Source organism: the organism of the source record quoted next, unplaced genomic scaffold (assembly GCF_019419815.1).
Source record: "Pyrus x bretschneideri cultivar Hongxiangsu unplaced genomic scaffold, Pyrus_bretschneideri_v1 Contig17, whole genome shotgun sequence".
NCBI classification, from domain to species: domain Eukaryota; kingdom Viridiplantae; phylum Streptophyta; class Magnoliopsida; order Rosales; family Rosaceae; genus Pyrus; species Pyrus x bretschneideri.
Genome location: NW_025999468.1, coordinates 5,933,183 through 6,077,361, shown reverse-complemented (window position 1 = coordinate 6,077,361; position 144,179 = coordinate 5,933,183). Strand labels below are relative to the sequence as shown.

At 36.0% G+C, this 144,179-nt stretch overlaps 10 protein-coding genes, 1 long non-coding RNA gene and 3 pseudogenes across 18 annotated transcripts in view; 11 read left to right on the top strand and 3 right to left on the bottom strand.

Annotated features, from left to right (window-relative positions):
• The window catches only part of LOC103933355 (WAT1-related protein At1g25270-like), a 5,723-nt gene extending 562 nt beyond the window's left edge, over positions 1–5,161 (bottom strand). The window contains exons 1-6 of the mRNA XM_009343043.3: positions 4,702–5,161; positions 4,256–4,318; positions 2,398–2,514; positions 1,763–2,006; positions 328–486; positions 42–193 (exon numbers count right to left, since the gene is read on the bottom strand). Of these exons, the coding sequence (XP_009341318.3) occupies positions 42–193; positions 328–486; positions 1,763–2,006; positions 2,398–2,514; positions 4,256–4,318; positions 4,702–4,907 (941 nt within the window). The 5' untranslated portion in view covers positions 4,908–5,161. The remainder of the gene's footprint in view (positions 1–41; positions 194–327; positions 487–1,762; positions 2,007–2,397; positions 2,515–4,255; positions 4,319–4,701) is intronic.
• Positions 5,162–17,899: 12,738 nt separating this feature from the next.
• On the top strand, positions 17,900–19,316 carry LOC108866036 (titin homolog). Its single transcript, XM_018644019.2, has 2 exons — positions 17,900–18,171; positions 18,544–19,316. Exons 1-2 carry the CDS (start codon positions 17,977–17,979, stop codon positions 18,907–18,909), a joined length of 561 nt encoding a protein of 186 aa, XP_018499535.1. The 5' UTR covers positions 17,900–17,976; the 3' UTR covers positions 18,910–19,316.
• Positions 19,317–32,431: 13,115 nt separating this feature from the next.
• LOC125476008 (cytochrome b-c1 complex subunit 6-1, mitochondrial) lies at positions 32,432–36,224 on the top strand. 2 transcript variants are annotated; one of them, XM_048581599.1, is made up of 5 exons: positions 32,432–32,574; positions 33,039–33,107; positions 35,114–35,198; positions 35,813–35,902; positions 35,995–36,224. In XM_048581599.1, coding segments are annotated over exons 2-5 (210 nt in total). In that variant the 5' UTR covers positions 32,432–32,574; positions 33,039–33,105; the 3' UTR covers positions 36,028–36,224. The 2 variants fall into 2 exon arrangements, with proteins under 2 accessions (XP_048437556.1, XP_048437557.1); XM_048581600.1 differs by having other exon boundaries at positions 32,497–32,574; positions 33,043–33,107.
• Positions 36,225–40,969: 4,745 nt separating this feature from the next.
• On the top strand, positions 40,970–42,874 carry LOC108865520 (cytochrome P450 736A117-like). Its single transcript, XM_018642487.2, has 2 exons — positions 40,970–41,994; positions 42,088–42,874. Exons 1-2 carry the CDS (start codon positions 41,050–41,052, stop codon positions 42,697–42,699), a joined length of 1,557 nt encoding a protein of 518 aa, XP_018498003.2. The 5' UTR covers positions 40,970–41,049; the 3' UTR covers positions 42,700–42,874.
• Positions 42,875–46,215: 3,341 nt separating this feature from the next.
• On the top strand, positions 46,216–48,929 carry LOC103961608. Of its 6 annotated transcripts, none has more exons than XM_048581597.1 (5): positions 46,216–47,554; positions 47,674–47,696; positions 48,085–48,172; positions 48,318–48,417; positions 48,605–48,929. In XM_048581597.1, the coding sequence occupies exons 1-5, from the start codon at positions 47,550–47,552 to the stop codon at positions 48,710–48,712; spliced, it is 324 nt and encodes a 107-aa protein (XP_048437554.1). In that variant the 5' UTR covers positions 46,216–47,549; the 3' UTR covers positions 48,713–48,929. The 6 variants fall into 6 exon arrangements, 4 of the variants coding, with proteins under 4 accessions (XP_048437554.1, XP_048437553.1, XP_048437552.1 ...); XR_007257372.1 differs by having other exon boundaries at positions 46,218–46,719; positions 46,807–46,881; positions 47,674–48,172; XM_048581598.1 differs by having other exon boundaries at positions 46,807–46,881.
• Positions 48,930–73,687: 24,758 nt separating this feature from the next.
• Positions 73,688–75,474, top strand: LOC103926936 (cytochrome P450 736A117-like). The gene is made up of 2 exons (XM_018642259.2): positions 73,688–74,644; positions 74,799–75,474. The coding sequence occupies exons 1-2, from the start codon at positions 73,709–73,711 to the stop codon at positions 75,408–75,410; spliced, it is 1,548 nt and encodes a 515-aa protein (XP_018497775.2). The 5' UTR covers positions 73,688–73,708; the 3' UTR covers positions 75,411–75,474.
• Positions 75,475–80,656: 5,182 nt separating this feature from the next.
• On the top strand, positions 80,657–87,003 carry LOC108865471 (cytochrome b-c1 complex subunit 6-1, mitochondrial-like). The gene is made up of 4 exons (XM_048581760.1): positions 80,657–80,700; positions 80,934–81,013; positions 86,786–86,880; positions 86,971–87,003. Exons 1-4 carry the CDS (start codon positions 80,657–80,659, stop codon positions 87,001–87,003), a joined length of 252 nt encoding a protein of 83 aa, XP_048437717.1.
• A 966-nt stretch (positions 87,004–87,969) lies between these two features.
• LOC125476094 lies at positions 87,970–89,065 on the bottom strand. The gene is made up of 2 exons (XR_007257429.1): positions 88,976–89,065; positions 87,970–88,774 (listed from the first exon to the last, which is right to left on the bottom strand). It is a non-coding gene; the product is annotated as an uncharacterized LOC125476094 (long non-coding RNA).
• A 3,189-nt stretch (positions 89,066–92,254) lies between these two features.
• Positions 92,255–93,971, top strand: LOC108865468 (cytochrome P450 736A117-like). The gene is made up of 2 exons (XM_018642257.2): positions 92,255–93,149; positions 93,303–93,971. Exons 1-2 carry the CDS (start codon positions 92,451–92,453, stop codon positions 93,912–93,914), a joined length of 1,311 nt encoding a protein of 436 aa, XP_018497773.2. The 5' UTR covers positions 92,255–92,450; the 3' UTR covers positions 93,915–93,971.
• Positions 93,972–96,821: 2,850 nt separating this feature from the next.
• LOC103926577 lies at positions 96,822–98,621 on the top strand (annotated as a pseudogene).
• A 13,364-nt stretch (positions 98,622–111,985) lies between these two features.
• Positions 111,986–113,706, top strand: LOC125475899 (cytochrome P450 736A117-like). The gene is made up of 2 exons (XM_048581262.1): positions 111,986–113,011; positions 113,095–113,706. Exons 1-2 carry the CDS (start codon positions 112,070–112,072, stop codon positions 113,704–113,706), a joined length of 1,554 nt encoding a protein of 517 aa, XP_048437219.1. The 5' UTR covers positions 111,986–112,069.
• Positions 113,707–113,866: 160 nt separating this feature from the next.
• On the top strand, positions 113,867–116,266 carry LOC103926928 (annotated as a pseudogene).
• A 276-nt stretch (positions 116,267–116,542) lies between these two features.
• Positions 116,543–143,320, bottom strand: LOC103926569 (phosphatidylserine decarboxylase proenzyme 3). 2 transcript variants are annotated; one of them, XM_048581594.1, is made up of 21 exons: positions 143,069–143,319; positions 142,575–142,654; positions 142,003–142,027; positions 141,032–141,091; positions 140,318–140,386; positions 139,720–139,812; positions 139,590–139,640; positions 137,806–137,889; positions 137,289–137,380; positions 136,232–136,387; positions 136,036–136,120; positions 135,254–135,365; positions 134,609–134,709; positions 134,289–134,336; positions 133,449–133,595; positions 132,368–132,463; positions 132,195–132,269; positions 131,994–132,086; positions 130,604–130,690; positions 117,240–117,290; positions 116,543–116,846 (listed from the first exon to the last, which is right to left on the bottom strand). In XM_048581594.1, the coding sequence occupies exons 1-21, from the start codon at positions 143,258–143,260 to the stop codon at positions 116,700–116,702; spliced, it is 1,944 nt and encodes a 647-aa protein (XP_048437551.1). In that variant the 5' UTR covers positions 143,261–143,319; the 3' UTR covers positions 116,543–116,699. The 2 variants fall into 2 exon arrangements, with proteins under 2 accessions (XP_048437551.1, XP_009333651.2); XM_009335376.3 differs by lacking the exons at positions 116,543–116,846; positions 117,240–117,290 and adding exons at positions 129,174–129,477; positions 129,892–129,942 and having other exon boundaries at positions 143,069–143,320.
• Positions 124,761–126,397, top strand: LOC125476007 (annotated as a pseudogene).
• Positions 143,321–144,179: the final 859 nt, after the last annotated feature.

Genomic DNA, 144,179 nt, shown 5'->3' with positions numbered 1-144,179 from the left:
AATGCCAAAATGAACTTTTGTAGTCAAGGGTATGTACATACCTTCCAAGATGTAGCTTCTCATCTAATACCAAAGACCCAACGATGGCAACGAGCACCAACATAAGAGGGCTGAAAACAGATACGAACAAAGGGCCTCTCATACGTATGCACAAAGCAATAAAAGTCACACTTAGCCCAGTGGCCATAGTTCCCTACAGCATAAAGTCACCAACTTATATAGCTAGATCAATTATTAATAATTGACTATCAAATTCAAGTATATCTAGATAACGATAACGAAATTGTAAAATCAAGCACTAGCTAGTAGAAGAAGGGTGTGAGGTACCGAGTATGCCGCTGTTAGAAGCCTAATATTCCAACCTAGCTTCCATTGGCTCCACTCCCTCTCCTTGCAGAGGGCAAACCCAACGGCCTGGATTGACCCCATTGCTGACATCAGAGCAGTGCTTGAATAATAGCAAGTGTATGTCGCACTCATTTTAGTCTACGAATTGCACAAGACAAATTTTTAGCTAAATAAACCCAAAATATAAGTATTAATATCATGTGAAAAGATGTGAAAAGATGAAGAGGAAATTTTATAGGAAGAGAAATGCTAAGTTATTTATAAATGAAAATCTTCTTCTTCATTAATTTCTTCTATTTCCACATCAATTATCTCTACTAATTAATAAAACACTAATTGTCAACCAAAATTTTATGAAATTACCAGTTTAACCCTCTAATTAAAACAGAATATGAATAAAAAAATATGAGGCAGAAATGTAATTTCACACAACCAAATTTTGCTGGTTTTTTTTCAACGCCTCACCTACATGTAATCCTAACATATCTCTTATTAAAAAAAAAAAAAAAAAAAAATTCCCACTCCCACTTCCTCTCTCCTTCTATTTCAAAAACAAAAATAAAAAATTTTCTCACACACTATATGTGTGCCCATATGCTAGTTTATACCTAAACAAAAAGGCTACGAAGATTAAGTTTTTTTGTTTTGTTCACAAGTTATGTTGGAGGAGGAAAACTTTGAAGAAAAAACCTCGGTATGATGATAAGCGCTTTTAACTACTTGAGTTGCAAATTTCTTTTATGGACATTAACTTTGGCTTTATCAATAAAAAATTCATGGCTTAAAAAATAAAATTTTCGACCACTTATATAAAAGCACGTGCCGGTCACAATGAAAAATTTCTCCTTCATTGCTATGAGAGAGTTATGGTTTTATTAAATACAAGATTGCTATCCTATATATATTGATTTTCTACTATGTGGGATCATAATTTATGGGACTCCACCACATAGCACTTAGTGTGCCCGGAATGGCCAGCAAGTTCCGAAGTGGGTGGTTCGGAGCGGATCAGGCTCCTCAGATTGGACCCCTCAAAACCAGGGTATCAAAACAAGTGATTATGGTATCCCCGGATTGACAGGCGAGATTTGTCTTGTCAACAGAGAGTTCTTCAAGAAAGGAAAATATAATTGAATCCAATTAGGAATGTATGTCTAGTATCGAGGAAATCCTATATTAACGCGATTGGTGTGCGCCAAAAGCATATTCAACGGGCTCCTAATAACATTATGTCCACCCCATTACACCCAAGAATAGCTTCCTAGTAACAGGATGAAGACTGGGGAATATAATTGAAATATAAATTTTATAAAGAGCTCATATAATGACTTCCTAGTCTTCATTAGTTAAGGGTTACCTAAAAATATAGCCAAAATAAAAAATGGTGGGTTAGAAACTTTGGTTAGAGAATCACCTGGATAATGAGCCATGTAGCGTAGCACAAGCAGCTTCCCAAGGCTAGTAGACAACCCAATAGTCGATTACCAGAGTCTGTATGCAGTGATGTTGCCAAGTGGCTGTGTAAAAGGTCAACATGCGTGGATATGTTGAATTCCACACCCTTATAAAAGGTCAGAAGCATTGCTCCACCTATTCCCATTAATGTTCCTAACATCTTTGCCTTCCCTGCCGGGCTTCTCAAACTCAAGTTCTCCAGCCTAAGAAAAATGATCATGATTAATGCTAATAATAAAAATGTTAACTATCATCAGTTATCTACATCTTCATGCTTAATTTTCATATTAGTTTTCTTATTTCCATTGCTTATTCTCCTTGATCGATTTAGGTCAAAGTATCTGATGGTTATTTTGAATAACTCCGTTAAATCTTCATCCCTTATTATCCTTTAAAACCTTTTAACTTGAATAAAAGTTCAAATGTGTTACTGAAATGAATAATTGTTCCACATTGAGACGAATACAAGAACAATACTCACAAACTTTTAATTTGAAGTCCAAATCTTCAATTAGGCTTAAGTCCAAAGACTATTACTCCTTTTTTTTTTTTTCAGAATAATAATAAAGCTGGAAAATATGTATATATTATTACCTGAACGTGATGGCCAAGATGAAAGTAATGGCTGGGGTGAGTTGGACAATGGCAGAAGCAAATGTGGCCGATGTTAAGGCTAAGCCTTCAATGTACAAATTTTGTGTTAACGATCCACTGCAATATTAATGTTGATTAATTAATAATAGTCATTGAAATACATGGGAAAAATATTTATAGTCATTAAAGATATGATTTTAGCATATAAGCTTCTTTTTAAATTTTTTTTTTATAACAGCTTACATTGGTATACCGTCACAGTATTCTATTCCATTGAAAAAAAGTAATGCTATTCTGACTATCTAAATACGTCGCAAATTTATACCATCTGATGTGGAAGATGATAGCGGACAGTCACGTCAATTAAAAATTATCCTCGTGGCAGCTGGGGTGGACAAATTTTTATTAATAAAATAATACAAAAATTAATCAAACCATACTCCTCAATCCTCCCTCCTCGGCTCCCCATTCTCCGTTGTCACCTTCCTTGTCACCCTTTATCGGTTCTCCACCCCCTCCTTCTGCAGCGACAGATCACCTTGGGTATTTGCTATTTTACATGCGTGGAATTAGATTGTTACAAGGGATTCACCATGCCACTGCACCGCGCTCTGCCCCAGCAAGCACGCCTCACTATTTCATCACTTTATTTGTTTCTTGATTCTGAATAAAAAATATTTTATTTCTTATCCTTGTTGCTCCTATGAGATCTTGTTTGTCTATTGCATGTTGCTCCTATGAGATATTGTTTGTTTGTTGCCCTAAACTTTTTGTTCATGATATGTTTCAGGAATCCGGCCATCACGCCTCACTACTTTTTGTATATGTTACTTGTTTAGATTTCTGAAGACATCATGTTCGTTGACTTTACGACAAGATTTTGCCAACAAGAGTTTTCCCTTTGTTCCACCATTAAAAATATAGGAAACAATGGATAATGATCTTGAGAGCTATTATTGATATTAAGTTATATCAATCCCGAGTTGGAAGATGATTTCTATGGACATGGATGACAATCTGGAGGAAATTAAAGAAGCAAGATAACGATGGATAGAGAGGAGAGGAAGGAAGATGCAAAGAGGGACTATAAAACCTAAAAAATTAGGTGTTGACTGATCTCTAATTTTTTTATTATTAATAAATGAAAATTTGAGTTTTTATTTTTTATTTTTTATGGACTTGATTATCCACCTCAATTGTCACAAGATGTTTTTTTAATTTTCGTGTCTTTCCACCTCACACGCCACATCAGATGATGTAGAATTATCGCATATTTGAGAACAAACGATATTATCTACACTAAGGGGGAGGGGATAAGCTTAGCCTCACAATGAGCTAGCAATAATGTGGTTCAAATTCACCTTTGGTGAGAATCGAACCTAACACCTCTCATTTACAAGTGAAAAGGAATATCACTAGACCGTGGTACTAAGTGGCAGAATTTTCGTATATTTGGATGATAAGAATAATATTATTGCTGAAATAAAGACAGTATAAAAAAATTTAGCTCATGTCTTTATTTTATTAGCATACGACGACATGGTTGCGATGTATGTTGTCTTTTTTGTGTTTTTATTTTTTTATTTTTTTTAAATGGGAAAGCTGTAGATGCTGCTTTATGAAGCCTAGAAAGATCAAATATTTATTGTCGCCAGAGTCACGTAAAAAAGTTGTGGACACTACTAGTGGACCACCAACTGTAACCACTAATATCAACAGCATGCACAACCAATATATACCAAGAAATACAATTACAATCACTTACTCCCCGTACAAATTTTTTATTTCCAAGTATAACCTGGGAGGAGATCATGATTTGGAAGAAAGACAATTGCACACGGATACGCTACGTACTTACCCGAACAAGCCAGACAAAAATCCTTGCAAGAGTATCATCCATGTGAGCTTTGGCCTGCTCTTCCTGCGTGCAAAAATAAAGATCAGTTAACTGTTTTCAAAAAGTAGCAGATAGGGTTTGCTCGCTCTCTCTGCTTTTCTCCTTTTTGTTTTGGAGTTTGCACAGGGTTTTAAAGTCAATTATGAACTTATTGAATGTTCTCAAACATTACTGTAAATGCATCAGCAAGGATTATGCAGCTACTTTTCAGAGAAAGAGAGAGCACGAATAGAGAAAGCACCGGCTAGACAATAATATGAAATTTTTTTTTTTGGTGAGAAACAAAAAGATTAACAAAATAACAACAATTAGCAATTATATGGCACTGAATACTTCGATGGAAAAACAAAATGAAAGTTATATTATGTATAAGAAGAAAGGAGAGGTGCAAAATTGCAAATGATCACCTTTCAATGAAAATAGCAATAGGAAGAAGGAAGGCGGTTGCAAAGATGAAGCGATATGCAACAAGAATCCTTAAGTTCATTCCGTCGTTAGCGGCCAGTTTGTAGAGAACATTAACTCCTGCAAATGCAAACTGAACTACCACCATTAACAACACTGGCTTCAACCCATGCAAAGCATTACATGTCTGATCAGTACCCATCGTCATCGATCACCAATATCACACACACACACACACTGAGAGAGAGAGAGAGAGAGAGAGAGAGAGAGAGAGAGAGAGAGAGAGAGAGAGAGAGAGGGTTTGAGTGGTAAAGGAAGAAATTAAGGAGTGAATTGGGTATTGATTGAAATTGAGAGAATTTAGAGCTCTCGGTGCTTCTGCCTTCTTTGGTAGTTCCCCACGTCACCACCTACGTACCACATGGAGGCTAAAAACTAGATACAAAATCGGTGCTGTACTGTTTCTCTTTTTTCGTTCTAATTACAGCAACAAATTCAAATCAGGTTTGATATGTGGCACTGGGCTTGGGATAAATAATACCTACCCCAAAATGTGTAGGTTATGTTTGGACGAGGAATTTCTAAATTTAAGGGGTTGAGGTCACTTTGATATGATCGATGGTACTACAAATAGAGAAAAACACAAAATAAAGTAGAAAAATATACACCAAATATTTATGTGGTTCGGCAATTTGTGTCTACGTCCATGGGGTAGCAATTATCTTTCACTATATCCAAATATTGGGTACATGCAAGGACAATCTTACCAAGCCTTTGGCTTGATGGATACAAGAAAGTATAACGCATTCTTTCTCGCACTATAAATCTCACTCGCACAATTTTTGGTGGAACACTCTCACTCTAAGCCTTGGAGTGGAACAACTCTTAGAACTCTCACTCTCTCTCTCTCTTTTGAAGTTGTATGCTTGCTTTTGGATTAGAGAAATGCTAAGGAGACTCAAAAATGGGACTCTCAATAAACTTTCTGCCACCTCATGTTTTTCACACAATTCCCTCACATTGTGTCAAAAATATGAAAGTGACGGAAAGTCCATAAAGAGTCTCACTTTGCAAGAATCTCTTTAGCATTTTCTCTTTCGGTTATCCTAGTGAATCCAAGAATTAACTCCACCATTAACATTGGAAGTCAAAACAGTCATGCACCATCCAATGAATAAAGCTTGGAATTCTATATATTCATGCACTACCTAGAGCTCCCATATTTGATTAATGCAACTTGCAATTTCAAAAGGATCCAATGTATTTGGTTAATGAACCGACCATTACATTCCTTTGAATGTAATATTCTCCAATGCATCATTAGTTCTCTAAAGTCTTCTAGAGAGTCCAAATAACCATCCTCCATCATGGGCTAGACACATGGTATACCAACAATCTTCCCTTCTAGCTCACGAGGGAGGAACTCCTCCAATCATGACTCCAAATTTACTTGGAGCTCATCCTAGTTGCCTTAATGCAAAATTTCAGCTTTGATTTAGTGACTACCTTTATCAACATGTCTGAGGAACTATTATCAGTATGAATCCTCTTCAACTGTATCAACTTATTCTTAATAGCATCTCTAATCCAATGATACTGAATACCAATATGCTTGGTGCATGAGTGATATGTAGATTTTTTACTCAAATCAAGAGCACCCTAACTATCATAATAAACAACATAATCACTTTGTTTCAAACCCAACTCTTGGAGAAAACGATTCGGCCACAACAACTCCTTGCATGCTTTTGCAGTGGCCATGTATTCACCTCGGTTGTGGACAAAGAAACACACTTTCGCAGCTTGGATTGCCAAGACACAACTCCCTCTGCAAAAGTAAACAAGTGCCTAGGAGTAGACTTTCTACCATCAAGGTCACCTCCCTGTCAGCATATGTAAACCTTTCTAAAATTGATTTGGTACCACCAAAGCACAAGCACTTAGAAGTTCCCTTCAAATATATGAAAATCCACTTAATAGCTTCCCAATGGTTTTTCCCTGGACTAGAAATAAATTTGCTCACTACACCTACTACATGAGCAATATTTGGTCGTGTGCACACCATAGCGTACATGATACTTCTTACCGCTAAAGAGTAGAGAACAACTGCCATTTTCTCCTTTTCTCCATTTGTTTTTGGACATGACTTTTTGCTCAGCTTGATATGATTGGCCCCTTTTGTGTTGAACCTGTCAATCACCTGTTCAACATACTTCTCTTGTGACAACTACAACTTCTTGGATTTTTTGTCATAGATAATCTGCATGCCCAAATTTGCTTGGCTGGCCCCAAGTCTTTCGTATCAAAGAACTTCAATAACTCTTCTTTGAGCTTCCTAATCACAAAAGCAACTTGACCAACAATCAACATGTCGCCAACATATAGCAATGGAATAATGAACCTACCTTCAGAATATCATCTGATATAGACATAGGATTAGCACGAGTTCTCTTGTACCCATTACTCACCATGAATGAGTTGAGCTTCTAATTCCACTGTCTTGGAGCCTGCTCAAGACCATATATGCTCTTCTTCAGTTTGCACACCAAATTTTCTTTTTCTTTAACTTCAAAGCCTTTGGGTTGTTCCATAAATATCTCTTATTCTAAATCGCCATTGAGAAATGCAATTTTAACATCTATCTGCTAGGGGTCAAGATGCATGCTAGTTGACATACTAAGAATAACTCAGATGAAAGTCATCTTCACCACCGGTTAAAAAATCTCATCAAAGTCAACGCCTTTCTTTTGACCAAAACCTTTGACTACAAACGGGCCTTGTATTTTGTCATATATCGTCTCTTTTCAATTTGAACACCCACTTATTTTTCAGTGCTTTTATGCCATTTGGAAGCTCTACCAGCTCATAGGTACCATTCTTTAATAAGGAATCTATCTCTGACTCCATTACCTTTATTAATTTATCATTGTATTATGAGCTCTGGCCTCTTCATAAGTTTCGGGCACTCCATCATCAGTCAACAAGATATACTATGATGAAGGATACTTGGTAGATGATCTCCGATTTCTGCTGGATCTTTTGACTTGACCTTCATTCTCTTGCGTGGTTGGAAACTTCCCCTGATTGAGTTCCCCTTGATTTGGCTCATCTTGACCAAGCTAATCTTGATCAGGCTCTCCATGATCAGCATTTTCATGTTCTAGCTTATCTTGATCAGGCTCTCCCTGATCAACATTCTCAGGCTCTAAAGGCATCTCAGTAGCAGTTGCTTTAGAGACGTCACCGTGACTTTATTCATCTAAAGTTAAGGGATCAACTTCCCATGTTGATTAATGCCATTTGCAATTCCAAAAGGATCCAATGTATTTGGTAAATAAACCAACCACTACATTAATTATTTTACGCAACACGAAGCTAGTAATGATACAAGCATGATTCCTTCGAAGAACAAAGTTTTGGAGTTTACCAGTTTAGAGAGAATTCTAAAAAGTATTTTGATCAATTGTTGAATGTGGATTACAATAGAAGCCAAAAGGCTTAAATACACTTAAACCCAGCCCTGTGGAAGTTCAGAGGTCTTTTTGGAATCAAAATGACATAAATCAGACGGAAAACTAAAAGTCCAATTTTATTACATTAAAATGCTGTTTTGGAAATTGAAACTATCGTTTTTGGTCTTAAACATGACGGGCTCATGGTTTTAACATGAGTCCTGTTTTGCTCACGATTCTTATTAAAACAACATATTATGCACCCAATTATGACACCAAAATATTTTTTACTGCCTTTTCTATCGCCATATCGATTGAATCCAATATTCCAAATTTTAACTCATCTTTTTCAGAATTTAAAACCTTTGATTTATATTTTTTCCGTCAAAATTCACCCATATTTTGTCCTAACATTCCCTTGAATGTAGTATTCTCCAATGTATCATTAGTTCTCTGAAGACGTTTGACTATCCTTCATCATGTGATGGACCCATGGTATACTAACACAATCTAGTATGAAATGGATAACAAAATGTTAATAGGAGGGATTAGAAAATTCACATTAGAGTATAACAAATGTGAGAGATATTTGCAAATTCCTCTTGCATACCTTTATAATAAGAATTTTATAATCCTCTCATCAACATTTTGTGATTCACTTGACTGGAAAATCTGTAATCCAAGCATAACCTTAACGAAAATATTATTGCAAATTGTTTTTTGGATCGACGTCGGACAATTAAAAAGCCATCAAGGCACAGAAAGAAACAGCATCAAGGGGTCCATTTTGTCAATGGCATTCACAGTATAACCTCAAACCCGTAAAGTTAATAGGGAAAACTAATTAAAAATGTTTGAAAATTTTGAGTTTTAACGATAAAAATAATATAAAAGGTAAAGTGAATAATACCAATATTGATTTTTTAATGTAAAAATATGGTTTTTCATTAAAGTGAATGGTACCGGAAACTTTTCATTGAAGTTTTTGTTTTTTTTTAATGAGATTCGGCTTTGTGAGATTGGTGGGATATTTGATACGATATTATTCTTTTTATTTAAGTCTTTTTAATCTCATCCAAACCTCTAAATGGAACTGAGAGATGTGGCAGCTACAGTTTAGAAGGTTAATTTCAATTTAATTGTCCCGGTGCCCCTTCCTTCCAATAATGTTCCAATGAATTGGTAAATTCACAAACAGGATCCAGTCACATCCAAAACATAAAAAAATTGATTCAGTTCAAACGTCAATAAGTAATGTTGTTTTTTAGTTCTTCACAACCACTTGATCTTCCTCAAACTTGATCTTATCTCCACCATTAACTGGCTCGGTCTCCTTTATCGGCAATGCTCTTTGAGGCCCATTAGTTGCATCAGACCTTTCAGATCCTTCTGATATTGTATCCAGCACCATTGTAGAACGATCTAGGGTTATGTTATATGCTGCAAATTCACCATCCTGCTATTTCAAAAATTAGTAAATTACACCCCAGTTTTCAGTTTGTGGAAGTTCCAAGTTCCAATTGAAATGTACAAAGTGGATATACGTACATAGAATTAAGATTATGAATGAATATACAACCGATCTCATTTAGTGACATAAGACTTGGTTTTTGTTCTTGTATTTTTGTCTGAATTTGAAAAAACTAATACAAAAATGTCATCATTGTCCACGTCAATTCATTTGAGACATCAGTGAAGATATTAAATAATTTGAATATAAAATACCCAAATGTGGTTTATTTTATTTTATTATTATTAAAGGAGAGAGAAGGATTCGAAACTAATACAATAATTTAGTGTAGAAAAAAATTATGAACCCGAGACAATGGAAACCCAACACCTCATCTACTTGGTTATTGGACCACATGCAAATAGCCAAATATATTGATTATATATTGTTACTTGTTTGACACAACAAAATCCTTTTTTTTTTTTTCCTTTTTGAACAAACGACATAATCTCACTAAGGGGATGAGAGAGTGGGCAACCTCACAATGAGTTAGCAATAATATGATTCAAATTCCCCTTTGGTGAGTATCGAACATAAGACCTCTCGCTTACAAGTGAAGAGGAATATCACTACCCTAGTACTAAGTGGCCCAACGCATATGGATCCTATCTCTATTAGAGAAATAACACAAATATGTGGTAAGAATAACATTTTTTTTATTTTTTATAACCACACATATATAATCCTGGTTAAAGCCTTACTTTTGCATTAGAATGGACAAGGAATCAATATAAATACTAAAGAAAAACAGTAAAACATGGTTGAATCATCTCGATTTTTTTTTTTAAATAATACCGCAAAAATTGAACCAATAACCAAAAGAAAATTAAACAGTAGTCTGAAATTAAAAATTGAGGAAAAACTAAAAGAAAGTTTATTTAAAAGAAAACTAATAAAAGAGGTTTGAAAATTTTGAGTTTTAATGATAAGGACAAAATAAAAGGTAAAGTGAATAGTATTAAAATTGACTTTTTAGTGTAAAAATGTGGTTTTTTTTTTTTTAAATAAATTGTACCGGTAGTTTTTCGTTAAAGTTCCCCTTTATTTAATCGATGGACTGGATACTGAAGAGGGTGAGTTCGCTTTGTGTATATTACTTAATAGTGTTGGTCTAATGAATTAATTAATCAAAGCATAAACAAGTTTTAAATTTTGTGTAACGTCGTTGCTGCAAAAATATAATAATAAATACTGAAAAGGTGTAAGGTTATATATAATATACCTTCTCCTCAAGCAAACCCGTCTGTGACTTAGGCTGAATGCCATTTTCATCCCTAGCATCATGCTGATCCTTAGGGCCTCCATGTTCTTCGCCATTATCTTTTCCCATCTCATTCATGCTGTGTTCATCAATTTCTGGAATATCCACCGTATCTTCAGTTGATTTCTGCTCTGACCATGGTGGTTTCGATGATTTTCTAGTTTTTCCCTTTGCCCACGCCGGTACAGAGCTGCTCATACAACCCCCCATTTATGCAAATCCTTAAGCTTTGCTTTCAACAAGGACAAAGTCAATGACGACCAATATGATTTTAGAGCGGCTTATATAATATGCTAGGTTTAGGGTTTTCTTTCAATCCGATTTTCTTCTGACTTTTTCAGGAATTTTTTTTTTTGCTACGCTGATCAAAAATCAACCTTCCACTTTTGTTTACCTATTGAATCTTGCATTGATTGGTCAAGTATCTTCTTTTCAATTATAGAAGATCAGTTTTGATTTAGAACAGTCTTTTCCTGATTATGTAGCTACCAGTGATAAAACCCATGACAATGAGACAGTGTTAAGCAAAGATTTTCAAATCTTGTAATATGAAAGGAAACTAAATGTTTTACTGATTGAGTGTTTCTAATCGTACATCCATTTTTTAATTTTAAAAATAAAATAAATTAAATCGTAAACAGATTATAAAGGACAAATTCGGCGACAACCTCCAAATTCTACGACAACCTCCGTCAAACTTATAGTGGTAAACAACAGGAGTTTGCCAACCGAAAACATTTGTAAATGCCAGGGCCATATGCACAAATTGTCGAAGCCACGCAGATTTCAATTTCAGAGACAAGTTCATATGCAAATCCATATTTTAAATGTCGAAGCCATGTAATTTCGGATGCAGTCAGATTTGGAACAAATGTCTGCACGTTGTTTTTTTTTGTTGGCAAACTCATGTTGTTTACCACCGTAAGTTTGCCCTGGGTTGTTGGAAAATTAGTTTTAATAAGATTGTTATTGTTTTTCTTGTGGGCCAAGGATTATGATTTCTTGCCCGTTAAGTTTACTTATTTTGCTTGTTAAGTTAGGGTTTGCTTACATTTTCTCCCATAAATAGGATGGTTTGTACCGTAGTTAAAAACATCTTTGTCAAGATGTAGCATCTTCGGTTCATATAACCTTTTTGGCAATTTTGTAGTTTTTGTTTTCGGTTAATAAAGTTTTATATTCTATTTGTTTGTTGTGTACTCTGATTTTCAACTGAAAGTGGGATGCAACTTATGAAGAAGCCTACCTTAGGGTTGCTTTGATGCCTGATCAAGCAGCGTTTAAATTTGGGGTTGTAGATAATAAATTGTCAATTGTGTTATTGTAGAACCCTAACCTTTTTTATGATATCAGAACAAGTTGTCTCACGTGTGAAGCCGCCAATGGCCACATCACCCAATTTGTGTTCTCCACGTGGACTTAAAAAATTACCACACATGAAGGTGTATATTGAGAATGAATCTTATATTGATAAGAGAAGAGACTTTTAATGGGTTTACAAGTAAGTTGGACTTCTCGTCATAATTTTAATTGGTTTTATAGTCCTCAACTTTCTTCGCTATTGTCATTTGAAGATGCAAGTGATTTGATTATCATTTGAAGATGATAGTGAAATTTGTTCTTGCGGGAATATTGAAAATTGTTGGAGTTTTATAGAACATAAATTGCGTATGGTTTGTCAAGAGGGAAAGAAGGATATTCTTGAATTGTTTGACATGGTTGCTTAAAGCTTTGTTAACTTTAAGGACCTGCAAAGACCTCTTTTATATAAGCCATTGGATTAATCTAACAGTAGCAAGATTTATGAGATTATATAATTCTGTTGTACCTAAACAAAATGAAAAGCCAAAAAAAATAAGGGTTCACGCTCATCCTTCCAGTTGTCAGATCACAGAAATTATAGAACCAATATTCGAAATCGAAACACGCGAGTGATGGATTCAAGGGAGCAACAACACGTACCATAACTAGCCTTTGTAGATCAACCATAATGGTTATTGGAGTAATTATGTTTTTATTTAAATATTGAAGTATATTTATGTTTTGTTTTACTACCAATATTATATACATAACGTTTTGCTTTATTACCAATATTAAAAGTCAATTGACTTTGGCTTAAGGAGTTATGCAATCAAACCGTTTCGTTTGTATTTCCGGTTTGAATTTGAAATATGCTTTGATTGTCCCGTTGTGGTTTTTATTTTTTGTCTATTTAGATTTCTTACAGCTTTGCACCACTAATAACTCCTTTGATTGCAGACCGTTTTGCGCCTCCATAAACTCTCTTGATTCCCTATGGTTTTGCATCCCCATAAACTCCCTTGATTTCATTTTACATCCGCCAACATCTATTTCTTGATATATATATATATATATATTAGTTAGGCGTATGGGAGAAAAAAATACATGAAAGGAAAAAAATTTTACATATATTGATTTAAAAAGCAACATATCGGAAATGTGTAAGTTTGAAGGTTCTTCCGGTGTGCAAGGAAGAATCTTATCAGAAGAAGAAGGTTATGGGTTATTTTATCTTGGGGACGACGTAGTGTTTGTGAACTGCTTGCACACTTTGGGCAGAGCCGCAAAACATCTTAAAGAGGGCGACTTAGTCCGCGACTCATCCCAAGAATCATTCACCACTCAAGGCTTCTACATTTTTTGAGTAACTTCGTTCCTTTCTATTTCAGTTTACAACAATTTTAAGACAGAATCAATCTGCCATGGAATTTGAAAACAACACCACACTCGACCTTAACAAGCCTTCCAAGTTTGAGGGTCTCCACCTTAAGCGTTGGAGGCAGAAGATGTTATTTTTTCTCACCAGAAAAAAAAATTGACTTCATTTTGCACCACTGTCAAACCAACTCTCCCTGAAGAGCCCACTATTGCATAGACCAAAGCTTCACAAACTTAGATTGAAAATGATTTTCTTGCTAATAATTATATTCTTAATGGATTGTTTGATGACCTTTATGATTACTACTCTGATTATGGCACTGCTAAAGATTTATGGAGGCACTTCAGAAAAAATATGACACTGAGGAAGCTGGGGCTAAGAAATTTGTTGTTAGTCGTTATTTGAAATATCAGATGGTTTATGATAAATCTGTTGAAGCACAATCTCAAGAATTACAGAAAATTGCTCATGATATTATTTCTAAAGGCATGGTTTTAGATGATCAATTTCAGGTTGTTATCATCATTGATAAATTGTCACCAACCTGGAAAATTTTCAAGAACTCACTCCGCCACAAGACAAAAGAGTTCTCCCTGGAAAGCTTGATCACTCGACTTCGCATTGAGGAAGATGCCAGGAAATAAGAATTGAAGGAGGAAATTCTGGTCGTGTTAAGCAACCAGAAGGCTACCAACTTTAACAGAAACCAGACTCTAGCTGTGCTGAAGCCAAATGGGAAGAACATGAAGATTTAGAACAAGAATCACAACAAGCACCTCAACAACAACACAAACAAGGTTCAGAATCAAAATCCCTCTCATCCTCAAAATAGGTACCAACCCCCCTCATGTGCTGCTTCTGATTCGAGACAGTTTGAATGTTATAACTGTCACAAGCTGGGCCATCTTGCCCGGAATTGCAGAAATAAGAAAAGCCTTGCTCCACAGACAAATCTTGTTGAAGAGCAACTGATTGTAATGATATCAAAAATCAACTTTGTTGATGAATTCGAGGGGTGGTGGCTGGACACTGGCACTTCTCGCCATGTTTGCTATGATCGTTCCCTTTTCAAGATCTATTCTGTGGCTGAGGAAAGGAAGGTGTCGTTGGGCGATTCACACTCAACTGATGTTGCTGGTACTGGAGAAGTGGAGCTGAGGTTCACCTCTGTAAAAACCATGATACTGAAAGATGTGATGCATGCTTCAGCGATAAGGAATAATTTGGTCTCGGGCTTTCTTCTCAACAAGGCTGGATTTACTCAAACCATTGGACCAGATATGTATACTCTTACTAAAAATGAGGTTTTTGTGGGAAAAGGGATATGCTATTGATGGAATGTTTAAATTGAATGTTGACGCTATTAAAATGTCATAATTGAGTCACTTGATGCTGATTTTTATGAGAATAAATTTCCTTTAATCTTCGAAATAGTGGGGGAATCAATTCTTCTAAAATTTATGAACCTACTGTTAGTTACCCTTTTATGGGAAAAACCGATTCCAGCAGTTTTGATCCATTGTGATAGCACAGTGTAATCTCTTATGGAGCTATAAGAGTGGATCATATACGGTTTGAAGAAAACTTGGCTGATCCTTTGACAAAAGGACTAGCACGAGAAAAGGTTTGGAAAACCTCGAAAGGGATGAGACTAAAGCCTGTAGAAAATTGAGTCTTTTGTGATAGCAACCCAACCTATAGACTAGAGATCCCAAGAAATAGGTTCAACGGGTAATAACAAGTCACAAGTGATATGAGTGAAGTCTTGCTAATTTTAATTTGAAATATTATTCCATGTCCATCCCTAAGAAGCATGACATCTTGAAGCGTTTTTAGGTTGAGATTTTTTTTCTCTTAGTAAGGTCTATACTCTATGTTGAGTGTGATATCTAACTACAGGAATATCCTTGATAGTCTTACCTATGTGAATGTGGAAGTGAGGCTGCTTTCTATGAAATCTTGGGCAAGTTTCTAGAGCGTTCACTATACTGGGATACAAGCACATGGCCATAATGTGCTGGAATTTTTGAACTTCACCTTAATAAAGTTATGTGTGTGGTGTTGTCAGAGATAGAGTTCAAAACTATAAGTTACTCTAGTATAATCTGGATCACTAACACTATGTACATGTTCAAGTTGAGAAACACCTTTACTTATGCATAGCTTTATGATATGTTGGTTGATATACAGTTTTTAAATAAAAACAAGTGGGAGATTGTTGGAGCAGTTATGTTTTTATTTAAATATTTAAATATATTTATGTTTTGTTTTACTACCAATATTATATACATAACGTTTTGCTTTATTACCAATATTAAAAGTCAATTGATTTTGGCTTAAGGAGTTATGCAATCAAACCGTTTCGTTTGTATTTCTGGTTTGAATTTGAATTACGTTTTGATTGTCCCGTTGTGGTTTTTATCTTTTGTCTATTTAGATTTCTTGCAGCTTTGCACCACTAATAACTCCTTTGATTGTAGACCGTTTTGCACCTCCATAAACTCTCTTGATTCCCTATGGTTTTGCATCTTTATAAACTCCCCTGATTTCATTTTACATCCCCCAATGTCTATTTCTTGATATATATATTAGTTAGGCGTATGGGAGAAAAAATACATGAAAGGAAAAAAGTTTTACATATATTGATTTAAAAAGCAACATATCGGAAAGGTGTAAGTTCGAAGGTTCTTCCGGTGTGCAAGGAAGAATCTTATCAGAAGAAGAAGGTTCTGAGTTGTTTTATCCTGGGGACGACGTGGTGTTTGTGAACTGCTTGCACACTTTGGGCAGAGCCGCGAAACATCTTAAAGAGAGCAACTTAGCCCGCGACTCATCCCAAGAATCGTTCACCACTCAAGGCTTCTACGTTTTTCGGGTAACTTCGTTGCTTTCTATTTCAGTTTACAACAATAGTCAGGCTGTATAATTTGGTAAATCCACCACCACAAGCCGGATCCAAATTGTGAAGGTTTTTCTTTTCTTCCTTGTGTTTTCTGTTTAATTTGTGTGTTGTTTCCCGTTGAGATGAGAAGATAATTGTAATCTAGAACAGAATCTAAGATGCAATGCAATGCGAGATCGATGGATAGATGTGAAAGATTTGAGATAATTAAGGAGGATTAGGAAGAATGAATGCCAGAAATGACAGAAACAAGAAAGAAGAGAAGAGGAAAGGGAATAGGAGGAAGAGAAGACAGGGCTGCTCTCCTTCAACCTGCGAAATCTGCCGACTGAAAGGATGAACGTGAACTCTAGTCTTTTGGTGTTTCATTTTGTTTAGGTGTAATAGGATTATATCATCTTATCAAGTTTGCTATTGTTAGATTAATTCAACGGCTCATATACAAGAGGTCCTCACAGATCCTCAAAAACAGGACCTTACGAGAGCAACTCTTGTTAACTTTTATCTTGTGATTAGTAAAATTGTTTAAGGGATAGCAGTCCATGATCCATCTTGCAAATAAGGCATATATTTTGTCTAGCTAGGTAAATTTTTTGAAACAATATGTACCCTTATTAATCTCATTCTTTGTCATCCAATCACTTTATTAACTACGTCTTTTTTTATTCAACAATATATTTACACTATACAGTATGAGAATAAATTGGTACCGTACTCGTTATCCACGAGATTTGAAAGTAAAGACGAAGAGGCCAGCAGACCATAGTATCAACTACGTCTTTTGATTTCACATTTTTTGTGAAATACATGCACAAATCCTTTCTAGGATATAACTAGAACGTAGAACCCTAGTTATTTTATTTTATTTTTCCGGATCCATCTCACATAAATCACTTGACCCCTCTACCACCCACCTATATTTAATTTTAGACAAATAAGGTATATGCACATTTTAAGCGGTGGATTCTCTCTCCGTTTTCCTTATTTTTTGGTACGAAGGGATCAACAGTCATAAATACCGATCCATATAGGTAAACAGGTAAACAGACAGATTTATAGTAAAATTCTATAATTAAATACATTAAAAAAATTATTTTTCTTTCTTAATTTCTTCCCAATGAAATTCAGATAAAATGATTGATGTATAGATACCTTTTACAGCATGTCATCTATATATAATCATCCAGCATGTTAAGAGCTAAGTTTGATGTTGCATGCTAAATATGGATAAAACTCAAATGATAACCACCGTTGGCTTCCTAAAAATGTTCCGCACCATCGAAAGAATGGCTGGCGTTGAGATTTTGATAGCTATCCCACACATTAATCGACCCTAGCTATAAAACGTCAAACACAATTATGTTGTATTTGTCACAACTACTCTAATATTCTCGGTCGATCTTCAACCTTTCTCTCACTAAAACGTAGAGAGGGAAAGAAGACCTTTCTCGATCGAAATCAAAGAAATTAGCATGGGTAATTGTGCTAGTGAACCAAAGACCAAGGGTGATGATGCTGCTGCAGTCCCAGTACCCGAGCCCAGGAAGGAGGAATCGGTTCAGGCCAAGGATGTGAATTCTGTGCAGCTGCAGGAAGAAAGCAAGGATGAACAAAATAACGATGGTGGTCATAACAAGCAACCCTCTCTTGGGGCCTTGCTCAAGGAGGTATACAGTAATAATTCTTTTAATTTCCTTAATTTAATTGTAGGCCAATTAGGATGAATTTCCTATATAGTTATATGGAATATGGACGCAGAAATGCATGCATGTATTCGACGTATATATCACCATTTTATTTAGCGGCTTGCGTAGGTTTTGAGTCCTAATTAACTTTAAATTTCATTGTTTTGGACTTGTTAGACACATTTTTACATAATTTCCAATGTAGGTTTATAAGATTTGTATGCTTACAATTACAAATTAAGTTAAGTTTCCCTCACAAGTATTTCGTTCATTCCAATTTCATATTCCCACATCTCTTTTCGTAATTTTATGGATGTACTTATTATTGATACATCCCTTAATCTATGAACTCAGGAAGAAGAGAAGACAGCCGAAGTTGCGGCAATGCTAGAAGAAGAGAAGATAGCTGAAGTTGCGACAAAGCTAGAAGAAGAGAAGACAGCTGAAGTTGTGGCAAAGCTAGAAGAAGCGGAAGAAAAGACAAAGACCACTGAGAAGAAAGAGGAGATAGCAGTTGAGCTCGAGAAAGCACCAGAAGCAGCAGCAGCAGCTGTAGTTACCCAAAAAGACAAGAAATCTGATATTGAGGAGATCAAGAAACCCCAAGAGGTGAAGGAGACAAAAGCAGAAGAGATCAAGGAGACAAAAGCAGAAGAGACCAAGGAAACAAACCCAGAAGAGATCAAGGAGACAAATCCTGAAGCGAAGGACCAAATTTGAAATTAAACCTGCTTATAAGGGAGTGACTGTGGGCTTGTAACTTGAACATTATATACAACTTTGTGTTTCCAGTTTATTGAAATGGATTATAAGGTTATAGGTTGTAATACTATCACTATAGCTAGTCATGGGTTAGAGTGATGGCTACAACCTTACCTCTTACCCTTCCCTTGTCAATCATTCTCACCTCATCAACTTTCTCCCTAATTTTAGGGTTACTTTTCTTGTAATTTGGATTTAAGGTGTGTCCTGACTTTTAGGGCTTCAATCATGGAGTTGTTGTAGTTGTTACAAACAAGGATGGTATGTCCTTTTACCATAGGGTTGTTGCCGGTCACCTTGGCTCTCTATAAGAGCTTCCTTACTTGTAAATCTCACACTATGGTCAGTATACAAATTCTGAAATTCAACACAAATGTTTTGAAGAGAATTTACTCTTGGGAATAGTAGTTGTCAAAGTCAGAGTCTCCTTTCTCTCTAAATAAGTTTGGATTGATATCAATGTACTAAATTTCGCTAACCCCAATTTAGAACACTATAATCGATAGTATATTGCACACACACACACACACACACACACACACACACATGCTTGCGAGTTCGAAGCATTTTCCATTTTGGCCTATTTATGAAATGCTCCTAAAATTCAATAGCTTACTATCTGTATTACACCTCTCACCGACCAAGTCCCACCCCTAAACGCTGGTGCACAGAGTCTTAGACCATGGCAAACCAATTTTTCAGTAACCTTTTTTTAAGAAATTAAACCTCGATAGCGATCTTTCAGCCTGGTTTGGTGGTTGGCGGGGAGGGAGGGAGGGAGGGAGAGAGAGAGAGAGAGAGAGAGAGAGAGAGAGAGAGAGAGAGAGAGAGAGAGGTGGTGTTGGGGGTGGGACGCATGTGGTTCCTTTGTGGCTAAACGATCTTCCCCGATCCCCCACTCTCAATCGTTTTTTTTTTTTTTTTAAATTTTAAATTTTAAATTTTAATTTTATTACTAAAACGAATTTTAAGTTTTCTGTAAAATTTCAATTTACTCAATTAATGAATATTGTAAACTAAAAACTAACGGAAGTGACTAAGATTGCTAACCTTTAACAACAGAGTGACCTAATTGGTTAAATTTCACAATAACCATTTTTAAGTACAAACGATATATTGCCACTTAGTGCTACGGTCTAGTGGTATTCCTCTTCATTTGTAAGTGAGAGGTCTTAGGTACCATTATCGCCAAAGACGAATTTAAACTATATTATTGCTAGCTCATTGTGAGGTTTAACCCACCCCCGCTCTTTAGTTTAGATAATATTGTTTGTTCAAAAAAAAAAAAGTACAAACAATATATTTTACACTAAGAAGAGGGAAGAGTTCGGCCAAGCCACACAATGGACAACCTAATCTGGTTTCGAATCTCTTACAAGTGAAGAGGAATACTACTAGATTGTAGTACTGAGCTATTGACAATAACCAAAAAGATTTTAACCTAAAACATAGTGACAATTATTTATTTATTTTTTTAAGGGTTTTTATCAAAAATGGTCTCTGGAATTGACTCTCACCATCAAGATAGTTCCTGAAATTAAAAATCAATCAATGTAGTCCCTAAAAATAGGTGTTGCAAATCAATGTGGTTCTTTTGTTACAATTTTTTAAAGTGTTGATGTGGCACATAAATGGGCCTCATAAAGTCCTCTTTGTCTCACAAATAGTCCTTGAAATTGACCCACAACATCAAAATGGTCCCTGAAATTGACCTGTGATATTAAAATGGTCTCTGAAATTGAAAATTGATCATTGTAGTCCCACAAATAAGTGTCTCAAATCAATGTAGTCATTCCGTCACAATTATATCAAAAATTCTGTTATGTGCTAATGTGACACATAAATGAGTCACACAAGTTTAATTAAATTATAAAAAATAAATACAAATAGGCTTAATAATTTAATAGTTAATAAAAAAAATTAACCCAAAAACCCAATCCTGCAATCACCTCCGATTCCAGTCCATATATCTATACCTCATTTGTTCTCTATTCTCTAAAAAAAAATCAATACACCCATCTTTATACACTTCGACACCCTTCACTGTACTGAACATGGATCGAGATCACCTTTGGTGACTACTTAACCCATTGGCAACGACTTCTGGGACATTACTGTTAACATTTAGGTGATCAACATCCTCACAACCTTAATCTTGGAGAGTTTGGTAGGCAGTTCCCTGGTGGTTTGGTGATGCAAAAAAGGGCGGTCTCCCTCGAGATAATGAGGTTATAACCAAGGTGCATCTATTATTGGTTGAAAAATATTTCCATAACCCCTCTTGGGCCTTAGTTAAGCCTTGTGCCTTTGAGAATTTATGAAAGAGATATCTCTTTGGAATAGGCCCTAGCTACTAAAAGAAAAAAAAAATTTCATTGTGCAAAAAGGTATTTAGACAATTTTTTTAATTAATTATTAAACCTACATCAGCACATAATAAATTTTTTTACATAATAGTGGCGGAAGGATCATATTGATTTGTGACACCTATTTTCAAGGACTACGTTGATTGATTTTCAATTTCATGGACCATATGGATGGTGTGGGTCAATTTCAGGGACCATCTTGATGGTGTGGTCAATTTTAGGGACCATTTGTGATAAAAATTGACACAATCCGACCCGGAATGTCCACTAGGACTCCAAATTGAGTTGTGTTGGCCGACACCTAAAAGGTGACAAATCCATAAAGTGTAGTGATGTGGAAAATGTGAATAAATTTAAACCTAAAAGTGCCTAAATACAAGAGTGCGCGGTGAGCGGGTATGAACCCATTTCACACGTGATGATAGAGTATAAGTACAATACAATAAAATAGGGTGAGAATTATATCATCGATGGTAATCATCTACACCAAGATTTGCCAATAATCCTCGTCGGTACAAAAACTCTACTACTAGAATCTGGAGGGGCGAAAAACAAGGGTGAGTGGGCCTAAAAATAAAATTTTAATAAAAACCTTTTGAAAACGTTATAACCCCTCGCCGTAAAGTCTGTATAGTTTCCAGAAAATAATAATACTACATAAGTACGAAAATGAATGCACAAGTGCAGTGAAAACAGAAGCATGACATGCTACAGTATCTTAGCAATAATAAATGTAAGTCAGGTGTGAAATCTGTCTAAACTAGCATAACAGTCAGAGTCACCTAATGTGACATGTACAACTGGACCTATTGCTCATAAATCTATGTTAGCACACGAGTCGGAGTCAACTAGTGCGACCTATTGCTCATAAATCTATGCTAGCACACGAGTTGGGTGTAAATACGTACGCTCTAGTGCTACGATCACGTGATGACTAACAATAAATCACGGGTCACCTACGAGTCGGAATTGCCTAATGCAGTCTGTACGACAGGCTAGCACCTACTTGGATCCAAGGCGAGCATGCAGTGTGGGAGGTGAACATACACGTGAAAGCTGTGCCTTGGCTTAGGGCGGGAGCACTAACACTGGGGTCCAGCAATGATGAGCTCTAAATGAATATATACATGCTCATATAATGCAACCACTTCAATCACATAATAACTTACTTGAACTTACCTGCGCCCCCGTAGGATCATTTGGCATAATCACAAATCTCATCATAATGCGATATTTAAATATAACACCTTTAAATCATGGCATGTTATGCATAACTCAGTTCAAAGCATTTGTGGAAACTATAAAATTTATATAGATGTACTATAAAAAGCAAAAAGACTCACTCACCTGAGGTCCGTGCTACAACTCCCTAACACGAATATTGAGGCGTCATAAATGATCGGTGCCTAGAACAATTATCAAATCACGTCTCAGAATTCTTATCAATAGAACACGTAACTTACATATCATATTCAGGAAGATCCGTATGTTGGATTCCTAATCCATAAGTTTCTAATATTCTCAAATATTATGTACTATAACGTATCAAAGTTTGGTGACAATCCAACGGTCGGATTGTTGATTCATTTATTAACCAAGTGGCGGCCCTTAACGGAAATATAACCAAACAACGGAAATTTCAGAAAACGAAGGGCATATTTGGGTCCGGCATGTCGAGGAACCCAAGGAAGGATCTTGGGTTTTTCCCTCATGTGTCGCCGCATCTGCCGCCGAGCATGGCGGTCGGCCGCCCCAACTCACTCGAAAATCCAACAACTCCAAAAGTTCTCAAATTTTATAGGAATGAAGATCTTGATGAGAGAAATAACTTTCATTTCTATGACTAAGGCCAATTTGGCCAAGAAAAACCTCAATTTCTCCCAAACTCGTCAGAACCCTATATTTGGGGGTGCATTGATTCGACTCCTCCGGTGCTTTGGTTGATTGGGGTTTGTTCTTGGGTTCAAGGAGAGTCTAATGGTGGTAGAGATCGATAGAAATCATTTCACAAATGGTGATTCAAGGTCAAGACCCACTCGGACCCGTCGATGGGTTTTCTCACCACATTGAGGCTAAAATTTGTTGGGTTTAGTTAGAATTAGGTGATGGGGTGTTGTGGTGAGGTTTGGTGGTGATGAAAGGTTGAAGAAGGCCATAAATTGGATGGAAAACCATCGAAAAACTCCAAGGAAGTTGGGTCATCGCGCGGGTCAAGGGGAACCCGACCGATTCGCTCAATCTCCTTTTCCCTCATTTCCCTTCTTGGTCTCTCTTCCCATTGGTCACTCACTTTTCTCTCTTCTCCCGGTCGGGCAGTGCCCATCTTCTTTCATCTCCACCGCCCAACTTTTCTTCCTTTTAATCTGGGCCACACACGTGGCTTTCTAGATTTTGCTCCAAAAATCTGGAGCATTCCAGAAAATAATAAATTTACAATTTTGCTCTCGACTTCATTTGTTAATTACTCCTTCGTTATAACTTCAAATTATGTTTTGTTTTGGCCCACGTGTTCGTAGAGACGAGTACTACGAAGATACGCCAAGAAAATGAACCTTACGTGACATGACAAGATGGTAAACAAAAGTCAACGTCTTTGCCTTGAAGGGCATTTTTGTAAATTCACATTTAAAAATTATAAAGGCTATAATTTTTGGGGACGGGTCATTACAAAAAGCTGTAAATCTTGTGGGGCCTATTTATGTACCACATCTGCATTTAACTAAATTTTTAACAGAATTGTGACGGAATGACCACATTGATTTGCGACACCTATATTTAGGGACTAAATTGATTGATTTTTAATTTCAGGGACCATTTTGATGGTAAGGTTCAATTTTAGAGACCATTTGTGATAAAAACCTTTTTCAGAATAATAATAAAAATAGGATCGTACTATTCACACACCCATTTTTTCCTATACACACTCTTGTTAATTTTTGGTCCTTTATATTCTTCAATTCATTCAATCAAATGGTTGAAAATTAAGAAACCTTTATTAATTTTCTACGCATTTCTTGTTCCACAGTATTGTGGATTTTTTTTTTTTTTGGTAAACTAGAAATGGTATTCCAGGGTAAAGGCCAGCAAGGTACAAAGAGCAAAAAGCATAAGAGTGCCCAGTTACAAGATAATCACAAAGCAAAAAATGACCCCCAAAACAACGGTTTTAAGCCCAGAAACATACAAACCAAAAAGAAAACCTTTACATTCCTGCAACCACCGTCACCACCAACACTCAACCGAGAAACAGCCACAAACCAAAAATCCAACCCGTCATTATATATCCAGCCAACCAAATCCGCAAGAGAGATGGAGAATGCGACTCTAACAACATCCAAAGACCACCACAAAGATTGGCACAACAACCAGAAACTGAAGGAAGTTAGTGAGAGATAACCCACCAACAACAAAGCCGTTAAAGGCAACCAAGCCACCGAAGACAAATCCATGAGAGGTGGTGGTGCGAACACCCAAGCTGGAGCCCTACGCACTTCCCGGGAGAATCCCTTCAAAACGTGTTAATGGTCCAAAGTTGCATATCCGAAAATACATGGAATCAATGACTATTGGAACCAAGTGGGAAGGTAAGAAAAAGATGGAAGAAAAACATGGAGATTGATGGTGGGAAAAGAAAAAAAAGGACGGGAAAAGGAGATCGGAAGTGATGGCTGAGAAATTTGATTTTTAAAGCATAGAGGGTTGGGGGAAATGGCAGATCGGAGCAAAAGAAGTAGGAAAAATAAAAACTAAAAAAAGAAAAGGAAGCAAGGAAGAAGGATCACCGACCCTGGCCGTAGCTAGGGTCGGCAATGGAGGCGAAACAGAAAAGTAGAACCAAGCTCTAACAACCCGTCTCGGGATTTACGGAACAAAAAGGGTATTTTTTGTATTTTCACTAAGTTTGGGGATATTTTCCTTTTAAAAATGGTTTTTGGGTCTTAATTGGTGAGCCCAAGGGGCCCACCTCCTGATTTGTCCCTTGGTTCCCTTCCATTTTCTTTTATTTTTCTAAAAAGTCTCTTTCTCTCTTCTCTCTTATTCTTCCTCTGTGATCTTTCCCTTCTCCCTCTCTCGAAACCCTCTCACCCTCTGATCCACCCACATGCACACCTTTACCATTTACCTGCAACACCATCACCATCACCCTTGTGTTCTAAAAAATGAAGAAAGAACACCACAAACCCTTCTCTTCCTTTCGACCGGTACTGTTCATCATCTTCTCCGTCGTGTTTCGTGTTTTTCCAACGTTGGTAAGCTTCTAAAACCCTTAGGATGTGTTTTAGAGTTAGATCGAAACTTGTTTTAAGTTGTGTATACATTTGAATCGCAGAAAATAGTTTGGAGTAGCTTTTCCAAATTTTCTGGCGAGCACCGCCCCTTTCGAGGCAATTTCTGGCCAAACCATTATGAGTTAGCTACGTGCAACGTATCAATCTCTTCGGCTCGTTGAGCACTACAACTTTCCTTTTTGAATTACCCAATTTTGTTGAGTATCGAAGAAGTTATGGGCGTTTGAAGTTTGCCCAGAAACCGGCCAAAACCTTAGCCTAAAAATGGGTCAACCTGACCCATTAACCCAAGGTCGAACCCAATTACCCAAGCCCAAGTTTGAAATCATAATATATATGTGTTTCATAAAACATGGGGGTTGGTACGCTAATAACTGTTTTATTATATATATCAACTTGGTCCACTCATGTTTGTTTTGCGCCCCCTTCAGGACTTAGAATCGAGGCGTACAATCCCGGCATCAAGGCACTTCCGCATCGGCATCTTCGAGTCCTCTCGGCGTAGAACCCATTCTTTTATTCATTCAATTTTATATTATTTCTTTTAGTGTTCTAGTTAGTTGTATGCTCTGAACACATTTCTTAAATGCATATTCATTATTCTTTTATATTTATAAGCTTTATCTGCCTCTTTTTTTCAGCATTTGCACTCAATAAATGGTTTTCGTCACCCTTGGGTATCGGCCAGCACGTGCCTATCTTGGTATTCGAGGAATATCGGGATCGGGGAGTGTCACAAACTTACACACAAGCAAGATTCTAAAAAACGCTAGGCGTTAGTCGAGTAGCGAGTTAGAGCCTAACGCCTAGGCGACCAGGTGGGGTTTAGGCAAACTAGGCAGATTTAATTAAATATATTATATTTCGTGTAAATAATTGTCTATTTATACTTAAAATATATATGATTTCATTATAAACTACAAAATGGAATGACATATATATTATGAGGTATTGGAACATAATGAAAACATAGAGAACAAGTATATAATGTGTGTTCCTTTAAGTATTCAACAAGTCTCTTACAATTTATTGAAAAAATAAAATGCAAAATGAAAGTTATCTATTTTTTGTCTAAGTGAGTCGCAACCTAGGTAGGTGTCTAGGTGGATCTGGGCGGGCTTGGTGGTCTAGGAGGGCACCTCAGTAGGTCTAGGTGTCCTTTCTTAATTTTCAAATGCTTAGGTATTAATCAGGGAGGTGGCCAACCGCCTAGCTCCTAGACGGGGCCTAGGTGGGGCTAGGTGGAGATTTTTAGAACAGTGCACACGGACAAGAAGAAACTCTCACAGCAGGGAAAGAAAACCTCTCACATGAGGGAGAGAAAGTCACTTCAGTATTGTGGATATTTTGATATCAAAAAGAAAAGAGGAATGATATTTGACAGGTCAACACAGGCAGGTAATGATATCCAAAAGAGGAAAAAAAGGGAAAGACATATCCAAGTAAGTAAACTACTACTTTCTGCCAATAAAGTTCTGCATTTGAACCGCAAAATTTTAGGTCTTAGAAAGAAGAATGAATGTGGCCCTAAATTGGAGCCCTATATAACCCAAGCCCTAAGCCGTAATCTTATCAAAATCATATCCTATATTTCATCTCTTTCGTCTACATCTTGTTGTTGGCGTTGTAAAAATGGGGAACAGTATGGGACATTGTGGCTGCGCCGATGGGAAAGATGCAGTGAAGGAAGGTCCTACGCCATTGCCAAAGCAACGAGATCGTGTCGATGCCTCTTCGACGACCAAAGTGGAGGATGATGTCGTGGCGCTCGCAGGCCCTGATTAGTCTATTGGGACATTGCTCAAGGCGGTAAGCATTAACTTTTTACTTGTCTAGCAATTTCTTTTGTGATCTTATAATTTTGTTTCATACTGAGTTCTTCTTTTACTTGATATTGGTTTTGTTATTGGGTTTATCCAAGACTCCATGTTTTAAATTAAGAATTTTTTTATTTATTTTTTATCAACACTTCTATCTGTTTCTTCCTTGCGTATATTAAGTGAGTTCAAATATTAAATTCTTTGTGGCCTCTTTGTGGCTTATCTTCTGCACCCAAATTCTTTAGGACCTCTGTGGCCTATCTTAGAGTTTGACACCTATCCACTGCTAACTTCATTTTTAAACATTGTTAACCCTCTAAAAAAGATTAAGAAAATGGCATCCACCTCCATCGCAAATTTGCAAGATTGTTAAAAGTGGAGTTAGTGTGAACAAGTGTCAAACTCTGAGAAAGGTTCCAAAGAATTTTGAGTGCAGAATATTTGAACACAATTTTAGCAGTCTTGCTATACCTTATTATTATTATTATTATTATTATTATTATTATTATTATTATTCACCTTTTTCACAATATAGAGGTTTATAATTTGCAATCTGCAAAACCTCAATTGTTATGAGAAATGATCTATCGTTGAAAAGAAAAAAAAAAAAAGAAAAAAAAAAGAAGTGTTCTATCCAACAACAGAAAAGAAATAATCTCCACACGCTTTTGTTTATCTTCTTACTGTTAATTTATTTAATTCAAAAAAATAAGTTAGTAGAGAAAAAAACAATTAGGATGCGAAAGTTACTTCTTATAATTCTTCTTTTTCTTATTTGTTTACTCATTCTCAGATATGGTATACTGTGTTTTATACATCCTCTTATTTAAAAGCGGTATGTGGCATCATGCTTTATTCTAAACGAAAGATGATAAAGTAACTTGGAGGAATACGGTGATAGTATAGGTGGTGCCATGGTGGTGGTGGCAGCCATGCTGATGACAAGTGGTGTGCCATTGATGGTGGCACATATGTTTTCACTTTTGTTAATGTATAGAAATGACTATTTAGATGAAATTTAAAATCAAAACTTAAGAGCTTTAAATTTCAAATTTTTTACCACATATAATTTATTAATTATTTTATTTATGTATCCAAACAAGTGCATTTATAAATGTCAATTAGAAATTTTGACTTTGTCTATATTCTAAGTTTAATTATTTTTCTCTCCTCCTAATGGAAGGTACATGTTCTTATTGAATATTCACCAATATTTTGTTATTTTTACTTTTTAGAGTCTATTGAAGTCATACATACTAAGGCTTTTGTTTATTATGTTTAATACAATGATTATAACCTATACAAAATTAGGTTAATATAGACGTTTTAGATTGGAACCTATAATTTAACATAGTGATTTGGCATCTGCAGATTGAAGAAATGAAAGAAACCCATCGGGAAGGGCCATCTGAAGTTTTAAGTGAGTCAAAACAAGAAAAGCCAAAGAATGAGGAAAGAGGAGGTTCGTCACTAAATCAGGGTTTAGGGTAAAGTTTTTGAATCTGCAACCAACCACAGAAAAACGAAGAATAAATCCATATATCTGTCAAGAAAAGGAGAGACTTAGGGATTGCCTCTTATTCAATAATTTTGTCCTAAAAAATGGTGTATTTTGTTTAAGGTGGAAAAAGGTTTTGAATATTATGATCATGTCATAGTGTATCTAGCTAGGTTAATGAAGAGAATTCATCCAAATCAATTTCTCTTTTTCTTGATACAAGCACTCTTCTAGGATTTTTAAGTTCTCTCATACACTAGCGATACTTTTCACTAATGGGGCGGGGATTTGAACTAATGCCAATTTGATGAAAATGCTCAAATAGTAAACAGATTAAAACAAAAGGACCAATTAGTCAGATTGCAAGCACATATATGCATGATACATTTTTTTTTGAACAAATGATATTTGCTTTTACAGAGAATTGAACTTAATACCTCTCACTTACAAGTGAAGAAGAATATCATTAGACCATAAGATAAGTGTCCATATATCCATGACATATAAACATTGAAATCTAATCAAGCAACTCACTATTGACCAAAAAAATCACGATTGAACCCAAATTCTCTGCTAGTCAAGTGATGATCTAATACAAATACGTACAGCTCAGACACATCAATTTGCCCAATATTGGTCTAAAATGGCTCTATATGTATCACATACGGAGTATATAAAATATACTAAGACATCAAGATAGTTTATATTGTTCTAAAGTATCTTCTCAATGTTGTAAGAGGTCTCAAGTTCGACTCATTCTCCCCATTAATAAGAAAGAAAGAAAAAAAACACCATGGTGTTGGTGAATCACACAACGGTGGCCCGTGGGAGGCTGAAATACTTTTGTGAGTCTTCCCGGCCCCCATAAAAGTAGATTGCCGTGACAAAACTATTAGTTGGTCTCTTTTTAAAAAATAAAAATAAAAAAAAAATAAAAAAAAAACACCATCTAGCTATTAGTGTGACAGTATTTCTCTCTTAACACTATATATACTTTTTCTAGATCCTTTATTAGGGGTTCATAATGTCCTATTCCTACACAGACACACCTAACTATACACATTATAAGGTATGAAAAGAAAATAAGAGTTTTTATTCTTTTTGTCATTTAATTCAACAACTACAAAATCTTATCTATCAGTGAATGAGATGGAAACTCAAAGATTGCCAATGTAGATAGAGTTTTAAACATGTACTTTAAAACTGAAAATGTATAAGAAAGTAAAAATAGATTAAATAATGAAATAAAGGCATGAAGAAGACGGTAAAAAAAACCTTGTTCACGAAGGAGCAGACAAATTTACAGCCGAGAACAATGTGGTTGAGTAAGCTGGTGAAATCTCCGCATCCCTGGGGATGCTTGGAATTCTCTTTAAGAACCAAACGAATGATGATCATCAGTTCAGTTTTGTGAGCATCAGCAGCATTTCTCTATTATTAGTGAATAATGAGGATTCAGATTTCAGAGACAGTTAAAAGAAGAGTACATAGAAGAAGAAACTGAAATGAAAGAATGATGAAGAGGCATTAGTAGATATTGTATTCCACATTCCATTGTTATTGCTATAGTACTGCAAAGTCAGATGAGACATACTGATGTCAGATTGATGAGCGATCTATTCACCCCTATGAAACGAGGATACTGGCATCCTCTGTATTGGCTTGAGATACCGCCACATTGAGGTAAGTTTCTCTCATATAATGTGGGATCTTAACAAAGAGGATAAGAATAACTTCTTGTGGCCACTTCACTTTAGGGTTAGCCACAGGCCGAGCTGGGCCCAATTTTGAAGGGATTGGACCGGACCCGGATTTAAAAGAAACAGGTCGGGCTAGGGCAGGTACAACAAATTTTAATACAAAAACTGGACCTAACCCAGTTAGTTTGAAGCGGGCTGGTTTGGGCCTAGTCCACGGGTCCGTTTTTTTTCTTTTTTTTTTTTTTTTTTTTTTCTTCTCTTTTTCTTCTTCTTTGTCGACCGAGTCGCACCAAATTAGGTGGTCACCAGCCGAGTTTGGAGCCTCGCACCCATCGTCTTTTTCGATTTGCAACAAGCCATCTTAATCTTATTCGATTTGCAACAAGCCATCTCCATCTTCTCTGATATGCACGAAGTTATCTTCATCTTCTTTGATTTGCAACAAGCCATCTTTGTGATGTCGTGAATCGTATGGTGGCTGTTGTGATGTCGACGCAGTCGATTCGAGGGGTGGGAGGGAGATAGAAAACACTAAAGTTCTCTAAGTCTGGGATGTCGTCGAGGACTCAAGGAGGACAATTGAGGTTGTTGGGCCGTCGTGGTAGTCACCAGGGCCCAGACTCGCGATGATGGTGACGTCAGGATGGTGGAGGAGATGATTGACGGAGAGTTACAGAATGTGGGTGGAAGAATAGTGGAGGGGATGGTGGAGGAGATGATTGACGGAGAGTTACAGAAGAAGAGAAACAAATCCCATCCAGATTCCATTCATTCCATTTTAGAAACGGGCCGAGCCGGGGCGTTGTGCTTCTATAAATTTGGACTCAACCCGCCCCACAAATACCATTGCCCCGCCCTACCCCACCCTGCCCCATTTCTTCTTTAAAAAAAAAAAATTAAACCCGGCCCGTACCCAATCGGAACCGCGATTACCCGCCCCGACCCGCGATTCCTAGGATCCAAGCCAACTACACAAGCCTCATGGTTATAATTTGTCATTGGATTTCCTTTTATCTTTTTTCATTGGATTATTATCTTTAGTTCTTTTTGTTGGATAGAATCAAAACACCATAAGATGTTATAAATTATTGCTCAAACGGTCTATCCAAAATCCAAACGTGAAAATAAGCAATAAAAGCATAATTTTTTTATTACAGAAGATGTGCTACCGGAAAGCTCTCACACAGCATAACATAAAAAATAAAAAAATAAAAAAGATGAAGCATCATGCACCTCTTCTGTAACCTATCGAGTGAAAACTCTGAAATCCCATATCTTCTAAGATATGAAGTATTTTTTTTTGGTAAAAAAGATACGAAGTATTTTGATCAGTCATGAAAATATAAAGCTCGAAATTGTACACTAATGCAGTGAGCCTCAATGAAAAAACCTTCTCGAAGAGAATCACATAGGACAAAACATTAAGTAGGAAAAATAAATCAATTGTACCACATGTCTACGACTCTTCTATCAACATATCAGAGCATCCATCATGCCAGGCTTAATCTTTGAATTTGGATCCTTTTCAGATCTCTGTCTAGAGACTCAGGATTAGGAAATTTGAGTCCTTAGTTTGTGTGAATGAGAGATTGGAGCCCGTGATTTGCATGAGATGAGCCAGCGGAATGAGTTAATTTGAATGATTCGAATTGCATGATCTTTGGACTCTAAACAGTAATATTCGTCGAGGATATTTGTCCCTAATCTTTGACTACTAGAAGGACTACTAGAAGATGGATAAATAAGCAGCCGAAGAAGGAGAGGCAGTTTATGGACTGGGCTTATGTAGTTGGGTTGGATCCTAGCAGCCCAGGATACAAAACGCAGCGTCGCGTTATATGCTAAAGCAATAGAAAGGGGAAAGAAAGAATAGCAGCTGAATCAAGCTTTGGTTCGCCCACAACTCCCAACTCCCGCAGCGCAGACTTGTCGTGGACTCGGTTTCCAGAGGTAAAACTCTATTTTCTTCTCCACCTGTTTCGAGATATCTTGGGACCAACCTCTAATTTTTGTTATAATTGTTAATCAGAACAGTTTTACTCTCTAATCCCCCCCCCCCCCCCCACCCCAAAAATAATAATAATAATAATAAAGTTAAATTAAACCTGTATTTGTTCATGCGAGATGTGGATGGATATGTGGAATTGTTTTGGGATTATAAGAATTGATAGGCTTTCAAGTGTTGGGTTATTTTGGAGTAGTTCTCTGTTTAAACTTGCATATAAATAATTTAGTAATTAATTGAACTAATTTGTGTCTTTGATATATCTAATGCTTGTAATTTGTAATTCAAAAACACCTGAATGGTCACCGGTGTTAGATTTGTTGCTATTTTGTTTAGTGATTTGCATCTTATTATGCAATTTTTCGACCCGGGTAATTGAGATATTTTTTGTGTGGGTTACTTGATGCAGTCAGGTCATTTGGAGGCTCCCCTGTACCAAGTCGTGTGACTTCTCAACTGATCTTTCTTCATTTGCCATGTGAGTGTTATTCTTTTGTTTTATTGTTAGAATCTGCTCAAAGTTTTGTATTCGGGTTTTATACGGCTTTGCTTTTGTTTTCCAATCTGAACAAGAGTCCAAATTGGTGTTTTGTTACGTTTTGTGAACTTCTTGTTTAAAACCGTTAAAAATGGTGCTCCATGGATTGAAAAATGTTAGATAAGCAAAAACCAGTGATTCAGTGAACTAGATAACCCGCTCTTTTGGTAAGGGACTGCAAGAGAGCTAAATATGTTGTACAATATCCATCAGATAGAGAGAAAGATTACCACTGTATATATTCCGTTGATCTTTTGATTTGTTACTCCATCAAGTGCATCCATCCAGTTGGCTTTGGAGTGGGTCTTCTATTGAGGACCTGGTTCTAAAGAATCTTCCGATTAGTTTTCAATTGAAACTGTGTTTTCTTCTGTTAGATGGTGATGATTGGGGAGCAGGAGTTACCAATTTACTTTTGACATTTTGTGTTAGCAACATGACAATACACAGAACTAGGCTCAGTGGCTAGCTAAGTTCTACCTCCTGCTTCTCTAACTGTAGATATTTTTCCCTTAAAAAAGCAGATGGCTGCTCAAATGGTTTCATATTTTCTGTCATATTATTAAAGTTAGGTTTGGAGAGCTTACTTTATCTTGTGACTCATGTAAGCAAAGAAATCATATATGCTGTATCTCACGATATCATTCTTCTAGTTCTAGTCGCTTGTCAGATGATGCTTGGTTTAGATTTCATTAACTAAGTTTTGGTGTAATATATGATGACATTGTGCCATAGTGGCTGACTTTACTTTAACCAATTGAAAGATCACGTTCATTTTATTTATTTATTTATTTTATTTGTGGTATGTAATTATGTATGTATATGTATGTGTTTGTGTGAATATAATGAGTCCCTGTCTGTTGAGGAATCCCTCAAATAACCTTGTTTGAGGAACACCTCGTGGGGTTCACTAATTTGTTTTAATGATCCGAACTTTCTTCGTTCAAAGTTCATCCTCAAATGAAACAAATCTGAAACTGTAAGACATTTTTTTCAGTAGATAGAATTAGACGAACAAGGTATTTGAAGGAAATACTAAAATGAAAGCCATACAATAATGATTTCAGATTTGAGTGATTTGTTGCAACGATGATCTTTGAGAGAAGGCATGAAAACTTATTGTTTGAATCATTGAAATACAATGCTAAGTGGGCCCTACAGATGTGTTCCCTCTAATAAGCTTATTTGAGGGATCCCTCGGTTTAAGCTTCCTTTTTATGTACTAAGTTATTCAAAGAAGCCTTTGGCTGAATATGTTTACACGTAGGCAGAAGGGAGAAATAATTTGGATCCATGAATTTAGAAGTCTGCTATGTATACACATAATAGGGATTTTCTTTTCAGCTATTTGGCTTGACTGTGAAGTCACTATATCGTAATCTTCTTGTGGGATACCCTTCTTGGTTGTTTTCTTTGTTTTGGGTTTTTTGATTTGTCTGGAGGATAAAGGATGTGGTGTAGAAAATAAGAAATAGCAAACGATTTTACCATTAAGCATTACAACACGATTAACACAGGATTAACTTGTAAGGATATAAGAACAGAAACAACTCACTCTTTTATATGACAAACACATATTCTAAGTTAGACTCTAGGTAATAATAGCTAGTCCTTAGATTTTATGATTAATATATCACATGAGTAGCTAGATAAATTACAAAAATGCATGATCGTTGCAGAATTAGCCGAAAATCTTCTTTCCATGACAAAATGGTCAGTTCTGGATGTTCATACTACTGGATCCTTCCCTTAATAGTTGGTTGGTATTGGTAGCTCAATTCCTTCTCTAGTGATTATACTATTATGTATTCCCGAATGCTCAACTGGTTTTGTGTGTAACACCTCTATTGTTGATTTAGTTTTGACATGTCCCTTTTTTATTTGTGTGTGCATGTACTGTACGTCTCTTCTTTATTTTCGTAATATTTGTGGTAAAACATATTTAGGGCGGACGAGGAACCTGTTGATCAAAAGAAGTACCTCGAAGAGTCTTGCAAGCCAAAGTGTGTGAAACCGTTCCTCGAGTATCAGGTATTTCCAACATCCTAATGTTTTTCGGCTACGAAATGTCGTTCTCCATTGTTTCATTACTCTGACCAGGATAAGGGTTGCCCTTGAAGACCAGCATGGCATCTAATATCTTGTTAGCTAGTAAGGCACATATCGAACACCAAAAACAGTTTGACAAATTTCTGAAAATAGAAAGTAATTTTTTTTCAAGATTCACGAGTTCAGCATAAACTTACGATGATAAGAGATGATAGTCAAATATGTAATATATTTTACAAACAAACACAGAAGAGAGATTGAGTCATACATGTTTTAGTAGTTTGATTTCGTTGTTTAAGCAATTGGTCAGTGGTGGGTAGTCATGAGGAAACAAAAGGAAGTCAGAAATATTTCACCCTAACTATATGGAATTAATAAGTAGAGATAGTTAAGATATAGAATATTGATTGTCAAACGGTCCACTGTAATTATTTTGTGGTTTTTCTACCTTTTGTGCATTCTTTGCTACATGCCAGAGATGAACAAGAAAACATGTCTTTCCCAAAATGGTTGACCAACACGGAAGTTTGTGGCCCTCGAATTTGAATTAGTTTGCAAAGGGTGTGTAAAAATGGCAATTTCATACTTTGTTGTAGGCATGCGTTAAGAGGATCCAAGATGATGATAGTGGACACAAGCATTGTACTGGACAATATTTTGATTTCTGGTCTTGTATCGACAAATGTGTAAGTAGTAGTGTTGAATTGTCTTGAAACTCATTTAGTTACACCATCTTGTTTGTTCTCCTATAGCCTAAAACTACAATTGCGCGGTGCAGGTTGCTCCGAAGCTCTTCCCGAAACTGAAGTGATGTGGTTATTATTTTTGTCCTAGACTGACGGCATTTGGTTTTTCAATTTCTAAGCCAGTTAAATGCTTCAAAACAGTATGTTTTATACCCTGAACTAGGGATGGATGTATGACGCATTTTATGAACATGGAGGCACTGCATTTGTGATCAATAAAAAGTAGAGTTATGCTCTTTGGTGTGCCCGATGCACGCGATAATATATGGACAACATGAGTTAAGACGCTTTAGAGTTATCTAGCTAGTGTGTTGATTTCTTCATGTGTTTTTATGTGATTTAGAGTGTTTCCTCCTTATTGGCCTGTATATTTGCTGACGCTGTTGTACACAAATTACAAACATCACACAACATTCTTGACGAGATAGGCTGTTGGATTGAATTCGGAACTATTTATGAAAATACGTAGGTACGTCATTTAGTATCGAATTGAAGTCACCATTGTAGAGTTGAACTTTGAAACTATATATTTACAAGCGCACAAGTACTAGATTTTAGAAGTATCCAATTACAAGGGAAAATGGGGTGTGAACTAGATATGGCAATTTTATGAACATGAAAATTTGACACGAAAAAATTAGAAACTAGGTCGCAGTTTTAACAGGTTAGGAAAAAACATAGTAGACACTTTTGAAAAGCTTGGATGCATAAAAAAGGGATGTGTTATCCACATACCTCTTTTATTTCTCACACACCTTTTTATGTTTCGGCCGTCGGATTGAATGAATTAAAAAATATCAAAGGACAGAAATTAATAAGAGGTGTGTGAGAAGTAAAAAAAGGTATGTAGCTATATCACCCCTCAAAAAAATGCATGAGCATGCTGCAGAAATGCAGATTGAATCTTAGTAAATATATAAAACTGTTGAAGGATTTGATTAAATCGGGTCAAATGATGGAACTTTTAAATATTGTGAAATAAACAATATGTGTGCAGTGAACTATAAAGTAAATCAGACATAATATTTACAAGGTTCGGCAAGTAGGGTCAAAATCTCATAAAATACTTGCAGGAGTACAAAATAGTTGTAGTATGAATGCTCAAATAAGGTGGTTCTTCCACAGAAATTGAACGAATAACTTGTATTTAAACTAATCCTTAATTAACTATTTGAAACATATTTTTAGAAAAAGATTGAGATTGTGAAATTTAAAAGATGTAAATAAAAGAAACAAAAATAATTAAAAGAACAAAATCACACTCGGCAAGAAGAAATTTAAACAGTTTTTTAAGAAAATCACTTGTGGAAAAGATTGAAGTTTAGTCGTCGCCATGAACAATTCTACACTGTTCTACCAATTAATAATGAATTACGACATACATGTTTTGAAGGTTAGGTTTTCTTAATACATATTCTTCTCGAAATGTTCAAGCGAAAACGTATATTTAACATGCAATATGACTATGGTGTTCAGATCAAATATGAACATGTAGGACTCATTAAGTTATGTGATAACCCTTTGAAAAACCTTGCAATGCTTAAGAGCGTGATATTCACCTTAAGTGAAATTACAATTATCAATCACAAAAAGCCATCCTCAATTTTAGGTGATGTTCCATCAGAAATTGCGTCAAATTACTTGTCTAACTCCCTCCTCACTAGGTCAATTAGATAGTTTAAACAGAATGATTAATAATTCAAAGCAAGCATGCATAAATTCATAAGAAATTTGATGAGAATTACATATTCATGCTAAGGCTCGTGACTTCGCCCTAGGAAAAGGAATTAATTACATATTCAGTATAGGCAAAACACCCTTGTCGTTTGAAGTTTGCAGAGCGCCAGAGCTATATGCAGAGTTCTCTTAATTCGTGTAAAGAACCCTAATGGCCAACTGGGTGCTTGTAAGCAACACCTTACTCATAATCCCACCTAGGAAGGTCTTCTTAAAAACTAGAAGCAAAATAACAAAAGGATAACTTAAAATCACAATCCTAATCCAACTAGGCAATCTGCCAGTTAGAAACTCTACAGGTTTCTGGACTAAACCAATGCAAAAAAGGCCAAAAGTCTTGTTTGAAAGATCAGGACGTTTTCTACAACTTTGGCTAAACTGCAGAAAACGCCATCTTCATACACTAAAGTCAGAATTAAGCTCAACAAGTCAATTTTCCAGCACTGTGCGGTGGTCACTTGTGACTCTACTCCAATCGGAAGTTCCCCAAAACGTTTCATCACTTTTTGCATAGAATAAAGTCACATGTCCTACAGTTGAAATATAAAACAGAGTATCAATATCTCACCAAAACATACTAAAAATAAGGTAAAATATAATATGAAATCGACTCAACACTTCTTCTTTGTTGCTTCTGCCAATAATAATCTAAACTCATATGACAAGTTACATACTTGATTTAAGAAATGAGTCATACAGAGGTAATAAAATGATTTTCTTATCTATGAGATTCTGATTGAAAGAGGTGAAAGGTAGGTAGTGCTTCATCAGATTCATGGTGTCGAGCCTTCCACTGACATGAGAGCTTGTTGTGCTGACAACATGTTGAGAAGTAGACATAAAATATAAAGTAAATAAGGCATAATATTTATGAGGTTTGGCAACTGTACCTATGTCCTCGGTGCTAGTTTCTTTCATTATCTGAAATATTAAGAGTACAAAAATATCTCTCACTATTTTTGCCCTTCTTTCTGGCCCTGGTATAGCTCATTGTATTTTTCTTCTGCATCTCTCTTCTTTGTTTTGCGTGTGATATTTTGTTACGTGTAAATAATGCAAATCATGTATAAAGGTTTTTCAGCCGACAATTACAGAAAGCAAACTAACATTACTTAGAAAGTCTCCATGTGAACAGTAAAGACTTCAATTTTCAGGCTTCAACGTCTTCGTGTGCACAGTAAAGGCTTCAATTGTCAGCTTAAAATTCATCATTTGGGCCATCCACCATATTTACAACATTAAAAAATAAAAACAATATAACTGGCAATCGTAGAAGAAAAGATAAGTCTTTCTTGAAACTCATTTAGTTAACTGTCTTGCTTGTTCACCTAAAAGTCTAAAACTACAATTGCTCGATGCAGGTTGCTCCGAAGCTTTTCCCGAAACTGAAGTGCTGTGGTGATTAGTTTTTTCCTAGAATGACTGCATTTGGTTTTCAATTTTTGAGTCAGTTAAATACTTCTAAACAGTATGTTTTGTTCCCTGAACTAGGGATGGATGATTGACACATTTTATGAACATGGAGGCACTGATTTTGTGATCAACAAAAAGTAAAGTTAAGCTCTTTGGTGTGCCTGATGCGCACGATAATTTCTTGATAGTCTTGTAAACACAAGTTTTTTTTTTTTTTTGGGTAAACTACAAGTTAGGACGATTTGGAGTCATCTAGCCAATGTGTCGATTATTTATACATAATTGTAGTATAATCGCTTGTAGAAGGTTGTTCTGCACAGAGATTGAACAAATAATTTGTATTTAAACTAATCCTTAATATACTATTTAAAAACACATTTTAGAAAAGAGATTGAATTTATGAATTTAAAATATGAAAATAAGACCCAAACGATTTAAATTAAAGAAAACATATAAGCAAAACATAAATTAAATCAGCAGATTTTAAGAATATCACTTATGGAAAAAAACTTAAGACATCTCACTTACAAATAAAGAGGAATATAATTAGACTGTAGTACTAAGTGACACCTTCAAAATAATTTAAATTTAAAGAGTTATTCATTCCAATCCAATCCTCTATACCAAAACAAGGCCATATATGTAGATCCAAGACAGTGATATATGGGGTGTATATATATCATGATTTTTTTTCCCACATTTTATGGTGTTCTTGTTTTAAGTCCCTTGTAAGGCGAAATTAGGTTCCCATTCTTCTTTTTTCAATTTCATTGAGTAAAATCTTATTCATTTAAAATTTTTTTTTAAGGTCCTTAGGTTATAATGAACATCATTAATTATTTTAATAATAGTATATTTTAAATGTCAAAATAATTAAATTAATTTTTTAAATGTATTCAGTTAGTGTTAGAAGCTATACATTTGATATATTTATATTAATGATTGTATCATATACTTTTATTTTTAGTTTGTACCCATTTTTAATTTGCAACTTTTTTTTTTTAAATTGTACCAATTTTCTTTTTAGTTTTAGTTTGTACCCATATATTAATTTCTTTTTGTGTCCATATTTTGCAAACTTTGATTTGTACTCATAATTTTTTAACCTTTTATTTGTACCCATAATTTTCTCATAATGTACCTTTTTTTTTTTTTTTTTTTTAAATGTACCACTTTGTTATACCAAAAATGTACCTTTTTTTTTTAAGTACCATTTTTTTTCACGTAAAATGTACTCATTTTTTAATGTAAGACCTATTTATTTATTTTAATCTAAAATGTACCCATTGTTTTTTTTATATAAAATGTACCCGTTGTTTTTTTTTTTTATACAAAATGTACCCATTTTTTTTATATAAAACGTACCACCTTTTTGTGTAAAATGTACCAACTTTTTGTATGTAAAATTTACCGACATTTTTATACAAATGTACCAATTTTTTGTACGTAAAATGTCATTAATATAAGTAATAACAAATCACGGGTTTTATTTAAGTGTAATTTGTTAAATTATACTTTTTTATATAAGTATAATTTATCTTTTAATATTTTCAATCCCACAAATCATGGATTTTATTTAAAATCTCATTAATATATGTAACTAAAAATATCAAATTTTAATTTAAAAATTATACTAACATAGAATGATTATTGAATTAATTTCAGGAACTTCAATAAAAAATTGAAAACCAATAAAGTTTCAGTTAAAGAACATTGATAATTAAGAACCGTATTCAAAGTCACCCCTCTTGTAATTTGGTTGTTTATTCAGTGGTACTATTTCCACAACACAAATGATTATTTTGTTAATTTATATATTTATTTTTACCCTTGATGTGTGCTGTTCAACCTTTTTCGTTAAAAAGGGGAACCAGATCGACCTTATATATATTTTCAGTCGGTTAGGGAAGAAGAAGAAGAGATTTGCAGAAAAGAAAATGGTGCAGCTGATCAAACTAATAGCTGAAGTCCTATCAAGCTTATTGCAACCATTTTCCTCCAAATATTTCTTACTGGCAGCCATTTTCCTCATCCTCATATACAAATGGTCCTTCACCACCTCCACCCCAAACCCATCGCCACCTTCTCCGCGAAAGCTGCCTGTCATCGGAAACCTTCACCAACTAGGGTTGTACCCTCATCGCTCCCTTCGAGCTTTGGCTCAACGGCACGGGCCTCTCATGATGCTCCATTTCGGAAGCATGCCAGTCCTCGTGGTCTCGTCGGCTGAGGCTGCCTCCGAGGTCATGAAGACCCATGACATTCCACTCTCCAACAGACCCAAGATCACCTTCTTTAAGAAATTTCTCTACGACTGCAAAGATGTGGCATCGGCGCCTTATGGCGAGTATTGGAGGCAGATCAAGAGCATATGTGTGTTAAATCTTCTGAGCAGCAAAAAGGTGCGCTCTTTTCGCGCTGTGAGAGAAGAGGAAGCCAAATCCATGATCAGCAACATCATGAAGCAATCAACTTCAACCACATCGTCAGTTTTTAATTTAAGCGATATCTTCCGGACGCATACCAAGGACGTTATCTTTAGAGTTACACTTGGGACCAAGTACAGCGATGGCAACCAAGATGGGAAGATGTTTAAGGGGCTTGCCATGGAGTTGAATGAGATAGCATCACGCATCAATATTGGTGACTATATCCCATGGCTTTCTTGGTTCTCGCGTCTCAGTGGTTTGGATGCTAAACAAGACGATCTCGCTAAACGATTAGATGACTTCTTAGAGACAGTTGTTCAAGAGCATATGGATGGCGATGGTCATGTCAAGAACGAGGACGAAAAGGATATTGTGGACGTTTTGCTTTCCCTTCAGAAAGAAAACGTGCTTGCTATTCCTCTCGATCGAGTTTGCATCAAAGCTATTACCTTGGTAATGGACATTCTCTCGTACTGCTGTGTGTGTGACGAATAAGCAATGCAATATATGTTTAGGATTTAATAAAATTGATGAATACTGTTGCAGGATATGTTTGCGGCTGGCACTGATACGACATCTACAACCCTAGAGTGGACAATGTCCGAGCTTTTAAGGCATCCTAGAGTGATGAAAAAATTGCAGGACGAGGTACGAGGAACAGTCGGCAACAAAACGGACGTAACGGAGGATGATTTAGTAGGAATGCACTACTTGAAGGCGGTGATTAAGGAGGCTCTTCGCTTACATCCTCCACTTCCGCTACTGTTGCCTAGGATCTCAACCCAAGATGTGAAAATAAACGGTTACAACATCAAGGCCAGCACACTGGTTATAGTGAATGCATGGCAGATTGGGAGAGATCCCAAGTCATACAACAACCCAGAGGAGTACGAGCCGGAAAGGTTCTTGAGTAGTGACATAGATTATAAAGGGAATGACTTAGAACTAATTCCGTTTGGGGCTGGCCGACGTGGTTGCCCTGGAACGCAGTTTGCTGTGGCTGTTGAAGAGATTACTTTGGCAAATTTAGTGCACAAGTTCGATTGGGCATTGCCTGGTGGTGCAAGAGGGGAGGACCTAGACATGTCCGAATCAACGGGTGTGCATGTCCGTAGAAAATATCCTCTAAAAGCAGTAGCTATTCCATATTCTTGCTGAATTATGTGTTTGCGTGCGTGTACTCGTCTAAAGTTTTTTGCACTCGATGATTGGTGTGGGGCAAAATACGGGTCAACTCAAACGAAGAAAGATAAAGAAAATAAAATGATCGTTTAGGCTTTCAAAAGCGCATTTTAATTTCCGTAATAAAAATCAAACTTTTCGTTTGTGATCATCTGATTAGTGTCATTTTGATTTCGTTAAATTCCATAAGCCCCTTTAGCTTCCCCAGGACTTCTTGATTATGTTACTTAGGTTGATGGGTTCCTTTGTAATGTGATCTTTCAATCAATAATCAAACAAATTTTTGGTTTTATCCCAATTTCTGGTGGATTTCAAAAACCTTTGTTCTTCATTAGGATTACATTTGTAATCCTTATGCGCTGGTTCTACGTCAATTGGTGTCAGAGTCGAGATTTTCCCTATTCTAATGGCAATTGATATCGGGAAATACAAACCTCTCTTCAACGTTGATCGTGGGAGATACCATGAGTATGTCGTGTTTAAGGCAAAAAAAAACAACAGCATTTTAATTTCTATAATAAGGACTAAACTTTTTGTTTGTCGTCCGATTAATGTCATTTTGTTTTCATTCAATTTCCTAAAGCCTTTGAGCCACCCGAGGGTGTTGTAATCAGGTTATTTAAGTTAACGGTTGGCTCTTGTTGTAATCGCCTTTCAATTATTAATCAAACAACTATTGTTGTAATCATCTTTGAATTATTAATATAAAGAGAAACACAAAATCTAGTGCACATAATAGAAGAAGACATTCAATTTAGCATTCATGGCGAACAAGTTATGATAAAACTCAAACTATTGCGGTTGATATGGTAGGAGGATAATATGTGTTTATCTATCTTCGTGATTCCTAACGTCAAAATCAAATTTAAGACGAAATCGAGGTCGAGTTCCTTACGAGTGGAGGAGTCTGATGCAGGATTGGATATGGCTCGACTTAGACGAAAAAAGAAAAAGAAAATAAGGGTCTGTTTGATATTCAGCTCAAAACTTTTGATCATTGTTGCAAAGGAGAACAAAACAAAATGTTACTTATTCAGCTCAAAACTTACCTCGGCGAGTGAAAACGTTGTAGCTGCAAAGTCTCCACCATGGTTCATTTTTCCAAGAAATTGAGGGGAGGTGGGAATTGGAGGTTGGGGAAGTGGGTGAGCTTGATTTCTGGGTTTTGGTTGTGTTTGGTTGGAGAGAGAGAGAGAAGAGGACGATGAAAGATGGGAATTGGGAACGAAGCGGCTAGGGTTAAAGAAAAGTTGGGATTGGGATGAAAGATGGGAATTGATAATCTATTAAACAATTATGAAGCTTTCTATAAATACGCTACTTATAACGATATTAGCAAGAAAAAACTCGTTGTCAAGTTGGTTTAAGGGAAAGGTACTCGATCAAACAGGAATGGGTTCGAACCCCTTTGGCTATAATTTCCTTTTTTGTTTTTTATAATTAAAAAAATATTTCGGTTCGGTTCGATTTTCAAACCTTGGAAATCGAAATCGAACTAATCAGATTCGGTTCGGTTCTGTTTGACAGTTTTGGTTCGATTTTTTTTGGCCTCGGTTTGATTTTCGGTCCCTTTTTTTTTTTTTTTCGGTTTTCGGATTTTCGAACCACCCCTAATAGATATAGCGACATAAAATGCAATAAGAATATTCTGATGGCAAAAATTGGGTGTATGATATGTCGTTTTAAAGAGAATTGCGAGCAGAACAAGTCATAACCATAAGTCTTTTGTGTTTAAGGCAAAAAACAATCGTTTAAACTTCCAAAATTGCATTTTAATTTCTGTAATAAAAATCAAACATTTCGTTTGTCGTCCGATTGATATCATTTTGATTTCGTTTAATTCCCTAAGCCCCATTAACTTCCCCATCGCGTTTTGAATAGGTTATTTAAGCCGTTGCCTTTTATTGTAATGTCATCTTTCAATTACTAATCAAACAACCTTTTGATTTTGTCCCAATCTTTGATGAATTCTAGAAACCTTTGTTCTTGAATATTTACGTTTGTAATCATTCTACGCTCGTACTGCGTCAACGTCACATACATAGGTGGAGCAAATCGACAATCAGATGAGAATGCCTCCATTGATAGAAGTGATTACTACTATTTGGTTTAGCAACCCTTGCAATAGTTTACAACTTACGTCTGGACCGAGAATATGCATTGGGGCCAACCACATCCCAATTCCCTCAAAATAAGCTCACTTCTTAGTGGGTATTTAATTTTAGAGTTAATCTCAGTTTACCATCTTAAAGTTTCGTGGTGGTGCATGAAGTTTTTTTCATTCCAGAATCATACCTCAAGTCTTAATTTTGGGATAGTCTCATACATCTGTTCAGCTGTTTGTTAAGTTAGCCATTAACTGGTGATATTGCGCCCACGTGGACAATGATTGTTCATCACGTGTCAATATAGGCCCATGTCGATATTAAAAAATTTAAAAACTAAAAAAGTTTTTTTTTTTTTTTTGGAACAGTGCTTTTGATATGAAAAGTGCTTTTGATATGGTTATTTTCAGTGGCAGGTTTACCTCTATTCACACTATCAGTGGTGTTTTGCAGGAAAAAAGCACTTTTCAATAGAAAAACTCGTAAACTAAAGGAATCAAAAATCGATTACCGAAGTGGAAACTCATCATCTGCCAACAATCATATCAGTCATTTGGCTAAGAGGGAATGTATCAAGCCAGAGATAAAATATAGAGTATTAACTGTCAAACTCTTCACTGTAATTATTTTGTGGTTTTCTACCTTTTGTGCATTCTCTGCTACATGCCAGAGATGAACAAGGAAACACGAGTCTTTCCCAAAATGGTTGACCTACACGGAAGTTTGTGACCTTATAATTTGAATTAGTTTGCAAGGGGTGTGTGAAAATGGCAATTTCATACTTTGTTGCAAGCATGCGTTAAGAGGATCCAAGATGATGATAGCGGACACAAGCATTGTACTGGACAGAATTTTGATTTCTGGTCTTGTATCGACAAATGGGTAAGTAGTAGTGTTCAATTGTCTTGAAACTCATTTACACCGTTTTGTTTGTTCACCTAAAAGCCTAAAGCAACAATTGCGCAATGCAGGTTGTTCCTAAGCTTTTCCCAAAACTGATGTGATGTGGTGATTAGTTTTGTCCTAGAATGACGGCATTTGGTTTTTCAATTTTGAGTCAATTAAGAGCTTCAAAACAGTATGTTTCATACCCTGAACCAGGGATGGATGTATGACACATTTTATGAACATGGAGGCACTTCTACAAGAAAACATGGAATAGGTGACCAAATTTTACGTGGCGCCTAAAAATTCGTCACATATTTTGAAGTCCTTACTAAAATCTATGGCGAGGAACAATAACACCCTAATGAAGTATGATATGTGAGGAATTGCAAAAGGGTCGCATATGTGTAGTCTCGGTGACGAAAGTAATTCATCACTTTTCCAATAGTAAATAAATAAAAAAAGAAAAAAGAAACATAATAAAGTATTAAACAAATTTGAGAAAGCCCATCTAAATTCTAAACCGTTCTCTTTCACTTTCACTTTCTCTCTCTCAGACTTCTCCCATTTCTCATCACTGTGACCCAAGCCAACCAACGCGTCTCTTAATCTTCTTCTCTCTCTATCGCGACATTATCGGGATCTTCTAAGCCATATGCTCAAACCCTCTCTCATCTATTCGATGTCTATCACACTCCACAACCAAAAACCCTAGAGACCAATTCAACCAACAACCAAATCCACACCCTATCGCATCTCAACCTTCTTCCAGTTTCTTGCGCCACCACCAAAAACCCAAGAACCATAGAAACCCTTTCCACCAGCTACATAAATCTATGCCAAATTTCTCCACGCCTACGAGACTACTATGTGGCCAAATGGTTAACGAATTTAATTTTTATCATTCTTTTTAACTTAGGGTTTTGGATTTGCAGGTAATTGACTCCAAATTGAGCACGCCACCAGCCTTGGACCTCTTCATCCATCTTTCAAGGACTCTAATTGGGTAAAATTTGGTTTTTAATTTTTAGATTTATATATAAATAGTATATATATATCCCTGGTTATTTTTATTTGTTTTTGGAACTTGTAGGTTTACATTCACAAATTTACAAACAAAAAAAAATGAAGGAAGGAACATTAATCAATAACTTTATCAAAGAAACTTGTAAGAATTTCTTCTTTTTTCTTACTACATTCTGTTTCCTTGTGAGATTGTATGTATTTGTCACTGGCTATTTTATTCTGGGTAATCGTTGGGGATTATTCAAATGATTTATTTGCACATATGGAGGCTTTAATAAGTTGTTTTATTTGGTCTTTCTATTTCAATTTTTTGTTTGTTATGAACTTGCAAGTTGGTATTTTTTTTTTTTTGGGCTCCTTGGTTTTACATGGTGATTGAAGGTAAAAAAATTTGAGTTGGTGATACCATTTATTGAAAAGGAAAGTTGTTTGATTTAGCTTTGAATTGCTCTAAAATTTGAACCATAATTCTTTTAAGTGCTCTGCATTTGAAAAAGATTGAAAATGGTCTCTTGGGCAAGCAGAATGATTTCCCCCAACATAGATGATTTTCTTTCTTCTAATTATCAGTGGCAATGTCTTTTCTGTTTATTAGTGTTATTATTTGGAGTCCTAGAAAACCATGAAAAACTATATAAAGAAGGATTTAAGAAACATATATATTTCTCCTATATATATTTTTAGCTGCTCAGTTCTTATTAGACAATATGGGGTGACTGATGCTGCATATGACTGATGCTGCATACTGATACTACATATGGATATTAGACAATATGGGATGACTGATGCTGCTTATGGATATTAGACGATATGAGGTGACTAATGCTGCCAGATTTTATGTTTCCTCTTTCCATGGGTTTCCCTATTAAGTCTAATCCCTTAATTTGAGGTAGATTGACATCTAGATGACTTGTTGTGATTCTGTTGTTTGCAGGTTGGTCATGGTTTTTGACAAGGGTAGTTCTCCTGCTCGTGTTTTTAAACCAAGATGTTGTCGGTATAGGTTTTATACTATGCAAGTTTTGGGTTTTATCAACATACTTGGTAACTTAAGTAAAAGCCACAACTTCCAGAACTCACCTTTTGAAGGATATTGAATTTGGAAAACTAATATGTTATTCACCTTTTTTTTCTATACTAAGTTAGATTTTGGTCTTAGGAATGGTGTTGGAGTTGGGTTTTTATTAAATTTTGGCAGATCTTCATATTCATGCAATCGCAGATTGGTTTAGATGTTTAATTATAATTTAAGTAGTTTTTTGTTAATTTTATCTTTTGTTAGTAGATTATCTAGTCCTGACATTTGGAGTCTTGATAACTTAGTAACTAGGCTATGATAAATTAGTGAAATCAGATACGCAAAAGGAAAATGAGGATATGATAGCACAACTGAAGGATTGCAAGCCAAGGGCGGACCAACAACATCTCCAGAGGTAGTGACATCAATTTAGCCTTCATTAGTAGTGATATCAATTTGATCTTTATAAAAGCTGAATGTTTTAAAATTACAGTGAATAAGTAGTCTATGGTATGAAACTAGATATGTTTTTCTTGTTAATTAATGGCCTTTTAATGTAGGATGTTTTCAAGCAAAATTCATATAAATGTAAGAAACAATAGTATTACCACAAGGGAGAGGCAAAACCATTTCATCCGACATGCAAGGAAAGCTCGCATGGTAATGAAATTAAAGTACATATAAAACTCATTGTGTAATTTAGATAGGCTCCTCTGTTTTGTTTCGTTCTTCTTACTGTTAACTATTCCTTCAATTCTTATTTTCTTCTCTTTTGTTATTCAAATTCTCAATGCACCTGCTATTCTCTAGACACCAATGTTTATTTTCTTCTCTTTTATTATGTAAGGATAAGATGAAGAAAAAGAAGGATGGAGTTAAAGGAGAAAGTATTCAAGAAGCACTTGAGGTAGTGATGGTGATTTTTCAAATGACAATGATACCTGTGCTAAACTAAAGACCATGACATGGCTGATGACTTATGTATTTTGTTGTTGGTTTCAAATATGCACACGGTATACCTGTTTTGTTACCGACTCAATGCCTTAGAATCTTGTTAGCATCTCAATATGTTTAGAGGTGTTAGGATGCTTATGTTAGCTTTTGAGATATACACTTGGTGTATGTATTGGATGTAATCTAACTTATGGATCAATGAAATGTGATTAACTAAAGTATTGCCTCATATTTGTTATGAATTCTAATTCTAGATGATGAAGCAGGGAATATGTGGTAATTGGTTCGTCATGAAATGTTTCTAATAGGTTTATGATTTTGACACAAATTGCACCACATGTCAAAGGAATATGTGACGCTTTCAGTCTTACTTATTCTTAGCCATAACATTCTAGGATCAAATTGGGTGACGATAAATTCCTCACTTATACATTTGTTATGTGACGAACTTATAGGTCATTGACTTTTATGTTTTGTGATGCTTATTTCATCATAGTTAAAGTTATTAAGTGAAAAATTTAGCATCACAAATACAAAAAATATGTGGTGAATGTAAAATTCGTCACATGAACTATAGGTGACGAATGTAGTGACGCTGGATTTTTTCATGTTTATGTGACGAATGTCTGTCGCCACCTAAATCATGTTTTCTTGTAGATTTTTTGATAATAATAAAAAAAAAAAAAAAAAAAAAAAGTAAAGTTATGGTCTTTGGTGCACCCAATGCACACGTTAATTTCTTCATAGTCTTGTAAACATGAGTTAAGACATTTTGGAGTTTATTCGGCTAGCTTGCCGATTACTTGTACATGTATTTTTTATGTGATTTGGAGTGTTTTCCTCCTTATTGGCATGTATATTTGCTGACGCTGTTGAGGAACTTAAAACCCCTTGGAGTTGGATTACACAAATTAAAAACATCACACAACATTTTTTACGAAATAGGTGTTTCGGACCGAATTCGGAACTATTTGTGAAAATGTGTAGGTTTGTATTCGGTAGAAGTAGGGGGTGGCAAAGATTTGATTTGGGGACTAAAATGCCATATTCATACCCGTAACTATTAAAATTAATCATATCTATAATCGTAAATTAATAATTAGGAATTATCCATAATCATACCAACCGGGCAATAGATTATCCATTAGTTAATGGTCATATATCTATCATAGTCAATGCAAAAAAAATTATTCTTTCAACTCACACATTATAATTTAATAAAAATTAATTCCGTCATTAAATATCCACATCTGTTGTAAATTGTGAGAATGTATGCCCACATGCTAACAGGTATATTTTCACATGCCAATAGTGTTGTTTTTGTATGAAATTCTCCAAAAAAGGCAATCATTCATTGTTGTAAACATTCATGGATGTGGCTCTATATAAAGAGCACTCCATGTGTGATCAAAACGCACAACAAAGAAAAAAGTGAAAGAAATAATATCAGTATCCCTCCCCTACTTTCTTTACTTGCAATCCTTTAGTGTTATAGTTAAGAAACTAAACAGTGTGATACTTTGCACTGCTTTGCTCCTGTCCCTAGTAAAGGTTATCTCTTTAACTTTTGCCTATTTATAGCACGTTATCAGCACAACTCTCTAACCCTAACCAGTTTTCATTTCACTTCACCAAAAAAAAAGCTTCCTCCAAGGATTTTACTGTTCTTCTTCCCCCTTTGCCTCACCTGCTTGACGTACCCTCACGAAGATCTGCTAGCACCTTGCCTGCTCCTAGTTCTCATGTCACATCCCGACCCGGGGCGGATCACTTCCCGGGCCCGCTTCCACTACCGTAGCACGATATTGTCCGCTTTGAGCTTACCATTCCCTCACGATTTTGTTTTTGGGAACTCACGAGCAACTTCCCAGTGGGTCACCCATCATGGGATTGCTCTAGCCTTCCTCTCGCTTAACTTCGGAGTTCCTACGGAACCCGCAGCCAGTGAGCTCCTAAAAGGCCTCGTGCTAGGTAGAGATGGAATATATATATATAAGGATCAGTCCCCTGGGCGATGTGGGATGTCACAATCCACCCCCCTTAGGGGCCCGACGTCCTCGTCGGCACATTTCCGGCCAGGGATAGGCTCTGATACCAAATTGTCACATCCCGACCCGGGGCGGATCACTTCCCGGGCCCGCTTCCACTACCGTAGCACGATATTGTCCGCTTTGGGCTTACCATTCCCTCACGGTTTTGTTTTTGGGAACTCACGAGCAACTTCCCAGTGGGTCACCCATCATGGGATTGCTCTAGCCCTCCTCTCGCTTAACTTCGGAGTTCCTACGGAACCCGAAGCCAGTGAGCTCCCAAAAGGCCTCGTGCTAGGTAGAGATGGAATATACATATAAGGATCAGTCCCCTGGGCGATGTGGGATGTCACATCTCAATATAGCAATTACTTATATTTTTGATTTCTTGTTTGGTGTAACTCCTGATTACTAACCCATTATTTATTAATGTTAATTTTACTGTGATCAAAGATGGTGCGGTATCATCGCCCATCTTGAACTGCAGATTTAATTTTATTGCAATTTTAGGTGGTGCGATATAATCGTCCAACCTGCTCTGCATATTTAAATTTTCCTGCTGCTTAAGTGGTGTGGTATAATTGCCCATCCTATGCTATATTGTTTCAATGAGAGTGGTGTAGTACAATCATCCTCCTCATTAATCATGTAAATCTTAAGCTTGAAATTTCGAGTTCTTATCATTTTGGCTTGAAGATAAAAATAAAAATAAAAATTTGTAAGAACTAGAAGTTCTAACACTACATTCCTCTAGAATACATATTATTGCAAGTTCTTACACATCTCATTTTCCCTTCAAAATAGAAAATGGTGAACTTGGTAAAACTTGATTTTGTTGCCTGAATATTATTGGGAAGAACTACCTTATACCAAGATCCATCTAGAGGCAGAAAATCTTCGAGAAACCATTAAGAAGGGAAACAGTGCATCCTCTCAAGATCGAGCGAAGACCATGATCTTTATCTGTTGCCACCTTGATGAAGGATTGAAAAACGAGTACCTAACGGTTAAAAATCCATTAACCTTCTGGAAGGCATTGAGATATAGATATAATCACCAGAAAATGGTGATCCTTCCAAGGGCTCGTTATGAGTGGACACACCTGAAGATCCAGGATTTCAAGTTGGTTGTAGAGTACAACTTTGCAACATTCAGAATTAGCTCCCAGATGAAACTTTGTGGGGAGACCATCACCGAGGAAGATATGCTGGAAAAGACTTTCAGCACCTTTAATGCCTCCAACGTGCTCCTGCAGTAGCAATATAGAGAGTAAAGTTTTACGGAGTACAATTAGCTGATATCGATGCTTTTTTTGGCTGAACAAAACAATGAGCTTCTGATGAAAAATCATCAGTTTTGACCTACTATATCGACACCATTCCCAGAAGTGAATGTTGCTTCCCTTGAAATGAACACCACATCCTCTCGTGACCATAAACGAGGACGTGGTCACAGGTGAGGTCGGTGGAACGGGAAAGGAAATAATCATGGTGTCTAGTTTTACAACCAAGGTCCAAGGCATAATTCAGGCCTGAGCTTCAAAATTGCTAATCGCCATAATGGAAAAGCCCATATGAATAACACTCCTAGAAACCCTGAAGGACCTGTCATAGATTTGGTGGCAATAGGCACTGTGCACATACGCGTCGTACTCCAAAATATCTGGTGGACTTATATCAAGCCTCCCTTAAGGAGAAGGGTGTTGAAACTAATTTCCTCGATCAGGCTAAACAATGGATATACATGATCCAATATTCAATTTATCAGGGCAATTAAACACAACCCACCTGGATGTCTCAGATTTCATTATGGAAAGAGGGAATGAAGTGTATCGGTCTGATTGAATAATTTTTGTTTGATGTACTCTTATTATATGAACTTGTAGTTCAAAACTCGCATTTCAATTCAATAAAAATGGCATTTCAATTTCCTGTTATGAATAAATTGCTTTTAACTATGATTCCTTTACTCAGAGAACATGGAGAAAAACTATGGGTATTCTCAAAACAAGAGCAACGGCGGAGATATCTATCTTGCAGACAGTGCAACCACGCATACAATACTTCAAGATCGAAAATATTTTTCAAGCTTGATACTTGCAAAAGTAAAGGTAACAATAATATCACTCATATGTAATTGAAGGCTCAGGAAAAGCCCAGATCATGTTACCAAATAGAATGATATTATCCATACAAAATGCGTTGTATGCTACTTAATCTACTCGAAATTTGTTGAGTTTTAAAGACATACATTTAAATGGATACCAAATTGAAACAAAAAGTGCAGGAAATATGGAATATATATGCATTACCTCTAATGATACCCAAAAAAGTACATTGGAGAAGTTGCGTGGTTTATCGAGTGGATTGTATTATACATACATAAAGACAATGGAAGCATATACTGTCGTGAACCAGAAGTTCATTGATCCAAAGATTTACATGCTTTGGCATGATCGTTTGGGTCATCCAGGATCCACCATAATACGTAGAATCATTACCAACTCTAATGGGCATCCATTACAAAACTTGCTCTTAAAGGAAGTTGGTTATTAGACCATCACAATTAAAGGTTGATGCTGAATCCCCATCATTTTTGCAAAGAATTCAAGGGGATATTTGTGGGCCTATTTAACCACCTTGTGGACCATTTTGATATTTTATGGTTTTGGTTGATGCATCTACCCAATGGTCACATGTTTGCCTCTTGTATACTCGAAATGTAGCTTTTGCGAGACTTCTTGCTTAGATAATTAAGTTGCGAGCACAGTTCCTAGATTACCCTATTAAGTCAATCCAACTTGATAACGCTGGTGAATTTACGTCTCAAACCTTTTATGATTACTGCATGACACTAGGCATTGATGTTGAACACCCTGTTCCTTATGTCCATACTCAAAATAGTTTAGCAGAAGCATTTATCAAGTAGCTTTAATCAATAGCTCGCACTTTGCTCATGAAAATTAAACTGCCAGTTTCTGCATTAGGACATACCATCTTACATGCTGCATCATTGGTTTGATTTAGACTTATAACCAACCACCAATACTCATCAATACAACTCGTGTTCGAGCATTAGCCTAATATTTCACATTTACGAGTTTTTCGTTGTGCTATTTATATGTCTATTACACCACCACAACGTACTAAAATGGGACCTCAATGCAGATTGGAATTTGTGTGGGTTTTGATTCACCATCTATCATTATATATTTGGAACTCTTGACAGATGATATGTTTACAACTCGTTTTGTGGATTGTTATTTTGATGAGACAATTTTCCCGTCGTTAAAGGGAGAAAAAACCATTCTAGAAGAACAACAATAGCTGACATGGGTTGTACCCACCTTATCTCATTTTGATCTACGAAGCATTCAATGTGAAAATGAAGTGCAAAGGATCGTTCATCTTCAAGGTATTGCTAATCAAATGCCAAATGCATTTAATGATGCCACGAAAATGACAAAATCACATATACTAGCTGCAAATGTGTCTGTAAGAATTGATGTCCCTATTGGACAAAATAAAGTGGCAGCGAATGATTCATCTTGTGCACACTTGAAGCATGGTAGACCCCTAGGTTCAAAAGATTCAGCCCCTCGAAAGAGAAAGGTGAGGGCACAGCTGAATCCAAATGAATTCATTCAGGAAAAGAAAGTGAATGGAGAATCCACAATCCATGATTCTGTACTTCTAGAAAAGGAAAATGTCCTTGATGAGACACAAGTCCCTGAAGAGACAGAAGTACATAAAAGCAAAGAAATCTCTATAAATTATGCATGTACTAATGAGTTATGGGATCGAAATGAAATAATCATTGACAACATGTTCGTATTTGCAATAGCCATTGAAATCATATTAAGCGATGACATTGAGCCCCGCTCTGTTGATGAATGCAAATAGAGACAAGATTGGCCTAAGTGGAAAAATGCAATCCAGGCAGAATTAAATTCCTTGGAAAGGCAAAATGTTTTTGGACAAGTAGTCCAAACCCTACCTGGTGTAAACCCCATGGGTTACAAATGGGTATTCACAAGAAAGCACAATGAGAAAAACGTACTCTCTTGTAATGGACACAATTACGTTCCGTTACTTAATAAGTTCGGTAGTTCTAGAAAAACTTGGCATGCGATTTATGGATGTCATCACCGCGTATTTATATGGAGAATTAGATACTGACATATATATGAAGGTCCAGGAAGGACTTAAGTTGCCTAAAACGACCAACAAAGCACGAACTATGCACTTAATCAAATTAAGGCGATCATTATATAGGCTGAAACAATTTAGACGAATGTGGTATAATCGTTTCAGTGAGTATTTGATCAAAGAAGGATGTACCAACAATGTCATTTGCCGTTGTGTGTTCATTAATAAATCAAATTCTGGATTTGCTATAGTGGTAGTATATGTTGATGATATAAACTTAGTTGGAACCCCTGAAGAGCTCATTAAAATTGCTGAATATTTGAAAAATGAATTTGAAATGAAAGACCTTAGGAAAACCAAATATTGCCTCGGCCTGTAGATCGAGCATTGTGTTAATGGAATTTTGGTTCATCAATCAACTTACATTGAAAAAATCTTGAAGCAATTTGGTATAGACAAGGCTTATCCACTCAGCACGCCAATGGTTGTTCGTTCTTTGGACGTTAAGAAAGATATGTTTCGTCCAAAAGAGGATGATGAAACGGTCCTTGGTCCAGAAGTACCGTATATAAGTGCAATAGGTGCTTTATTGTATTTAACACAATGTACTAGACCAGATATAACTTTTTCAGTTAACTTGCTAACAAGTTATAACTTTTTCAGTCAAAGGTGTCCTACGATACCTTCGTGGGACAACAAACATGGGCCTCTTCAACTTAGAGAAATCCACAAATGACCATATCTTTGTTGGATACGCAAATGTTGGTTTTCTTTCTGATCCGCATGAAGCCTGCTCACAAACTAGTTATGTGTTCACTAATGGAGATACATCAATCTTATGGTGTTCAGAAAAGCAAACATTAGTTGCTACATCTTCCAATCATTCAGAAATACTTGCTTTACATAAAGCAAGTCGTGAATGTTCTTGGTTAAGATCAATGATCCATCACATCCAGAATTCATGTGGTCTACCTTCAAAAACAAACGCTCCAACTGTCATTCATGAAGATAATGCAGCATGTGTTACCCAAATGAAAGAAGGATTCATCAAGGGTGATAAAACTAAACACATATCTCCAAAGTTTTTAGTGCACATGAGCTTCAGAAGGCTAAAGTTCTTGAAGTTAGACAAATCCGTTCCAATCAAAATATGACAAACTTATTCACCAAATCTTTACCAAAGTGCACGTTTCAGAAGCTAGTGCAAGGTATTGGGTTACGTCGGCTTACCAATTAGTTAAATTTGAAGAATACGGAAATAGGGGGAGATACATTTTAGGGGGAGCATCCATGATATATGCCTGTTGTACTCTTTTTCCTTCGAATAAGATTTTTCCCACTAGGTTTTTCTTATCAAGGTTTTAATGAGGCAACATAAGCATACTTAATACTATATCAACAATCCAAGCAAGGTTTTAACGAGGCAACTGATGTTGATATGTGGGCATCCAATGAGGAGTGTTGTAAATTGTGGGATTGTATGGCCACATGCTAATAATTATATTTTCACATGCCAGTAGCGTTGTTGTTGTTGCATGAAATTCTCCAAAAAAAGGCAATCGTTCATTCTTGTAAACATTCATGGATGTGGCTCTATATAAAGAGCACTCCATGTATGATCAAATCAGACAACAAAGGAAGAAGTGAAAGAAATAATATCAGTATCTCTCCCTTCCTCTCTTTACTTGCAATCCTTTGGTGTTATAGTAAAGAAACTAAACAATGTGATACTTTGCACCTGCTTTGCTCCTGTCCCTAGTAAATGTTATCTCTCTAACTTTTGCCTATTTATAACAACATCCAAATTATACAAAAGATAACAATACCTTCTGAAGGTGTTCATGATAAGCCAAATATGATTGCAAATTAAGGCAAATTGGTTCCTTTAAAAAAGGAAAGGGATGATTAAAAACAAACACAGTAACCATTATGGGAGAAAGCAAAAAAGCTATCAAATAATTTCAATACCTGTGAATATAAAACTATATATTATATTATATTATATCATAATCAGAGCGGATATAGGGATCGATACAGAATGAGACCCTTATAAATATATTCAACACCGTAATCAAATAATATTTCATGGTTTTTTCTCAAATCCGAAAAAATACCTAAATTTTCATCTCTAAATCTATCACATTCGGACAGTTATCAACAATTATTGAATTTAACAAGTTAAATTGTCTTCCCTATATTAAAGTCACCATTTATACAATTGAACTTTGAAAAATATCTATTTACAAGCACAAAAGTACTAGATTTTAGAATTATCTAATTGCAATTTGGCAGTTCTTTGAACAACACGAAAAAATCATAAATCAGCTCAAAGTTTAACGGGTCAGATGTTTTATTGAGTCAACCTATTAATATGTTTTTTTTAAGTCCATGTCATTTATTTAAAGTAGACGGTGGTGGATTCAGAATTTTAACATCGGGTAGTTTCAATATAAAAGTTCCAAAAAAAATTAGATAAAAATAATGTTGAAAAAATAAGCGGAAAACTACACCTTTTTATTCATAGTCTTTATGCAAATAACATTCTAAGCTAAAAAACTAAATTTGTTCACGATAAACTTTCTTAATTTAAAAATGTATCATGATAATTTCATTGCCAGCACCTTGGAAAGGGAGTATAATGTTGAAAAAATGAATGGAAATACAACTTCTTATTCATAATCTTTATGCAAATAACATTCTAAGCTAAAAAATTAAATTTGTTTACGATAAACTTTCATAATTTAAAAATGTATCTGGATAATTTCATTGTCAGCACCTTGGAAAGGGAGTCTGGTAGTGCACTGCTGCTGGTGGCCTTCGGTGACTGGTTGGGGCAGGGATTGGGGGAAAAGCCAATTGGAATTTGAATTAGGTAAGGTGAAGATGTGAAATGGGATTAGGTTGGAATTTGTGTCTGACTCATTTGGGTTTTTTTATTTAAATGCTTTAAACTTTTTGAATTAAAAATGCAGCTGCTACTAATTGCTGGTGTCTGACTCGTTTGGCCTTTTTCTTAAAATGCTTTGAACTTTTGAATTAAAAACGCTGCTGCTACTAAATGCTCTTTCACTTGGATTAGTAGGATTTTTCACGTTGCTAAGCTTTTTAAATTTGTTTTATGATTTGGTCAAGATGATGTTTTGATCAAGTCATTTTTTTTTTTAAAAAAGAATTTTTTCTTCTTTTTTCTTTGCAGAACGTGCCCTGCAATCGGCAACCATGGTTGCTTTGTTTCTCCACCACAGCCCAAATTTGACTGGGTTTCGGAGGTTCTCACAATCACTTATTTGAGCTTCCGGGTGGTGGCCACTCTAGTCTTTGGCCTCTGAAGATACATTTAAAAAACTTGGATGCACAAAAAAAAATGCGTGAGCATGCTCTAGAATTGTAGATTGAATCTTAGTAAAAAAAAAATTATGTTAAAGGATTTGATTAAATCGGATCAAATGATGGAACTTTAACAGAACAGTTGTTAAATGTTGTAAAATAGACAATATATGTGCAGTAGAATATAAAACAAGGCACAATATTTACGAAGTTCGAAAAATATACTTATATGTTCGAAGCAGTAATAATTTCTTTTATTATCTGAACTAATAAGAATATAGATCTCACTTCTTTTCTTTACATGTGATATTTTATTGCGTGTACAACAATGTTAATTCACCTCTTTATATAAAGGATACCACTTTATATAAAGGTTTTTCATCCGACAATTACAAAAAGCAAACTAACCTTATGTACAAAGTCTTCATGTAAACAGTAAAGACTTCAATTATCAGGCTTAAAGTCTTCATGTGCACAGTAATATTGCAATTATCAGCTTTCAATTTCTGCATTGGGCGATCCACCATATTTACAACGTTAAACATTAAAAACAGTCTTCATGTGCACAGTAATATTGCAATTATCAACTTTCAATTTCTGCATTGGGCGATCCACCATATTTACAACGTTAAACATTAAAAACAATATAACTGGCAAATCATTGAAGAGGACATCCACCATCTCATCAATTTCAACGTTCTGGCATCATTTTTTTATTGTTGTTGGAATCATATTTGCAACCACAGTCCTACTTGCTATTTAATATGATCATCATTCTCATTTAGGCGGCTGGTCACCACCTTAATTAATTATTAAGTGTTTAAAAATTAAGAAATATCACTTAAACTTGCTTAGATATCCGCTAAATCTATTTAGATCCACCTAGCCATCCGTCTAAATCACGACTCTAACTACAAAAGATCCTTACAACCAGAAATAGGTTCATTACAAATAAGTCCTTACAACTCTTGTTTTCTAGACAAAAACTTGCTTATATATAAATATTTAACAAAAAAATTCAAATTCAAATTAACTACCATACAAAAATATATAGGTAATCTATTACAAATTATTTACAACTTATGCCACATCTATGAACCATTTCTCTTTTATTTATTTATTTTTTTTTTTTTTTTGGTCAAACATAGATTTTGTAAGATTGATGTTAGATTAGCCAATGACAGAGTTCGAACCTATGTTATTATGCAATGGCTCAACTCCTTTTTTACCACTGTGATAAAAAGACACTCACTTCTAAGCTGTTTCTCACTCACACTTGAATTTTGGCTCCAATCAAACAGTTAACAACAAACAAATAATGTAACTTTTTTATAGTATTTGTTTTTTAATTTTCTAACAATCTAAAGCATTCCCATATTTAATAACTACATCATTTAGGATTGTTTAATGGACTCGTTTTTCATATAAATTAATTTCCCTACTAAAATAACTTGTCTACTCCTTATTTTATATGCAAATAGGTAAGCTAAAATAACTTACCTACTGTCGCTCAGTACTATGGTCTGGTGGTATTACTCTTTACTTGGAAGTGAGAGGTCTTAGTGTGACGACCCGTCCCTACTTTTACAATTTTATTAATTTTAAAAGCGTGAACTGACGAAGATGCCCCTAGAGGCAAAGATTTTGGATTTCATTGACCATCGGTTAGACTCAATTACTTTCCTTGACCATCGGTTAGACTCATTCTTTTAGTGTATTTGCGTTTTTCTCAACAATACGAACACGTAGGCACAAGCGGAAGTGAATTTAGAGCTATGACGAAGATTTTATGGACTTATGAAGTTCAAGGACATTTGGTAAATTCATTATTTCAGATAATGTTCTTCATTATTTTATTAATTTTTCTATGTAAGATTTTCTGCATGGTGGGACCCACCCATGTGGGTTTCCTCTTCCTTGCTTCCGCGTGTCACTCATCTTCCCCTACTCTCTCAGTTTTTTCATCCCTCACCTATCTCTTCCCTAAGCTCTCTCTCTCTCTCTCTCTCTCTCTCTTGCAAACCTTTCTTGGTTCCATCTCCCTCTCCATTCCCGACGACACCTACACACACACACCCACTGCTCACGATGGCACTACCACCATCACTACCGTGAGGGACCTTCTCGCTCTCTCTCCCCCTCGTCTCTGCGAAGCACTGGGACACCCAGAGGCCACCCAAACCTTTCGGCAAGCCTCGTGGCTTTCGAGTGAAGATATGGCCAACTTTGGCCACCGCACGAGGTAATCGAGGTACGAAAGCTCTTCCCCTCATCCTTACTTTCATTTTGGTAGTCAGATCGCTCCTTAGGGTGGCAAATCGACGTCAACCGAAGCTCGGGATGCTTCTACCTTCTTCCCCGACGAGAAATGGGTCATGACGACCCAAACTCAACCTTATGGGCTGGGCTTTCAAGCCTTAAGCCCTTTAACCCAAACCCAGGTCTTTGGCCCGCTAAATCTAGCAGCCCATGTCTTTGGGCTGTATTGATTTGGGCCTCAAGCTTAAAGAACCTAGGCCCAGCCCACTTAGCCTAAACCTAATCCAGCTTTCAGGTCGTGTAGGACTTGGGCCTTCGGCCCATTAACCTAATCCTAAAATAAACTGGACTAACACATGACCCGAGCTCAGATCTGACCTAGATCCGACCCAACCCAACCGGATCCCATAACCCCAGGCCGCGCGTATGCTGCACGTAAGGCTGAGCCTTGGCCAGCGCATAGAGCACATGTTCATCCGCCCCCGTTCATGGCAGTAATCACAGGGACGCCGTCGACTTTTTTGACTACCATCTCAGCGCGTGGCAGCACGTGCGACGACATGTGGCCGTCGGAGCCGCCACCTTACAACAACACATAGGGGAACCCAAGGTCCCTCATTAGGTTTCTCGACATGCTGGACCCGAATCTGCCTTCCGTTTTTTGAAATTTGGTCGTTTTAAGATAGTTCCTTAATTAGCCGTACTTTGTATGAAAACACGTATTTATACTAGTACATTATAGTTACCAAATGGTTTCATTTCTAGGCAAAACGCTTCATAAGGACTCTTAATGCTATGAGGCATGTTCGACTCGACGACATGATTTGGTAGTGGTTCTTTTTATATATATATATATATAGGTTAGTTTCCTTATATACATTTATTAATGAATTTCCTACGTGATTGCAATAATTAATTTAACATTCGTAAGAAATGCCTTATTGTTGAGAAATGATGAAAGAATCATATGGGATGCACATGTAAGCTTATAATTAAGGGGATGCCTTAAATATATTTATGGTCATGTATGGTATTATAATGACTGCTACAACCTGGTGTTAGTGCTCGTACAGGGCCAGGGCCAGTCTTTCACATGTATGTTCACATCCGCACCGTAAGCTCGTCTTGGATCCTAGTAGGTGCCAGTCATGTCGTATAGGTTGCAATAGGCAACTCTGACATCTTGTTGTACAGGTTACAATAGGCAACTCTAACTCGTATGTGACTGCGAATAACGCCAGTCTGCACATGATTGTAACACTAAAGCGTATGTTATGATTACACCTAGTCATGTCGTACATGTTGCATTAGGCAACTCCAACTTGTGTGCTACCATAAGTTGATGAGCATCAGTTCAGTCGTATAGGTCGTATTAGGCGACTTCGACTTGTGTGCTAGAATAGATTGTTAAGCACTTGATTTTACTTATGCTACTGTTGAAATATTATGTTTTGGCATATTTTTGGATTTACTGTTGTTTTGCATTTGGTTTCATACTTATACGTAGTATGATTTTCTGGAAACTATACATGTTTTACGGCGAGGGCTTATAACATTTTCAAAAGGTTTTTATTAAAATTTTATTTCAGGCTTACTCACCCTTGTTTTTCACCCCTCCAGGTTTTAGTAGTTGAGCTTATGTATCGACAATGATTCTTGGCAAATGTTGGTACTAGAGATTACCTTCTATGGTATAATTCTCATCCTATCTTACTATACTGTACTTATGCTCTGACATCACGTGTGAAATGGGTACATTCCCGTTCACCACCACACTCTTGTATTTAGGCACTTTTAGGTTTAAATTTATACATATTTTCCACATTACTACACTTTATGGCTTTATCACCTTCCAGGTGTCAACCAGCACATCTTGATTTGGAGTGCTAGTGGACATTCTGGGTTGAGGTGTGTCACTTAGGTTCGAATCTCGCGGATGGCGAATTCTATACTAAATTAGGCTATCCATTGTGTGGCTTAGCCAAAATCCCCATCCCCTTGGTGTAAAAAATATTGACGTTCTAAAAAAAAAAACTAACTTACCTACTCCTTATTATATATGCAAAGGGTAAGCTAAAATAACTTATCAACTCTTTATTTATAGGGAGTTTTAATGAAAAAAGTTTAGGCTAAATTTATAGAAAAAATAATGAAAAAGGTTTGAAAACTTTGAGTTTTAATGATAAAGACAAAATAAAGGGTAAAGTGAATAGTACCAGGATTGACTTTTTAGTGTAAAAATGTAGTTTTTCGTTAAAGTGAATAGTATCACGGACTTTTCGTTAAAACTCCCTAAATTCATTTCAACCAAAAACCATCAAATAACTTTATTTAATAAAAATGGCTTAAACCTTAATGAAAATGACTTAAATTTTAATAAAAATGACAAAGGTTTAATAATAAAAATAAAATAGAAAAGTAATTAAAAACTAACGCATAGGACCTCACGCATCCATCACACACACAGTTTCTGAAACTGAACAATATTTCGAAAAACTGAACACTAATTATTTTTGAAACTAAACACGAGTACTACACTATTTCTGAAATTGAACATGAGTACCACACTATTTTTGAAACTGAACACGAACACTATTACTGAAATTGAACACAGGTTAGTGTGCATTGACTATTTCTTAAATTGAATATAGTACCTCTCTAAGAAGTCTAGCGACCATTCTTTTCATTCTTCTTTAATTTTCTCAACACTTTCTCACATTCCAAACACATTTTCTTCTTCTGGCATCATAGAGGCATAGATCCTACGAGGATATGATTGAGATGGCTTTAAGGATTGAACAGACGAGATGAGACAGTCTTAACCAGGGTCAACCTCAAAGTTAGAACCAGTCTCGGAGCCAGAACTGACCTCGGAATTAGAATAAAAGAGGTCGAAGATTCCGATCCTGGAGTGTGAGGGAGCCTTCTACTTCTTCTAATTCCTTTGGCCCTAGACGCTATCATTCGTTCAAATGACATGGTCAATGTTTGGGATGATGACTCAGGCAGTGAGTCGACAAGGCGATCTTTCAGCCATTTTGATTTAGGCGCATCTAGACCGAATGTGTGCTACAGGTGCAACGGCATTTGACACATTGCCTGAGATTGTGGTACTCCACCTTTATCTGTTAATTATGCTACTGATTCGGGTTATGGTGTGAGTAATAACTCAAATGCTAGTTATGATGGGAGTAGTAATACTCAGGGTTATGGCAGTACTTAGAACTATGATGGCAGTGGTGGCTAGAGCACCCAGTTTTCTGCCAGGCAATAGCCACAGCATTCTGGAGCAACTTCAGGCAGCCATGCTCAGGGGAATAAAGCATGCCATAACAACCAGGTTCTTAGGACTCAAGGTAGTAGTAACAGTGGAGCGGGACGTCAGGTTAATGGGTGTATCAATGCCATGACTCACCAGGAGGCGGAGCAGGACCTTAGAGTCATTATTGTTATGTTACTTATGTGTGGTAATTGGGCTAGAGTTTTGATAGATCTGGGTGCCACTTATTCATTTGCATCTCCATTATTTGCACGGGTTGTAAACTCGCAACCTACACTTCTCGATTTTGATATGCTATTGGAGACTAATTTAATTCCCTTCAAACTTACGGAGTTCGATGTCATCTTGGGAATATATTGGCTATCCCAGCACCATGCTTATGTCGGATGTAGGGAGAAATTTGTGACATTCAATCAGCTTGCACGACCATCGATCACGTTTCAGGGTGAGCGACGAATCTTTCCAAATAGTATCATTTCTGCCATCTAGGCGACTAAGCTATTGCAGAAAGGATGTGTGGGATTCTTAACCCACGTAGTCACAAGGGATGAACCTTCTTTATGTGCCGAAGATGTAACAGTGGTGAATAAATTCACCGATGTGTTTCCTGAGAATTTGCCAGGGTTACCACCTGTGAGGGAAATCAAATTCACTATTGATTTACTTTTCGGTAATAACCCTATTTCCTTGGCACCATACCGAATGGCACCAGCGGAGTTGTGAGAATTGAAAATTCAACTTCAGGAGCTCGTGGATAAAGGTTACATGCAACCCAGCAAGTGTCCCTGGGGTACTCCTATTTTATTTGTCAGAAAGAATGATGGGTCAATGAGACTTTGTATTAACTACAGGCAACTGAATTGAGTGACGATGAAGAACCGTTATCCTCTACCTCAGATTGATGATCTGTTTGACCAGCTGAAAGGTGCTTGACTGATCTGAGATGAAGATGTGATGAAGACTACCTTCCGCACTAGGTATAGACACTATGAGTTCCGTGTCATGCCTTTTGGGTTAACAAATGCACTTATAGCATTCATAGATTTGATGAACAGAGTTTTCAGATCGTATCTAGATCAGTGTATGATTATGTTCATTGATGACATCTTGATTTATTCCAAAAGTAATGCTGAGCATATGAAGCATTTAAGGTTGGTGTTGGAAAGGTTAAGAAATCATTAGCTGTATGCTAAGTTCAGTAAATTTCAATTTTGGCTAAACCAGATCAATTTCCTCAGACTTGTGATCTCTGTTGAGGGAATTAGTGTGGACCCTCAGAAGGTTTTGGCAGTGTCTACATGGGAGCATGATCTCATATATATATATATTTTTTTTTTTTTACATCAAATTCACTTGTCTTTTCTTAGTTAGTTCCTTATATTTTTGAGCTATTTACTTTGCTTTTGTGTTTTGTAGGATTTGTCAAGCAAAGAAAAGAAAAATAGCACAAGTGGGATTTTAAGTAACAACTTCGTCAAAACTACCTGTGCAGGTCAACTGATTTTGGAAGCAAGTTGTGGACAGCTCATAATGAATTAGAGAATGAGCCTTATATTCTTGGAAAGTTACGGATGTCTATTTTTTGGATCATTTCACGGATTGCTAATATCATTTTTCTAGAAGAAGTTATGGCCGTTTTAACACTAAAAGGTTCCCAAGAGGCTGAGCAGTTTGTAACTGATAAGAAAGCATTGAAAGCAATAAATCCAATAAAACTAGCAGCCAAAACTGATGCAGCCAAGAATAAGCCAGCTGACACTTATTCAAATATCAGAGGAAATGAAAAATTAAATGGGAGTAATGGGCATAAAGGCTACCTAAAGAGTTATAATTGTTTTACCATTTCCTCTCACTTATTGTCATCACTAAATGGCTGTTAGTGGGGTGAGTTAAGGAGAAAAAAACTATGGTAGCAAGCAAGAAGAAAAAGGCTGCAGGTTGCAGTGGCAAAAAAAAAAATAAAAAAAAAAGATAGAAAAAAAAAGGAAGGAAAGGAAGTAAAAGAGGCAAGGTTGCTGCATTGGGGAATGAAGGAAAGGAAGGAAGAAATCTTGGTAATCTCTTATTTAGGTTTTATCTTCTCAAACCCATGTCTTTCTTTTGATTTTATTTGAGAATAATGTGTAACTAAATTTTTAGTATTTAGGGGCTGTTTTGAAGCCCCGAATATGATTGCAAGTTTGTTATGACATTTCGATTGAATCACTTTTATGAATGGATGAAAATTGGTTCACTACTTGTCTCATTGATGAATTCTTTATGTGTTTTCTACGAATGCATACTTAGTAAGCATATCTAGGATTCTAATGCTATGAATATGTGTGTGCCTGCCCTTATCGAATGAGGACCTACGTATGTTATAGAGTAATACTTGTTAATTGTGATTAACATGTGAACCAATTTCTAGGATAAGTAAGACAACACTAGTACTTACGATGCCTTGTGATGACTCAAACTCTTTTCATTCTTAATGATTTCTACTTGTTAAATCTATGGACACGTCATTCTAGATTGCATGTTAAGGACTAAGTTAAGTTGAAAACGCCATTCTCTTAACATACTACATAAGAAAGAGTAATAGGTTGAGTTCTAACATTGAGACAACTTGAGCATCTTCATCTAGAAATAGAAGGAATTTGAATAAAACATAACATGTTTGCATGATTATTTGGTGGTGGATAGCAATTCCCCTAACTCGTTTTTCTTAATTTGTGAACTACTTAAAATCTGTTTTTGTTAGATTTAATTTAAATAGCAAATCAATTCCAAAAATCCCAAAAATTTGTGTGAATGTATCTCTGTGTGTCTAGTGTTTGCATATAAAATTTCGTAGACTTTAGATAAATGTAAGTCGGTCTAATAATTATTTTTCGATGGTTTGCCAGTAAGGACATCAGCCTAGTTTTTGTGACATTTTAAGTAGTTAGATAAAACAATCTTCTGCGAGAAAGACTCTTATTTTCATATGCTACAATTGAAAAATGTGTTAATAAGGAAAATCAATAGGACATTTGTGTGCTACTTTGTGGTGTGCTTTTAATCCTATCATAGCAACCAAGGAATATTACTGAAGTGATGATCTTCCTCGGGCTGGCTAGTTATTATCGATGCTTTGTCCAGGATTTCTCAGCAATCACCGTGCCTCTTACTAAGTTGACTCAGAATGAGATCAATTTTGAGTGGGATGATGATTGTGAACGGAGTTTCCAAGAGCTTAAGCAGCGTCTTACTCAGGCTCCCGTCCTTGCTCTTCCGGACGATGGCGGTGAGTTAAAGATTTACACTGATGCGTCCTTGTCAGGATTAGGGTGTGTACTGATGCAACATGGGAATATCATCGTATATTCTTCTAGACAGCTCAAGTATCACGAAAGAAACTACCCCACTCATGATTTGGAACTCGGAGCCGTGGTCTTTGCTTTAAAGATCTAGCAACATTACTTGTACGGCGAGAAATATCACATTTTCATTGATCACAAGAGCCTGAAACATGTCTTCACTCAGAATGAACCATATTTAAGGTAGAAAAGGTGGATGAAGCTCATTAGTGATTATGACTGCATTATCGACTATCATCCTAGACATGCCAAAGTAGTAACAGATGTATTGACCTGGAGATCTCATAGATAGCTTACCTCTCTTTGAGCTATCTATGTTCCACTATTGTTTTCTTTTTGAGAGACCGGCCTTACCGTGACACCAGATTTATAGGGAGCCTTGTTATCACATTTCCAGGTTAGGCCTGTTTTGGTGGATATGGTTAGGGATGCTCAGGAGCTTGATCAACAGTGTGTAAACCTAAAGAATCAAGTATTGGATAGGTCGAGACGATATTTGAAGATCCATAGAGACGGAGCCTTGGTAATAGGAAATAGGTAGTTTGTGCTTAAGGACAACGAAGCGGTGAAGAAAGAAATCCTTGATGAAGCTCACATCTCAGCGTATACCATGTATCTGGAAAACACCAAATTATATCACACTATTCATCCATTCTATTACTGGTTTGGGATGAAACAGGATGTGGCAGATTATGTGAGGATATGCATTATTTGCCAGTAAGTGAAGGTGAGACAAAGACCTGAGGGGCTAATGCAGAATCTCCCGATACCAGCATGGAAGTGGGAAGACATCACCATGGATTTCATGTATGGTTTACCGATGACGCAGTCAAGATTTGATAGCATTTGGGTGATTGTGGATTGACTCACCAAGACCGCTCATTTCTTGCCTGTTTGATATATCTACTCACTAGAAAAGTTAGCAAGGTTGTTCATTGATAATATTGTCAAGCTTCATGGTGTGCCAATCACTATCGTTTTGGACAGAGATCCAAAATTCACCTCCAAGTTTTGGAGAGCTTTTAATGACGCCATGGATACTCAACTATTGTATAGCATTGCTTATCATCCACAAACTGATGGTTAATCTAAAAGGACGATTCAGACTTTGGATGACATGTTGAGAGCGTCTGTTCTTTAATGGAAGGGTAGTTGGGATAGCTATTTGCTGTTGATCGAGTTCGCCTATAACAACAGCTATCACTCCAATATTGGCATGACACCTTTCGACGCATTATATAGGAATGCGTGCTAGGCACCGTTGTGTTCGACAGAGGTCGGCGATTGGGTGTTAATGGGGTCGAAAATTGTTGACACGAATAATACTAACATCCAGCTGATGAAGAAGAACCTGAAGGCAGCACAAGACCGACAAAAGAGCATTGCGGACCGACATTCCAGGGACTGTGAGTATAAGATTGGTGACTTAGTTTTCTTGAAGTTATCTCTCTTAAAGGGTGTGGTTCGATTTGGTAAGCGAAGAAAGTTGAGCACTCGATATGTTGGTCTCTACCATATTACAGAGAAGATTGGTGCATTTACCTATAGATTGGAGCTACAACCAGAATTGGCACAGATTCACAACGTTTTTCATGTTTCAATGGTTCGGAAGTATATGTCGGATCCTTCGTATGTTATTTAACTGGAACCACTAGAAGTGAATCAGGATGCAAGTTATGTGGAGACACCAATGGTGATTGTCAATTGGCAGGAGAATATTATAAGGAATAAAGTCATCCCATTAGTAAAAGTGATGTGGAGAAGCCATGCCATCGAGGAAACGAAATGGGAAACAGAGGATTTGATGAGGAACCAGTACCCGTACCTTTTTAGTTGAGTTATAATTTTGGGTACAAAATTGTTTTAAAGGGGGTAGATTGTAAAACCCCTCCCCAAATTCTTTGTAATTATGTACCAAATATTGATGAAATGATAATTTTACCCCCAGAATCCTACCCTATCCAGATCCCTTTTCAGATTTCTGTCATTTCTCTGCCTACCATGTGGCAGCCCACTAACTCATCCCTATCTCTCTCTCTCTCCTTCCCCCAAGTCAACACTTTCATTTCTCTTTCTCAGCTCAACACACACTCCTACTCTCTCAGACCCTTTCCCTTACCTTTTCCCGGCGACACCCAACCACCCATCGACCCCACCACCACCTTTATGAGGACTTCATCTTCCTCTCCATCGTCTATGTGAAGCTCCGGGGCACCTAGAGGATAACCAACCTAGGTTTGACAAGCCCGTAAGTTTCGAGCAAAGATCTGGCCACCTCCGGCCACTATTCGACATTATCAAGGTACGAAATCCCTTCCCCTCGTTCGTACCTTTTTTTGGTTGTTAGATCGTAAGGCTTAGTAGCTAAACGATGGGGACCGGAGTTCGGGAGGCTCGAGCCTTCTTCCCCGGTGAAAAAAGGGTAAACTAGGCCCAACCTTAGGAGTCCAAGACTTTTTATATGCAACCCAGGGCCCTTGGTCCATTGAACCCAAAACTTTTTTCTTTTGGACCAGGTTACAAGCCTACTGACCCAAAGCCCAAGCCCACTGACCCAAACCCAAACCCGGATCCGGCCCAACCCAATCGAATCCCAAGAACCGAGGCCGCGCATGGGCCTGCGTGTAAGTGCTTGTACAGCTGCCAGTTCCGTCTCGTGGAACACACACGCCACCGTACACAAGACGGCACTGGCGACTTTTCTGGCCAACTTTCCAGCAACCCACAATGGTGTTTGGCCGCCAGAGCCGCCACCTTGCTGTAGCGTGTGGAGGTGCGTGTGGCTGCACGTGGGGTACCCGAGGTCCCCATTTATGTTTTTTGACGTCCTTAATCTATTTATGACGTCCATTTTCGAAATTCAACGGTTTGAGTATAGTTTTGTTAATTGGACCTTTTTTGTGCTTAAGTGCGATTATTAGCGGCGTTTCCATTCCTTCTATTTTGCACAACTCTTCAACGATGGAGTATCTGTGAGTGGACCCCTTCTAAAATTCATGATTTTACTATTAGAAATGCATACATGAAAAGTATTGATTTAATGGTTACGTTTTATGAAGAAACTAAATTTACACTTTATTACTAAGAATATTTTGGGATACCATGCTTTATCATTTTTCATGTTCTTTGTAGTATATATGATGGATGACTATATACTATAAAGATGTTTTAAGATATGATGTTTGAGCTACTGAGCTCGGATGATATATATATATATATATATATTATGTTTGGAAACATTATGTTCAATGTTTTGTGCTTATCTAGTGGTCATTGTTTTGCCTACAGGCAATGATACTTATATTGACCTACGAGTTGGCTGCTATAGGAGCCTACAAGCGATGATACTTATATTGACCTATGGGTTGGGTGTTGCAGGAGCCTATGGGTGATTGATACTTGTGAAGGAAGTGTTCTGAAGGAAGAGTTCTATATGCCTTCGGGTGATATTGATACCACTAGTTAGCACACTATATACGATTTATGTTTTATGAAAGTTTTATGGCATGCTAGGGTTTCGAAAAACCTAACACATATTATGCTATTAGTTTTCATAAAACTTTGGGGGTTAGTATGTTGTTGTATAACTATTTCCGTGTTACTTATTTATCAACTTGGTCCACTCATGTTTGTTTTGCGCCCCCTCAGGACTTAGGAACAAGGCATACAATCCAAGCTACGAGGCATTCCCCTACCAGTGACATCGTGTCATCCTCTCTACTTTGACATCATTGTAATAGCACATTCCGCTTGTATTCTGAATTAGATGTATGCTTTTAACATGTCATGCATTATCACTGTCATTTTCATTGTTGGTAGTTGATTTTTTTTTTTTGTGCATTTCGAAAAGTTTGTGTTTCGAATAATACTTTGCGTAGTTACACGCGAAATTTATATGCATGTTTCACATGTTCTTAGCATATGCATTCATTAAATGGCTTGCGTCACCCTCGGGTGTTGGCCAACACGTGGTCATCCCACTATTTTTCGGACATCGGGATTGGGATGTGTCACATGTTCATGTCAGGATACCTCTACATGAACCCGTGTGTCAGCATGTGTCAATGAGCACTTGATGTGATATGTTTATTTCTAAAAGACTTTGTGATTACTAAAAGTTAGATGCTTATTTATGAATTTTATGACATATTGAATTCTTGAGTTATTGCAGGTTACGGTAAGTATTTTCATACTATACATAGTATGTATATTTTGGAAATGATACCGGTTTTACGGCGAGGGGTTATTATGTTTTCAAAAAGATTTTTACAAATCTTTATTTTTAGGCCCACTCACCCTTGTTTTTCACCCCTCCAGGTTTTTGTAGCTGAGCTTTCGTATCGATGAGGATTCTTGGTAAATCTTGGCATATGAGGTTACGTTTGATGGTATAATTCTCAATCCACTATGTTGTGCTTTACATATGCTTTGACATCACGTGTGGAATGGGTTCATTCCTGCTCACTAGCGCACTCTTACATTTAAGCACCTTTAGGTTTAAATTTACTCACTTTTCCACATCGCTACACTTTATGGCTTCGTCATCCTCTTGGTGACGGCCAGCATAGCTTGATTCGAGGTCTAAGTCGACATTCCTGGTCAGGGTGTGCGGTACGTAACGTATAACGATAAAATGAAATTGAGGTTTTACCATAAAATTGATTGGCAACTTAATGTTTTACAATGACATATATAGTTAATCTACCATAAAATTGGGTGAACATTTTAATTATCTTGAATTTATCTTGCAAAATAACGGAGAATTAGATGGAAATATCAACCATAGAGTACAAGCTGGATGGATGAAGTGAAAGAGTGCATCAAGTGTTGAGCAGTCAAAAAGCAACATGTGCAAAAAATGATAGTAACAAAGATAAGAATTCTTCGTTGGATGTATGAGCACACGAGAAATGATATGAATAAGAATGAAGATATTTAAGGTAAAGTATGAGTGACCGCAATTGAAATTAAAATGAGAGAAAATTGGTTAAGATGGTTTATTACGTGAATTGAAGACCTACAATTGCTCAGTTAAAAGATGTAACTATGAAACGAAGGCTCAGAGTAAAAAGAGTAGAGGAAGACTTTGAAAGAGACTATAAAAAATATATATAGAGTACTTGGAGCTAACGGAAGACCTAGCAAAAAACTAACGGAAGACTTAGCAAAAAACTAAGTGCAGTGGCATTTTAGGATTCATATAGCCGACCCCATTTGGTGGAATAAGACTTTGTTGTCAGGGAATTATTATTAGCACTCCAAAAATCTCATTCTACACTCTAAAACTTTCTATATTATGAATGAAAAATACACTTGTGAGGAGTGTAGAATGAGATTTTTGGAGTGCCAATAACACTTCCCATGTTGTTATTGTATATAATCATGTAAACCTAATACATGAAGTAATAGAAAATGCACATCGGGTAATGTGAGAGCACGCGGACTGTTAGGCTTAGCACATTGTTTAGTGTGCTTTGATACAACAAAAAAAAAAAAAAAAAAAAAAAAGAAAAAAAAAAAAAGAAAAGAAAAAAAAGAGGTTCCATCATAAACCAAGTCACAATTTGGAGGGTAATCCAACTCTTTAGAATGAAGCATGTGAGAGGTCTATTCATTCCTTGATGTGAGATTCACATAAATCGACTGCTTTGAAGAAGAATAATACAAAAAAAAGCCTCTGTTTGGTATGAAGGATTGAATTGGAATAGATGAGTACCTATTTTCAAGTTATGTTGAAAGAAGAAAATGGAAATTTTGGTCTAATCCCCTTAAAATGAAAAATCATCCTCCTATAATTTTTTTTAGAGGTTTACCAAAGAACAATAGATAATCTACCTAAATTGATCTAAACTAGGGATGAGTTTGGTTCTATTCGGTTTTTTGCCTAAACCGAAAACCAAATTGAAGTCACTGTTCATTAGGTTTAGTTCGGTAGTGGTTGAAGAGGAAGACCATATCTACCAAGGCAACTTACCACTTTGCCATTTTCTTCTTCCTTCAAAATAACTTAAATTAAAGAGTTATTCATTCCAATCTAATCCTCCGTACCAAAACAAGACCATATATGTACCAAGTTTTTTTTAATTAATGGAGAGGGAAGATTTCGAAATCATAAAAACCTATCTAATTAATCTTGGAAAGAAAATATTACTAGTCCGTGAATTGTCATTCTCAAAAAACAAAAGTAAAAGAGTAATGCTATACTTACAATATTTTTGTATTATCATTTGTATCATCTCACTAATAGAGGTAAGGCTTACCATCACATATGAATCTCATCTCTATTGGAGAGAAGATATATATATATATATATATATATATATATATATGTGTGTGTGTGTGTGTGTGTGTGTGTGTGTGTGGGGTAAAAGTAACATTTTTGAAAGAAAAAATGCAATTCCCGCATTTTATGGCATTCTTGTTTAAAGTCTGGTAATTTGTTTATTATTCAGTCGTATGACTTCTACAACACAGATGATTATTTTGTTAGTTTATTAATTTTTTTTTTCCTTTGATATGTGCTGTCCAATCTCGTCCGTCGAAAGCCGGGGTCTGATCGATCTTATATATATTGTCTGCAGGTTACGGAAGAAGAAGAGATTAAGAGAAAAGAAAATGGTGGTACTGATGAAACTAATAAGTGAAACCCTATGCTTATGGCGCCCATTTTCCTTCAAATATTTCTTGCTGGTGGCTATTTTCCTCATTCTTATATACAAATGGTCCTTCACCTCCACCCCAAACTCATCGCCACCTTCTCCGCGAAAGCTGCCTGTCATCGGAAACCTTCACCAACTAGGGTTGTACCCTCATCGCTCACTTCGAGCTTTAGCCCAACGCCACGGGTCTCTCATGATGCTTCATTTTGGAAGCATGCCAGTCCTCGTTGTCTCGTCGGCTGAGGCTGCCTCCGACGTCATGAAGACCCATGACATCACATTCTCCGACAGACCCAAGATCACCTTCTTTAAGAAATTGCTCTATGACTTCAAAGACGTGGCATCGGCGCCTTATGGCGAGTATTGGAGGCAGGTCAAGAGCATATGTGTGTTACATCTTCTGAGCAGCAAAAAGGTTCGCTCTTTTCGCGCTGTGAGAGAAGAGGAAGCCAAATCCATGATCAACAAAATCATGAAGCAATCGACGTCAACTACATCGTCAGTTTTTAATTTAAGCGATATCTTTCTGACACTTACTAATGATGTTATCTGTAGAATTACAGTGGGAACCAAGTACAACGATGGCCGTGAAGATAGGAAGATGTTTAAGAGGCTTTCCGTGGAGTTCGCTGAGATCATGTCACGCATCAATATTGGTGACTATGTCCCATGGCTTTCTTGGTTCTCACGTCTCAATGGTTTGGATGCGAAGCAAGACAATCTGGCTAAACGATATGATGACTTCTTAGATACAATTGTTCAAGAGCATATGGATGTCGATCATGTCAAGAACGAGGACGAAAAGGATCTTGTGGACGTTTTGCTTTCCCTTCAGAAAGAAAACGTGCTTGCTATTCCTATTGATCGAGTTTGCATCAAAGCTATTACCTTGGTAATGAACATTCTCTCTTACTGCTGTGTGCGCGACCTAAAGCACTAAAAATTGATTTTATGGTCGAACTTTTTTTGAACTAGTTCTACCAAATGATAACGAACAAGCAATCAATATATGTTTAGGATAATTAAGTTAATGAATAATCTTGCAGGATCTGTTTACGGCTGGCACTGATACGATATCTACAGCCCTAGAGTGGACAATGTCTGAGCTTTTAAGGCATCCCAGAGTGATGAAAAAATTGCAGAACGAGGTACGGGGAATAGTCGGCAACAAAACAGACTTAACAGAGGATGATTTAGTCGGAATGCACTACCTGAAGGCGGTGATTAAGGAGACTCTTCGCTTACATCCTCCACTTCCGCTACTGCTGCCCAGGATGTCAAGCCAAGATGTTAAAATAAGCGGTTACGACATTAAGGCTAACACGCAAGTTATTGTGAATGCATGGCAGATTGGAAGAGATCCCAAGTCATACAACAACCCAGAGGAGTTCGAGCCGGAAAGGTTCTTGGGTAATGACATAGATTATAAAGGGACTTACTACGAATTAATTCCGTTTGGGGCTGGCAGACGGGGATGCCCCGGAATTCAGTTTGCTGTGGCTGTTAAAGAGATTGTTTTGGCAAGTTTAGTGCACAAGTTTGATTGGGCATTGCCTAGTGGGGCAAGAGGAGAGGACCTAGACATGACCGAATGCCCGGGTGGGACTGTCCATAAAAAATATCCTCTTAAAGCCGTAGCTATTCCATATTCTTGCTGAAATATACTGTTTGTGTGCACGTGCGCTTTGGGAATTAATAAAATAATGCTTTATTGTTGTTTTTTGTATGGGCATGTAAAATATTTTGCACTTAGATCATACAATTGGGCAAAGACAATTATTGCCTTATTGTGCAAGGTTATCAGTAAATGGAGCATGTTTGAGCAAAGTCCACCTCACAAAGGCAATAAATGCCCGGACAATTGGGCAAAGACAAGTATTGCCTTAGTGAATAGTGATTGTTGTGAGAATGCAGAGATCTGAGCTTGAAGGTTATCAATGGAGGTAATGAGATTGCAGAATATAGAGAGAGAAGTTAGAGAGAAAGATAAATGAGAAGTGCTTATTGTATATTTTTACTGTATTATGAATAAAACTGTAATCTTGCCTTTTATACTAGTTACAGTGCTTACTCTTCTCTCAACAAACACAAAATTATGATCGAAATACAAGTGGTACATCATTACATCACGTGTTTTTATATAAGTGGTGGGAAATTATATTTTATAAATTATTAACATTTTAACACATATATTTCACTATTTTTATAGTAATATATAATGTACCACTCCATGTATCGATCACGCTAAAAAATTTCTAGCACTTACCACATAATCTAGTGACAAATATCAGCATCTTGATCATTGAATGTAGCTCGATCCTTGTCATCCTTACAATTGTCATCCGTAAATAAATTGCTCAAAGTATTGGCATTAAAGTTCTTCAAAAAAAAAAAGAAAAAGTATTGGCATTAAAAACTTATTTTTTATAAAGATATTTATTTTATTATTAATTTTATCCTTCCCGTCGAACCTGCAACTCATCTTCACCACCGTCTCTCCTCTCTCTCTCGAGTTGTTCTTAATCCCGCCCTCGACTCGGAATTCAATGAGTAGGAGGAAGGAGCGAATGCAATTTTGGGTTTGGTCTAACGGCCCGTTAGTAACGGGTGTCGGAATTTCCTGGCGTGGGGGCGTTGCAGACGAAGAGTCGCAGACAAGTGATTGGAGGGCTCGTTAGCAATCTCGTGCTGGAATCCAGTCTCTGATGGCTCTGTCAAGAACCAGATCTGCCGCCATTGTTGGAGCTTCACGGGCAGTCACAGGTCGCCGACGCCCCAGAGATCGCCGGAGCTGATGACTTGGGTTTTGAGTGGGTGGAAAGAGAGGCAGTTCTGGTACAATTTCCAGAGCTTCAGCATCATTCGGTGTGGCTGCTGCGACTCGGTGCTCGGTGTCTGACAGATCTACTCAGTCGCAAACTTGGGCCATTCCCGCCCGATTGAGCAGTCTAGCTATGCTGGGCTTCCCTTAGCAAAGCTGATTGGGCTGGGGTGGAGAGACTGTTTTGGATTTTGGAGGGTTGGATCGCCTAATTACCCAAGTAATTGGCATGAGGTGGACTTGCTCCTTAAGCATAATCGACAATCAGATGAGGATGCCTCAGTGATGCTGAGTGATTAACTACGATTTGGTTCAGTCACCCTCGCAATTGTTTACAACATTGCATTCATATGCTTTCATTTTCGTTGACTATCAATTTGTAGTCACAAAAATAAGCAACTCGAATTGATAAGATACACAGTGTTAAGATGAATCGATTTCAGATCAACCAGTTCCTACCCGTCAAGTACGCTGAAATCCTAGTCCAGCAGCATGAATATGGAAACATAGCATACAAGAATTAGCTTTCTCAATCTTTCAACGTACACATTTTTCTAAGTTTGGCAACCCAATCTTGGTTTGTTTCTTGGACACACCTAACTTCATCCCAACCGATCGAAACCACCGTCTCCAGTGATCTCGCACTGTTTGCTAGAAGGTCATCATCTATCTCAATGGCATCCAGCATAGTTAACATCCCACGCAATAAGCCAGATGGAAATAATCAAGTTAAAGTCAGATTTACGCTTGCATGACACCATAAATCATAAACAGCAAACTTAGGACGATTTATTAATATTTTCTGTTATATTATTAAATTTAGGTTTGGAGAGCTTAGTTTAACTCGTGGCTCATGGAAGTAAAGAAATCATATATTCTGTATCTCATGATATCATTCTTCTAGTTGCTTGTCAGATGATGCTTGGTTTAGATATCAATAACAAAGTTTTAATGTAAAATATGATGATATTGTGACATAGCTGACTGACTTTTAACCAACTAAAAGATCATGTTCAGCGTTTGATTATTATTTGTTATTTTTATTTGTGGGGTTCACACCATATTTTGTTTCAATAATCCGAAATTATAGACTGTCTTCTTTCAAAGTTCATCTTCATGTGAGACAAATCCGAAATTGTAAGATATCAAGTCTCAGTAGAATAACTAGACGAACACGGTATTTCAAGGAAACATTAAAATGAAAGCCATACAATAATGGTGTAAGATTTGAGTCAGTGGCGGAACCATAAATTAGTCACAGGAGGGGCCTTTAAGCCATAAGAAAGAAATTAGACAAAATATAGCAATATAATTAGTTGGAAATTGGGATGAAAGTTTTTAATCAAACAAATATCGGTGAGGGACAAGGTTTGCTATGTGCTTATATTGTCTTGGGCTACTCCTCATATTGCCAATTGGTTTTATGGTGGAACCTCAATTTCATCATGGTATCAGAGCAAGGTTGTCCACGTGTGAAGCCCAACGGCCACACGCGCGCCACGTCACCCAATTGTTGTCCACATGTAGGCTTGAAAATCCACCACACGTGCGGGGGCATGTTGAGAGTTGTCCCACATCGGTGAGGGACAAGGTTTACTATGTGCTTATTTGGTCTTGGACCTACTCCTCATATTGTCAATTAGTTTTATGGTGGAACCTCAATTTCATCAAGATTTACGCTTGCATGACACCATAAATCATAAACAGCAAACTTAGGACGATTTATTAATATTTTCTGTTATATTATTAAATTTAGGTTTGGAGAGCTTAGTTTAACTCGTGACTCATGGAAGTAAAGAAATCATATATGCTATATATCATGATATCATTCTTCCAGTTGCTTGTCAGATGATGCTTGGTTTAGATATCAATAACAAAGTTTTAATGTAATATATGATGATATTGTGCCATAGCTGACTGACTTTTAACCAACTAAAAGATCACGTTCAGCGTTTTATTATTATTTATTATTTTTTATTTTTATTCGTGGGGTTCATTCCAGATTTTATTTCAATAATCCGAAATTATGAACTGTCTTCTTTCAAAGTTCATCTTCATGTGAGACAAATCTGAAATTGTAAGATATCAAGTCTCAGTAGAATAACTAGACGAACATGCTATTTCAAGGAAACATTAAAATGAAAGCCATACAATAATGGTGTTAGATTTGAGTTAGTGGCAAAACCAGAAATTGGTCACAGGAGAGGCCTTTAAGCCATAAGAAAGAAATTAGACAAAATATAGCAATATAATTAGTTGGAAATTGGGATGAAGGTTTTTAATCAAACAAATATCGGTGAGGGACAAGGTTTGCTATGTGCTTATATGGTCTTGGGCTACTTGTCATATTGCCAATTGGTATGGTGGAACCTTAATTTCGTCATGGTGTATCTGAGCAAGGTTGTCCACATGTGAAGCTCAACGGCCACACACGCGCCATGTCATCCATGTTGTTGTCCACGTGTAGGCTTGAAAATCCGCCACACGTGGAGGTGCGTGTTGAGAGTTGTCCCACATCGGTGAGAGACAAGGTTTACTATGTGCTTATATGGTCTTGGATTACTCCTCATATTGCCATTTAATTTTATGATGGAACCTTAATTTCATCAAGATTTACGCTTGCATGACACCATAAATCATAAACAGCAAACTTACGACGATTTATTAATATTTTCTGTTATATTATTAAATTTAGGTTTGGAGAGCTTAGTTTAACTCGTGACTCATCGAAGTAAAGAAATCATATATGCTGTATCTCATGATATCATTCCTCTAGTTACAACTTCGAAGCCATTTCATAATTTCGGATTATTGAAACAAAATCTGGAGTGAACCCCACGAATAAAAATAACAAATAATAAATAATAATAAAACGCTGAACGTGATCTTTTAGTTGGTTAAAAGTCAGTCAGCTATGGCACAATATCATCATATATTACATTAAAACTTTGTTATTGATATCTAAACCAAGCATCATCTGACAAACTAGATTTTCTGTCAAAGTTCATCTTCATGTGAGACAAATTTGAAATTGTAAGATATCAAGTCTCAGTAGAATAACTAGATGAACACGGTATTTCAAGGAAACATTAAAATGAAAGCCATACAATAATGGTGTAAGATTTGAGTCAGTGGCGGGACCAGAAATTGGTCACAGGAGGGGCCTTTAAACCATAAGAAAGAAATTAGACAAATTATGGCAATATAATTAGTTGGAAATTGGGATGAAAGTTTTTAATCAAATAAATATATAATGTGATGGAGCTTCTAAATTCATATGAAAAAATTGGTATTGAGAAGATTATATCATAAGAACATAACTTCTTTATGAGTTTTGATAAAATAATAAATAAATAAAAAGAAAAAAAACCCCAACAAAAATTTAAAGTTAAGAATCAAAACTATTCCTATGAGATTTTTCTTTAAGCATAATTTCTTCTTCTAAATTGTATAGACCTTGTTTTGTGTGGAGTTGTGAACTGACTAGAAAGAGCAATTGAATTTTATAACAGAAGTCTGGTTAGGTTTTTTGCTCCAACAAGCTTCGAACCAATCACTCCTCCAGTATTAGCAAATAGTAATCATCAATACACCACAAGCTGTTTATAAAAGGAAGTAGACAACTTGTATATATATATATTGGAAAATTTCAGGATGGGCCTGCCCTATGCTGGCTACCATGTGGCTCTGCCACTGATTTGAGTGATTTGTTGCAAGGATGATCTTCGGGAAAAGACATGAAAACTTAGATTGTTTAAATCACTGATATACAATGCTAAGATGTGTTCCCTCTAATAAGCTTATTTGAGGGATCCCCAATCGAAGCTTCCTCTCCGTGTAATAAGTTATTCAAAGAAGCCTTTGGCTGAATATGTTTACACAGACAGAAGGGAGACATAAATTGGATCCGTGAATTGAGAAGTCTGCTATGTTTGTACGTAATAGGGATTTCCTTTTCAGCTATTTCTGCCAAGCCACGATATTTTATTATCGTTGTGGGAGAGCCTTCTTGGTTTTTTTTTCTTCGTTTTGGTTTTTCTGATTTCTAGTGGAGGATAAAAAATGTGGGGTAGAAAATAAGAAATGGGAGACATTTTTAGGGCGGACGAGGAATTTTCATACTACTGGTCAGTTATGAATGTTTATACTACTGGATCCTTCCCTTAATAGGTGGTATTGGTAGCTCAATTCTTTCTTTAGTGATAATACTTTTATGGACTCTCCAATGCTCTACTTGTTTTGTGTGCAACGCCGATCTATTGTCGATTTATATTGAGCATGTCCCTTTTCTTTTTTGTGTGCACGTATAGTTTATATGACTTTTCTATTTTTTGTATTAGTTTTGGTAAAACATATTTAGGGCGGACGAGGAACCTATTTATCAAAAGAAGTACCCCGAAAAGTCGTGCAATCCAAAATGTGTGAAACCGTTCCTCGAGTATCAGGAATTTGCAACACCCTAAGGTTTTTTTGGCAATGAACTGTCTTTCTCCCTTGTTTCATTACTCTGACCAGGTTAAGGTTCGTCCTTGAAGACCAGCTTGACATCTAATGTCTTGCTTGCTAGTAAGGCACATACCAAACACCAAAAACGGTTTGGCAAAATTCTGAAAAATAGAAAGCAACTTTTCATTCAAGATTCAAGAGTTCAGCATAAACTCACAATGACAGGAGATGATAGTCAAACATGTAATATAATTTATAAACAATTGGTCAGTGGTGGGTCATCACTAGGGAAGAGAATGCTTTGAATGTATTAATTGTATTCTTCTCATTTTGAGGTGTATATAATCATGTACAATCCTACTACAATAAGGAAAGAATAATTACAATCAATCTACAACCTAAACTAGGAAACCCAAAATTATAGGAATCCCAGAATTAAAGGAAAATATTATACAAGTCAACATTCCTCCTCAAGTTGGTGCATACATGTCACACATGCCCAACTTGTTCAAGAAGCTTGAGAACTTGTCACTCGAACCAGCCTTTGTGAGTATATCAGGCACTTGATCCTCGGTCCTAATTAGGGGCAATTCAATTATTTTTCCCTCCAATTTCTCTTTAATGAAGAATCTATCAACCTCCACCTGCTTCGTCCTATCATGTTGTACTGGATTAAGAGCGATATCCCTAGCAGCTTTGTTGTCACAAAATAACTTCATCGGCGAACTATGATTGACCCCCAAATCTCGTAATAGAAACTTAAGCCACAAGAGTTCACAAATAGCAAGAGCCATAACTCTATATTCTGCTTCTGCATTTGAACAAGCTACTACATTTTGCTTTTTACCACCAACAAAAGTGAAATATCCTGATGTTGAGCATCGATCAGCTACTGAACCCACCCAATCGGCATCAGTATACCCTTCAATTTTGAAATGCTCATTTTTCCTAAATAGAATTCCTTTACCTGGACTTCCCTTCAAGTAATACAATATCCTCATTACCGTACTCATATGTTGTTCTCTAGGATCATGCATATACTGACTGACTATGCCCAACGCATGAGCAAGATCAGGTTTTGTATGTGCCAAATACATCAATCTCCCAACTAACCTTTGATATCTTCCTTTGTCTACCGGTACTTGATTCTTGTCGAGGCTCAACTTCGTTCCTTCAGCCAATTGAGTTGCTACAGGTTTACAAGCTAACATCTCAGTCTCCTTTAACAAATCAATGATATACTTTCTTTGGGACAAGAATATCCCAGGCTTGCCTCTTGATACTTCAATCCCAAGAAAGTATTTCAGTGATCCAAGATCTTTCATTTTGAACTCCGTAGACAAATACTTCTTTAGAGCCGATTGTTCCACTGAGTCATTCTAGGTAACCACCATGTCATCCATATATACAATGAGTGCTGTAATTTTTTTATTCTTTTGTTTCAAGAACAGGGTGTGATCCCAATTGCTTTGGCTAATACCCGAAGGCCTTCATTGATTTAGTAAACTTGCCGAACCATGCCTTTGGTGACTGCTTTAATCCATATAGTGACTTCTTTAGCTTACATACCTTACATTTATTCATGTTTATTCTAGTACATCTCAGTGCAATCTCCATATAAATTTCTTCAGTTAAATCTCCATGTAGGAATGCATTTTTGACATCAAATTGTTAAAGTGGCCAATCTAGGTTCACTACCATGGACAAGAGAACTCGGACAATATTGATCTTGGCTACTGGCACAAAGGTGTCTCTGTAATCTATGCCATACTTCTGAATGTACACCTTTGCTACTAGTCTTGCTTTAAACTGATCAACCGTTCCATCTACTTTGTATTTCACTGTATAAACCCATTTACATCCCACAAGTTTCTTGCCTGCTGGCAAGTTCGACAGTTCCCAGGTAGCATTCTTCTTCAACGACCTTAGTTCCTCATTCATTGCTTCTTTCCATCTAGGATCGGCTAAGGCTTCTTGCACACTGTTAGGAATATATACAGTAGGCAATTGATTCACAAACGACTTATTTGTTTCAAACAGGTGACAAGTGGACACATAGTTGTTTAATGGGTACCTCACTCTCGGTTCGCTCATTGAATACTTAGTTTTACACTTAGGGCCTACCTCATAAATGGGTTTAGGAATACCTCAATTAATTCTTTCCAGGAGACTACAAAGCGGTGGTTCATTTGGCGCAGAAGACGATTAGTTATAAGAATCATTAAGGGACGAGTCAGCATGTACTGTTTTTTTTACAACCGTGGGTTCCACCTGCAATGGGGCCGAATGAGACATGTCTCCTGCTATCTCAGACTTGACAGAAAGCTGATGTGCAATCGACATATGTTCGGTGGTAGGCTGATTTGCAGTAGCCTGCTGCTCGGCGGTCGGTTGCTGCACCGTAGCTTGCTGCTTGACAGCAGGTGGCTGTGGAGTGGTCTGTCTTTCGGTGGTGGGTGGCTGCACCATAGCTTGTTGCTCGGTTCCATAATCAAACATACAAATTGCATCACCTTGAAACTCCCCATAAAGTGAGGACTCAGAGGAACCAAAATACATCTCTGTTTCATGAAAAATGACATCAGCAGTGATAAACATTTTCTTAGTGGGAGGGTGATAGCACCAATAACCTTTCTGAGTACTAGCATACCCCATAAACACACATTAAAGAGCTCGAGGTTTAAGTTTGTTTTGCTGTTGTGAATGAAGCACGTAGACAGAAGCCACGCAGTCGAGAACTCGAGGGGAAAGGTTAGGGATTGGTGGGCAGCTAAGTAGAGACATAAGAGTTTGAAATGGTGTCTGAAACTCGAGGGTACAAGAAGGAAGCCAATTAATAAGGTAGGAAGCCGACGTGAGGGCCTCACCCTAATAATACAAGGGAAGACATTCCTCAATAAGAGAAGCACGAACCATTTCTAACAAGTGTCGATTCTTCCGTTCAACCACCCCATTCTGTTGAAGAGTATACGAACATGTGTCTGATGAACAATATTGTGCGTATCAAAGAAAAAACAGAGTTCAATATTAACATACTCGCCTCCATTATGACTTCGAACCATCTGAATTTTCATATTGTTTTGTATCGAAACCATTTTGTGAAATTTTTGAAAGGCCATACTCACATCACTTTTCGATTTTAGCAAAGTAACCCAAGTCATTCTTGTACAATCATCAATAAATGTGACAAACCAACGAGCTCCACCAAGAAAGGCAGTTTTGGAAGGGCCCCTGCACAATCATAAAAAAAGAACAGAGCTCTTATTTAAACTTAGGGGAAAAGAAGTTCAATGGCTTTTAGCCATTTCACACAAATCACACTTAAACTGAGAAACATCGTTTTTCCCAAACGAACTAGGAAATAACTTATACAAATAACCAAACGAAGTATGGCCAAGATGACAATGCCACATCCACACATCGGACCCTTTATTATTCTCTGGTGGAGTCTCATTCGCTGATAGTACTTGAGTGAAAAGTCCCGAGCTACTGGAATTCAACTCGAGGTAGTATAACTTTCCTCGTCTAATACCATAACCAATCGTCTTATGCGTCCGTATGTCCTTAAATACACAAAAATAAGGTCAAAACACCACCAAACAATGTAAGCCAAGGGTTATTTGGGTAACCGATAATAAATTATAATTCAAGGAGGGAACCATAAGAATAGTATCAAGTTTCATGGTATCAGAAAGGGAAATCGGGCCTTACCCAAAGACTAGGGTGGCATTACCATTAGCCACATTAACCTCGGTGTAGGTAGAGTTTTTTAGTGAGTAAACCAGTCTAGAATCACAAGTCATATGTTCAGTCGCTCCATAATCAATTATCCATGTATTATTCATAACAGAAGTGCAGACATTAAATGCCTTACCACCAATACCTGTCGCGGTAATCAAAGCTGATGCTTTGCTTGCTACATCCGCTGAATCATCCTTAGTTTTTGCAACATAAGCTTGAGGTTTGTTGAAGCGAGGATCACGTGTCTTATCCCAATTATTGGGATGCCCAATTAGCTCAAAGCATCGACTTTTGGAATGTCCCATCATACCACAATAGGGACATTTACCCTGAGGGCAATCACAACCGGGTTGCCCGGTTCAGGGCTGCCCACTTTTATTCTTAGACCCACCTCGATCGGTGTGGTTGGAGGGACCATGGGATTTGGCTGCCATTGCAGTCGGTTCTTAGCTTTAGCCCTCCATCTTTATAGCTTCCTTGCGATCTACTTCACAATGGACATACGCATAAGCAGCCTAAAGTACAAGTGGTGGGTATTTGCGCAATATTTCTCCATGAACTTGATCATACCCATCATCAAGCCCACCAAGAAACAAATATGACCTTTGTCGCTCGGTTGTCTTCTGGAAAATCAGGACATCTTTTTTCACATGCCATGGCCACTTTATTAAAGTGGTCTAATTCTTGAAAAAATCTCTATCAATTCTTCAAAGTAACTAGCCAAAGGCCGCCCATTTTGCCTGAGACGTAAGGCTTTCTGATTTAATGAATAAATTCTAGCCTCATCACTCTTATCAAAATAAGCAGCCTTACGAGCATCCCAGATCTCTTTCAAAGTTGACAAACAAATATAACATTTCATGATCTTCGGCTTCATTGCCGACAAGAGCCAACTCTTAATTCTCTAATCTTCAGAGAACCAATCATCATATTTAGGATCATCCTCTGCATGAGCCTTAATGGGCGCATGAAGATATCTCATCTTCTTCCTTCTAGCAATATGAATTTGAATAAGAGGATCCCATAAATCATAGTTATTCTCATCCAAAACCATCCCAATGTTGAAGTTTGAATTATTCGGCTGAATCAGGACCAGAGCGGTAGCAGAAATGATTTGGTTGTTCTCGACATACATCTTTCACGGAGAGTAGAAAACCTGTGCAACAACAAAGGTACTTGGGGTAGCAACATCACATGTTGCTTATCAGAATTCAGGGCAGTAAGATCGGGACACAACAACAACTTCACATTGCTCGCTGTTTGTTAGAGGCACCACGGTGGTGCTGTGCATGGCACAATAACAAACCATGTTAGGGTTCGAAACTTTCTTTCCTTTTTTTACGACCTGGCTCTGATGCCAAGAAGAGAATGCTTTGAATGTGTTAATTGTATTCTTCTCATTTTGAGGTATATATAATCATGTACAATCCTACTATAATAAGGAAAGAATAATTACAATCAATCTACAACCTAAACTAGGAAACCCAACATTATAGGAATACCAAAATTAAAGGAAAATATTATACAAGTCAACAACTAGTCATGAGGAAACAAAAGGAAGTCAGAAATATTTCACCCTAATTGTATGGAATTAATAAATAGAGATAGTTAAGATTTAGAATATTAACTGTTAAACTCTCCAATGTAATTATTTTGTGGTTTTCTACATGTTGCCAGAGAAAGAATAATTACAATCAATCTACAACCTAAACTAGGAAACCCAATATTATAGGAATACCAGAATTAAAGGAAAATAGTATACAAGTCAACAACTAGTCATGAGGAAACAAAAGGAAGTCAGAAATATTTCACCCTAACTATATGGAATGAATAAATAGAGATAGTTAAGATTTAGACTATTAACTGTTAAACTCTCCACTGTAATTATTTTGTGGTTTTCTACCTTTTGCCAGAGATGAACAAGAAAACACAAGTGTTTCCCAACTTGGTTGACCTACACGGAAGTTTGTAGCCCTAGAATTTGAATTAGTTTGCAAAGGGTGTGTAAAAATGGCAATTTCATACTTCAGGCATGCGTTAAGAGGATCCAAGATTATGAAAGCGGACACAAGCATTGTACTGGACAATATTTTGATTTCTGGTCTTGTATCGACAAATGTGTTAGTAGTGTTCAATGGTCTTGAAACTCATTTAGTTATACTGTCTTGTTTGTTGACCTAAAAGCCAAAAACTATAATTGCGCGATGCAGGTTGCTCCGAAGCTTTTCGCGAAGCTGAAGTGATGTGGTGATTAGTTTTGCCCTAAAATGGTGGCATTTTGTTTTTCAGATTTTAACTCAATCTCAATGCTTCAGAAGAGTATGTTTTTTTCCCTGAACTAGGGATGGATGTATGATACATGTTATGAATATGGAGAGGCACTAAATTTGTGATGAATAAAAAGTAAAGTTATGGTTTTTGGTGCGCTCGACACACACGTTAATTTCTTGATAGTCTTGTAAACACAAGTTAAGACGCTTTGGAGTTCATCTGGCTAGCGTGTCAATTACTTGTATAATCATGCTAAAATTAAAAAAATTAAAAGATAATGCTAAAATGATGGTTAATGCATTATTATATAATATAATTAATAATAAATGAAAAGGTTAACTAGGGTCAAGTAAGAGGACACTTGGCATGCTTAGAGGTGGGTGAGCAAAAATGCACCGAAAACAAAACTATCAGATAATTTCCATACGTGAATATATTATATTGTATTGTATTGTAGTGTAGTGTATTTATATTATACTATATCATTTGGGGCGGAAGCGTGACAGAAATGGATTGGGGATTCCTATAATCATAAACAAAACCGTAATCGAATAATATTCACGGTTTTTCCCCATATCCGAAAAATACCTCAATTTTCATCCCCAAATTTGCCCCCGTTCGGACGGTTATCCAAAGTTATTGGATTTATTTGTTGAATTACCATACCTATACCCATGTCACCATTAATAGAGTTGAACTTTGAAACTATCCAGTTACAAGCACAGAAGTACTAGATTTTAGACGTATCCAATTACAAGGGAAAATAGGGTGTGAACTAGATTTGCAATTTTATGAACGACACGAAAAAAATCAGAAATCAGGTCGAAATTTAACGGGTCAAATGTTTTATCGAACCAACCTGTTAATATGTTTTTTTGTTTTAGTCCATGTCATTCATTCACAGTAGACAGTGCCAGATTCAAGATTTTAACATCGAGTTGTCCCAATATAAAAGTTCCAATAAAAATTAGACGAAGATAAATTGAAAAAATAAACAACAAACTACATTTTTTTCATCCATAATCTTTGTACAAACAACAATACAAGATACAAAGACTGTTCAAAACATGTCATGATAGTTTCATTGTCAACGTTATGGAGAGAGAGAGTCTGGTGTTGTACTGCTAGCGGTGGCCTTTGGTGGTCAAGTGGGGTGGGGAATGGGAGATAGTGGGATTGAGGACAGATTTTTCAGTATAACTGGTACACGGGGTTAAGGTGCTCTGGTGACCATTAAATTCTCTTTCACGTGGTTCCGAAGGGTCTCAAACATGGATTTCTTTTTAGGGTTTAATGGCTTTGGGTTTACTCAAAAGTCATTTGAAAATGCTTTGAACTTTTGAATTAAAAATGTTGCTAATACTAAAAGCGAATTTGAATCATATTATTACTAATTCATTGTAAAATTAATTAAAGCCACCATTTCTATCTTAATGTAAACAATATCGTTTGTTCAAAAAAAATGTTTGCTACTACTAAATGCTCTTTCATGTGGATCCGAAAGATCTCTTATGTTGCAGTGCTTTTTAGTTTTTTTTTTTTTTTTTTTTTAATGATTTGACTCAAAACAACAGTTTTGGTCAAATCTTTAAAAAAAAAAAAAAAAAATTGTCTTTTTTCTTTCTCCTTCTGTTTTGCAGAACGTGAGCTGCAATCGGCATCTACGGCTGTTCTTCTCTTCCACCACAGCCCAAATTTGATCCGCCTCTAATGGTAGATACATAAAAAAAATGCATGAGCATGCTGCAGAATGTAGATTGAATCTTAGTAAAAAAAATAATGTTGGAATGATGGAATTATAATGATGGATGTATGATTAAAAAGCGTCAAATGATGGAATTATAATAGAAAAGTTGTTAAATATTGTAAAATAGATGATATGTATACAATGAAATATAAAATAAATAAAGCATAATATTTACAAAATTTGGCAAATATGCTTACGTTCTCAAAGCAGCCATAGTTTTCCTCTTATCTCTTGCCTTAGTATAGCTCACTGTTATTTTCTTCTGCATCTCTTTTCTTTATTTTGCGTGTGATGTTTTGTTGCGTGTACAATGAACTATATTCACCCTTATATAAAGATTTTTCATCCGCCTATTACAAAAAGCAAGCTAACCTTATCTACAAAGTCTTCAAGTGAACAGTAAAGACTTCAATTTCTTTCATTTGGGTCATCCACCATATTTATAACTTAAACAAATAAAAGCCATATAGCTGCATACATATCATCGAAGAGGACAAACAGCATCCACCATCTCTTCATTTCAGCGTTTTGGCATTTTATTTTTGTTGATGTTTGAATTGTTCATATCATGTTTGAATTGTTCATACCATATAGCTGCATACATATAATATGATCCGTATGTAGCTAGAAATAAAGGTTCATTACAAATAGGTGAGGTAAGAGGTCCTTACAACTCGTATTTTCTAACCAAAAACTTGTTTACATATAAATATTTAACAAAAATCCTCCATGGAAAAATATCAATGAAATATTTAATAATTTTTTTTATTAATTTACCTATTTGATTTATCAAATAAAATAATACATAATTTTTTTTCCTCCAAAATAGATAGATAGATGTGGAAGACCAAGAGTAATATGCATGGGGTAGGTAAATTAATCTTCCTAATACTAGCTTATATTTCATGAGCTGGCCAATAGCATCAATACCCCTCATACATTTTTTTTTAAATATTTTTTTTTTCCAGAATCATTAATTCCCCCCCCCCCCCAAAACTTTTTTTTGGTCAAATAATAGAATTTGTTAGATTAGCCATTGATGGAGTTCAAAATATATTTCATGCTTCAATTTGCAGTTTGAAAAATATTTCATGACATTGATTCACATAATCCATACAATTAATTGTAGATAACAAATATAAAAATTGTGTAAAATCACACTTAATTAAGAAATTTGCTTAGTGGAGCTTAATCACTAGGTTTTAGTTAGAAAAGTAAATTATGTCGGATTAAGCAAAGAAAATTGAGTTTTAAGATCTAAAGCCATATTTTCATTAAATATAATTGTAATATTATTACCCTAGTCATCTCTAGATTATTGGCAAACTAAAACACAATGATCAAAGAAAGTTGAGGTTCTACCATAAAATATTGACAACCTAACTTTTTACAATGATATATACGGTTGTACCATAAAATTGAGTGAACATTTTCGTTATCTTGGATCTATCTTGCAAAATAATGGAGAATTAGATAGAGATACCAACCATAGAATAGAAGTTGGATGGATGAAATGGAAGAGTGCATTTGGTGTTCAGTGTCCAAAAAGCAACACATGCAAAAAAAAAAAAATGAGTGTAGTGGAAATGAGAATGTTTCGTTGGATGTATAGTCACACGAGACAGGATCGATAGGATTAAGAATAAGGATATCCGAGTTAAAGTAGGAGTGACCACAATTGAAGATAAGATGAGAGAAAATTGGTTAAGATGGTTTGGACACATGAACCAAAGACTTATAGATGCTCCAGTTAAAAGATGCAACTATGAGACGGAGACTCAGGGCAAAAGGAGTAGAGGAAGATCTAGGAAGACTTTAAAATATACTATAAGAAATGATATGGAGTACTTGGAGCTAACAGAAGAATTGGCAAAAAATCGAGCGCATTGGCATTCTAGGATTCATACAGCCGACCCTACATAGTGAAATAAGGCTTGGTTGTTGTTGTTGTTGCTTAGCGAAATAAGGCTTGGTTGTATGTAGTTATCTAAATCTAACACATGAAGTAATGGACAATGCATATCGGGTGACGTGAGAGCACATGGACTATTAGGCTCAACACGTTGATTAGGGTGCATTGATACCAAAAATAAAGTGAGGTTCCACCATAAACGAAGTCACAATTTGGAGAGTAATCCAACTCTTATAATGAAGCAAATAAGAGGTCCATTCATTCTTTGACGTGAGATTCACATAGATTGACTGCTAACTTGAAAAAACTCGTGAGAATTACTTTGAAGAAGTTATATAGAAAAACTAAAAAATTTGGTCTTAAAATGAAAATTCATTCTCATCTACTTTTATAGAGATCTATCAAAGAACGATAGATAATCTACACTACTTAAGTTGATCTAAAGTAGGGTTGGGTTCGGTTCAGTTTTTTGTCTATACCGAAAATCAAACTGAAGTTACTATTCGATTCGGTTTGGTTCACAGTGGTTGAAGTGGAAGACTTTGTCCACTAAGGCAACTTACCACTTTGCCATTCTCTATTCCTTCAAATAGCTTAAATTTAAAGAGATTCATTCCAATCCAATCCTCCGTACCAAAACAAGGCTACATACATAGATCGAAGATGGTGATATATATATATTGTGTGTGTGTGTGTGTACACCAAGTTTATTAATTAATGGAAAGGGAAGATTCAAAATCATCAAATCCTGTCTAATTAGTATTAGAAAGAAAATATTACTGGTCGTGGATTGTCATTTTCAGAAAACAAAAGAAAAAGAGTAATGTTACATTTACCACATTTTTGTACTATCAATTTGTAACATCTCTCTAATAAGGTTAGGGCCCTATATCACATGTGGATCATATCTCTATTCAAAAGATGCATGATACGAATATGTGGTAAAAATAACATTTCTGAAAGAAAAATGCAATAAATAAAGAGTAATGTTATTCATACCATATTTTTGTACCACATTTCTATACCACCTTAGATGGCATATGATGTGGACAGCCACATCATTTGAAAATTTTGAAAAACCCAAGGAAAGGAAGGAGAAAGACTCCTCGTATACCACAATCATCATTTAATTAACTAGTTTTTCTTAATTATTAGTTTGTTAAATAATGAACTAAATTTAAAAATCTGATTAATTCAAATGATGTGGTTGCCCACATCAAATGACATCTAAGGTGCGTGGTATGAAAATATGGTACAAAAACATGGTATAAATAACATTACTCGTAAATAAATAAACTCGACCAGGTTTCCTGCATTTTACGGCGTTCTTGTTTAAAGTCTCTAGTAATTAATTTGTTTGTTTATTCTGATCGATCTTTTATATATATATATATATATATATATATATATATGTGTGTGTGTGTGTGTGTGTGTGTGTGTGTGTGTGTGTCCATATGTATATGTGTATATATATTGTCTGTAGGTTAGGGAAGAAGAAGAAGAGATTAACAGAAAAGAAAATGCTGGAGCTGATGAAACTATTAACTGAAACCCTATCAAGCTTATTGCAACCATTTTCCTTCAAGTATTTCTTACTGGTGACCATTTTCCTCATCCTCATACACAAATGGTCCTTCACATCCACCCCAAATTCATCGCCACCTTCTCCGCGAAAGCTGCCTGTCATCGGAAACCTTCACCAACTAGGGTTGTACCCTCATCGCTCACTTCGAGCTTTAGCTCAACGCCACGGGTCTCTCATGATGCTCCATTTCGGAAGCATGCCAGTCCTCGTGGTCTCGTCAGCTGAGGCTGCCTCCGAGGTCATGAAGACCCATGACATCACATTCTCCAACAGACCCAGGATCACCTTCTTTAAGAAACTTCTCTATGACTTCAAAGACGTGGCATCGGCGCCATATGGCGAGTATTGGAGGCAGGTCAAGAGCATATGTGTGTTAAATCTTCTGAGCAGCAAAAAGGTTCGCTCTTTTAGCACTGTGAGAGAAGAGGAAGCCAAATCCATGATCAACAACATCATGAAGCAATCGACGTCAACTACATCGTCAGTTTTTAATTTAAGCGATATCTTTTTGACACTTACTAATGATGTTATCTGTAGAGTTGTACTCGGGACCAAGTACAGCGATGGCGGCGAAAATGGGAAGATGTTTAAGGGGCTTTCCGTGGAGTTCACTGCGATCATGTCACGCATCAATATTGGTGACTATATCCCATGGCTTTCTTGGTTCTCACGTCTCAATGGTTTGGATGCCAAGCAAGACGATCTCGCTAAACGATATGATGACTTCTTACAGACAGTTGTTCAAGAGCATATGGATGGCGATCATGTCAAGAACGAGCACGAAAAGGATCTTGTGGACATTTTGCTTTCCCTTCAGAAAGAAAACCTGCTTGGTATTCCTCTCGATCTAGTTTCCATCAAAGCTATTACCTTGGTAATGAACATTCTCTCTTACTGCTGTGTGTGCGACACAGGCACTAAAAATTGATTTTATGGTTGAGTTTTTTTGAACTAGTTCTACCAAATGATAACGAATATGCAATGCAATATATGTTTAGAATAATTAAGTTAATGAACAACCTTGCAGGATATGTTTACAGCTGGCACTGATACGACATACACAGCCCTAGAGTGGACAATGTCTGAGCTTTTAAGGCATCCCAGAGTGATGAAAAAATTGCAGAACGAGGTACGGGGAATAGTCGGCAACAAAACAGACATAATAGAGGATGATTTAGTCGGAATGCACTACCTGAAGGCCGTGATTAAGGAGACTCTTCGCTTACATCCTCCACTTCCGCTACTGTTGCCTAGGATGTCAACCCAAGATGTTAAAATAAGCGGTTACGACATTAAGGCCAACACACAAGTTATAGTGAATGCATGGCAGATTGGAAGAGATCCCAAGTCATACAACAACCCAGAGGAGTACGAGCCGGAAAGGTTCTTGAATAGTGACATAGACTATAAAGGGACTGACTACGAATTAATTCCGTTTGGGGCTGGCAGACGGGGTTGCCCCGGAATTCAGTTTGCTGTGGCTGTTAAAGAGATTGCTTTGGCAAATTTAGTGCACAAGTTTGATTGGGCATTGCCTGGTGGTGCAAGAGGGGAGGACCTAGACATGACTGAGTCCACAGGTGCGACTGTCCAGAGAAAGTATCCTCTAAAAGCAGTAGCAATTCCATATTCTTGCTGAAATATATAAATGTTAACGTTTGTGTGCGCGTGTAAAGTATTTTGTACTCGATTGATGTAGAAAAAGTTATGGGTCAATTCAGACGAAGAAAGATAAATAAAATAAAATGCTTCAAATTCTAAAAAAGAAGAAGTTATACCATAAGCCAGTCATGTTTAAGGCAAAAACGATCATTTAGCTTCCAAACTGAATTTTAATTTCTACAACATAAAATGCTTCAAATTCTAGAAAAAGTTATTGTCCGATTAATGTCATTTTGATTTCAGTTAATTCCCTAAGCCCCTTGGGCATCCCCCACAGCATTTTGATTATGTTATTTAAGTTGTTGGTTTCCATCTGTAATGTCATCCATCAATCAATAATCAAACAACCTTTCTATTGTGTCTCAATCTCTCTAGAAACCTTTGTTCTTCACGATTTACATTTGTAACCGTTGTACGCTGGTGCTGCGTCACACATAGGAACATGTTTAAGTTTAATCGATAATCAGATGAGAAAGAATGCTTCCATTTTCGTTGGGCATCATCAATTTGTAGTCACAAAAATAAGCAACTCGAATTGATAAGATACACAGTGTCATTAAGATGATCGATTTCAGATCAACCAGTTCCTTTAAACCATCCTTAGAACAGGACTACAAATACCCGTCGAGTACGCTGAAATCCTAGTCCAGCAGAATGAATATGGAAACATAGCATACAAGAATTAGCTCCCTCAATCTTGCAACACACATTTTTCCAAGTTTAGAAATCCAATTTTGGTTTGTTTTTTGGACACGCCTAACTTCATCCGAACCGAAACCAACATCTCCAGTGATCTCGCACTGTTTGTTATCATCTATCTCAATGAGATCCTGCATAATTAATATCCCACACAACAAGCCAAATGGAAATAATCATTTGCAGCAGTTAAGGTCAGATATACGCTTGCATGACACCATAAATCATAAACAGAAAACTTACGACGATTTAATAATATTTTCTGTTATATTATTAAAGTTAGGTTTGGGGAGCTTTAGTTTAACTCGTGACTAATGGAAGTAAAGAAAATCATATATGCTGTATCTCATGATATCTTTCTTCTAGTTGCTTGTCAGATGATGCTTGGTTTAGATTTCATTAACTAAGTTTTAATGTAATATATGACTATATTGTGCCATAGCTGACTGACTTTAACCAACTAAAAGATCACGTTTAGTGTTTTTTTTATTACTTTTTATTTTTTATTTGTGGTATATATCTATAAGTATGTGTTTGTGTGAATGTAATGTCCTGTCCATTGACAAATCCCTCAAATAATCTTATTTGAGAGACATATCGTGGGGTTCACTCCAGATTTTGTTTCAATGATCCGAAATTACGAACTGTCTTCTTTCAAAGTTCATCCTCATGTGAGACAAATCTGAAATTGTAAGATATCGTCTGAATAGAAAAACAAGACGAACACAGTATTTCAAGGAAACATTAAAATGAAAGTCATACAAAAATGGTTTCGGATTTGAGTCAGTGGTGGAACTAGAAATTGTTCACAGGAGAGGCCTTTAAGCCATAGGAAAGAAATTAGATAAAATATTGCAATATAATTAGTTGGAAATTGGCATGAAAATTTTTAATCAAACAAATGTGATGGAGCTTTAAAATTCATATAAAAATATTGGTATTGAGAAGATTATATTATAAAAAAACATAACTTCTTTACGAGTTTTGATAAATAAAAAAGAAGAAGATAAAAGGGACGAACAAAAATTTAAGGTCAAGAATCAAAACTATTCCTATGAGATTTTCTTTAAGCATAATTTCTTCTTCTAAATTAATAGACCTTGTTTTGTGTGAAGTTGTGAACTGACTAGAAAGAGCAATTGAATTTTATAACAGAAGACTAGTTATAAGGTCGGGTCTATAAAAATAGAAGGCTTGGGTTAAAAAAAATAAAAAAATAAAAAAACAGAAAGTTAAAAAAAATAAAACAGAAGGTTTTTTGCTCCAGTAAACTTCAAACCCATCACTCCTCCAGTATTGTCAAATACTAATCACCAATACAGCACAAGCTTTTTTTGGTAAAGGAAGCAGACAATTTGTATATATTGGAAAATTTTCAGGATGGGCCTGCCCATATCTTGGCCACCATGTGGCTCCGCCATTGATTTGAGTGATTTGTTGTAAGGATGATCTTTGAAAAAAGATATGAAAACTTAAATTGTTTGAATCATTGATATACAATGCTAAGATGTGCTCTCTCTGATAAGCTTATTTGAGGGATCCTTCAATCGAAGCTTCCTCTATATGTAATAAGTTATTCAAAGAAGCCTTTGGCTGAATATGTTTACACACAGACAGAAGGGAGAAATAAATTGGATCCTTGAATTGAGAAGTCTGCTGCATAATAGAGATTTTCTTTTCAGCTATTTCTGCCAAGCGACGATATCTTAATATCGTTGTAGGAGAGACTTCTTGGTTTTTTTCTTCGTTTTGGTTTTTCTGATTTCTAGTGGAGGATAAAAAATGTGTAGAAAATAAGAAATGGGAGACTATTTTTACCATTAGACTTTACAACACGAATAACGCAGGAGTACTTAGAATTTTACGATTAATTAATCTCACATGTAGCTTGGTAAATTACAAAAACGCATGATCACTGCAGAATTAGCAGAAAATCTTCTTTCCACAACAAAATGGTCAGTTCTGAATGTTCATACTACTGGATATCCTTCCCTTAATAGGTGGTATTGGTAGCTCAATTCTCTCTCTAGTGATAATACTATTATGCACTCTCCAATGCTCTACTAGTTTTGCATGTAACGCCTCTATTCTCGATTACTGTTGAGCATGTCCCTTTTCATTTGTGTGTGCGTGTGCGTGTATAGTATGTCTCTTCTATTTTTCGTAATAGTTTTGGTAAAACATATTTATGGCAGACAAGGAACCTGTTTATCAAAAGAAGTATCTCGAAAAGTCGTGCAAGCCAAATTGTGTGACACCGTTCCTCGAGTATCAGGTATTTGCAACACCCTAAGGTTTTTTGGCAATTAAGTGTCTTTCTTCCCTGTTTCATTACTCTGACCAGGATAAGGGTAGTTCTTGAAGACCAGCTTGACATCTAATGTCTTGCTTGCTAGTAAGCCACATACCGAACACCCAAAAACGGTTTGGCAAAATTCTGAAAATAGAAAGCAACTTTTAGTTCAAGATTCAAGAGTTCAGCATAAACTCACAATGACAGAAGATGATAGTTAAATATGTTATATAATTTACAACGAAAACAGGGAGAGATTGAGCAATACTTGTTTTCGTAATTTGATTTCGTTGTTTAAGCAATTGGTCAGTGGTGGGTAGTCACTAGTCATGAGGAAACAAAAGGAAGTCAGAAATATTTCACCCTAACTATATGGAATTAGTAAATGGAGATGGTTAAGATTCAGAATATTAACTGTTAAACTCTCCACTGTAATTATTTTGTGGTTTTCTATCTTTTATGCATTCTCTGCTACGTACATGCCAGAGATGAACAAGAAAACATAAGTCTTTCCCAAAATAGTTTTACCTACACGGAAGTTTGTGGCCCTCAAATTTGAATTAGTTTGCGAAGGGTGTGTAAAAATGGCAATTTCATACTTCGTTGCAGCAGGGCCGGTCCTGAGATTTTGGAGGCCCTGTGCGAGACTCAAACGGAGGCCCTTTCAAGGTCTAAATTTTGGTTGCTATATTTTCTTTTATATTTTTTTTTTTTTGTGTATAAATTGATATAAACCAAAAGAAAATAAATAAAAAAGAAGCATGGTTTGGTGGCTATGTACATATTATATCACCGTACATATATCATAATCAGAACAACTCATGCTCTTTATTATGAACTAGTTAGACAAATCACTGGTTATGATATTTGTAGCATCTTATAATGAACTGCATTTTTTCTCACTCCCTAAAGTGAGGATGATTCTAATCCCCACTTAGTTGATAGTTGTTAGATTAGTTAGAATTCGAGATTCATGTCTTAAATCAATTAAAGCAAATTAATTTAACGGTAAGTGTTGTGAGCAAAGTTGTATTATATATATGACTAAATGGTTTTCAAATAGAATGAAAATTAGATGATCATTAAAAGTTGACCAAAGAAGTTGACCAAAGAATAAACGAATGGCATGTATTCGATTAAATGATATCATATATGAAAAGGGGGTTTGAAAGATTATATCTTCAAACTTTTAAGGATTTTAATTAATTATGATATTCCTAATCATAAATTTATCATCAAAAGTTATCTTTTATAATGATACTACAAATATTAAAGAGAAAAGAAAAAATTAATGTAGTTCAAAACAGGCCCAAAAAAGGGTTCTACTGGGACTCGAACCCTTACAGATATTAATGTAAGCACCTGCGTTTGACAATTTCCCAAAGGCAACATTGTGAATTGCAATCACACTCTTTTTATATGTAGGACATTATAAAGGTTAATAAAATTCAGGGCCCCCCCCCCCCTCAGGGCCGGCCCTTGCAGGCATGCGTTAAAGAGGATCCGATATGATGGTAGCGGACACAAGCATAGTACTGGACAATATTTTGATTTCTGATCTTGTATACACAAATGTGTAAGTGTTCAATTGTCTTGAAACTCATTTAGTTATACTGTCTTGTTTGTTCACCTAAAAGCCTAAACTACAATTGTGGGATGCAGGTCGCTCCGAAACTTTTCCCGAAGCTGAAGTGATGTGGTGATTAGTTTTGTCCTAGAATGACGGCGTTTGGTTTTTCAATTTTTGAGTCAATTAAGAGCTTTGGTTTTTCAATTTTTGAGTCACTTAAGAGCTTCAAAACGGTATGTTTTGTACCTGAACTAGGGATGGATGTGTGATACAATCGATGGACATGGAGACACTGAATTTGTGATCAATAAAAAATAAAGTTATGGTCTTTGGTGCGTCCAATGCACACTTTAATTTTTTGATAGTCTTGTAAACACGAGTTAAGATGCTTTGGAGTTTGTCCGGCAATTAGTGTGTCAATTACTTGTACATGTTTTTTATGTGAGTTGGAGTGTTTTCCTCCTTATTGGCATCTATATTTGTTGACGCTGTTATGGAACTTAAAACTCAAAACCCCCAGGAGTTGGAGTACACAAATTAAAAATGCGTTGGTATGTATTTGGTATTGAAGTAGGGATAGCAACGGTTTGGAGGCGGAAATGCCGTATTCATCTTCATAACCACGAAAATTAACTATAACTAAAATTAGGAATTAACTATCGGGAATTAGCCATATTCACTGGGTAATAGATTCTCCATTAGTTAACGGTTCTATTAGTCATCGTCAATGCCAAAAAAAATTATTGTTCAACTCACATATTATAATTTAATAAATACTCATTTCATCAATATTCTCATCCAAATCATCAAAATCATAACAATGCTTTATGGAGGTGTTCATGATAATTCAAATATGATAGCAAATTAAGGTAAATTCGTCCCATTAAAAAAGGAAAGGAATGGCAAAAGCAAATACAATACCCACTATAGGAGAAAGCGAATCAAACTATCAAATAATTTCAATACTTATGAATATATAAAATATTATATTATATTGTTAGGGACGGATATGGATCGGGAACCTCTGTAATTATATTCAAAACCGTATGAATAATATTCACAGTTTTTCCTCATATCCGAAAAATACCTGAATTCACAAAATACTGGATTTTAGAAGTATCCAATTACAAGGGGAAATGGGGTGTGAACTAGATCTGGCAAATTAATGAACGACATGAAAAAATCAGAAATCAGATCGAGGTTTAACGGTTCAGGTGTTTTATCGGATCAACTTGTTAACATGTTTTTTTGTCCAAGTCCATGTCATTCATTCACAGTAGATAGTGGTGAACACATGATTTTAATATCGGATGGTCCCTATGTAAGTTCTAAAAATATTAGACGAAAATAACATTGAAAAAATAAACAACAGACTACAACTTTTCTTTTCTAATCTTCGAACAAACAACATTATAAGCTACAAAGACTAAATTTATGCAATATGAGGTTTCATAATCTGAAAACGTATCATGATAGTTTTATTGTCAGCACAAGAGGGAGTCTGGTACTGCACTGCTGGTGGTGGCCTTCGGTGGTTGAGTGGGGTGGGAATTTTGGGGCGTGGGGGTGGGTGGTGTGGGGGTGGGGTGGGTTGGGTGGTGGGTGGTGGGTTGGTTGGTGGAATAGCCAATTAGGAATTAGAATTTAGTCAGGTGAAGATGTGTTAATGAGATTGGGTTGGAATTGGTGTCTGACTCATTTGGCATTTCTCTTGAAAATTCTTTGAACTTTTAAATTAAAAAATGCTGCTGCTACTAAACGTTCTTTCACGAGGATCCGAAGGGTCTGTCAAGTTGATGTGTTTTTAATTTTTTTTTTTAAGAGAGCTGTTATTGACACTTTTAAAATCTCGATCCACACTCCTTCTATATTTCTGATTTATTTATTTTAATTATTTTAATGTGATTTCCGATTTTACCCCTATATTACATTTACTGTCTACAATCTTGAAAACCTCATTAAGTATGATGACATAAATATGGGTAAATATTTATAGAGAGTTGTAAAGACCTTTTGTGCTCTAGAAGCAAGTACTCTTTTTCTCTCGAGTCTAAGCATATATGCAAAAGACTGTAGCTCTATACATAATCAGTGGCTGCTTTATCAAGTCAGCCATTTCTTCATCCTCAAGCTTTTTTCTTCCTAGTTTGAGCAAAATTCTTCTTTTTTTTTTGGGTAAGTCATGGATGAACAACCATACATGGACCCAATACTACTAGAAAGTTTTGACGAAATTTACAATGGTGAAATGGAAGAAGTGTCAGACTTGAGTAATCCTTCTAACTCTCTTGAATCAAATTTTCATGGTATGTCTTCTCATGAGTTTTTTTTTTCTTTTTATTTACTCATTTAATTATTTTTAGTATTATAGGTGTTTCATTATGAGTTAGAACATATTTGTATTTCAATCTCAATAACATGAATTAGATATTCAATTTCATGCATTAGAATTGGGGTTTTCTAGTAGACAAATTTATTTACTGGTGCAATGCAATTTCATGAATAAGTTTTTTTGTTACTGCCCTTTGAATGCTTGTTGTTTTTTACCCTGATTTGCTTTTCATGTAATGAGTTCTACCCTCTTATCAATTGACTTCTCATTCGACCAACTTCTTTTGTTTTATTAACTAGTATGATAGCTTCCATTGTTAGTAAGTTACTATATATTATGTTGAAATAAATGGTTCACATGCTATAAAACTAAGTTTGTTTTTATCCAGGGAGTCAAGAAGAGATCAGTGAATATGACACAATGCTCTCTTTGACTGAAAAAAAAACTTTCAAAGTCGGGAAGACCTCCTTGGTATTGTTCGTGAAATTGCATTAAAGCAAGGGTATGCAACTGTTATTCGAAGATTGGAGACTGATAAATATGTTATCATTGGTTGTGATAAAGGGGGTAATTATCGAAATACCAATCTTTCGTTAAAGGACAAGAAAAGGAAAACAACATCTCGATTGATAAATTGTCCTTTTGAAATTTGGGGAAAGAAGAAACAAGAAGGATTTTGGAGGGTGGACATAAAAAATTTGTCACATAACCATGATCCTTCAGCTGACATGTCTGGGCATCCCTATTGTCGTCGATTTTCAGAAGATGACATCTTGCGCATTAAACAAATGAATGTGGCTGGTATACCACCTCGCCAGATTCTTTCTTCACTTCGTCAAAGTAATCCTAATCTTCAAGCAATTTCTCAAAGTGTCTATAATGAAAGGTATAAGATTATGAAGCAGAGTTTAGGAGGACGTATGGTTGTTCAAGCCTTATTGGACGAACTTGGTCAAGGTGGTTTCACGTATAACATTGAGTATGATCAAAATGGTCATTTGACTCATTTGTTCTTTGCCCATCCCATTTCAATTGCACTGACTAAGAGCTACTCAAATGTTTTTGTGATGGATTGCACCTATAAGACTAATAAGTACAAGATGTCATTGTTGGATATATTGGGGTATCAAGTTTCAACACATCATTTTATTCTTGTTTTGCCTTCATGCGAAGGGAGGAGGAAGAGGACTATTTGTTTCATAGGAAATCTGGAAAGAAAACAAATCTACTAGAAATCCCTCCAATTTTTTTCGTCAGCAAAATCAATTCCAAATGAAAGATTAATGAGGCTTTCAAAATAAGAAAAGAAAAAAAAAAAAAAAAGGGATGCACAAAATCCAAGCATTCCCACCAATTTCTTTTAGTCATTAAAATTATACTTAATGAGGTTTTCAAAATTCTAGGCACATTAAAAACAATACAAGGGCACGATCGGAAATCACATTAAAAGAAATCAAATAAATAAATTAGATATATAGAAGGAGTGTGGATTGAGATTTTGGAAGTGTCAATAACAGATCTCATTTTTAATGGCTTAACTCAAAATAATATCGTTTTGGTCATTTTTTTTTTCTTAAAGTGTCTTTCTTCTTTCTCCTTTTGTTTTGCAGAAAGTGCGCAATAATCAACATACATGGTTGCTCTTCTCCTCCACCAAATCCCATATTTGATTGGTCTTCAAAGGTCCTCACAATCACTTATTCGAGAATCTGGGTGGTGGTCACTTCGGTCTCTTAATAGATCCACCTCTGATGGTAGATACATTTAAAAAACTTGGATGGACAAAAAAACGCGTGAGCATGCTGCAGAAATGCAGATTGAATCTTTAATAAACAAAATGTTAGAGGATTTGATTAAATTGGATCAAATGATGGAACTGTAATAGAAAACTTGTTAAATGTTGTAAAATAGACTATATACGTATTGTGAAATATAAAATAAATAAGGTACAATATTTATGAAGTTTGACAAGTGTGCTTATATTCTTAAGGCAGTGGTAGTTTCTTTATTATTTGAAATTAAAAGAGTATAAAATTAACTCTTTCTTTTTCTCTCTTATCTCTAGCCTTGGATAGCTTACAAATATTTTATCCTGTATCTCTCTTTTTTCTTTTGCATATACATTTTGTTGCGTGTACAATGATATAAATTAAAGGTTTTTCTTCCGACAATTACAAAAAGCAAACTAACCTTGTTTCCAAAGTCTTTATGTAAACAGTAAAGATTTCAATTATCAGGCTTCAAAGTCTTCATATGCACAGTAACATTGCAATTATCTTTCGAATTCTTCATTTGGGGCATCCACCATATTTACAACATTAAAAAATTAAAACAACATAAGTGGCAGTCATTGAAGAGGACAAACAGCATCCACCACCTCATCAATTTCAACGTTATGGCATTATATTTTTGTTGTTGTTAGAATTGTTCATCAAGTAATGTTAGAGAAATTAATATTTTAAATTAAATTTTATAAATTAAATAATATGAAAGTTAATGATTAAATTATTATTTAAGTATCAATTAACGTACTTATTTTATATTAATAACATATTATTTAATTTGCAAATTTGATTTCAAATTTAGTTTTTTTAGTATTATCCTTATTCATATCATCTTTGCAATGACAATGCTTCTGGGTATGTATTATTATGTTTGCAGCTAGAAATAAAAAATATAAGTAGTCAATTACAAATTTTTACAACTTACGTCTCTTCTAAACTATTTCTCACTCACACTTGAATTTTGGCTCCAATCAAACCTTTAATAACAAACTAATAATGCTAATGTTTTCTAGTATTTGTTTTTTTATTTTCCACCAATCTAACGCATTGCCACATATAATAACTGCATCATTTAATATGTTTGATGGACTCGTTTTTCCATATTAAATTAATTTCCCTACTAAAGTAACTTATCTACTCCTTATTATATATGCAAATAGGTAAGCTGAAATAATTTACCTACTCCTTATTATATATGCAAAAGGTAATCTAAAATAACTTACCGACTCTTTATTTTATATATATAAGGGGCGGATCCGTGTTACAAAAACAATACAAGTTTTAACGCAAGTCTTAGATCATTAGATGCGTATCTAATTAGTCCAATTAATTTTCTTTATTCAAATAATTATGAATTGGGAATAAAATTCTAAAAACCTAATGAAGATTTTTATATTCTCTTTCCTATCCCATTTATTGTTTTTCATTAATTTCTCCTTTCTCCTTTAACTCTTTCTTCTCCCTCTTCATCGTTCATCCTATTCCTATGTACAGATATTTCCCCCTCTTTCCTCTCCATTCATCATCCCATGGCCATGCTATCTTATTTCTAATTTTTTGGTTTTGTTTTTAAATTTCCTCTCTCCATCTTGGTGATCGAATCTTTCTGCACCAGCTAATTAAACTTATATCCCTTGGAATGTTTTGAACACATACGGAATTATAATCCATATATTGTTGCACAACTTAGCCAACTAACAACATATTAGTGCGTCCAGGAATCATCCATTTATTGAAGAAATAATTGAAATTGTTGCAGCCTATAAGCCTCATGCATCCCATGATATTAATTATTTGACTGCAGAACCCTAACTCAATGTGAAATATAAAGCCATATTAACCCCTTGAGATTTTCGAAAAATTAAAATTCCGAACATCCTGAACTAATATATAAATTCAAACAATATGATGCCAAGTTTTAGGTTCATTACCTAACCTTTAGAAAATAGACATTGTGAACAAAGTATTCATTCTTTTACAATTCATATTATTCAATTATATATGTTTTGCTATTGAAGTTGGGTTCATGCCCTTATGGTTAGTGCAATGAGACATGTGATTATAAGGATGGAGAAAAAAATTATAAAGGAAGAAAGAAGTAGAGAAAAAAAATGCAGAGGAGAGAGCACTACTGGAGAAGAAAGAGAGAGCAAAAAATATGCAGAGGACGGAAAGATAGGAAACAAAAGAAAGAGTGACACGCCCGACCCTGATATTCACCAAACACCAGGGGTAGGCATGTGCTGATTAACACCCGAAGGTGAGAAAGCCATATTAGGATGTATGAGAACCAAAAACAATTAACCTACATAAATAAAACTTGTAAACTTAATTATAATGAATGTGCAATTGTGCAACGTGTTCATAGCATACAACTAAACTAATCCGAGACACTAAAAATGAATAATATAAAATTGAATGAACAAAAATATGGGTCCTACACCGAGAGGACTCGAAGATGCCGATGTGGGAGTGCCTTGACGCCGGGATTGTATGCTTCGAATCTAAGTCCTAAGGGGGCACAAAACAAAATATGAGTGGACCAAGTTGATATATAAGTAGTAATAAAATAGTTAATCTTTAACATAATAACTCATAGGTTTAGAAAACTCGTGTAGCATAATAATTAATAGGTTTTTCCGAAAACCCTAGCATGCCATAAAACTTCATAAAACATATATCATATATAGTGCTTAGTAATAGTAATAGTAGCACAAGGCATATATATATATATAAACATATATCTTCATTCGCCCGAAGGCACTACATCTCCCGGCAGAAGCCAATATAAATATCTTCCAGCCAAAGCCAGCCACAAACGCCTGGCCGAAGCCAATCCAATATAAATATCTTCCAGCCAAAGCCACTTACACATGCCCGGTCGAAGCCAATATAAATATCTTCTGCCCGTAGGCACCAACCGAACGCCCGGCCGTAACTAATATAAATATCTTCTGCCCGTAGGCCAATGTTCTAAAAATCGGCCTAGGTGCTGAACGGCCAGTGACCGCCGCGATTAAGTCCTAATCGGTCACAAAATCGGAAAGCATATTAGGCAGACAACTGGGCGGGATTAGGTGGGACTAGGCTAGTCTAAACGGGCATATGTGGAGAACGCCAGAATCTGAAATTTTTCTTTGTTGCAGAGCCCAGCGTCGCGAGGAAGAAGATGAAGTTCTTTGGTTTGTTTAATTGCACCGTTTTATCATTAAGATGGTCCCCACCATCTTTTCCTTTTACTTATTTTTAAATTCTTTTATTGTATTTCACTGTTGCTGCCAGTGCTAGGTGCAGGCCTAGGATTGCATGGAAGACCTGTGTGAAGTGAATAACTTAGCAAGCTTTTTTTGGATTTTGTGTTAATTTAATTGGATATAAAAGCAATTTGTAATTTGCGCGCCTTTATTACAATTGGTCAGCTTTTTTGGGGGTTAGTATCGTGGGCTTTTTGGTTTTAGAATTTGTAAAGGTCCTTTAATGTACCAAAGCAATTTGCATTAATTACACACTAAATAATGTTTACCATGGGCTTTTAACAGTAAGTATCTTACATTAATCTATTTCTTTAGTTTCCTCCTATTTTGCATTTTATGTGCTTCCTACAATACTCCTCACTATGGTTATATGGTATATATGTTTAATGTGTTTTTAAATTTTAGACTTGTTGGATACTTCTTTTTGCATTTTATCATTCTTTTATTATCTTATCCATGAATTTCATACAAGTATAATTTTTTGTAAGTGTTAATATGTACTTATTTACAAGATATACAAGAAATTTACCTAAATCCGCCTAGGCACCCGCCTAACCGCCTAGGCGCTAGGCGCCAACCTGCCGCCTGACTAGCGCCTAGCATTTTTTAGAACCTTGCCGTAGGCATAGAACCCTTCATTCGCCCGTAGGTTCCTACAGCACCCACCCGAAGGCATATAAGTATCAATCGCCCGTAGGCTCCTAAAGCACCCACCTGAAGGCATATATAGAAGTATCATTTGCCCGTAGGCAGTAACATTCGAATAACCACTAAGTAAGTACTTAAAGACATTAACATAATATTTCTAATATCTATATATATATCTATCTTAATTGGCGTTCAATAGCTAAAACGTCATATCGTAAAACCTATTCATAGTATATAGTCATCAATCATATATACTATGAAGAACGTAAAATCGATAAAGCATGAATATCATAAAGCCTAAATCCAATTTACTCATAAATGTTTCATGAAACGTAACCATTAAATCATGTTTTTCATGTATGCATTTCTAATAGTAAAATCTCCATTTTAGAAGAGGTCTACTCACCTTACACCGTTGGCGAAGAGCCGTGCAAACAAAGGTGGACGGAAATGCCATACACAATTGTACCTAAGCACATAAAGGTACCAATTAACAAAACTATACTAAAACGGTTGAATTTCAGGAAACGGACGTCATAAACGGATTCAGGATGTTGAAAAACAAAAGGAGGGACCTAGAGTACCCCCACATGCCGCCATGGGGAGGCAGCTGGGACGGTCATGCACCACCACATGCCGATTTGGGTTGCCAGAAAAGTCACCGACGCCGCTGTGGACGGCGGCAGAGCACAATACCTTTGGTGGAGGTACGTGTGCTCCACGCGCCAGCCGAGACCTGCGCTCACGCGCAGCCTGGGTTCTGGGATGGGCCAATTATGGGTTTGGGGTTAGGTTTGTTATGGGTTTGGGCCTAAGACTCAACTTGGGTTTTGGCTTAGGTTGTTTTTAGGGTAGTTTTGATATAGGCGCTTCTTTTTTTAATTTCTTGGATTAAACATCTGCTCCTTTTAAGAATTTGATTAAACATTCTTCCTACAATTAAGGTGCCACTTATTTTATAAGTAACATCTTTTAATTCCATATTACACGATTTGCCATTATGATAGACCTTTAATTAATTAATAATTATCATGTTAATATCCCAAATCTCCTAAAATGTAGTATATTAGTTTTAAAAATCTTAACACATCAAACCTGATCTAATTATGCTTCTAACGTGCATTTTATACCTAACTCCACACCATACAAGTAATTAACGTGCTATCTTCTTCTACAACCATTAGCAATTTTTTCATGTCATTGCTTTCCTCGATCGGCCGATCAAACCCTCTTTCGTTCTCCCTTGTTGGTCATATTCATTTCCTTCATATTTCATTTTTGCACACCTCTTGATCTGAGTATCCATATCAAAGGGAATGTTTTTGTTTTAGCACACTTTTTACCCATCTTTGCATCTTTTTCACGTACCATGGTACATTTGGGAACTATAATTAGTGGTACGTTTTCTTTTAAAGGATAATTTGGTACGCTTCTGTCACATCCCGGCCCGGAGTGGATCACTTCCCGGGCCCGCTCCACCACCGTAGCACGATATTGTCCGCTTTGGGCTTACCATTCCCTCACGGTTTTGTTTTTGGGAACTCACGAGCAACTTCCCATTGGGTCACCCATCATGGGATTGCTCTAGCCCCCTTCTCGCTTAACTTCGGAGTTCCTACGGAACCCGAAGCCAGTGAGCTCCCAAAAGGCCTCGTGCTAGGTAGGGATGGGAATATACATATAAGGATCACTCCCCTGGACGATGTAAGATGTCACAATCCACCCCCCTTAGGGGCCCGACGTCCTCGTCGGCACACACGCGGCCAGTGTTAGGCTCTGATACCAATTGTCAAATCCCGGCCCTGGGTGGATCACTTCCCGGGCCCGCTCTACCACCGTAGCACCATATTGTCCGCTTTGGGCTTACCATTCCCTCACGGTTTTGTTTTTGGGAACTCACGAGCAACTTCCTAGTGGGTCACCCATCATGGGATTGCTCTAGCTCCCTTCTCGCTTAACTTCGGAGTTCCTACGGAACCCGAAGCCAGTGATCTCCCAAAAGGCCTCGTGCTAGGTAGGGATGGGAATATACATATAAGGATCACTCCCCTGGACGATGTGGGATGTCACAGTTTCAAACCGATATATTGGTACGTTTTAAGTTAGAATGGGTACATTTCAATTTAGCATCGATACGTTTCAAGTTGTTATTGAACGTTTCAAGGTGAAATGGGTACGTTTCAATTTAGCATCAGTACGTTTCAAGTTGTTATTGGTATGTTTCAAATTGACCTGAATACATTTCAAATTGATTTCAATTTAAAATTCACTTTTATATATGGGTACGTTTCAATTTAGCATCGGGATTTTTCAAGTTGTTATTGAACGTTTCAGGTGAAATGGGTACGTTTCAATTTAGCATCGGTACGTCTCAAGTTGTTATTGGTATGTTTCAAATTGACCTAAATATGTTTCAAATTGATTTCCATTTAAAATTCACATCATATATTTCATGCCGAATAGCACTAATCTCAGTCCAAAGACTTCAAACTCATCCTTTTTATCAACAACTTTTATATTTCAATAATAAGTTTATGATGCGAATGAGCCAACAAAAGGGGTATAAACCCTGACGCCAAAAAAAATTTCAAAATTCAAAGTTTATAGATAATATTGGTGATTTAGTTAATAGCCATTAAAAATATCCCTAAAAAAAAAAAAAGGTATAAATCCTGACAAGCCAAAAAAATTTCCCTTATCAACTAAAAGGATAAAGTGGGAAATCAACATATAGCATTTTTATTTTAAAAAAATAAACTAATGACATGTAAATAAAATAAATTTAAAAATAATTAGGTGGACACTAGTTAAAGCGTCTTAATCAAATTTTTAGAAGAAACAAATGTTTAATAAAAATTATGTAAAAAAAGAGCGGGAGATTCTAATTTTCTCTTTTTTTGTTTTCATTCCCTGAACTTGATAGTCTTGTAAACACGAGTTAAAACGCATTGGAGTTATCTAGCTAGCATGTCGATTACTTGTAGATTTTTTTTTTAATTTGGCTTGTATATTTGCTGACGCTGTTGTGGAACTTAAAACCCCTTGGAGTTGGAGACCTGGAGTACACAAATTAAAAACATCACACAACATTCTTTACTAAATAGACGGTTCAGGTTGAATTTGAAACTATTTATGAAAATACATAGGTACATATTTGATATCGAAGTCGTTATTATAGAAGTTGTGCTTATAAATTATCTATTACAAGTACAAAAGAATACAGTTAGACTCTAGTTCTAGATTTGGCAGGTTTATAAATAACACGAAAAATTCAAATTCAAATTCCAAATTGAAGTTTAACGGGTCGAGTGTTTTTTAATTGGTCGACCCGTTAATATGTTTTTCTGTTTAATGCATTAATATGTTGTTGTGTTTAAATCCAAGCCATTCATTCATAGTAGATACATCTAAAAAACTTGGATGCATAAAAATATGCGTGAGCATGCTGCAGAAATGCAGATTGATTCTTCGTAAAATAAATAAATAAAAATGTTAAAAAAAAGATTTGATTAAATCTGGCAATCAGGACAAACAGCATCCATTACTCTCATCAATGTCAACGTTTAGGCATCTTCTTCCCGCCATTGAATTGTTCATATCATGTATGCAACGACAATGCTTCATGCTATATGGATTTGGATTCCATCCGAATCTAAATTGTGGGGATCCTCACATCTTAGTCATTCATCGTACATCATGCGGTCAGAAATTATTTGACTTTTTTATTTAAAATTATATACAAATAATACATGACGAAAACTGACCTTACGATATACAATAAACAGCTAAGATGTGGAGATCTTTAAAATCCCTACAAAGTTAATCCGTAGAAGATCCTCTTCCATGCTATATAATATGATATGTCAGCAGCAAGAAACCCGAATAAAAATAACTTAATACTATTACCCCACTCATCTAGATTAATTAATTAAGGTAAAAAATAAAAAAAAATTGATCAGATGTTGGTCCAAGCAATTTTTTATTGGCAGCTTGAAGTATAAAATTGATTGACAACCTAACTTTTCAAAATAATATATAGCCATCTAAACCTAACACATGAACTAATAAACAATGCTATTAAGTAAGATAATGCTAGACTGATACGAATTATTTAATAATTTTTGGGAAAAACGATCTTGTTGGAGCCATTTATACTACAATAATCTTGTCATTCTTGCAAGTATTATAGGTGTTCTTAACCCTTTTGCGTGTGTGGTAAAAATCCTATCAAGAAATTGGCATTGTTGCCGGGGATCGAACATAATTGCAGAATGCCTCGAACCCAAAAGACATCATCTTGAACGCCAAAAAGCCCAAATAAGCACAAAAACGTCACTTTGACATCACTGCACGCTACTCCTTTATTTCATCACCATAAATTATCCGTTTGGTAGAAAAACTTGACACTTTGATACAAATAAGCTGAGAGACTCATGAACATCCTCCAACTGAACTCACTCTAAAATTCATCTGTTTGATCACTTTTTGCTCAAGAGGAAGTCGAATGTCCTACATTAGAAATATAATTCAAAGTATAAAAATTCTCACAAAATAACCAATAAATTAATACTAAGAATAGTGTAAAATAAATATATAGTATAAAATCAACTCATCAGAGACCAACGTGAGAGCATGTGTACTGTGAGGCTCAACATGTTGATTAGCGTGATCAGTTACTAAAAAGAAAGTGAGGTTCCACCATAAACCAAGTTGCAATTTAAAGTTGGATTACTCTTTATCATGAAGCGTATGAGAGGTCTATTATTCATTCCTTGATGTGAGATTCACGTAGATTGACCGCCAACTTGAAAGAACTCATGAGAATTGCTTTGTAGAAGAATAATACATAAAATCCCTCCGTTTGATTTGAAGGATATTGGATTGGAATAGATGAGTACTTATTTTCAAGTTATGTTGAAAGAAAAAAAAATGAAAAATTTGGTTTAATCCCCTTAAAATGAAAAATCATTCTCCTCTACTTTTTTAGAAGTTTATCAAAAAAGATGGATATTCTACACTAATTTTATCTAATTTATAAGAAGATAATTGTCTTATCTCAAGACGCATCGGTTGAAGAGACAGACCCTATATTTCCCAAGTCAGATCACCACTTTGCCATTCTCCTTTACCTTCAAAATAACTTAACTTTAAAGAGATTCAACCTGTCTAATTAATATTGCCATTTAGTACTACGGTCTAGTGGTATTTCTCTTCGCTTGTAAGTGAGAGGTTTTAAGTTCGAATCTCATAAATGATGAATTCGATACCATATTAGGCTGCCCATTATGTGGCTTAGCCGAACTTCCCCTCTCCTTAGTGTAATCGACGTACTTTACAAAAAAAAAAAAAAAAAAAAAAAAAAAAACCTGTCTAATTTATATTGGAAAGAATAATTATTGGTCCGTGAACCGTCATTCTCAGAAAACAAATGCAAAATGCAAAAATAAATAATTTCGACCAGGTTTCCCGCATTTTATGGCGTCCGGAGCCCGATCGATCTTATATATATTGTCTGTAGGTTAGGGAAGACGGAGAAGAGATTAACAGAAAAGAAAATGGTGGAGCTGATGAAAATAATAACTGAAACCCTATCATGCTTATTGCAACCATTTTCCTTCAAATATTTCTTACTAGTGGCCATTTTCCTCATCCTCATATACAAATGGTCCTTCACCTCCACCCCAAACTCATCGCCACCTTCTCCGCGAAAGCTGCCCGTCATCGGGAACCTTCACCAGCTAGGGTTGTACCCTCATCGCTCACTTGGAGCTTTAGCTCAACGCCACGGGCCTCTCATGATGCTCCATTTCGGAAGCATGCCAGTCCTGGTGGTCTCGTCGGCTGAGGCTGCCTCTGAGGTCATGAAGACCCATGACATCGCATTCTCCAGCAGACCCAAGATCACCTTCTTTAAGAAATTTCTCTACGACTTCAAAGACGTGGCATCGGCGCCTTATGGCGAGTATTGGAGGCAGATCAAGGGCATATGTGTGTTAAATCTTCTGAGCAGAAAAAAGGTTCGCTCTTTTCGCACTGTGAGAGAAGAGGAAGCTAACTCCATGATCAAAAACATCATGAAGCGATCGACGTCAACTACATCGTCAGTTTTTAATTTAAGCGAAATCTTTCTGACGCTTACTAATGATGTTATCTCTAGAATTACACTTGGGACCAAGTACAGCGATGGTGACGAAGATGGGAAGATGTTTAAGGGGCTTACCGTGGAGTTGACGGAGATAATGTCACGCATCAATATTGGTGACTACATCCCATGGCTTTCTTGGTGCTCACGTCTCAATGGTTTGGATGCTAAGCAAGACGATCTTGCTAAACGATATGATGACTTCTTAGAGACAGTTGTTCAAAAGCATATGGATGGCGATGATCATGTCAAGAACGATGACGAAAAGGATCTTGTGGACGTTTTGCTTTCACTTCAGAAAGAAAACGTGCTTCCTATTCCTCTCGATCGAGTTTGCATCAAAGCTATCACCTTGGTAATGAACATTCTCTCTTACTGCTGTATGTGTGACATAAAGCATTAAAACTTGATTTTATAGTTCAATGAATACTCTTGCAGGATATGTTTTCGGCTGGCACTGATACGACATCTACAGCCCTAGAGTGGACAATGTCTGAGCTTTTAAGGCATCCCAGAGTAATGAAAAAATTGCAGAACGAGGTACGGGGAATAGTCGGAAACAAAACAGACATAACGGAGGATGATTTAGTCGGAATGTACTACTTGAAGGCAGTGATTAAGGAGTCTCTTCGCTTACATCCTCCATTTCCGCTACTGTTGCCCAGGATGTCAATCCAAGATGTTAAAATCAACGGTTACGACATTAAGGCCAACACACAAGTTATAGTGAATGCTTGGCAGATTGGAAGAGATCCCAAGTCATACAACAACCCAGAGGAGTTCGAGCCGGAAAGGTTTTTGAGTAGTGACATAGATTATAAAGGTAAGGACTTCGAATTAATTCCGTTTGGGGCTGGCAGACGGGGTTGCCCCGGAATTCAGTTTGCTGTGGCTGTTAAAGAGATTGCTTTGGCAAATTTAGTCCACAAGTTTGAATGGGCATTGCCTGGTGGTGCAAGAGGGGAGGACCTAGACATGACCGAATCCACGGGTGCGACTGTCCATAGAAAGTATCCCCTAAAAGCAGTAGCTATTCCATATTCTTGCTGAAATATGTGTTTGTGTGCAAGTGTAAAGTATTTTGCACTCGATATCATATTGATGTAGGACAAGATATTGGTCAATTCAGACGAATAAAGATAAAGAAAATAAAATGTTTTAGATTCTGAAAAAGAAAATTTTAAGTTAAAAAATATTGGGTTAAATCGATATGGCGACAAAAAAGGTAGCAAAAATTAATATTCTGGTCTCAAAATTGGACGTATAATATGTCGTTTTGAAGGGAATCGCCAGGGCCAGTCTTGAGATTTTTGAGGCCCGGGGAAACACCCAAAAAAAGTGCCTTAACTTCATATAAGAAAAGTTATTTGTTTCACACATAAGATTTCGATAAAACTATACTTAGAAAGGTACTTCAAACTCCAGGCTTACAAGTAGATAGATGATGAGTTTTGTTTCTCTTCTATCTAAACTTTTAAAGTGTTTTTATATAAATTGTGATGTGTTTTTTCTTATTTACTAACCTTGTCAATATGGGACTAAAAAAATAATCATATTTTCAAGTCTTTAATTGATATGTAAAAGTAATGAATGGGCACTAAATTAAACCTAATATTGGTAAAGGCATACATACATTAACTTCTTGAAGGTTAATGGTAGGGATATCAAATTTTTAAACCAAATTTTGTAAGCCATATGATGTCATTGTTGATGATTGGATTATTACTTAAGGACCACTCGTTAGTAATTTAAAAGAAATTAACAACCAAACAGAAAGTCATAAAAATTGAAAACAATAAAGATGCACATAACATTTCAAACTCATGACCACTCGTTAATTTAAACAACAAAAATCACTGCTTATAACTAAACTTCTTGATCATTTAACCAAGTTTTATCAATTTCTACTCTTATAAAAGAAATTCGTAAAAATTGGAAAGTGAAAAAAAAAAAAAAAAACGCACGGAGTATCAAACCTAGGACCGCCTCATTAATTTTAGGGAGTTTTAACGAAAAGCCCACAGTACTGTTCACTTTAACAAAAAACCATATTTTTACACTAAAAAGTCAAACCTGGTACTATTCACTTTACCCTTTATTTTGTTCTTATCGTTAAAACTCAAAGTTTTCAAGCTTTTTTCATTAATTTTCCTTTAATTTTAAACATTATAGACCACCACTTATAATTAAACTTCTTGATCACTTAACCAAATTTTATAATTTTATACTCTTATGGAAAGAAATTTATAAAAAATGAAAAATAAATAAACGCACATATAGTTAACCCAAGACCTCCTTGTCAATTTTAAACAACAAAAATCACCAATTCTAGTTAAACTTCTTGGTGCATATGTGTGTCACATCTTCTGAGCAGCAAAAGGGTTCGCTCTTTTCGTGACAAAGATGGGAAGATTTTTAAGGGGCTTACCGAGGAGTTGACGGAGATAATGTCACGCATCAATATTGGTGACTGTATCCCAGGGCTTTCTTGGTTCTCACGTACGTCTCAATGGTTTGGATGCTAAACAAGATGATCCCGCTAAACGATTTGATGACTTCTTAGAGACAGTTGTTCAAGAGAATATGGATGGCGATGGTCATGCCAAGAACAAGGACGAAAGGATCTTGTCGACGTTTTGCTTTCCCTTCAAAAGGAAAACATGCTTGCTGTTCCTGTCGATCGAGTTTGTATCAAAGCTATTACCTTGGTAATGAACATTCTCTCTACTGCTGGGAGTGTGTGACATAAAGCTCTAAAAACTGATTTTATGGATGAAAATTATTTGAACTATTTCTACCAAATGATAACGACTAAGCAATGCAGTATATGTTTAGGATTTAATAAAATTAAGTTAATGATACTCTGCAGGATATGTTTGTGGCTGGCGCTGATACGATATCTACAGCTCTTGAGTGATGAAAAAAAGGAAAACTAATGAAAAAGGCTTGAAAACTTTGAGTTTTAACAATAAGGACAAAATAAAAGGTAAAGTGAATAGTACCAGGTTTGATTTTTTAGTGTAAAAATGTGGTTTTTCGTTAAAGTGAACAATACCATGGGCTTTTCGTTAAAACTCCCATGAAAAAATTGCAGAACGAGATACGGGGAATAGTCGGCAACAAAACAGACGTAACAGAGGATGATTTAGTCGGAATGCACTACTTGAAGGCGGTGATTAAGGAGACTCTTTGCTTGCATCCTCCAGCTCCGCTACTGTTGCCCAGGTTGTCAAGCCAAGATGTTAATATAAGCGGCTACGACATCAAGGCCAACACACAAGTTATTGTGAATGCATGGCAGATTGGAAGAGATTCCAAGTCATACAACAACCCAGAGGAATACGAGCCCGAAAGGTTCTTGAGTAGTGACATAGATTATAAGGGGACTCGCTATGAATTGATTCCGTTCGGAGCTGGCAGACGGGGTTGCTCCGGAATTCAGTTTGCCGTGGCTGTTAAAGAGATTGCCTTGGCAAATTTAGTGCACAAGTTTGATTGGGCATTGCCTGGTGGTGCAAGAGGAGAGGACCTGGACATGACTGAACCCACGGGTGCAACCGTCCATAGAAAATATCCTCTTAAAGCCGTAGGTATTCCATATTCTTGCTGAAATTTATGCGTTTGTGCACGTGCATCCGGAATTAATAAGATAAGACTTTGTTGTTATTGTATGCGCATGTAAAATATTTTGCACTGAATCATACAAGGTTCACAGTGAATGGAGCATGTTTTAGTTTAATCGACAATCAGACGAGAATGCCTTGGCTGATACAAGTGATTAACTACGATTTGGTTTAGTAACCCTCGCAATGGTTTACGACTTGCATTCATATGCTTTCATTTTCGTTGAGTATCAATTCGTATTCACAAAAATAAGCAACTCGAATTGATAAGATACACAGCTTTATTACGATGAATCGAATTCACATCAACCAGTTCCTTAACACCATCCTTATTACAAGACTACAAATACCAGTCGAGTACGCTGAAATCCTAGTCCAGCACCTTGAATATGGAAACATAGCATACAAGAATTAGCCCTCTCAATCTTGCAGCACACATTTTTCCAAGTTCGGCAACCCAGTCTTGGCTTGTTTCTTGGACACGCCTAACTTCATCCCAACCGAAACCAACGTCTCCAGTGATCTCGCACTGTTTGCTAGGAGGTCCTCGTCTATCTCAATGGCATCCTGCATATGGTTAACATCCCACAAAATAAGCCCGATGGAAATAATCATTTCTAGCAGTTAAAAGTCCGATATACTCTTGCATGAGCAAACTTACGACGATTTACCACCTAAATTTTAGATTAGGAGAGCTTCTATTCCGCACTAGAAAATACCCATCTCACCCGCATACCTACCTAACACATCTACCCGGAAAATTTTTGAAAACCAAAATCAATTTCTCTCAACTCTTCGCACAATCCCAAAACTACTCCCCATCTGTGTCAAAGACTCAAAAGCAACCGAAACAAGAAGAAAAGCTAGGCATGTCAATTATCTGATAATAGGCCAAAACAGAATGGTGATGCGACAATGTTTATATCCCGCATCCAACACCTTTTCAATCATTATACCAACCTTTTCGAAAACGCAAATTACAGTGCTTCCACCAAATGAGAAATAGCCAAACTGCAAATTGAATGAACATAAATGTCAATAAGAAACAAAGACAGTGCACATCAGCACATTATTTGTGTACGGTAGTATGTGTGAAGTACAATCATATACATGTATCAAATAGAGTAAACGGTAGCTATATTCTCTCAAACATTACCCGATTCTAACATTGGTCCAACATTTTTGAATTCCATAGTCATCCAACAGTTTTTATTTTTATTGGCGATTTGAACATAGGGACCTTGCGTGCAGAAGTAAACGCTCTAAACCACTATAAGTTCATTGCATGGTCATCCAACATTAAGTTGTCACTTTGGTCCTTCTGTCAGTGTTTTTTCTTTGCGTCAAAACTTAGGGTTACAAATATCCACTCATGTTATATACATTCTCTAACCTCTCACCTCTCATTTTCTTCTCCCGTTTGAAGTTGTAAACCACTTTTTCATCCCAAATTAAAGTTAATCTCCAATTTTGGGGAAATAGGAGAAGGAAAGCGGAGGGTGATAGGCTGGGCAAGTATATATGAAGCAAGTAGACATTTTTGAACCCTTGAAATTACAGAAAAACTAACAGGCTGTGACGGGAGAATCAGGTAAGTTTTCAAGGACTATAGTTAACATCTACTCCAAAGTCTAAAGCAAAAGAAAAATAATTCAAAATTTGAATCTTAACCTCTTCTCCTTTTTTAATATGGTCCCCCTCCTTTGAAAAGGTAACGCTGCCAACCATAGTCGCACCAATTGCAACAAAAGCCACCTGCAGAAAAAGAAAATGATGATCAAAACAATTACACTACTATTGGCACTCCAATAGTAAGTACAGAAAACTTATTGAACATCCATTTCGTAACGCAAAAAGATAAGACCGTTAATATTACTGAGTCACTAATAGTAATACTCAAGAAAAATACATCTCTTCTTAATCAGGAAAGCTAAAAAGCGCTGATTTTGTCCAATACAAATGAACACACTTCGCTGTGACAGGAAATAAATATTTTAAATTATAACAGCACAGCCCAATTTCCAAGTGAAATTGGCCATTGAAGAAACAAGTCAGTCTGAATGCTTCTACTTTTCTAGAATTCAAATAGCATTGCAACACTAGGTAGTCCGATATTTTTAGTAGATGCTGGCTAGAGGTTGAGAATGTCAATGTCAGTGAAAGAATTAGTAGTCAGATTTTACAGAAAATATTGGTAGTAATGAAAAAATTCAAGAGACAGAAAAGCTTAAAAAGACGAAAATCTTGAACGAACCCCTTAGAAAATGCTAAACCAATTCATGATCCATCAATTAAACATGTAAAAATCTTTAAAACGGAATCCCAAAGATACAATATGGCATTGAATCTTAAGTACTATCATTGTGAAAGCAATTTTTGGAATTAAATGCTATCTTTGATAATACTTATTTAAGCTTAACCTACTCTAAGTAATATTTGTAAGCTAACAATTTGATGGACTCACATCTTCATTAAGGCCAACACTTTTGTGGATCCACATTTTAATTAAGCTATATATAGTCCAACCCAAGCCACATTTTACGGGCGAATTTTTGCCGTGTAAATTGAAATTTGTCTCCTGGATCTATAGTCCAAAAATTGCTCTCTTCAGCTGGTTCACATGAAAGTGGTTGCTTTTGCATCGTCCCTTGTTTTCCATTTTTTTTTTTTTTTCGGTAAACTACTTTCTAAACATGGCGTGCACCACACACCCACATGATGAATCCGGCATAACGCACCCTGCTTATTTAAACAGCTCAAAAATCTTCCTAGATACAATACATTCCACCATGTGGAAAAATTGGAATTTTCAGATTTCCACCAAGACTGGGAACAGGATGCAATGGTCCACCTTCCATCTATGTTTGTGTCATCACTGCCGAAAAACATTGACTGATATTTCAACGTTTCGGTCAAACTTTTTCATCCTAAGGCACCAATATAACTCATTTTTACAAGCAGAATAGACTGAGCATGTATCACTAATTAATGTCCAAGAGAACACTTATGTGAACAGAAATGAAATTGACGTTTTGGAAATATAAATGATTGTAGAAACAAACCTTTCCAAATTCTGCAGTTGATATAATTGATACTACTCGCTTATTCTCGGTGAATACATTACAATACTTGCTATTGACAGCTATGGGGATTTCCAACATGTCATATCTATCATCTACAATCACATACTGTATATAAGCATCCAGGTATATTTACAATCTTCTGAATAGTTCCAGAAACGGGAAAATGGAAGCGATGATAATCCTGAAACCATAAGAGACGATTAATATCAAAATCAAATAACGCAAAGTTAAACTTCATAGTACACGCCAATCAAAGCACATTATAACAAATACCTGCGGTGCCAGACGAAATATTACCAATGATCCGTCAATAAAACCACTGGAACATTGATCCTTCCCCAAAAGCCCATGAATTGAAAATTTTCGACCCTAAAAATATTTTAAAAAAACCAAGAACATAGAATCAGAAATATAAAAAGAACAATATTAAGAAGCCAAATATAGAAGAAATATTACCCAACAGACCTATTAATTTTAACACATTTGCTATGCTCTTTGTAGTTCTATTATTTGTTAGCAATAAAGTTGACTCGTCCCCAAATAGAACAAAATAATATCTACAAATCTTGACAAACAATTCGACTTCCATTAGCATTTCCTTCCTAAAGGATTCCAATCTTCTGGGATACTCTAAGGGGAATATAATTATCGTTTTCGCATCAATCGTAATTCCAAAGACCTAGCCTCTCAAATTTCAACTTTCTTGCTTTCTGAAGAGATGTCAATACAGAGGCTACACCAGAATCGTTGTAACCTTCAAGATTAGTTAATGTAAGTTATTTTCAGAGGTTAGATGAGAATTCTAACCTACGTAAGATTTGTGTTCCCACAAATTGATGCTTTCATCAAGTGACAAGTTCAATACTGTACTCAAACACTTAATGACGAGACTGGACAAAACACAACAATCAATTTGAACAACTTGAGGTGATGGTTTCAGTGCATGATACAGTAACATCTTGGGTACTCAAACAGTCAATACTTGGGTACTCTAACAGTATGAATACATGAAAAGTCACCGGCGCCGCTGTGGACGGCGGCAAAGACAATACCTTTGGTGGAGGTACGTGTGCTTCACGCGCCAGCCAAGACATGCGCTCACGCGGAGCCTGGGTTCTGGGATGGGCCAATTATGGGTTTGGGGTTGGGTTTGTTATGGGTTTGGGCCTAAGACTTAACTTGGGTTTTGGCTTGGGTTGTTTTTAGGGTAGTTTTGATATAGGCGCTTCTTTTTTTAATTTCTTGAATTAAACATCTGCTCCTTTTAAGAATTTGATTAAACATTCTTCCTACAATTAAGGTGCCACTTATTTTATAAGTAACATCTTTTAATGCCATATTACACGATTTGCCATTATGATAGACCTTTAATTAATTAATAATTATCATGTTAATATCCCAAATCTCCTAAAATGTAGTGGATTAGTTTTAAAAATCTTAACACATCAAACCTGATCTAATTATGCTTCTAACGTGCATTTTATACCTAACTCCACACTATACAAGTAATTAACGTGCTATCTTCTTCTACAACCATTAGCAATTTTTTCATATCATTGCTTTCCTCAATTGGCTGATCAAACCCTCTTTCGTTCTCCCTTGTTGGTCATATTCATTTCCTTCATATTTCATTTTTGCACACCTCTTGATTTGAGTATCCATATCAAAGGGAATGTTTTTATTTTAGCACACTTTTTACCCATCTTTCCATCTTTTTCACGTACCATGGTACATTTGGGAAATATAATTTAGTGGTACATTTTCTTTTAAAGGATAATTTGGTGCGTTTCAAAACAATATATTGGTACATTTTAAGTTAGAATGGGTACATTTCAATTTAGCATCGGTACGTTTCAAGTTGTTATTGAACGTTTCAAGGTGAAATGGATACGTTTCAATTTAGCATCAGTACGTTTCAAGTTGTTATTGGTGCGTTTCAAATTGACCTGAATACGTTTCAAATTGATTTCAATTTAAAATTCACATTTATATGTGGGTACGTTTCAATTTAGCATCGATATTTTTCAAGTTGTTATTGAACGTTTCAGGTGAAATGGGTACGTTTCAATTTAGCATCGGTATGTCTCAAGTTGTTATTGGTATATTTCAAATTGACCTGAATATGTTTCAAATTGATTTCCATTTAAAATTCACATCATATATTTCATGCCGAATAGCACTAATCTCAGTCCAAAGACTTCAAACTCATCCGTTTTATCAACAAGTTTATATTTCAATAATAAGTTTATGATGCGAATGAGCCAACAAAAGGGGTATAAACCCTGACGCCAAAAAAAATTTCAAAATTCAAAGTTTATAGATAATATTGGTGATTTAGTTAATAGCCATTAATAATATCCCTAAAAAAAAGGTATAAATCCTGACAAGCTAAAAAAATTCCCCTTATCAACTAAAAGGATAAAGTGGGAAATCAACCTATAGCATTTTTATTTTAAAAAATAAACTAATGACATGTAAATAAAATAAATTTAAAAATGATTAGGTGGACACTAGTTAAAGCGTCTTAATCAAATTTTTAAAAGAAACAAATGTTTAATAAAAATTATGTAAAAAAAGAGCGGGAGATTCTAATTTTCTCTTGTTTTGTTTTCATTCCATGAACTTGATAGTCTTGTAAACACGAGTTAAAACGCATTGGAGTTATCTAGCTAGCATGTCGATTACTTGTAGATTTTTTTTAATTTGGCTTGTATATTTGCTGACGCTGTTGTGGAACTTAAAACCCCTTGAGTTGGAGACCTGGAGTACACAAATTAAAAACATCACACAACATTCTTTACTAAATAGACGGTTCAGGTTGAATTTGAAACTATTTAAGAAAATACATAGGTACATATTTGATATCGAAGTTGCCATTATAGAAGTTGTGCTTATAAATTATCTATTACAAGTACAAAAGAATACAGTTAGACTCTAGTTCTAGATTTGGCAAGTTTATAAATAACACGAAAAATTCAAATTCAAATTCCAAATTGAAGTTTATCGGGTCGAGTGTTTTTTAATTGGTCGACCCGTTAATATGTTTTTCTGTTTAAATGCATTAATATGTTTTTCTGTTTAAATCCAAGCCATTCATTCATAGTAGATACATCTAAAAAACTTGGATGCATAAAAAAATGCGTGAGCATGCTGCAGAAATGCAGATTGATTCTTCGTAAAATAAATAAATAAATATGTTTAAAAAAAGATTTGATTAAATCTGGCGATCAGGACAAACAGCATCCATTACTCTCATCAATGTCAACGTTTAGGCATCTTCTTCCCGCCATTGAATTGTTCATATCATGTATGCAATGACAATGCTTCAAGCTATATGGATTTGGATTCCATCCGAATCTAAATTGTGGGGATCCTCACATCTTAGTCATTATCGTGCATCGTGCGGTCAGAAATCATTTGACTTTTTTATTTAAAATTATACACAAATAATACATGACGAAAACTGACCTTACGATATACAATAAACAGCTAAGATATGGAGATCCTTAAGATCCCTACAAAGTTAAGCCGTAGAAGATCCTCTTCCATGCTATATAATATGATATGTCAGCAGCAAGAAACCCGAATAAAAATAACTTAATACTATTACCCCACTCATCTAGATTAATTAATTAAGGTAAAAAATAAAAAAAAATTGATCAGATGTTGGTCCAAGCAATTTTTTATTGGCAGCTTGAAGTATAAAATTGATTGACAACCTAACTTTTCAAAATAATATATAGCCATCTAAACCTAACACATGAACTAATAAACAATGCTATTAAGTAAGATAATGCTAGACTGACACGAATTATTTAATAATTTTTGTGGAAAACGATCTTGTTAGAGTCATTTATACTACAATAATCTTGTCATTCTTGCAAGTATTATAGGTGTTCTTAACCCTTTTGTGTGTGTGGTAAAAATCCTATCAAGAAATTGGCATTGTTGCAAGGGATCGAACATAATTGCAGAATGCCTCGAACCCAAAAGACATCATCTTGGACGCCAAAAAGCCCAAATAAGCACAAAAACGTCACTTTGACATCACTGCACGCTGCTCCTTTATTTCATCACCATAAATTATCCGTTTGGTAGAAAAACTTGAAACTTTGATACAAATAAGCTGAGAGAATCATGAACATCGTCCAACTGAACTCACTCTAAAATTCATCCGTTTGATCACTTTTTGCTCAAAAGGAAGTCGAATGTCCTACATTAGAAATATAATTCAAAGTATAAAAATTCTCACAAAATAACCAATAAATTGATACTAAGAATGGGGTAAAATAAATATATAGTATAAAATCAACTCATCAAAGACCAACGTGAGAGCATGTGTACTGTGAGGCTCAACATGTTGATTAGCGTGCTCAGATACTAAAAAGAAAGTGAGGTTCCACCATAAACCAAGTTGCAATTTAAAGTTGGATTACTCTTTATGATGAAGCGTATGAGAGGTCTATTATTCATTCCTTGACGTGAGATTCACGTAGATTGACCGCCAACTTGAAAGAACTCATGAGAATTGCTTTGTAGAAGAATAATACATAAAATCCCTCCGTTTGATTTGAAGGATATTGGATTGGAATAGATGAGTACTTATTTTCAAGTTATGTTGAAAGAAAAAAAAATGAAAAGTTTGGTTTAATCCCCTTAAAATGAAAAATCATTCTCCTCTACTTTTTTAGAAGTTTATCAAAAAAGATGGATATTCTACACTAATTTGATCTAATTTATAAGAAGATAATTGTCTGATCTCAAGACGCATTGGTTGAAGAGAAAGACCCTATATTTCCCAAGTCAGATCACTACTTTGCCATTCTCCTTTACCTTCAAAATAACTTAACTTTAAAGAGATTCAACCTGTCTAATTAATGTTGTCATTTAGTACTACGGTCTAGAGGTATTTCTCTTCACTTGTAAGTGAGAGGTTTTAGGTTCGAATCTCGTAAATGATGAATTCGATACCATATTAGGCTGCTCATTGTGTGGCTTAGCCGAACTTCCCCTTTCCTTAGTGTAATCGATGTACTTAAAAAAAAATAAATAAAAAATAAAAAAACCTGTCTAATTTGTATTGGAAAGAATAATTATTGGTCCGTGAACTGTCATTCTCAGAAAACAAATGCAAAATGCATAAATAAATAATTTCGACCAGGTTTCCCGCATTTTATGGCGTCCTTGATTAAAATTGATCTGGTAATTTGTTTGTTTATTCAGTCTTTATTTCTACTAGACAGATTATTATTACTGAAAATATGACTTTTTGTTACTTTATTCTTTTTCCTTTGATAAGTGCTGTCCAACCTCTTTCGTCGAAAGCCGGAGCCCGATCGATCTTATAAATATTGTCTGTAGGTTAGGGAAGACGGAGAAGAGATTAACAGAAAAGAAAATGGTGGAGCTGATGAAAATAATAACTGAAACCCTATCATGCTTACTGCAACCATTTTCCTTCAAATATTTCTTACTAGTGGCCATTTTCCTCATCCTCATATACAAATGGTCCTTCACCTCCACCCCAAACTCATCGCCACCTTCTCCGCGAAAGCTGCCCGTCATCGGGAACCTTCACCAGCTAGGGTTGTACCCTCATCGCTCACTTGGAGCTTTAGCTCAACGCCACGGGCCTCTCATGATGCTCCATTTCGGAAGCATGCCAGTCCTCGTGGTCTCGTCGGCTGAGGCTGCCTCTGAGGTCATGAAGACCCATGACATCGCATTCTCCAGCAGACCCAAGATCACCTTCTTTAAGAAATTTCTCTACGACTTCAAAGACGTGGCAACGGCGCCTTATGGCGAGTATTGGAGGCAGGTCAAGGGCATATGTGTGTTAAATCTTCTGAGCAGAAAAAAGGTTCGCTCTTTTCGCACTGTGAGAGAAGAGGAAGCCAACTCCATGATCAAAAACATCATGAAACAATCGACGTCAACTATATGGTCAGTTTTTAATTTAAGTGAAATCTTTCTGACGCTTACTAATGATGTTATCTCTAGAATTACACTTGGGACCAAGTACAGCGATGGTGACGAAGATGGGAAGATGTTTAAGGGGCTTACCGTGGAGTTGACGGAGATAATGTCACGCATCAATATTGGTGACTACATCCCATGGCTTTCTTGGTGCTCACGTCTCAATGGTTTGGATGCTAAGCAAGACGATCTTGCTAAACGATATGATGACTTCTTAGAGACAGTTGTTCAAAAGCATATGGATGGCGATGATCATGTCAAGAACGATGACGAAAAGGATCTTGTGGACGTTTTGCTTTCACTTCAGAAAGAAAACGTGCTTCCTATTCCTCTCGATCGAGTTTGCATCAAAGCTATCACCTTGGTAATGAACATTCTCTCTTACTGCTGTATGTGTGACATAAAGCATTAAAACTTGATTTTATAGTTCAATGAATACTCTTGCAGGATATGTTTTCGGCTGGCACTGATACGACATCTACAGCCCTAGAGTGGACAATGTCTGAGCTTTTAAGGCATCCCAGAGTAATGAAAAAATTGCAGAACGAGGTACGGGGAATAGTCGGAAACAAAACAGACATAACGGAGGATGATTTAGTCGGAATGTACTACTTGAAGGCAGTGATTAAGGAGTCTCTTCGCCTACATCCTCCATTTCCGCTACTGTTGCCCAGGATGTCAATCCAAGATGTTAAAATCAACGGTTACGACATTAAGGCCAACACTCAAGTTATAGTGAATGCTTGGCAGATTGGAAGAGATCCCAAGTCATACAACAACCCAGAGTAGTTCGAGCCGGAAAGGTTTCTGAGTAGTGACATAGATTATAAAGGTAAGGACTTCGAATTAATTCCGTTTGGGGCTGGCAGACGGGGTTGCCCCGGAATTCAGTTTGCTGTGGCTGTTAAAGAGATTGCTTTGGCAAATTTAGTCCACAAGTTTGATTGGGCATTGCCTGGTGGTGCAAGAGGGGAGGACCTAGACATGACCGAATCCACGGGTGCGACTGTCCATAGAAAGTATCCTCTAAAAGCAGTAGCTATTCCATATTCTTGCTGAAATATGTGTTTGTGTGCAAGTGTAAAGCATTTTGCACTCGATATCATATTGATGTAGTAGATATTGGTCAATTCAGATGAATAAAGATAAAGAAAATAAAAGGTTTTAGATTCTGAAAAAGAAAAATTTAAGTTAAAAAATATTGGGTTAAATCGATATGGCGACAAAAAAGGTAGCAAAAATTAATATTCTGGTCTCAAAATTGGGCGTATAATATGTCATTTTGAAGGGAATCGCTAGGGCCGGTCTTGAGATTTTTGAGGCCCGGGGAAACACTCAAAAAAAGTGCCTTAACTTCATATAAGAAAAGTTATTTGTTGCACACATAAGATTTCGATAAAACTATACTTATAAAGGTACTTCAAACTCCGGGCTTACAAGTAGATAGATGATGAGTTTTGTTTCTCTTCTATCTAAACTTTTAAAGTGTTTTTATATAAATTGTGATGTGTTTTTTCTTATTTACTAACCTCATCAATATGGGACTAAAAAAATAATCATATTTTCAAGTCTTTAATTGATATGTAAAAGCAATGAATGGGCACTAAATTAAACCTAATATTGGTAAAGGCATACATACATTAACTTCTTGAAGGTTAACGGTAGGGATACCAAATTTTTAAACCAAATTTTGTAAGCCATATGATGCCATTGTTGATGATTAGATTATTACTTAAGGACCACTCGTTAGTAATTTAAAAGAAATTAACAACCAAACAGAAAGTCATAAAAATTGAAAAGAATAAAGATGCACATAACATTTCAAACTCATGACCACTCGTTAATTTAAACAACAAAAATCACTGCTTATAACTAAACTTCTTGATCATTTAACCAAGTTTTATCAATTTCTACTCTTATAAAAGAAATTCGTAAAAATTGCAAAGTGAATAAAAAAAAACGCACAGAGGTTCAAACCTAGGAACGCCTCATTAATTTTAGGGAGTTTTAACGAAAAACCCACGGTACTGTTCACTTTAACGAAAAACCACATTTTTACACTAAAAAGTCAAACCTGGTACTATTCACTTTACCCTTTATTTTGTTCTTATCGTTAAAACTCAATGTTTTCAAACCCTTTTCATTAGTTTTCCTTTAATTTTAAACATTATACACCACCATTTATAATTGAGCTTCTTAATCATTTAACCAAATTTTATAATTTTATACGCTTATGGAAAGAAATTCATAAAAAATGAAAAATAAATAAATGCACATATAGTAAACCCAAGACCTCCTTGTCAACTTTAAACAACAAAAATCACCAATTCTAGTTAAACTTCTTGGTGCATATGTGTGTCACATCTTCTGAGCAGCAAAAGGGTTCGCTCTTTTCGTGCTGTTAGAGAAGAGGAAGTCAAATCCATGATCGACAATATCATGAAGCAATGGACGCCAACTAAGTCGTCAGTTTTTAATTTAAGCGAAATCCTTCTGACGCTTACTAATGATGTTATCTCTAGAGGGACCAAGTACCGCGATGGTGACAAAGATGGGAAGATTTTTAAGGGGCTTACCGAGGAGTTGACGGAGCTAATGTCACGCATCAATATTGGTGACTGTATCCCAGGGCTTTCTTGGTTCTCACGTACGTCTCAATGGTTTGGATGCTAAACAAGATGATCGCGCTAAACGATTTGATGACTTCTTAGAGACAGTTGTTCAAAAGAAAATGGATGGCGATGGTCATGCCAAGAACAGGGACGAAAAGGATCTTGTCGACGTTTTGCTTTCCCTTCAAAAGGAAAACATGCTTGCTGTTCCTGTCGATCGAGTTTGTATCAAAGCTATTACCTTGGTAATGAACATTCTCTCTACTGCTGGGCGTCTGTGACATAAAGCTCTAAAAACTGATTTTATGGTTGAAAATTATTTGAATTACTTCTACCAAATGATAATGACTAAGCAATGCAGTATATGTTTAGGATTTAATAAAATTAAGTTAATGATACTCTGCAGGATATGTTTGTGGCTGGCGCTGATACGACATCTACAGCCCTTGAGTGATGAAAAAATTGCAGAACGAGATACGGGGAATAGTCGGCGACAAAACGGACGTAACAGAGGATGATTTAGTCGGAATGCACTACTTGAAGACGGTGATTAAGGAGACTCTTTGCTTGCATCCTCCAGCTCCGCTACTGTTGCCCAGGATGTCAAGCCAACACGCAAGTTATTGTGAATGCATGGCAGATTGGAAGAGATTCCGAGTCATACAACAACCCAGAGGAATACGAGCCCGAAAGGTTCTTGGGTAGTGACAGATTATAAGGGGACTCGCTATGAATTGATTCCGTTCGGAGCTGGCAGACGGGGTTGCTCCGGAATTCAGTTTGCCGTGGCTGTTAAAGAGATTGCCTTGGCAAATTTAGTGCACAAGTTTGATTGGGCATTGCCTGGTGGTGCAAGAGGAGAGGACCTGGACATGACTGAACCCACGGGTGCAACCGTCCATAGAAAATATCCTCTTAAAGCCGTAGGTATTCCATATTCTTGCTGAAATTTATGCGTTTGTGCGCGTGCATCCGGAATTAATAAGATAAGACTTTGTTGTCGTTGAACGCACGTGTAAAATATTTTGCACTGGATCATACAAGGTTCACAGTGAGTGGAGCATGTTTTAGTTTAGTCGACAATCAGACGAGAATGCTACGGTTGATGCAAGTGATTAACTACGATTTGGTTTAGTAACCCCCGCAATGGTTTACGACTTGCATTCATAGGCTTTCATTTTCGTTGAGTATCAATTTGTATTCACAAAAATAAGCAACTCGAATTGATAAGATACACAGCTTTATTACGATGAATCGAATTCACATCAACCAGTTCCTTAACACCATCCTTATTACAAGACTACAAATACCGGTCGAGTACGCTGAAATCCTAGTCCAAGACCATGAATATGGAAACATAGCATACAAGAATTAGCCCTCTCAATCTTGCAGCACACATTTTTCCAAGTTCGGCAACCCAGTCTTGGCTTGTTTCTTGGACACGCCTAACTTCATCCCAACCGAAACCAACGTCTCCAGTGATCTCGCACTGTTTGCTAGGAGGTCCTCGTCTATCTCAATGGCATCCTGCTTATGGTTAACATCCCACAAAATAAGCCAGATGGAAATAATCATTTCTAGCAGTTAAAAAGTCCGATATACGCTTGCATGACACCATAAATCATAAACAGCAAACTTACGACGATTTACCACCTAAATTTTAGATTAGGAGAGTTTCTGTTCCGCCCTAGAAAATACCCATCTCACCCGCAAACCTACCTAACACATCTACCCGGAAAATTTTCAAAAACCATAATCGATTTCTCTCAACTCTTCGCACAATCCCAAAACTACTCCCCATCTGTGTCAAAGACTCAAAAGCAACCGGAACAAGAAGAAAAGCTAGGCATGTCAATTTTCTGAAAATAGGCCAAAACAGAAGAATGGTGATGCGACAATGTTTATATCCGCATCCAACACCTTTTCAATCATTATACCAACCTTTTCGAAAACGCAAATTACGGTGCTACCACCAAATGAGAAATAGCCAAACTGCAAATTGAATGAACATAAATGTCAATAAGAAACAAAGACAGTACACATCAGCACATTATCTGTGTACAGTAGTATGTGTGAAGTACAATCATATACATGTATCAAATAGAGTAAACGGTAGCTATATTCTCTCAACCATTACCCGATTCTAACATTGGTCCAACATTTTTGAATTCCATAGTCATCCAACAGTTTTTATTTTTATTGGCGATTTGAACATAGGGATCTTGCGTGCAGCGGTTAAACGCTCTAAACCACTACAAGTTCCTTGCATAGTCATCCAACATTAAATTGTCACTTTGGTCCTTCTGTCAGTGTTTTTTCTTTGCGTCAAAACTTAGGGTTACAAATATCCACTCATGTTATATACATTCTCTAACCTCTCACCTCTCATTTTCTTCTCCCGTTTGAAGTTGTAAACCACTTTTTCATCTCAAATTGAAGTTAATCTCCAATTTTGGGGAAATAGGAGAAGGAATGCGGAGGGTGATAGGCTGGGCAAGTATATATGAAGCAAGTAGACATTTTTGAACCCTTGAAATTACAGAAAAACTAACAGGCTGTGAAGGAAGAATCAGGTAAGTTTTCAAGGACTATAGTTAACATCTACTCCAAAGTCTAAAGCAAAAGAAAAATAATTCAAAATTTGAATCTTAACCTCTTCTCCTTTTTTAATATGGTCCCCCTCCTTCTTTGAAAAGGTAACGCTGCCAACCATAGTCGCACCAATTGCAACAAAAGCCACCTGCAGAAAAAAAAAAATGATGATCAAAACAATTACACTACTGCTATTGGCACTCCAATAGTAAGTACAGAAAACTTATTAAACATCCATTTTGTAATGCAAAAAGATAAGACCGTTAATACTACTGAGTCACTAATAGTAATACTCAAGGAAAATAAATCTCTTCTTAATCAGGAAAGCAAAAAAGCGCTGATTTCGTCCAATACAAGTGAACACACATCGCTGTGACAGGAAATAAATATTTTAAATTATAATAGCACAGCCCAATTTCCAAGTGAAATTGGCCATTGAAGAAACAAGTCTGAATGCTTCTACTTTTCTAGAAATCACATAGCATTGCAACACTAGGTAGTCAGATATTTTTAGTAGATGTTAGCTAGAGGTTGAGAATGTCAATGTCAGTGAAAGAATTGGTAGTCAGATTTTACAGAAAATATTGGTAGCAATGAAAAAATTCAAGAGACAGAAAAGCTTAAAAAGATGAAAATCTTGAACGAACCCCTTAGAAAATGCTAAACCAATTCATAATCCATCAATTAAACATGTAAAAATCTTTAAAATGGAATCCCAAAGATACAACATGGCATTGAATCTTAACTATCATTGTGAAAGCAATTTTTGGAATTAAATGCTATCTTTGATAATACTTATTTAAGCTTAACCTACTCTAAGTAATATTTGTAAGCTAACAATTTGATGGACTCACATCTTCATTAAGGCCAACACTTTTGTGGATCCACATTTTAATTAAGCTATATATAGTCCAACCCAAGCCACATTTTATGGGCGAATTTTTGCCGAGTAAATTGAAATTTGTTTCCTGGATCTATAGTCCAAAAATTGCTCTCTTCAGCTGGTTCACATGAAAGTGGTTGCTTTTGCATCGTCCCTTGTTTTCCATTTTTTTTTTTTTCCTGTAAACTACTTTCTAAACATGGCGTGCACCACACACCCACATAATGAATCCGGCATAACGCACCCTGCTTATTTAAACAGCTCAAAAATCTTCCTAGATACAATACATTCCACCATGTGGAAAAATTGGAATTTTCAGATTTCCACCAAGACTGGCAACAGGATGCAATGGTCCACCTTCCATCTATGTTTGTGTCATCACTGCCGAAAAACATTGACTGATATTTCAAAGTTTCGGTCAAAGTTTTTCATCCTAAGGCACCAATATAACTCATTTTTACAAGCAGAATAGACTGAGCATGTATCACTACTTAATGTCCAAGAGAACACTTATGTGAACAGAAATGAAATTGACGTTTTGGAAATATAAATGATTGTAGAAACAAACCTTTCCAAATTCTGCAGTTGATATAATTGATACTACTCGCTTATTCTCGGTGAATACATTACAATACTTGCTATTGACAGCTATGGGGTTAACCTGAAAAAGGAAAAAGGAAAAACATAAGGGAAAAGGAAAAAGGAAATCTGTAGAAAATACGAATCAAGGATTTCCAACATGTCATATCTATCATCTACAATCACATACTGTATATAAGCATCCAGGTATATTTACAATCTTCTGAATAGTTCCAGAAACGGGAAAATGGAAGCGATGATAATCCTGAAACCATAAGAGACGATTAATATCAAAATATAAATCAGATAATGCAAAGTTAAACTTCATAGTACATGGCAATCAAAGCACATTATAACAAATACCTGCGGTGCCAGACGAAATATTACCAATGATCCATCAATAAAACCACTGGAACATTGATCCTTCCCCAAAAGCCCATGAATTGAAAATTTTCGACCCTAAAAATATTTTAAAAAAACCAAGAACATAGAATCAGAAATATAAAAAGAACAATATTAAGAAGCATAAGAAGTGGATTACAGCTCCAAATATAGAAGAAATATTACCCAACAGACCTATTAATTTTAACACATTTGCTATACTCTTTGTAGTTCTATTATTTGTTAGCAATAAAGTTGACTCGTCCCCAAATAAAACAACATAATATCTACAAATCTTGACAAACAATTCGACTTCCATTAGCATTTCCTTCCTAAAGGATTCCAATCTTCTGGGATACTCTAAGGGGAATATAATTATCGTTTTCGCATCAATCGTAATTCCAAAGACCTAGCCTCTCAAATTTCAACTTTCTTGCTTTCTGAAGAGATGTCAATACAGAGGCTACACCAGAATCGTTGTAACCTTCAAGATTAGTTAATGTAAGTTATTTTCAGAGGTTAGATGAGAATTCTAACCTACGTAAGATTTGTGCTCCCACAAATTGATGCTTTCATCAAGTGACAAGTTCAATACTGTACTCAAACACTTAATGACCAGACTGGACAAAACACAACAATCAATTTGAACAACTTGAGGTGATGGTTTCAGTGCATGATACAGTAACATCTTGGGTACTCAAACAGTCAATACTTGGGTACTCTAACAGTATGAATACATGAATAATCATTATTTTAACCAATTGAAGGCAAAGTGGCAGAACAAAGATATATGATTAGAATCTATATCTTTATTGCATAATTTGCATTGGTATATTAATATTTCTAGACAAGCTCCTTATAATCTTATGTCTCTGAGAAGGTAGTGAATAAGGGTCGAGTTGAATAAGTGTTCACATTTATCATTTAACTTCCATCTTTCGTGCTTTCAAATTAATTAATTATGCAATTCAATCCCCGGAACTAAGAAGAGACAAGCACCAACAAATCTTGAGAAAATAATGAAGTCATCAACAAGAATTCAAGTAAAAATGATAAAAATAACCTTAATCCAAAATCTCAGGCTTTCATCAACAGATTTAAATGCCATAAGACGGCTATCCGCAGCACATACGGCAACATCATCTCGATCCATACGGGCAATTGGTCTTGCTCCAGGCTTTAACTCTCTCACAAAAAATTCGTTAAATGTCTACATGCAAAAATTCAGAAATTAGGGATGTTTATCATCTTGACAATGTAAAGGAAAATGTCAAATGTCAAACGTTCCAGCAAAAGCAAGAATATTTCACAAGCAAAAGAAACTAAACTAGATCAAACAGCCAATCTGTTAAAGAGAAAGTAAAATACATAAAAATTACAAAATACAAAAACTTCAGCGTTTGAGTCCAGGATTTATAAAAACAACAGAGGACACCCAACAGACCAGCATTTACCTGCACGCCAACTGGCGAAACTAGCAGGGTGAAGAAAGGCCATTCATGGGGAACTGGGAACACTAAAGTAGACTCGAAACAGGGTACGTTATTTTTTCACTTACTCTGCACATATAAAGGTAGGAAAGCACATGCATGTGGGGAACTGAATATGCAGAAATAAAACATAAGGTAATTTATAAAGTACGAAATAGTAATGAAAAAGAGGTTGCAAATCAACTAATATGTAAGAGTTATTCATATAGGCATCCTGTTGCCTTGTGTTAGGGCTGCTAACGCATCTTTATGCAACTTCAGCTTAGCGGAAAAACATGAACACCCCCTTGATACATTTGGTCAAACATATTAAATCAAAGTGAAGAATGCATCAATTAGCCAAACAAGAATGAACTGTTTTAATACATAGGTAAACATGATGAATTTTATCCAACTCCAAAGCCCCAGCCTACCTTAAAATGTTCCAGAGGGTGCTTAACATCAGCCAAATTGATTTGATCCTACAAAATAGTTAAACTTCATCAAATGGATGTCACTTCAGCTTAGCATGAATGTACAATAACATTATTCGAACTTGAGCATTACTGATAAAAAACAGTTCAAAAGGAAAGAACATCTGGTCAAATAAAGAGCTTAATTTTGGCTTTCCAGAGATGAGAATGTTGTAGCTACTGCATCACACACACAACCCAGTCTTTTCCATGTATTGCAGCATATTCAAAAAAGTTCATAACAGATTAATAAGAATGTTATTCTAACAAAAGTGTCATGCCTTAAAAAATTCGACGAATTTTGGTATATCTTTAGCAGATTCAACTGAGTTCATTTTCCTCCCTTGCTTTTCAGAGATGCTCTGCAGGAGCTCCTTTGCCCCTGCATTAAATTGGTGAACCATATTAATAAAAACAAGGTTAATAAAAAGCGACCAAAGAATTCAGAGAAACTAGAACCTGCTTCTAGCTAGCAAAAGAACTCTAAAAATTAGGAACTATTATTATTATTATTATTATTATTTGGATAGGCAATTGACAGTCAGTTCAAAGCCACAAGTCTCCTCTGAAAGTAGATTTAGAGTGGGTAGATTTAATGATAGAGTTCGTAGCTACAAGTTACAACCAAACCTGTCCCCACGGCCATGTGTAAAGACCATGAGCAAACTGAAACTATAGTTGTTAATATAAGATTATTGAACTTAAATCAAAAGCACTTAAAAAACAAATTGCACTTATTAGAGGATAAGGAAGGTGACATTGTTGATAGAAAAGATGGAAGGTAAATAAGGTCAATGGTCATAAGCAATTTATTGAGTAATACAAGATGTCAATTGAGATAAGAGGAAGGTGCTCGTGAATCACAACACATGCTCTGCATCTTCATTAGATTCAACATGTATTTACATTTTCAAATTAATTCAGACCTGTATCCAAAAGGCCAAGCCCTAGTTTTGACTGGTAAATAGCTCTCATAGACAAAACAATCTTTTCATCTATCAGTTCTTCCACAAGTCTCTTTGTCCTCCGATCAAATACCTGAAGCAATAAACTGTTAATCGAAAAATAAAGTACAAAAGAATTACATTTTGGAACATAGCAGATTGATTCACATCTACAATGCTTCAATGGCATGCTAGAGGAGAAAAATGAACAAATTTACCAGGTTAACAACCACTATGATGCATACCAGTTAAGCTCTCTGGTAATATGATCAATGTTTTATTATATCATGCAACTGGTTTTGGGTTGGATGCTCCAATTATTTTAACTTGCCAACACGGGAAGTGATCCATATAATTAAAAAACAATAGCAAACACAGCATTAACATTCAACACCTCACCACTAGAGGTACCATTCTTGTGGTACTGTTATGATCTTATGAAAACATTTCATAATCGTACATGAGTTCATTCAACTCATGCAAATTATAAGGTTTGAACATGACCGTCTCTTGTAACTTGTGCATCATTTAAACTTTCAATTTGTCGTTATGGTTAAAACAGTCTACAAAACATACAACATCAAGGGAAGGGCAGGGCAGGGCAGATATACAATGCAAGGGAGAAAGTCTGAACGGTGTCGCAACTAAAAACCACAAGCATGAATACCATTATGGAATGGGATTCACATTTAAAACGAACAAAACAATAAATATCTATCTAACCTTTAGCAGATCTAAAAATAAGCTAAACCAAGAAAGTATACCACAATATGAGCAGCACTCGATCCAGAGTTTAAACCAATGTCATAAGATGAAACATGGGCCCATTCACTGAGTTTAAACATCCACCTACAGATATGTATGACCTTAGTATACCAAGTATAGCACAGATTGATATATCCACTCAACTGAAATGAATCACCAACAATAAGAAGCCTGTTAATATGACAAGATTATTACCCATAAGAAGCCTGTTTATCGGTCAAAAAACCTCCAGTCATGACCTGTTTTCCAGTCCCCTCATCGAAACATAGGGTCAAATGGATCATGTAGTTCAGCTTATCAGAGACTTTAAGAGTCTCACCACAAACAGGACAGCAATTCATTAGTGGTTCCCTGAAAAGCAAAATAGTTTTATTCATCTTCTCAAGAATGAGAACTAAAGGGAAATTCTACATTCAAACAAGTTGCATTTACATTAAACTGAAAATCATGGTATAAAATAAATAAAATGAAAACTCAGGTCTGGCATAAAAAAGGGTCATAGTAAGAAAGAACCTAAATTGTAAGAATTATAAAACTGTTTCCAAAGTATATAATCGATGGGCCGAACTAGTTTTGGAGCAGTTAGCCATAATTGTTCTCACAAGCCCAACAAGAATGTGCTGACCAATGGTCTCAAGTCATATTCGTGATAAACATAATAGCAATTGAAGTTAGCAACAAAACAAGTAAGGCTCTTTTTCTTTGAACAGAGAATAGTTTCCTAAGCTGGAAATTCTTTCAATCTTTTAATTAATCTAAGTTTGTGTCAACAGAAATTACCCTTATGAGCTAACCTTTTCCAAGACATGAGCAAAGCCTCTAGTTTTGTCAAATAATTCTTCTTCCTAGATCTAATGTTGAGTTGAAGCCATTCCAAACAGAAGTACGCATAATTTTTATTAAATGTAAGGAAAACTAAGAAGTATTTTTCTAAAACCTATCAAACAATTCAATAAACTTTTCTAAGGGAATTTTCTCCAAAACTTAAAAACAGTATAAAACCTACAGATTTTTTATTCTCGTCTGAAAACATAAAACAACTATGAGTATGACATATAACCCCAAATGGACATATGTTTACAGCCATGGAAGCTGAAAAATAATAAAATTCACATTTTCAACACTGCATAGGCTTAGAGATATTTTTTTGTCTTGTTTTGAGGTGTGATTATATGCAAAGAGATCAAAATAGTAACATATACAGTGGCAATTCATGGTTCAAAACTCTTCTAACTTCTACTTGTATCATTACTTTTCCTGTTGAATGGCAAGAAGGGCAGCCAATTCATCCATGCTAACAACACCATCCCCGTTCTTGTCAGCAGCTTTAAAAATCTCCTCTTTCTAGTAAGGAAGGAAGACATTTCTGAGACAATTGAACCAAAGGAAAAGAAAAGGACAGACAGGCCTTAAAATGTATCACAAAGTAACAAAGACATCTGAAATTGGAGGTCAAATGTATAGTTGTGGATGTTAGTTTCATGTACCGAGAACCAATTTTTAAGCACACACCAAAAGGCACTTAGACTTAGGAGCTAGGCTCAGATGAGCCATGACCTGTGAACAAATTAAAAATGTGTATTGAGTGTGTTACAGTGAGCTTGAAATGAACTCAATTGGATTAAAAATGGTTATATACGTGTTCGTTTAGCTGAATACAAATTACATCATCCATGCAAACTCCATAAGGTCCACGAGTAGAGATCTCAAACAAATTGTGAAAATAGAAATATAGATACAAAGATATAAATAAATACGTAAGTCCAAACCTTGTTAGCTGCCACTTGATTCCCGAAAGCATTAATTAAATCAGAAAATTCAGAGAAAGAAAGATTTCCATCTTCATTATAGTCCTGTGAACAGTACAATATCTCAGAATCTTCAGCTTTACACTATAAGAATACAAGGCATCAATATGACATATGACAAGATCATATTTCAATTACTAAGGGCAATAAAAGCTTAAAAATCAATAGAAGAAAAAAACATGGATTCATTATAAAAAGAAACAACAGAAATTAGACTGCCCAACAACAGAAAAACAGACTAAACATCCTAACATTTCATGAATGAAATCCAAACTACAGCAGCCCTTATATCATATATACCCACATAAACTGGCTCGTTTGATGACGTTTCTGTTTTATTGCCTTTTATGTTTTTATATTCCAATTAAAGAGTTGAGAAGGATTATCAAAATTGGGGGAAAAATCGGAGAAAATAGATGTTGAGAATATAAAGTTTTGCATCTGAAATTCCAAGCGTTGCTTGATAATATATAAGATCACTCCACCCATTACAAGTTTTAGGGTGGATGGCAGTCACTTATACGAGTGTGAGGCCTAGTTCGACAAATGTACTCCGTATGCTCAGTTTGGCCATGCCTCTCTGTCACTTGATGGACTAAATTTATAGAAAGATAATACAGACAATGGTAAAGTATACAACAGAACTTAAATACAACAAAAACTAAAACCCATCTAAAATCTCTCTACCTCACCTCTCTCATCTTTGGTATTTATTTCCTCTACCTCTCTGAGTCATTAATTGAAAAAACAAATAATACATATTATCAAACAGGCCCAAATATTCTCCTCTTGAACTTCCAAAAGAAAGATGAACGTCATTCATGTGGCCATATGCATGGGTTGTAAACAATAGATGTTTGAAAAGAATTGGAAAAACATGATATTCTTTGGCCAAAACTGAGAATAATATGAGGATCCAAAAGGACTTTCCATGAGAAACTATAGAAGCCAAAATTGAATGTTGCAAGAAATTTGGCCTTTTAAATGATGGATCAGCTTGATATACAAACATTATGATCCTCAATTAATATAGTGAAAACAGACATGCAAGAAAATAGACTCAAGAAACCAAATATTTCCATTCAAGCTAGGAAATAATATCAAACAATGTAACAAACTTGAAATACATGATTAATTCTACTGACTCTCACCCAACATCCAACAAGAAAGGCCCGTCTCTAAAATCATGAGAAATAAAGCCCCACAAAAATGATAACCCTTTCCCATTAGAAGTCCACCGCTTCTCCATTAGTAACCCCGAATTAAATATCTGTTATTCCTTTCTATTTTTTCTTTTACATGTTATTCCTTTCCTTTCAATAGCAAAAGCATTACTTTCTCATGAGCAATAAACCAACCTTGTCATTGCATCTTTGAGCTTCTTTTAACTTTTTGAACTATGGGTCGTTAATGAGGTGGTTGAAGTAATATTTACACGAAATTACCAGTGAATCAGGTTTCTCTTCCATGTAACCTTAGAGTGCAATTTTCCAATCAAGGAAAGAAGATAAGAAAAACAGTTTTAATGTCACTAAAGTTTCTGCATAATTAGAACTTCAGCGCAAGGTGATGCAGTGCAGTAGAAACTATATCTTAACTACATGCAATGACATAGTGGACAAGAAGTAGAATATAGCAGAACAGTTAAGATCAACATAGATGTGTCAAAGTGAAGATCAAATGATGTTAATAAAACATTTAAGAACATTTTCTAATATATGAGTACATATGCAATTGGAACATACCACTATAGATAAGATTCGCCTTGCAAAACTCTTTTCTGTTTCAATAGGGTCCTGTCAAATTTTCCAGCAAAGTGTTATTACTCCTAAATAGATTGACTAATCAAAGAAACTAGATTTATACATGGCACACCTCAACAGAGCATGAAACACAAATTTTTCCGACAATTTTGTCTGATGTTGATGGATCTAACAAGTCCAACGTCTCAGAATTGGAATCTGAATCCTGCAACCACAACATTTTATGCTCAGCGGAGGGAGGGCGAGAGAGAGGTAGTCTGGTACAGACGAGAGAAAGAGAGAGAGAGAGAGAGAGTATGAGAATCAGTTGGAAAACTAATTAATTCCATTTTCAAAGCTCAGTCATAAATAACAAATGTACAGCGGAGAAAATATGATGTAGACTTAAGCAAGCTCAAGGAAACTTGTAAACAAAAGACACTTGGAAACAGATTTGTATCCGATATAATGTTTCTCAGAAGTCTACAATGCATGTCAGATTTGTACAACTGCCATTAACTTCCATTAGTTATCGAAATCTGGTGCTTTGGGGTTAAGTTGCAAAAAATGTAACTGTTATGGGATTTACCTATCTGCAGAATACTTACCTCATTATTCCATGTAATAAAACAATTGTAAGAAATAAAACCATAAGAAGTTAATCGTGGAAATGAGAGAGAGAGAGAGAGAGAGAGAGAGAGAGAGTTAGCTCAACAAAGAAGGTATCTCACCCTGGTTAGAAATTCAAGTAGATCAATCTCACAATATCCTACCAGATTGTTTCTGGACATTTTATTCGTCTGCATTACATAATAACTTGAATAAGTGAAAAATATACACAAATTGTAATAGAGCAAGAAAAAACACCATGGCATTCTGCAGGAAATAATCATGGCACGCCTTATGAAAACACAGACGTGTACACAAACCAAATTCTCAAAATGGTATTAGCAGCGGAAATGTTCCTCCTTTGTGACCGAAGGGTCACGGGTTCATCGTGGAAACAGCCTCTTTGCAAAGAAAGGGTAAGGCTGTGTTTCCCTAAACACACCCCCCCCCCCCAAAAAAAAACCAAAAAAAAAAAAAACCTCGCAAAATGGGGAACCTTATTGGCTTGGGGTCGCCCTTTAGTAATGGATGTATTAGCAGCAGTAAAATGAATTTGGTTCAGCTTTAGTTACTTGTAAAGTAGTCCTACTTGAGAGGTCTTAGCCAGTTTTGCTAGTTGGTGGATTTCTTATCCACTTGTTGTAATTCCTTCTGTTGTTTTAATAAAATTCTATTGTTTCTTCTTAAAAAAAGGTGAAAAAGCATTCCAAATTCTATGACACATGCAGTCCCAGATACCAAAGCCATATCTGTCCTTGCCACATGATACCAAACTTACCAAGGAAGAAATTGTGTGTTTCAGGACACTAAGGTAAATAGATAAACTAACTGCATACCTCGAAAATGGAGATCCTTGCAACATGAGGCCCATTTTTTTCCAAAAGAAGTTTCTTTTCCTGAAAATCAAAGGGGTTTCAGAGGTTTATTTTCAGCTCAAGAGCTCATACCAAGAAACAAAGACTACTTAATAATAACAAGGGTGTCAGGCCTATCATAAAAAATATCATTCAAAAATCAATCTGAACATCTTGTACATCACAAATTAAACAATAAAAAATATATGGAGATCTGAGAACCAAGGAGACAAAATGCAGGGAGAATCTAAAACTGTATGTAGTTTTTTTATTTTTAAATCGGAAACAGGACATATATATGATTTTCCCTATTAAGAATAATTGGAAACTGTACAAAAATAGAAAGGAGATCCAGCAAAAGAAGGCAAAAATAAAAATACGAAATAATTCTCAAGCATGCAGGTAAAACATACCATAGGTGCCAAAAGAACTGTTGCTCCATGTTTAGAATTAACAGGAAGAAAGGGCGCGCAATAGACACCATGTTTCAATTCAACTGTTGCTATAGTAATTAACAGCAATGAAATTTGTTCCTAAACCATGAATGAGGCTCTATAAAATCCTACAGAAGATATATAAACCATCCTGGAGAGAGCAATGTTTGTGTAAAAAACAACCATATAAGACAAAGGCTGCTGTGTGTAGCTGTATTTGTAGCAAGACTTTTAGTTTAAATCTCGTAAGTGTAAAGATGTCCCAATAGCTTTACTAGAGTAAAGATAAACAGCCTTCAGTGAACAACAATCAAAAACACAATCATCTGGTATCCATAAACACTCCATCGAAAAGGAAAGTCAGACAAAACCGGTATAACAACCATCACCTAAGCAATGAGCATGCCTTTTTTTCACAGATACTAAGTCAATATATTAAGAATTTAAGATTAAGAAAAAAAAATCAAAGCACACGTGTTTTTCCATAATAAGATACTGTATTGGGTTTCGGGTACTTACAGAGTTCCAGACGGGCTTGTCTGTTCTGCAACACCAACACCAGTAAAACAAATTAATACTCAAAGTTCAGAATTAAGCCGAAACGTTATTGAAGAACAATATAACAATGTAACATTATAGAGAAATGAATGCTCCGCAACCAGAAGCTGTCTTGTACTTGTTTGTTTCCTTCCTTTTTTTAATGACTTTCCATGTTGGAGTTTTTATCTATGTACTGTGACGATGCATGTACACAATGGTATTCCCTCGTATCCCTGTGTCGTATCGTATTCCCTAGTGGTCGTACAGCAATTTTTTTCTTGTTAATTTGACGCATCCCCATATCGTGTCGTATCCTTGTATCCATGTCCGTGACCATACATCTACTACTGCTGTTTTGGTTGTTTTAAGAAAATAAAATATATGTGGGCACTAAACTCGTGTTCAAATTCCCCTCTCCATAGTTTAGATGAATCTAGTTCAATAATCCTACCGCTAATAAATATATATATATATATATATAAAGTAATTTGAAATACACAAGTAAATAAAATAAAAGGAAAAAACAGAGAAGTTGGAGATGGGATTATTACTGAGGGGAGATGTTGGTACGGAAGGTTTGCTCCCCAAAAGAAAGACAGGCAAGCCACTTGTCCTTGAACTTCATTTCAGCCTGCGCAAGAAACACAGATAATTAAGCAGCCCAGAGCCATGTTAATCCAATTTTAATCAATGTTAACAGACGAAGAAGAAGAGAAGGAGGAGGAAACATCAAATATTTCCACGGAAATATCTATAAAAAAAATCAGAGAAAAATATGGAAATGGATTGAAGTCTAAACTTCACGGAAACTTTTCAGTTTAAGCTAAAATCGACAGGTATCGTCAATATTTCTGTCATATCTGTTAATTCGTTCAAACTAATGTTTGACAATGGCTAAAGTTTCATTTTAAATTTCCTTCATTTTCATGAAAAGCGACCGATATCAATATCTGCCGATATTTTTACAAATTTGCATATCTATATTTCAACAAATACCGATATTTTAAACACTGCATATATATTATAGATATAGATATGTATATACCTGAACGAGGGTTAGCAGAGCAATTCCAGCGAAATCGCCGGCATCATCAAGGCGTTTGTGATGAGACGACGACTTTGCACGACTGTGAAGGTGAAGTCGCTGCCTCAGCCGAGAGGGACGCGATCCCCTCGCAGACTTCTCCGAACCGGCAAGGCTGCTCTCACTCTCTTCTTTCGAGCTTCCATGCCCCATTCTCTCTCTCTCCCCCCTCTTTCTCTCTCTAAATTTTGGGTTGCTGGTATAACAAGTGACCGACGATAGTGATATAATAAGTGACCGCGAGCAAAACTTTCTTTTGTAATTGGAAGGATTTGGATCCGAGGGGATCCGGGAATCAAAGTACAATAACCGTTCATCAAATATCGTGCGATCATAATTAAATATTTTTTATATTTTTAAAAGTAAAGCAATTTTATTTGCGTAAAAAACATTTAATTATGGTCGCACAATCTTTGATGAGCGGTCCTTGTATCTTGATCTCCGGGATCCCCTTTCCAAGAATTCCGGGAATCAAGGCATAAGGACCGTTCATCAAAGATCGTGCGGTCACAATTAAATATTTTTTTATATTTTTAAAAGTAAAGCAATCTCGTTTGTGTAAAAAATATTTAATTATGATCGCACGATCTTTGATGAACGATTTTTGTGTCTTGATCTGTGATCCACAGAGGATCCAAATCCGAACTGGAAATATCTTCTGATTAGTCTTTTCTTTTGAACTTTTCCAAGTGGGCCCCATCTTCACTCAAGGGTTATAAGCCACTTGCCCACTTTGAATCGGTCCTTAATCTAGCCACTTGCCCGCGAGCAAAAAATTCTTTTGATTTTGCAATCGGAATATCCTTTCTGCGCCTTCCACTTTTCTAAATGGGTCCAATCTCCACTCTTTATAAAGCCACTTGCCCACTTTGAATCAGTGCTAAATTTAGCCACGAGTAAACTGCATATTGAAGGCCTTCAAGCCTTTCGGTCTCTCGCTTAAAGATTTTTTTATGTGTTTAGAATACGGGTAAATACTTAAAATATGTGTCATTATACAAGCGGATAAATACTTAAAAGAAATCTTCATTCTACTTGTATAACAACATATGGCGTCCACCACGTATTCCAA

Excerpts from the sequence above, each read along its gene's own strand:
- LOC108866036 (XM_018644019.2), top strand. The coding sequence starts at position 17,977 with ATGGGTAATTGTGCTAGTGAACCAAAGACCAAGGGTGATGATGCTGCT. Across the intron at positions 18,172-18,543 it reads TTGGGGCCTTGCTCAAGGAG|GAAGAAGAGAAGACAGCCGA; the intron begins GTATACAGTAAT and ends CTATGAACTCAG.
- LOC125475899 (XM_048581262.1), top strand. The coding sequence starts at position 112,070 with ATGGTGGAGCTGATGAAAATAATAACTGAAACCCTATCATGCTTATTG. Across the intron at positions 113,012-113,094 it reads GCATCAAAGCTATCACCTTG|GATATGTTTTCGGCTGGCAC; the intron begins GTAATGAACATT and ends ATACTCTTGCAG.
- LOC108865520 (XM_018642487.2), top strand. The coding sequence starts at position 41,050 with ATGGTGCAGCTGATCAAACTAATAGCTGAAGTCCTATCAAGCTTATTG. Across the intron at positions 41,995-42,087 it reads GCATCAAAGCTATTACCTTG|GATATGTTTGCGGCTGGCAC; the intron begins GTAATGGACATT and ends ATACTGTTGCAG.
- LOC125476008 (XM_048581599.1), top strand. Across the intron at positions 35,199-35,812 it reads AACCGTTCCTCGAGTATCAG|GCATGCGTTAAGAGGATCCA; the intron begins GTATTTCCAACA and ends ACTTTGTTGTAG. Across the intron at positions 35,903-35,994 it reads GGTCTTGTATCGACAAATGT|GTTGCTCCGAAGCTCTTCCC; the intron begins GTAAGTAGTAGT and ends TGCGCGGTGCAG.
- LOC108865468 (XM_018642257.2), top strand. The coding sequence starts at position 92,451 with ATGATGCTCCATTTCGGAAGCATGCCAGTCCTCGTGGTCTCGTCAGCT. Across the intron at positions 93,150-93,302 it reads CCATCAAAGCTATTACCTTG|GATATGTTTACAGCTGGCAC; the intron begins GTAATGAACATT and ends ACAACCTTGCAG.
- LOC103961608 (XM_048581595.1), top strand. The coding sequence starts at position 47,645 with ATGACTTGTTGTGATTCTGTTGTTTGCAGGTTGGTCATGGTTTTTGAC. Across the intron at positions 48,173-48,317 it reads GACCAACAACATCTCCAGAG|GATGTTTTCAAGCAAAATTC; the intron begins GTAGTGACATCA and ends CTTTTAATGTAG. Across the intron at positions 48,418-48,604 it reads ATGCAAGGAAAGCTCGCATG|GATAAGATGAAGAAAAAGAA; the intron begins GTAATGAAATTA and ends TTATTATGTAAG.
- LOC103926569 (XM_009335376.3), bottom strand. The coding sequence starts at position 143,260 with ATGGGGCATGGAAGCTCGAAAGAAGAGAGTGAGAGCAGCCTTGCCGGT. Across the intron at positions 134,337-134,608 it reads AATTCGTCGAATTTTTTAAG|GATCAAATCAATTTGGCTGA; the intron begins GCATGACACTTT and ends ACTATTTTGTAG. Across the intron at positions 133,596-134,288 it reads ACCCTCTGGAACATTTTAAG|ACATTTAACGAATTTTTTGT; the intron begins GTAGGCTGGGGC and ends TTTTGCATGTAG.
- LOC108865471 (XM_048581760.1), top strand. The coding sequence starts at position 80,657 with ATGGGAGACATTTTTAGGGCGGACGAGGAATTTTCATACTACTG. Across the intron at positions 80,701-80,933 it reads GAGGAATTTTCATACTACTG|GGCGGACGAGGAACCTATTT; the intron begins GTCAGTTATGAA and ends AAACATATTTAG. Across the intron at positions 81,014-86,785 it reads TGTGAAACCGTTCCTCGAGT|TTCAGGCATGCGTTAAGAGG; the intron begins ATCAGGAATTTG and ends GCAATTTCATAC.
- LOC103926936 (XM_018642259.2), top strand. The coding sequence starts at position 73,709 with ATGGTGGTACTGATGAAACTAATAAGTGAAACCCTATGCTTATGGCGC. Across the intron at positions 74,645-74,798 it reads GCATCAAAGCTATTACCTTG|GATCTGTTTACGGCTGGCAC; the intron begins GTAATGAACATT and ends ATAATCTTGCAG.